This window comes from Homo sapiens, chromosome 8, assembly GCF_000001405.40.
Source record: "Homo sapiens chromosome 8, GRCh38.p14 Primary Assembly".
Lineage (NCBI taxonomy): Eukaryota > Metazoa > Chordata > Mammalia > Primates > Hominidae > Homo > Homo sapiens.
Window position 1 is genome coordinate 142444288 of NC_000008.11, and position 133643 is coordinate 142577930.

General features: G+C 60.8%; 1 protein-coding gene, 1 long non-coding RNA gene and 1 pseudogene across 20 annotated transcripts, besides 23 other annotated features; 1 reads left to right on the forward strand and 2 right to left on the reverse strand.

Moving 5' to 3' along the window:
* Positions 1 to 5361: 5361 nt before the first annotated feature.
* ADGRB1 (adhesion G protein-coupled receptor B1) lies at positions 5362 to 100720 on the forward strand. 19 transcript variants are annotated; one of them, XM_017013691.2, is made up of 33 exons: positions 5362 to 5817; positions 19693 to 20695; positions 31187 to 31348; positions 32298 to 32408; positions 32827 to 32991; positions 33098 to 33262; positions 33900 to 34073; positions 35036 to 35200; positions 35406 to 35507; positions 36967 to 37073; positions 37230 to 37424; positions 39690 to 39758; positions 40369 to 40477; positions 44077 to 44220; positions 44748 to 44823; positions 45049 to 45151; positions 46485 to 46528; positions 66645 to 66786; positions 73851 to 73954; positions 76536 to 76638; positions 77678 to 77828; positions 78354 to 78423; positions 79951 to 80017; positions 82255 to 82340; positions 84258 to 84356; positions 89008 to 89179; positions 92700 to 92795; positions 95087 to 95126; positions 95794 to 95928; positions 97654 to 98360; positions 99116 to 99151; positions 99314 to 99421; positions 99930 to 100720. In XM_017013691.2, the coding sequence occupies exons 2-33, from the start codon at positions 19912 to 19914 to the stop codon at positions 100128 to 100130; spliced, it is 4992 nt and encodes a 1663-aa protein (XP_016869180.1). In that variant the 5' UTR covers positions 5362 to 5817; positions 19693 to 19911; the 3' UTR covers positions 100131 to 100720. The 19 variants fall into 19 exon arrangements, with proteins under 19 accessions (XP_016869180.1, XP_016869181.1, XP_016869182.1 ...); XM_017013692.2 differs by having other exon boundaries at positions 99933 to 100720; XM_017013693.2 differs by having other exon boundaries at positions 33909 to 34073.
* Positions 8345 to 8434: a silencer, noted in NCBI's record as "silent region_19597". NCBI's record gives its function as "represses an Ori minimal core promoter by ATAC-STARR-seq in GM12878 lymphoblastoid cells {active_cell/tissue: GM12878}" and the evidence as "EXISTENCE:reporter gene assay evidence [ECO:0000049][PMID:35858748]".
* Positions 8535 to 8774: a silencer, noted in NCBI's record as "silent region_19598". NCBI's record gives its function as "represses an Ori minimal core promoter by ATAC-STARR-seq in GM12878 lymphoblastoid cells {active_cell/tissue: GM12878}" and the evidence as "EXISTENCE:reporter gene assay evidence [ECO:0000049][PMID:35858748]".
* Positions 8877 to 9808: an enhancer, noted in NCBI's record as "H3K27ac-H3K4me1 hESC enhancer chr8:143534525-143535456 (GRCh37/hg19 assembly coordinates)". NCBI's record gives its function as "activates a minimal SCP1, AML or CMV promoter by ChIP-STARR-seq in naive and primed H9 embryonic stem cells {active_cell/tissue: H9 hESC(naive and primed)}" and the evidence as "EXISTENCE:reporter gene assay evidence [ECO:0000049][PMID:30033119]".
* Positions 9305 to 9564: an enhancer, noted in NCBI's record as "active region_28063". NCBI's record gives its function as "activates an Ori minimal core promoter by ATAC-STARR-seq in GM12878 lymphoblastoid cells {active_cell/tissue: GM12878}" and the evidence as "EXISTENCE:reporter gene assay evidence [ECO:0000049][PMID:35858748]".
* Positions 9809 to 10740: an enhancer, noted in NCBI's record as "H3K27ac-H3K4me1 hESC enhancer chr8:143535457-143536388 (GRCh37/hg19 assembly coordinates)". NCBI's record gives its function as "activates a minimal SCP1, AML or CMV promoter by ChIP-STARR-seq in primed H9 embryonic stem cells {active_cell/tissue: H9 hESC(primed)}" and the evidence as "EXISTENCE:reporter gene assay evidence [ECO:0000049][PMID:30033119]".
* Positions 19389 to 19894: an enhancer, noted in NCBI's record as "H3K27ac-H3K4me1 hESC enhancer chr8:143545037-143545542 (GRCh37/hg19 assembly coordinates)". NCBI's record gives its function as "activates a minimal SCP1, AML or CMV promoter by ChIP-STARR-seq in naive H9 embryonic stem cells {active_cell/tissue: H9 hESC(naive)}" and the evidence as "EXISTENCE:reporter gene assay evidence [ECO:0000049][PMID:30033119]".
* Positions 24261 to 31350, reverse strand: LOC124902075 (uncharacterized). The gene is made up of 2 exons (XR_007061195.1): positions 30870 to 31350; positions 24261 to 30657 (listed from the first exon to the last, which is right to left on the reverse strand). It is a non-coding gene; the product is annotated as an uncharacterized LOC124902075 (long non-coding RNA).
* Positions 25245 to 25986: an enhancer, noted in NCBI's record as "H3K27ac-H3K4me1 hESC enhancer chr8:143550893-143551634 (GRCh37/hg19 assembly coordinates)". NCBI's record gives its function as "activates a minimal SCP1, AML or CMV promoter by ChIP-STARR-seq in naive H9 embryonic stem cells {active_cell/tissue: H9 hESC(naive)}" and the evidence as "EXISTENCE:reporter gene assay evidence [ECO:0000049][PMID:30033119]".
* Positions 25987 to 26728: an enhancer, noted in NCBI's record as "H3K27ac-H3K4me1 hESC enhancer chr8:143551635-143552376 (GRCh37/hg19 assembly coordinates)". NCBI's record gives its function as "activates a minimal SCP1, AML or CMV promoter by ChIP-STARR-seq in primed H9 embryonic stem cells {active_cell/tissue: H9 hESC(primed)}" and the evidence as "EXISTENCE:reporter gene assay evidence [ECO:0000049][PMID:30033119]".
* Positions 27471 to 28210: an enhancer, noted in NCBI's record as "H3K27ac-H3K4me1 hESC enhancer chr8:143553119-143553858 (GRCh37/hg19 assembly coordinates)". NCBI's record gives its function as "activates a minimal SCP1, AML or CMV promoter by ChIP-STARR-seq in primed H9 embryonic stem cells {active_cell/tissue: H9 hESC(primed)}" and the evidence as "EXISTENCE:reporter gene assay evidence [ECO:0000049][PMID:30033119]".
* Positions 27532 to 27781: an enhancer, noted in NCBI's record as "active region_28064". NCBI's record gives its function as "activates an Ori minimal core promoter by ATAC-STARR-seq in GM12878 lymphoblastoid cells {active_cell/tissue: GM12878}" and the evidence as "EXISTENCE:reporter gene assay evidence [ECO:0000049][PMID:35858748]".
* Positions 31264 to 31563: a silencer, noted in NCBI's record as "silent region_19599". NCBI's record gives its function as "represses an Ori minimal core promoter by ATAC-STARR-seq in GM12878 lymphoblastoid cells {active_cell/tissue: GM12878}" and the evidence as "EXISTENCE:reporter gene assay evidence [ECO:0000049][PMID:35858748]".
* Positions 61429 to 62130: an enhancer, noted in NCBI's record as "H3K4me1 hESC enhancer chr8:143587077-143587778 (GRCh37/hg19 assembly coordinates)". NCBI's record gives its function as "activates a minimal SCP1, AML or CMV promoter by ChIP-STARR-seq in primed H9 embryonic stem cells {active_cell/tissue: H9 hESC(primed)}" and the evidence as "EXISTENCE:reporter gene assay evidence [ECO:0000049][PMID:30033119]".
* Positions 64599 to 65370: an enhancer, noted in NCBI's record as "H3K4me1 hESC enhancer chr8:143590247-143591018 (GRCh37/hg19 assembly coordinates)". NCBI's record gives its function as "activates a minimal SCP1, AML or CMV promoter by ChIP-STARR-seq in primed H9 embryonic stem cells {active_cell/tissue: H9 hESC(primed)}" and the evidence as "EXISTENCE:reporter gene assay evidence [ECO:0000049][PMID:30033119]".
* Positions 65371 to 66140: an enhancer, noted in NCBI's record as "H3K4me1 hESC enhancer chr8:143591019-143591788 (GRCh37/hg19 assembly coordinates)". NCBI's record gives its function as "activates a minimal SCP1, AML or CMV promoter by ChIP-STARR-seq in naive H9 embryonic stem cells {active_cell/tissue: H9 hESC(naive)}" and the evidence as "EXISTENCE:reporter gene assay evidence [ECO:0000049][PMID:30033119]".
* Positions 68431 to 68932: an enhancer, noted in NCBI's record as "H3K4me1 hESC enhancer chr8:143594079-143594580 (GRCh37/hg19 assembly coordinates)". NCBI's record gives its function as "activates a minimal SCP1, AML or CMV promoter by ChIP-STARR-seq in naive H9 embryonic stem cells {active_cell/tissue: H9 hESC(naive)}" and the evidence as "EXISTENCE:reporter gene assay evidence [ECO:0000049][PMID:30033119]".
* Positions 68933 to 69432: an enhancer, noted in NCBI's record as "H3K4me1 hESC enhancer chr8:143594581-143595080 (GRCh37/hg19 assembly coordinates)". NCBI's record gives its function as "activates a minimal SCP1, AML or CMV promoter by ChIP-STARR-seq in naive H9 embryonic stem cells {active_cell/tissue: H9 hESC(naive)}" and the evidence as "EXISTENCE:reporter gene assay evidence [ECO:0000049][PMID:30033119]".
* Positions 83325 to 83826: an enhancer, noted in NCBI's record as "H3K4me1 hESC enhancer chr8:143608973-143609474 (GRCh37/hg19 assembly coordinates)". NCBI's record gives its function as "activates a minimal SCP1, AML or CMV promoter by ChIP-STARR-seq in primed H9 embryonic stem cells {active_cell/tissue: H9 hESC(primed)}" and the evidence as "EXISTENCE:reporter gene assay evidence [ECO:0000049][PMID:30033119]".
* Positions 101282 to 102208: an enhancer, noted in NCBI's record as "H3K4me1 hESC enhancer chr8:143626930-143627856 (GRCh37/hg19 assembly coordinates)". NCBI's record gives its function as "activates a minimal SCP1, AML or CMV promoter by ChIP-STARR-seq in primed H9 embryonic stem cells {active_cell/tissue: H9 hESC(primed)}" and the evidence as "EXISTENCE:reporter gene assay evidence [ECO:0000049][PMID:30033119]".
* Positions 110535 to 111036: an enhancer, noted in NCBI's record as "H3K4me1 hESC enhancer chr8:143636183-143636684 (GRCh37/hg19 assembly coordinates)". NCBI's record gives its function as "activates a minimal SCP1, AML or CMV promoter by ChIP-STARR-seq in primed H9 embryonic stem cells {active_cell/tissue: H9 hESC(primed)}" and the evidence as "EXISTENCE:reporter gene assay evidence [ECO:0000049][PMID:30033119]".
* Positions 111037 to 111536: an enhancer, noted in NCBI's record as "H3K4me1 hESC enhancer chr8:143636685-143637184 (GRCh37/hg19 assembly coordinates)". NCBI's record gives its function as "activates a minimal SCP1, AML or CMV promoter by ChIP-STARR-seq in primed H9 embryonic stem cells {active_cell/tissue: H9 hESC(primed)}" and the evidence as "EXISTENCE:reporter gene assay evidence [ECO:0000049][PMID:30033119]".
* Positions 121960 to 122460: an enhancer, noted in NCBI's record as "H3K4me1 hESC enhancer chr8:143647608-143648108 (GRCh37/hg19 assembly coordinates)". NCBI's record gives its function as "activates a minimal SCP1, AML or CMV promoter by ChIP-STARR-seq in naive H9 embryonic stem cells {active_cell/tissue: H9 hESC(naive)}" and the evidence as "EXISTENCE:reporter gene assay evidence [ECO:0000049][PMID:30033119]".
* On the reverse strand, positions 122973 to 131175 carry MROH4P (maestro heat like repeat family member 4, pseudogene; annotated as a pseudogene).
* Positions 127423 to 128086: an enhancer, noted in NCBI's record as "H3K4me1 hESC enhancer chr8:143653071-143653734 (GRCh37/hg19 assembly coordinates)". NCBI's record gives its function as "activates a minimal SCP1, AML or CMV promoter by ChIP-STARR-seq in naive H9 embryonic stem cells {active_cell/tissue: H9 hESC(naive)}" and the evidence as "EXISTENCE:reporter gene assay evidence [ECO:0000049][PMID:30033119]".
* Positions 130493 to 131038: an enhancer, noted in NCBI's record as "H3K4me1 hESC enhancer chr8:143656141-143656686 (GRCh37/hg19 assembly coordinates)". NCBI's record gives its function as "activates a minimal SCP1, AML or CMV promoter by ChIP-STARR-seq in naive and primed H9 embryonic stem cells {active_cell/tissue: H9 hESC(naive and primed)}" and the evidence as "EXISTENCE:reporter gene assay evidence [ECO:0000049][PMID:30033119]".

Consider the following 133643-nt stretch of genomic DNA (forward strand, 5'->3'; position numbering starts at 1 on the left):
CCAGGGAGGAAGAGAGGAAGGGGATGGGGGATGGGGGAAGGGAAAGGCAGCCTCCCTGGGTCCTCTCTGTCTTCCTGGAAACCTGGGTTGGTGGCAGCCAGGAGGCCACCTCCTCGCAACTCCTCCCCATGACTCAGGCCCTGAACTGGGATGGCTGGAGAGCAGAGCACGCCAGAGTCACCTCCATGGGTCCCCACGCTGCCTGGCCTGGGTGCAGGCTGAGAGCCACAGAGGGACTGCAGAATGTCACAGAATTGAAGCTGGCTGTGCATCTGCCCGGGAGCCAGGTTGTGCCTTGTCTCTGTCCCCCATCTTGGGATGCAGAGCCCTGGGTGGAGGGACTGGCTGCTTTCCTCCTCTGAATCCAGGCAGCAGATGGGGCCTCTGGGCAGAGGAACTAGGGAGGGTCCTGGCCATGTTTGCCTTTGCTGGCTGATGGGTGTGCTGAGACAGAGGACCTGCAATGTGCCTGGGACACAGGAAGGGGCCATGCCTGCCAACCAGAAGACCAGGGAAGGCTTCCTGGAAAAGGAGGCCGGGTGCACCACACTGTTAGAACCTTGTTAACAGGAGCTTCTGCCCTCACTATCACTTGCTCTCTGACAGTCTCTTCTTTTCCCATCCTTCCTCAACATCTGCACAGTTTGGGGCACCTTCAGGCTGAGCTGGGGGTGGGAGGGGGGCCAGGATGCACCAGGACAGGCTGGGCAAGGGCAAGGCCTCGGGTCCTGTATGGCGGTAGGCAGGGGCTCCAAGGGTCCTGACTGGGAGGCTAACCTAGACTTGCTGCGTCCACAGTTAACTCCTCTGCATGTGAATCCCCTAAGTACTCGCCATTCTGGTCACCCCCACACAGAGGCCCTTCAGCCTGTGGCTGGCAAAGTCCATTGAGTACCTCGAGAGGACCAGGGGTCCCCTTCCTCCTGCGCCCCCATGCGACCTCAGCCCTAGGAAGCACTGGCTGATACAAAGTGCCCTCATTCTGCCCTGGGGGTCCCTGCAGACAGCTCTGGGGGACCATGAAACGGGAGTCACGGAGCTGGGTTGTAGACTGCCCTGGCTGCCCTGTGGCCTCAAACAAACACCCCCCTCCCTGAGGATGGGACAGTCCTATGTGAAAATGGCTGGACATACAGGACTTTGAGGCACACTTCCTGCTGCTCCACTCTGAGGCCTCATACCCCCCTTTCTGTTTCCCATCAATCAGGGACGCCTTAGTCTACACTTAGCCTTGGGACCAAAGCTCTGGATGTGTAAAGCGGCCATGGGATCAGGGCTCACTCTGTACCAGGATGGAAGCTCGTGTGTGGCCAGAGCTCAGTGTGTGACCAGGATCAGGGCTCAGCGTGTGACCAAGCTCAGTGTACGACCAGGATCAGGGCTCGGCGTGTGACCAGGCTCAGTATACGACCAGGATCAGGGCTCAGCGTGTGACCAGAGCTCAGTGTGTGACCAGGATCAGGGCTCAGCATGTGACCAAGCTCAGTGTACGACCAGGATCAGGGCTCAGCATGTCACCAAGCTCAGTGTATGACCAGGATCAGGGCTCAGCATGTGACCAAGCTCAGTGTGTGACCAGGATCAGGGCTCAGTATGTGACCAAGCTCAGTGTGTGAGCAGGATCAGGGCTCAGCGTGTGACCAAGCTCAGTGTACGACCAGGATCAGGGCTCAGCATGTCACCAAGCTCAGTGTATGACCAGGATCAGGGCTCAGCATGTGACTAAGCTCAGTGTGTGACCAGGATCAGGGCTCAGTATGTGACCAAGCTCAGTGTACGACCAGGATCAGGGCTCAGCATGTGACTAAGCTCAGTGTGTGACCAGGATCAGGGCTCAGCATGTGACTGAGTTCAGTGTGTGACCAGGATCAGGGTTCAGCGTGTGACCAGAGCTCAGTGTGTGACCAGGATCAGGGCTCAGCATGTCACCAAACTCAGTGTATGACAAGGATCAGGGCTCAGCATGTGACCAAGCTCAGTGTGTGACCAGGATCAGGGCTCAGCGTGTGACCCAGCTCAGTGTGTGACCAGGATCAGGGTTCAGCGTGTGACCAAGCTCAGTGTACGACCAGGATCAGGGCTCAGCATGTGACTAAGCTCAGTGTGTGACCAGGATCAGGGCTCAGCGTGTGACCAAGCTCAGTGTGTGACCAGGATCAAGGCTCAGCGTGTGACCAAGCTCAGTGTACGACCAGGATCAGGGCTCAGCATGTGACTAAGCTCAGTGTGTGACCAGGATCAGGGCTCAGCGTGTGACCAAGCTCAGTGTGTGACCAGGATCAGGGTTCAGCATGTGACTAAGCTCAGTGTACGACCAGGATCAGGGTTCAGCGTGTGACCAAGCTCAGTGTGTGACCAGGATCAGGGTTCAGCGTGTGACCAAACTCAGTGTGTGACCAGGATCAGGGCTCAGCGTGTGACCAAACTCAGTGTGTGACCAGGATCAGGGTTCAGCATGTGACCAAGCTCAGTGTGTGACCAGGATCAAGGTTCAGCGTGTGACCAAGGTCAGTGGTCATTGATTCCAATGTCGGGGGCAGGGTCACAGCTGAGTGGCTGTGGCCAGGGATCATTTTGTGGCTATGGAGAACACTGAGAAGATACCATGGGTTACAATCCCTCTGGGCTGCGCGAGGAGGTTCTAGGGCCCAGCATCCAGCTGGGTGTGGTCCCCAGCAGGGACCGTCAATTCCAGCCTCCCAGTGCTGGGCCCACCCTGGGTTCTTCAGGCTGTGGACAGGACCCTGAAAGGAAGCCGATCTGGGCGTGAGACATGCAGTGGCAGGCAGGGAGGGGGGTGAGCAGGTGAGGGGAAGGGAGTTCAGGGTGCACACTGAGGCAAGCCTCCTGAAAGCCAGTCGCCGGTTTAGGTTCTAGAATCCCGGAGTGTCTAGGCTGGAAGATACCTTCAAAGCCATTCAGACACACACGTGCCAACAGGGAGACGGGGCTGAGGTGGGGTGAGCGGGACTGCTTCCGGGCGCCCTGCTGGGAGCTGGTCTCGGTGGGCAGAACTCCTTACGCCTGACCTTCTCCCTCCCTGGGGAGGGGCTGAGGGCTGGGCCGGGGGTGGGAGGTGGAACCCTCTGATTCCTGGATCAGGAGCTGGGCTGAGAGGGCGATTTTCTAAAAGGGGCGAGTTGGGGAGGGAAGCAGAGAAGGCCCCATGCTGGGAGAGGAAAGGCCCTGCCGAGAAGCTGGGCCCAGACGGGAGACCGCATCACCCTGGATGGCCGCATTGGAGAAGGCCCCAGCCCTGAGAACCTGGGGCTGGATTCCCCAGTGGAGGCACCGGGATCGCTGCCACCCTCCGGGCTCCAAGGAGGAAGGCTGAGTCCTGACTCAGAGCTGCTGGCCTCCTGGCCTGACATCAGCCGCCCCCTGGTGGCCATGACTGCTGGTGCAGCGAGGAGACGGCAGGGCATCGCCGCCAGGACTGGGAGGAGGGGGTGCCGCTCCGCAGGGGATCCTCAGAGGCAGCCCGGGCACCCTGCCCTTTTGTCAACAATCCTGTCAAAGCCTTGGAGAAGAAGGCCTTTCCCCCAGGAGGAAGGAGGTGTGACACTGCCCAAGAGGTTGGACCGGGAAGCGGACTGCCCCCGCCCTTTCCTGGCTGCCCTGTGGCCTGTGTCTCTGGGCAACTTCTCACAGTCCCTGTGGACACCCCTAGGAGCCTTGGCCACAGATCAGCCTTGAGGAGGGGACTGATATGGACACAACAGTGTCCGGCGAGCTGTGCGCCATGCCCAGGGGCTCGGTGGGCTTGAGTTCCCTCGTCTCCTGGTGACCTGTGTTGACGGTGGTGACTGCCGTTGAGGGCCATGGGAGGACAGGGTGGGGTGGGTGCTGACATTCAGGTAGGGGTGGTGGTGGTCCTTGTGAATTCGTGTTGGTGGTGGCAGTGGTGGTACCCAGTGGAGACTGGCTGATGGGCTGACAGAAGCAGCCAGGCCGACGGTGGGCCTGGGAAGCAGCAGCAGCGTGACCTGCTGAGATGCTTCAGTGTGCAGAGTGCTGGACATCCACACAAGGGGACTTGCACTCAGAGTGGACCACACGTTGAGAGCTAGGAGAAAAGGGTTGAGGCAGAAGCATCTTGGTGGAGAAGGATCCCGCAGTCACTTCTCCAAGGTCCTTCCTTCTGGGAAGGCTCCCTCTGGGTACCTGTCCAGCGGTCCTGGAAGCAGAAGAGGGGCCGTGGATGATCCAAGGCAGCCGAAGCGGCCATCTCCATCAGCTGATGAAGAACGAAACCTGAATATGGGGCTGGGAGGTCCCCCATGTCATCAAGTCAAAGGAGGGCGGATGGTGACAATGGGAGGAAGTGCCTGGGGACAGCCACCCAGGGTCAGTGGTGGGTTCGACCTCACCTTCAAATCCATCTCCTGGCTCTTTCCCCAGCCACTCCCCTCAACATCTCTCAGCACAGGGTCCATGAGGAAGAACTGGACAAGCCCCCCCGAGCAGTTCAACTGGCCCTACCCAGTCCCCGCCCAGCCCCCACTCTCTGACCCTCTTGGATGGGGTCAGGAGTCTATGCCTCCACTCTCTCTCCTGCCCATCCCCCACTCAGCCCGCTCTCACCCCCATCCATGCCTGGTCCTTGCACCTGCACAGCCTTCAGCCAAGCAGACCTCCACTGGGTGCTGCCCATCCACTTACCCACCTATCCCGTCCATCCTCACCCATCTCTTCCCTCAATCCATCCTCACCCATCTCTTCCCTCAATCCCCATCGTCCTCCCGCCAGCTCTCCAGTCATCCGTCCATCCATCCGTCCACCCCACTTCCATCTACACCCACCAACTCATCCATCCGTCCACCGTCCATCCACCCACGCACCTGCATTGCCTAGGCACAACCCCTCACTTCCTTCCCTCCATTCATCTGTGTGTCCGTCCTGCCGTCCACCATCCATCATCCAGCCAGCCAGTGGGGCCACTCCCCTGCTCCTGGAGAAGGCCGAGAGCAGGAACCCAACTCTTGGCTTCTCTGCTGCGCGGGGCAGGCACCGGGCTCTCCTAGGTGTGCGCGCGTGTGTGCATTTTATCCGCCCCCCCTTATCTCGCTCCCCTCCCCCCACACCCCCGCCCCCCGCTAGCGCTCCCCCTCTAATGTGTGATCTGGAAGCTCTATAAAGCCTGATGTAATCCGTAATGCAGTCTCTGGCTCCCGATTCGGGATCCAGTTTCAGAGAGCGAGAGATTGGGGAGCGCCGGCAGCCGGGTGGGGGGAAGCAGCTCTCGCCTCTCTCCTCCTCCTTCTCCTCGTCCTCGGCCTCCTCCTCCTCCCCGCGCCGCCCCGCCCCCGGCTCGGCTTGGCTCGCCCCCCCCCCCCCCTCGCCAGGAAGGGGAAAAAAGGCGAGAAGAGCCGGGCAGGCGAGAGGAGCGGAGCGGCGGCGGCGGCCGGAGAGGGAGCGGCGGGCGCAGGCGGCGGCGGCGGGCGCGGCGTTGGCGGCGGCCCCGGCGGAGCGAGCGCGGAGCCGGAGAGCCGGGAGCACAGGCGGCCGCGCCGCGTCCTGGCCCGGCCCGGGCCCGCGCGCCAGCATCGTCCGCAGCGCGGGCATCCGGACCCTCCGGGCGCCCGGGGGGCTCCAGCAGGCGCGGGGGAACGGGAGGGGGCCTGCGTGCGCCGGCGGGTGCTCTCCAGGGGGCGTCCCGGCGAGGCCCAGAGCGGGCCGGGGGCGGCGGCGGCTGGAGGAGCCCCCCCCACCTCCGGTCGGGCGCCCGGCTCAGCCGCCGGCGACGCGAGGCGCTCGCGGGGATTTGCAACTCGCCGGATCGAGTCCTCGCCGGCGGGGCCGCTGCTGCTGGGGAAGGTAAGGAAGGCTCCGGCGGGGGGCTGGGGGCGCGGCGGGTGGGGGCGCAGCGAGGGTGGGAGGGGGTCGGGGGAGGGGCGGGCGCCCAGACTTCCTAACTTCGCCGTTTGGGGCTTCGCAGCTCCGAGGTTTTGCGCTCAGAGCTCAGGAGTTTGGACCCCCACCCCCTACCCCCTCAGCCCCCTGCCTTCTCCAGCGGTGGCGATGGAATGTGGCAGGTCCCCGCGAGCCCGCATTGGGCAGGCTGAGGAGGGGGCGACCCTGGACGCAGGAGAGGCTCCTCGGCGCCGCCGCCTCCTCCCCATCCACACACCACAGCCTGGCACCCCTCTTCATCACATGCACAGGGCAGGCTGGGGAGGGCGTTCCCGCTGTACCCCCAGCACACACAGACGCTGGCGGGGGTCTAAGGGAGCCCCCCATGGCCCCCAACAGCCACACATAGACGCAGCAGGCTCCGGAGAGCCCCCGAGCGTGTCCCCCTCCTGCTAATCACGTCCAGGGCCCCCTACAGACATTGTAAGGGCCCGAGACGTCCTCCCCCCACGCACAGAGCTCGGGGCAGGCAGGAGAAAACCCCAGACTCCTTCTCGAAGCCCTCGCTCGTAGAAGCCCTCGCCTGTAGACCTGGCATTGGCAGTGGAGACTCCCTGGAGGTACTCTCCCCCACTTCGGGCGGAGGGCTATTTTTGCGCCCCCCACCCCCACGCGAACGCCTGGCTCTTCCCTCCTTGTCTACCTTTCCACTGGGTCGGACAGGCCGCGCGGATAAGCCGCTCTCAACTTTGGGCCGGCCCTATGCCGTCTCCGCTCCAAGCGCCGAGCACTCCCGGGCGCCGAGCACTCCCGGGTCCGCGTCGCCGGTGAGCAGAGGCCGCCGGCCCTCCACCGTCGCCGCGCTAGCTTGGAGCCGCGCGGAGCTGCCTCGAGGAACGAGCACGGCCCCCGCCCCCTCCTGGGGAGGCTGGGAGCTCTGGACCCGGCCAGGAGCCCTCTCCCTAGGTCCCCGCGGCCCCCTGGGCGAGGTAGAGAGCTCCTCCGGCCTCGGGAGGGGGCGGCGGAGCTGAGAATCACCGCGAAGCGATGCGACCGGGAGGGCTTGACGGAGGCTGCGGCTCCGAGCCCGCGTCCCTCCTCCTGGCCGCGGCGGCTCCTGCTTGGCCACTCCCCGGCAGCCTGAAGAGAACGCCTAATCTGGCACCCCAGCCCCAGGCCGCTGGGCACCTTACCCCTTTCCACTTTTATTTTGGGCTTCTAAGTTTCTTGGAGCGCAGGCGCCTAGGCTGGGACCCGAAGAGCCCTAAGCCAGCCCTCTTTCAGCACCCGTCCCCGCCGCGACCTCCCCGTTCTTCCTCCGGGTCTGGGGCGCAGATTCCTGGGCTGCAACTCCGGAGTAGTTGAAAGGCAGGAAGGCGTGTGGGCGGGTAGGGGGCCTGCACTCCCGCCCCAGAGGAGCCGCTTGTCGTTTGTGTTGGGGAGGGAGCTGGGAGGTCTGCTCTCCCGCTCCATCCTGGGAACCCACGGAGACCCTCGGTACTCTCCCCACAGACACAAACACACGCCCCCTCGGAGCGAGAGCCGCCGCGGGGGAACAGCAGAGGCCGCGCGGGCGGAGGCGGGGGAAAGGGGAGCTGGGTCCCTTTTCTATCTGGGAGGGAGGTGGTATACGGTGTGTGGGGTCTGGGGAGGCGACTGTCACGTCTCCTAGAACCCTCATGCCTTCCACTCGTCTGCGACCCCGGCTGCCGAGGAGGCAACGAGGGAGGTCGAGCCGCTCCCTCCCGTGGGCGGCAGCGAAACTCTGCGCCCGCACGCCGGGGTGCCGCCGAGTCCGGCTTTGAGTACCCAGCAAGGTCAAGCAGGCGAAGGAGGGGGCGGGGGTTCCTGGGCGCGCCCCCGTCCGCGCACAGTCGGGGCCTTGGAAGGGGGTGTGCGCAGCCCGCCGAGTCAGTCCCGCTCGCCTGCCGCCCGCGCCCGGTCCCCGGAGGCGGACGTTGCGCGCGTTCGGGGATCCCGGAGCGCCCGGCGCCCCACGCCCTCCCTTCGGCTCGCTAGCTGCTCCTTGGCGCTGCTTTCAGACTTGTTGCGCCTCGATCTGGGGGGCAGAAGGCTGGCCCGGGAGACCCGGCGGCTGAGGGCCGAGCCGCGAAGCCCAGGGATGCGCCAGAGAGGCGCGCGGCTCCGCGGGTGGGCGCTGCGCTGGGGGGCTCGAGCCTGGGGTTTGCCGCCTCCGATCCCAGGGACGGGCGCTTGTTCCTGCCGGGGTCCCGCGCAGGGGCGGATAGAGGGCGATTCGTCGCCTCGGCCTCAGGCAGCACTCATCCGGATCCCGGGCTAGGGAGGGGGCGCAGCCAAGTTGTGGAGCCCTCGGAGGCCCTTCCCTCTCCCGCAGGCTCCGGCCCCTCTCGGACCTCGGTGGCCGCGTCCGTGAAATGGGGACGCGGGCTCTGCTCTCGGATCCCTTCCAGCCCCCGACCCTCCGCACTTGTCCCGAGATCCAACGTGCCCGGTCCGCAGCGTGCTGGGTCTGCGGCGTCAGGGTGGCCCGAGTCCCGAGACCATCTGCGCTTGCGGACACAGCCGCGGGGCCTGGCATGAAGGGCCCCAGGGAGGGCCTAGCAAGCGCCCGGGGTCCGAGCAGCCTCCTGCGGCGTCCTCCGCCCCCGGTCGGCCCGACCCCGCCTCCGGGAGTGGGTCGTGGGGCGCGGAGCCCGTCCTCCGGGGACGCCGCGGGGCTCCAGGCCCAGGCGGCCGGCGCGGGGCCGCAGTGGCGGAAGGCGGAGGGCCGGCGCGCTGCCGCTGACTGCCGGGAGAGGGCGCCCGCACCGCGCCCGCGCGGCCCTGCCCGCCCCTTCCGTCTCCTCCGCGCCTGGCCCGCGGCTCCGGCCCCATCTTGGGCAGCCCCGGCCGCCACCTCCCTCCCGCCCGCCCGCCCGCCCGCTCGCTCGCTCGCTCGCCGTCCGCTCCCGCCGCCGGGTCCCGTGACGCGCCTCGCGTCTCGGCCGGAGCCCCCCTCGCCGGCCCGGCCCGGTCCCCGTGTGCGGTGCGCTGGCGTGAGCGCGCGTTTGCGTGCTGGTGTCCATGTGTGGCGCGCATGCACGTGCGTGCCCGTCCGGGAGGCTGGGGGCACGTGTGTGCAGGCATGCAGACTTGCACATGTGTGTGCGTGACGGGGGCGGGTCTCGCGCCGGTGTGGCCCCGGATGGCAGGATTTAGTCAAACCCCGTTTTACCGTCGGCTCTGGCTCTGGGCTGCCCCCGGGTCTGCTCTGTGTGCACGGGATGGACCCCTGGGAGGAAAACTCCAACACCTGACCCTCAGCAAAGACCCCGAACCAGGAGGGTATTGTTAACCCCTCCGGGCCCGCGAGCCCACGCCCTCCCTTTGTCCTCTGGAAGCCTCCGGCCTCCCTGGCTGCAGCTGCGCCATCGGCAGAGCTGTGACTTCTGGGTAAACACGCACAGGCCTGGGATCCCCCTGTAGACAGCCGGCGTGCACACAGAGGAAGTGGCACTCACTAGACGCGTGGGTGCCCATGTGAACACCCTCGAACTGGGAGCAGGGCAGGGGGCAGGGGGCAAGGGGGAGGGCGTGGTCCTGTGCAATCCCCCACCCCAAGCACTAAGGCTGCGGGAATATGCAGGAAAAAGCCCCTGACCAGCTCTGCCAAGGAGGCTCTGGGGAGTGCAAGAAGGCAACCTACAGAGGCCTAGAAGTGGGGCTTACCCAGGAGGTGTCCCACGGAAGGGCAGGTGGGTGGGTGATGAAGGGGTCAGAGGTCCGGGCAGAAGGAAGAGCCGGCAGTGCAAAGGCCCTGGGGCAGGGCATTGTGCGGGTGTGAGAAATAGACCAGAGCTGGAGAGGAAGGTGGGAGGCAGGACAGGGGCTGCAGAGGGGTCCGGACCAGACCTGAGCCCTGAAGGTCTTGGCCCATGTTCTGGGAGCTGCTGTCAGGAGCCATAGGAGGGTCTCGAACAGGGTTGGTGGCTTGGCCTGATGGGGATGCCAAAGAGATGGGGCGCCCCATGGGCCGCCAGGTCATAGGGCGCGTCAGGAGGCTGAGTGCACAGCCTGTTGAGTGCCGCTGCCACGCCCACAGCTGCACTGCACAAGACGCAGGCCACATTCATCACAGTGGGCGGGCGGCAGCCAGCCCCGACGCCACCCAAAACCAACACACACCCCGGTGTGAGGTGCAGGCAGACACCCAGAGCAGGCACGCGTGTCCCCACAAAGGCAAGAAACACGGAACACCAGGGTGCCACGGCCCGAAAACCTGTGTCCCATTGTGGGCTCACGAGGACATGGGTCAGCACGAGCACACCGTGAGGTGCACACGGGTGCACACGGCACCCCCGCCCCGCGATGTGTGCCTGTCTACACACGCAGAGGGGAAGGAGCGGAGGTTCAGACCTACAGACCGCACGATCCAGAAGACACAGCCTGGATGTTCATGTCCAGGGATGGGGCAGGGAGGCCCCCGCAGGCAGAGACTGGCAGTGGGACCCAGGGGGTGCTGGCCCTGCGTTCTGCTCTGTGACCTTCATCAGGCCCCAGCGCCTCCTTTCCTCATCTGTGCTCCACTCCTCGGGGTTAAGGTGAGGATCCCCCTTCCCCCGCAAAGCACATGCCACTGAGGAGGCGGCTCCGGACGTCTCCACTCCTGCCCCACCCTCCCTCTCTTCTTTTTTCATACTAACTCATTTCTGTTAATTGAGGAAGCAACAAAAAATAGGATCAGTACCAAAGGACTAGCCTCCTTCCTCCACAGAGCCCTGGTCCTCTTGCCTTCTGCTACCCCGTTACAGGCTCTTGTTCGGGGCTACCCTGCCTGGAGGGACCGGTGGAGACCTCTGCCCCTCCTCCCTCCTTCCCTGCATGGGTTTCACAAACACAAACATGCACACACCCACCCCTTCTGTCCCCTGTCCTGCTCATCGCCAGCCGCAGCACCCTCATATTTGACACCAGCACCCTCACTGCCCCCCTACCATCTCACCCCACCCCATCACCCCCACCACCATTGCCCCCGAGGCTACCTCAGCCGCACCCTGCCGCCGGCACCACACTGCACCATCATTCCTATCTGACCCCACCTCCATCCCCAACACCAAAGCCAACAAACACCTTCCCCCCATCACTCCCACTCGCCTCAGCAGCACCTGGACACCCCTCACAGCCACCTCCCTCAGCATGATCGCTGTCACCTTGGCCCCCACCTTAGGCTCCTGTCCCCTTCACTCGCCCCCATGGCTGTCCTCCTGCTTGTGGCGTTCTGTTCTCTCGGGCATCCCTCTCTGGGGCTTGGTCAGGGGAAGGGCACGACAGAAGTCCTCTCTGCAGCTTCGCTGTCAGGCCCCCAACCACTTGCCTTCCTGGGAGAGGAGCATGCGGCAGGCTGGTCCCCTGCAGCCCACCAGGCAACTGGGCTGTCCCGGCCCAGCACAGCTGAGGTCAGGAGGACCCAGGGATTACTGGGAGCTCAGAGACTGGGGTGGACCTTGAGATGAGACAGAACCTGTGTCCTGGTGCCTGTCCCCCACTCCTCACTCAGCTGTGGGCCAGTTTTGGGGGTGCTGACTCTTGACTGAGACATGTGGTTGAGGGGTCTTTGAAGTAAGAAACGCAGAGGAGCGGCCAGGAGGCTGAGAAGATGGTGCTGGCTGGGCACTGGCCTGGGTGCAAGGCGGGGAAGGAGGCTTCCAAAGCCCACACCCCACCCCCGACCACCGGGCCCTGGGGGCACACGGTTGGTCTTTGGGCCAGCACCTCTCTGAGGCTAAGTTGGCATCTCTGTGACAGGAGGGTGGGTGGCCCTACCTGCCTGTCCCGGAGAGTGCCAGAGCGTCCAGGGTAGCGCCTGTGTAGTGCCAGGGAGGGTAGGGCTGTCCAGGCAAGTCTTGGTGAGGCCCCAGTTCCAGCTCGGGGGTAATGGCCACCCCAGAGGAACGCATTTCAATGGGATTTCAGAGCCCCGGGGAAAAGGAATGCGATTCAGGGAGGAGGAGAAGGGCCCCTGCACTCTGCACCCCCTCCCTGTTCCCCAGCCCCAGAGAGCCTGTCCCTGTGCCCATTCCAGATCTCACGGGCAGCTCCTCCAGAAAGCCTTCCTCTCCACCACAGCGCGCCCACATGCACACATAGACCCGCCTTGCCCCTCGCACACCTGAAAGACGTGTGCAGACCCAATGCTGGCAACTCACTCTGTGCGCACACACTTGCTCACATACACCTGCACACACGCATGTGCACACAGCCCTTGAACAGTGTGCACACACACTTGTAATAACTCACAAAAGGAGCATGCACACACCCTGCACGTGCACACACTTCCTCACCCCCCCGAAGCACACATGCCACGTGCACACTCACGTGTGCGACTCAGCTGGAACACGCACATTCTGTTCCCCACTCGCTCACACACACACACCACTCACACCTGCACAGCTTTCACCTGCACTCACCACACGCACACACGCACACATATGTGCAGCACACACGGCCACAGATGCATCCTCTAGCCCCTCCTTGCACCGAGGCTGCTCACCTACTGGACACACCTACTCTCTCCCTCGGTCTCGCTCCTCCCAAATGCTGGGCCCTGGCTGCAGCTGTTCCTCCCCACTGCCACATAACCATAACACCGCGGCCTGCCCGCCGTGGTGGGGTGGAGGCCTGGGTTGGGGCCTGCTCCCGGGATACAGCCTCCTCTCAGGGGTCCTCGAGCCAGGAGACCAGCCACTTTGGAGTCCAGGCTGAGTGCAGCCTCCTCCTCAGGTCCCCATACTGTTGCTAGGGGCTCACCAGCCTGGTGGGCAGCCCTGCCTTCGAGGGCAACTTCTAGGCAAGGTAGCCCTCCTCACTCTGGCCTCAGACCGGCCCCGGGGTGTGCCTGGAACCTCAGTGCAGCAGGGCGGGGACAGAGGAGCTTCAGCACGGGGAGCATCTTTAGGGCCTGCAGGTGGCTTGGGGTGATGAGCCCTAGACTACGGGAGATGCAGTGAGGCCCGGAACCTGAGGGCCGTTGGAAAGCTGGCCTCTGACGCTGGGCCAAGGTGGTCTGGGACAGTTGGGTAAGATGAGGGGTAACACAGCTCCTATCTTCCCCTGGAGTCACTAGGAGCCGGTCGGTCCCTCTGGGCCTGTATCCACGTCTGGGGAACTGCAGGCTGTGATCACCTTGCCTTCTGCAGGTGGGGGGTCAGATGAAGGTCTGTGTGCCAGGGCAGAGCATGGGGCTGGCCAGAGCGGAGCTTGGCACAGGACAGGGCCCCTTCTGCCTCAGCCCCACAGTGGTCTCTGTAAGAAGGGTCTTTCTCTCCCCGCCAGCAGCTCTGGCCAGATTCTTTGGGCACCCCTGTGCCCAGGCAGCTGGGTGGGGCTGGGCCTGGCAGGCTCTGTGAACATGGTGGGCTCCCACACCCTTGGGGGCGCACCCCCAGGGGGTCCGACCCTGCTGGCAGCCCTGCCCACCCTTAAGAGAGGCTTCCGGGCCTGCCTCTGCTGTGGGTGGCACGTGACCTGGGCTCTCTACGGGCAGGCCTAGCTACCCTGCAGGTTGACCAGTGGGGGTGTGGTTGGCACAAGCTGGGGTAGGACAGGTGGCATCTGGGGGTCACCCTGTCGGGGGGAGGCTATCTCGGCACCCCCTCCTCGACTTGGCTAGTGCCTGACTCTCTGGCCCACTTCTTATGGCTCTGAACCCCTGAGACACGCAAATAAGTTGTCCTGGGCCCATGTCAGGGGCCCTGCCAGGACCTCACAGGTGGGGGACCGTGCTGCCTCTGCTTCCGGTACCAGGCCGCTTGAATGGGGGCCGTGGGCACCCTGAGCGGGGAAGGCCAGCCGTCTGCCTCCCAGCCCCCTGGGCAGTCAGTGCCGAGGGCGCCCACCCCGCCCCTCCCCCCGTGCAGTCTTTTCTCAGGACACACAGGCGGGCACTGTTCAGAGGGCCGGCAGGACAACAGAGTGCCTTTTGTGGCTGGTGTCTGGGGATGCCATTGGTGGCCTAGGGTGGGCGGGGAGGGGACGCAGGAGGCCTGGGCCCAGGGTCGGGTCTGTCCAGTGTGGACTGGACCCAGAGCGGGCATGGGGTGCCGAGCCTCATGGAGGAGCCCCAGTGCCCCTGAGAGAAGGGCCTTGGACAGCATCCACTGCCCCTGGTTGGATGGTGGGGAAACCGAGGTGCAGGGTGTGATTGGAACCCAGGCCTGGTGGCAGGGTGGGGTGCGTGTGTGCAGTCTGCACAGGCCCAGGATGGCGGCGGGAGGCGGGTGCAGTGCCTCTCGTCTGAGGGTGTCTGTGATGGGGGTTACTGCCTTGCCCACCTCATGCAGAAGCTGTGAGATTGAAGGAGGGGTTCGTATATCATCTCAGGCCCGTTGCTGGCCTGCGGTCAGTGTGTAGTGAACGTTGGTGCCCTCTTCCCCACGCTGTGGCTCCCAACTCTGCTTCCCGGCCCAGCGTGGCTAGCTCCTGCTGCCCCACCTCTCTGGGTCCCCTGTCTGCCAGCCCAGGCCCTCACCCTGTCACCTCTGCCCAGAGACCAGTGGCACCCCCCGCCCTCCCTGAGGCCACCTCGCAGAAGCTGGCCAGCCTCCTCTGCAGCAGAAGGGATGGGGGCTAGACACCAGAAAGAACTTCCTGACCACAAGGGCAGTTTGACCCTGGAGAAGGTGATGAGAAAGGCAGGAACCTGTGAGGGCTTTGCTGGTAATTGGTCACTGTCCTTGGGAAGCTGAGGGGCAGTGGGTAACGGGAGCTGCTGTTATCCAGGTCGAGATATGGAAACCAATGACCAGAGAAGTGGCCTGTGGTTCGGGGACCAAGACAATCGCCCACTTCTCTGCAAGAGAGTTGGTGACAGTTTTGCCATTAAACTGTAACACTTAAAGACAGGAGTGGCCAGCGCCCACACTGGTCCCCCAGCAATGGGGGCAACCCATGAGCCTCTCCCACCCTGTCACCTGTTGCCGGGATGCCCGGAGCTTTCTGTCCTCATAGTGGAGGCCTGGCATGGGGTGGGCTCAGGGGTCAGCCCGGCCTCAACCTTCAGGGTCCCTGACTGCTGCATGGAACACGCCTTTGGAGGATGAGGCTGGAAAAGCCTGCTGGGGAAATCAAGGCATCTGACGGAGAAGCACGGAGCATGGATTTTGAGGGACCAGGGCCAGGTCCAACCCCCGGGGCTCCCAGGGGATCCTCCCAACCCAGGGGATCCTCCCAACCGAGGGGACCTGGGAGCTGGTGTGGCCGAGGGGAGGAGGGTGAGCCAGCCCAGGGGAGCCGAGGCCAGAGGTACAGCTGTGCAGATACCACAGCAGCTGCCCCAGGGTGGAGCCATTGTTGGCTCAGGCCTGGACCCCTTTCTCCAAGGCCGTGACTGTGTGTGGTTCTGGCTAAATGCACCCTCTGGGGCACACCCTCCTCTCCCAGCCCCGTCTCTGTCCCCGCTGCCCTCACATCCCAGCAAGTACAGCACGAAGCCCAGGCTGTCCCACAGCCACGTGGCCTTGTACAAATGTGCCGCATGTGTGTGTTCATGCTCACATATGCACACTCACAGGCACACAGGAACACATGCACACACATATGCACGGGCACACACAGGCACACACGTATGCACACATGCATTTGTGCACACATTGACACACATCTGCTTCTCCCCTTCCACATCTCAGCAGAGGCCACCAGCCCCTCCCCCATTTGCTCTCTGGAAGTCTCCTGTGACCCTGTCCACATTGACCTTCCTCCTGGCCCAGACACTACACAGGCCCGCCCCTGCCCCCAGCAGGCAGAGGGACCCACTCATCCTCAGGGCCCCACTCAGGCGCTGACGCCTCCTGGATGCCACCCTGGGTGCCAGGAGGGATCAGGAGTCTCCCCTGCACGCCCCACCCCATCTCAGCTAGACTGTCGGCCAACACTGCAGCCATGTGACCTGGGCTGCAGTGCCCGGCTCGGGCCTGGCGTGGGGGGGACAGGAGCCTGAAGAGATGGTCCCTGGTCACCCCCGGCCTTGGCCAGCTCTCTGCCCGCCTGGGCCTGCCTTGGTGTGAGAAGGCTCCGGGGTGGCCCCGTTGGAGGGTGGCGGGCAGGTGGGGTGCAGGAGACCTCGGCTGGCTCAGGGATGGGTGGGTCTGCTGGGGGCAGGGCAGGGGGTGAGTGTGGCAGGTGGGGAGGCCCGTGCCCACTGGCAGGCTCAGGGGCCATCAGCCAAGACAACGGCCTGGGCTCCTGCCCAGCATTGCCCAGTGGCCCATCCAGAAAAGGCAGGTTTGGGCCAGTTCTGTGGGTCTCAAATTCATATCAGCTGGGCCGGCCTTCCGGCCAATATGGCCTCTCCCAAGGCCTGGGCGGGGAGCAGCTCAGTCCGAGATGTTCTAGGGGATGCTGGGGAGCCGGGAAGTAACCTGAGCCCTCTCTCCCCACACCCCCCTGACTTGCTGATGGCCCCTGTGGTCCCTCCTGTGGAACCCCAGGGCTTCAAGGTTTAAGAATCCCAGGGATGGACACTTCTGGGCCATCTCCTGGCCCCAAGACAGTCTGCCGAGGCCCCAGGTCCCTGCCAGGGCACTGGGCAGTTGCGCTGCCTGGCCCTTAGCCCCTCCTCCCTGAAGGTACCTCCTCCCTCCTCCCTCTCCAGGCCAGAAGTGGGCCGTGTGCACCTTCCATGCCTGGCTGGTCCTGGGGCCTCCCCCTTCCACCTCCTGAGCACTCTCCTTCCCCATGGCCACTCCTGGCCCTCATGCCACTCCCTCGCCATCACCCCAGGGTGACCCCAGCACTGCCAGGGTGGCCCTTCTAAGGGGCGGTTCTGATAGGGGCACTGGCTGCTTCTGATCCCCTCTGCCACCTCTTGCCTACAGGGTGGGCCTCATACCCTAAGAGGGTTCAAGGCGTGGAGTCAGCTGGTGACAATGAGGGGCGACCGGTGATACCAGGGCCCTAGGGGATGCCAGGAGGTCTCCACTCGGCTCAGCTCTCAAGGGCCCGGGGACAGTGGCAGGGGTAGGCCCTCGTCCACCTGCTCTGGGGCCATGCTGGGCCGTGCTGTGCAGAGAGCATGGGCGGTGACCCGCAGGCCTGAGCTGCATTCCAGGCTCAGGTGCCCAGTACCGGCTGTGAGCCTCCACCAAGGCATGGCCCCTCTGTGGACCTCAGCATGCCCATCTGTCAAATGGATCTGTAACAGGGTGCCTCAGTGACAGAGTGCCTGGCACACATCCTATCTCCCTGTGAACCTGGGATGGACTCTTCCGTGTTTTCTCACCAAGCTGGAGCCTGTCCTGGGACACCCCTCCCAGGCCTGCACAGTCCACACGGCGTTGCGGACACCAGCCGCGTCGTGGCCAGCTGGGCTTATGAGGCTGCGCTCCCCTTCCAGGCTGCCAGGCTGTACCAGTTTCCAGGTGGGATGACCGAGGCCCTAGACTCCGTGCCCGGCCGCAGGCCCACAGAGGCTGGTCCTTGTACACCCCAGCTCCTGTGCCTGCTCCTGGCACCGCAGGCCCCTAGAACCTGCCCCGCCCTGGGAATGCTATGGGGTGGAGCTGCCAGGGCCTGGGATGAGGAGGGGAAAGGTGGGCCTTGGCATCTTGAGCTGTGCGGGTCCCTCTGGGGTGAAGGTGGTGCATCTGGGGCTGACACCAACTCGGGGTCAGGGCTAACAGGATTGCCTGGGGCCTCCTTTGCACTTGGAGGGGCATATGGGGCAGTGAGGCTGGCTGACCTGTGGAGGAGTCAAGGCCACGTGGGTTCAGCACCAGGTGGGACTGGCACTCTGCCAGGCTCTGCCGACACTCAGCCAGGACTGGGCTCACCCCGGGACTGTAGCGCAAGGTGAGGCTGGGGAGGCCTTCTGGCTGTGGGACCTGCCCACAGCCGCTCCCTCTCCATGAGATGGTGAGGGGGCGCCCAGGACAGCCCGGCTTTTCCATGCCTTGTCCAAGCCCACCCAGCCAAGCGTGTCTGGGGGCAGGACTGGAGGAGGGCTTCCAGGAGGCAGGGGACATGGCAGCATCTTCCCAGGTCTGCCACGAATGCGCCAGGATGGGAAGATTGTTTTGTAGGTTTGTCCCTTTCTAAAAAAATTTTCTCTTGGGAGCCCGGAATGTTTGCCAGGAATGAGACCACAGAGGGCCAGGTTGGGCCATGTCTGTTCCCAGATCCAGAAGCCCCAGCCAGCTTCCTCCCCCTGCTGGAAGCACTTCCTGCAGCCCCCTGGCTAAAATTCCCCCACCCAGCTCTTAATCTCTTGTTGAGAGCAGTGGGGTGCCCATCCCACTTTACAGATGGAGAAACCGAGGCTTTGTGGTGAGAGATGTGTCCGAGGCCACTGTGCAGTCAGGAGCACAGCCCAAGTCCAGCCTCCGGCCTCCTGGCTCCCATGGGCTCAGAGCCTCTGCTCAGGCTGGGGCCAGACCTCGAGGCTGCCTGGGCCCAGCTCCCTGCTCTGCCTACAAGGCTGTGCAGGAAGGACGCCAGGAGGGGACTGCAGAGCAGTGACCGACCTTGTCTTGCCAGCCAGCTGGGCCTGGGCAGCAGGAAGCGGCAAGTCCCGTGGGCGGGCGACCGGCATTTGTGCGGTCAGCAGAGCGGAGGCATCCCCACCAGGAGGCCGGGTGGCCTGGGGGAGGGGGACTGGCTACAGCTCCCCTCCCTCCTGCACAGGCTCAACTGCTGGGTGGGATGGACGGCCTGGCCAGAGGCCTTGGGGGTGGTGAGGAGACTGAGGTCTGTAGGCAGAAGGAACTTGCCAAGGTCCACAGCGAGGTGGATGCCCGCTGGGCCCAGGGCAGCCCCGGATCCAGGGCCTTCACTGTACCTCTGCTCACCCGTGGCGCTGTGAGTGGGCAGTCACTCAACCTGGGCCCTCTCCTGGAGCTGGGAGGTGTCTCCTGGTGGCACAAATTTAGGGTCAGCCTGGGGCTCACGTATGGGTTCTCCGACCCACTCACTGTGACGGGTAAATTATGGATTCTCTCTGTGTCTCAGTTTTCCCATCATGAATGATAGGAAGTAATGCTAGCCTTGCAGAGGAAGGGCAGAGGTGAGGTGGCTCCTGGTGGCTCCATCCCCCCTCCATCCCTCCCCAGGCCCTGTGCCTGTAGCTTTAGGGCACGAGGGCACACGTGGGAGGGCCGAAAGAGAGCTTCCTGGCAGGAGCACCAGCTGGGCACAGGCTGCTGGAGGCTGCAGAGGGCAGTCTTGGGGGGGCACCAAATCTGAACTCCCCTCACCCCAAAGATCCAGTCATTGCTATTGAGGCTCTGCACCCCCTTCCTGCTCTCCAAGCCTTTAGAAAGGGCTCGGGGGCCAGACGGGAGGCTGGGGAATGGCCCGAGTAACCTTTCTCCTGTGCTCCGGGCCCACTTCCCTTCCCACGGGGTTTGCAGAATCTTCCTGGGAAGGAGGAAGGTTAGAGAGGAGGGACCAAGGTCAGCAGGAAAGACAGAGCCTGAGAGAGCTACACCCTCCACTCACAGAGGGGCAGCCACGCAGAGCGTGGTGAGCGAGTGGGCAGGCAGGCCAGGGCCCCCGGGAGCCACGCCAGGCTGCGTGGGCAAAGGGGTACCACCAAAAGCCCCAGGTGGACTGCCAGCCCCTCCCTGCTCAGGCTTGGGTGGAGGCGGAGGTACTTTGTTCCCCAAGCTGGGCCGCTGCCCCTGCAGGTGGTCACATTGGTGAGTGGCAGACAGACAGGTGGACGGAGCAGGTGCCTGGGAGGGTGCCAGGGCCTGTGTCTGCGGCCCAAAGTCCTCCTGCCCTCGTTGGTAGCAGGCTAAGCTGCCTCCTCTGAGAGAGCCCACCCCCATGCCCAGAGCCCACGTCTCCCCAAGTGCTCACTCTGACCCTCTGCTCTTTCTCTTCCAGCTGCTGCTGGTGGCCACAGGCTGGCACCAGGGCCCTGGACTTTAGAAGCCGTTGCTGCCCTCTCTGTCACCTGAAGCGGGGCCCTCTCCCATCCCACCCTTGCCCCGCCTCCCTGCCCCCACCGGGCCGGCCCTGCCCGCCGCCGGACCCTGGCATGTCAAGACCTGGTCCGCGCCTGCCTGCCCAGCCCGCGGAACCCCGGCGGCCCCGCGAGCTAGGATGAGGGGCCAGGCCGCCGCCCCGGGCCCCGTCTGGATCCTCGCCCCGCTGCTACTGCTGCTGCTGCTGCTGGGACGCCGCGCGCGGGCGGCCGCCGGAGCAGACGCGGGGCCCGGGCCCGAGCCGTGCGCCACGCTGGTGCAGGGAAAGTTCTTCGGCTACTTCTCCGCGGCCGCCGTGTTCCCGGCCAACGCCTCGCGCTGCTCCTGGACGCTACGCAACCCGGACCCGCGGCGCTACACTCTCTACATGAAGGTGGCCAAGGCGCCCGTGCCCTGCAGCGGCCCCGGCCGCGTGCGCACCTACCAGTTCGACTCCTTCCTCGAGTCCACGCGCACCTACCTGGGCGTGGAGAGCTTCGACGAGGTGCTGCGGCTCTGCGACCCCTCCGCACCCCTGGCCTTCCTGCAGGCCAGCAAGCAGTTCCTGCAGATGCGGCGCCAGCAGCCGCCCCAGCACGACGGGCTCCGGCCCCGGGCCGGGCCGCCGGGCCCCACCGACGACTTCTCCGTGGAGTACCTGGTGGTGGGGAACCGCAACCCCAGCCGTGCCGCCTGCCAGATGCTGTGCCGCTGGCTGGACGCGTGTCTGGCCGGTAGTCGCAGCTCGCACCCCTGCGGGATCATGCAGACCCCCTGCGCCTGCCTGGGCGGCGAGGCGGGCGGCCCTGCCGCGGGACCCCTGGCCCCCCGCGGGGATGTCTGCTTGAGAGATGCGGTGGCTGGTGGCCCTGAAAACTGCCTCACCAGCCTGACCCAGGACCGGGGCGGGCACGGCGCCACAGGTGAGTGACTGGCGGGGAAACCTTCGGACAGGGGAGGTGGGCAGACAGGGGAGGCGGGCAGACAGGGGAGGCGGGCGGATGGGGGAAGTGGGCGGACAGAGGAGGTGGGCGGGCAGGCGGAGGTGGGTGGGTAGGGGAGGTGGACCGGGGTCTTCTTCCGCAGGGCTGCCCTGCTAGCACCGCTGTCTGGAGAGTGTGTACCCTGGCACCCTCCCAGGCGCCTGCTCCATCCACCCGTGCACAGAGTAAGAGTGAAGGTCACTGCAGGTGTGCAGGGCCAGCCCGGGCACACGGCGGGTGCTGGTTGAGCATTGAAGGCCTAATTCCCTCCAGGATGGGAAAGGGTCATCCTCCTGGCTGGGAGAGGGCCCGCCCTTTCTCTCCGGCAGGACAACTTTAATGGGCCAGAGGCTGCAGCGGCCTGGGGCTGGGGACTGCAGGAGCCTCTGGGGCTGGATGATGGTCCTGGGGACTCGGGCTGCGTGGAAGGGTCGGCAGGTGGGCTCTGTGGAGACGTGGTCAGATGAGGTTTCGGGTTGAGTATGCTCTCGGTGGATGAATCACCTCTGCCACACGCTCTAGGTGCTGGGGCCACGGCTGCAGCAGTGAAAACCCTCCAGAGCCCTGCTCTCAGGCAGCTGCGTAAGGGAGAGAGGAAGGCCCTAAGCACGAAGACACGAGCAGCCAGGCCTCAGGCAGCAATGAGAGCCTTGCACTAGAACCGGGCAGGGCTGGCCCCTCATGGCAGGGTTGCCATTGTACCTGGAGGTCAGGGAGGCTGCGAGGACGAGGGACCTTGTTCAAAGCTCTGCGAGAGGTGGGGGAACCTCATGCCAGGAAGAGAGAACGGCAAGTGGCGAGTCCTGGGTGGCTTTGTGCCCGGAGAGCACAGAGGGGCAGGGGCCAGTCCTGTGGGGCTGCCAGCCTCTGGGACACTGGCTTTTCCTGCTCATGAGACAGGAGCGTGCGCAGGAGCAGCGTCCTCGGGGTAGAGCCCTGTGGAGGCCCCGTGGGCCTCAGTGCAGGAGATGGGTCCCGTACACACCTAGGGCATGGAGACCCCTTGCTGACGGGTGACGTGCAAGAAAGAGAAGGAAGCCCAGGGTTTTGGTGTTAGCATCTGGGAAGATTGGGGGATTGGAGGGGTTTGAGTTTGCAATGCCAGGCAGGGGCTGACTGCATACATCGGGTGTTCGGGGGTGAGGCTGGGCTGTATACTCAAGGCTGGAGGGCCATCTTGGGGCAATGGGACCCTTAGGGGTACCCAGGGGCCTTGACTTTTCTGGGGCCAGTGAAGCCTATGGACTCCTCAGAATTTTGTGTTTAAAGGCACAAAATAGGCTACGCAGGGCTACAGAGGAAGCCATTTATGCTGGAGCATGGTTCTACCCACAACACGGGGCCATGGATCCCAGATAAGAAGCCTCTGTGAGGCCGTGAGTGGGGCTAGAGAGGGGCCAGAGGAAGGAGGGACAGGCGTGAGGCTTGGCCCAGCCCTCCAGTGGCCCGAGGAGGAGGGAGGCAGCGCCCCTGGGCAGTGGGGGGCCAGGAAGCCAAGTGGTCATGCTGTGTCAGGACAGGTGGGCACCTCAGCTGCGTCAGGTGCCGCCAGCGGCTGGGTGGGAGGGGCTGAGGACCAAGCCCCCACCAGGCAGAGTGGAGGTCACTGTGGCCTTGGTGAGGGCGGCTTCTGTGGTGTGGCAGGGATGAGTGTCAGGGGGACTGGGGAGAGAACGAAGTAGATATGGAGGGCTCTTTCAGGGAGTAGAGATGGGGTGGTGGACGGTTTGGGAGGTGGGAGGCTGCAGGAGGACTGGGCCCAGCGGTCACAGGCACACCTGGCCGTGCATCTTGGTCTGCCACTCCTGGTCACTTCACCCCTCAGAGCCTTGGTTCCTTCCTTGGCAGAATACCAACTCCTTTGCAGAGCGTTTTCCTCCAGTTGATGGGTCTCAGGGGCCCGGCCCAAGATTACACCCACTACTGAAGAGCTGGTCGTTAGCAGCATCAGGGGGCAGCAGCTCTGCCATTCCTAATAGTGCTCGGAACAGCGTGGAGCTTGTTGGAAAGAGCTGGCGGGACAGACGCATGTGACGCGTGGAGAGGCTGGGGCACTGTGTGACGTGGGTGTCGGAGGGAGCGCTGAGCTTCACTCCTCACTGGGCACCTACTGAGTGCAGGCACCCTATGGTGTAAGGTGGTCGGGCCTCCCGTGGGAGATCCCACGTTATCTTGGGAACCCAAGGGCCTTAGCAGGGCTTTGGGCAGAAGAGCCAGATGGTTGGGCTGTGAGTGCAGAAGAGATGTCAGCCCTGAGGGGAAGCCTGGGACGGGCTGGCAGCCGGTGCCGGCATTCAGGAGGGGACTGCCACTGGCCTGGTCAGGACGCTGCAGCAGCAGTGGGAGGGAAGAGGAGGGCCTTGGGGTGCAGCTGATGATCGACTTACTGATGAAAGGATGTGGACATGGGCAGGGAACCCCTCCCAGGTGTCCCGCCAGAAATGAGGATGTCAGCTGAGTTGAGGAAGTGGGGCTGGGGGTTGCAGAGGAGAAGAAGATCTGGAGGTCAGAGTGGGACTTGAGTGTGAGCTGCCTGTGAGGTAGCCAGCTGGCAGTGTCATGTGAACAGGCAGCTCTGACAACTGGAGCACCAGGACAGGGCCAGGGTGGGGCAATGGATGCTTGAAAATAGCTTCTGAGCCACTTTTGCAGAGCCCCAGGGCCTGGGTTCAAATCCCAGCCTGACCCGGCTTGCCGTATGTCCCTGGGCCAATTCCATCAGGTCTCTCATCCCCTCAGGCCCCTCATCTTTAAAACAGGAAGGGTAAAAATATCTTGTTTCTTAGATTGCCCTGATGAATGAGAACTGGGGTGAAGTGTTTCTAAGCAGAAGCGATGTTGACGATGAAATATCAATATGCTCGCGTATTCTTAGGCAGGGAGACTCTAGAGGGCTCAGGGAGCAGAGACAGACTGGAGGCAGGGATATTCGAGCAGCTTGAGGTGTGCACGGAGATTCTGAGAAAGGGAATGTTTGGAGGTGGTGCTCAGAAAGAGGTGGGAGGATGTGTGTTCACGCATGCATTCATGCAAGTGTGTTGTGTGTGCGTGTTCATGCATGTGCGTGTGCAAGTGTGGCATGTGCACGTTTGCATGCATGGCATACATGTGTGCATATGTGCTCATGCATATATGTGGTGTGGGTGCCCCCATGTAAGTGTGGGTGCGTGTGTGTGTGTGTGTGCGTGTGCAGTACATTACTCATGTGCGTGTGTGTGTGACATGCATGCACGGTGTGAATGTATGTATCCAGGCTGGGCTCTGTGCAGCGATTTTTGACAGAACACAGGTAAAGGCTGTGGGGCAGGGGCCGTTGGTCTTGTGGAAAGACGGCTAGAGGGCATATTGACTCGGCTGCTGGCAACATGAAGCAGGGAGCTTGTCATCTTGTGCAGGATGGGGTGGAATGTCGTCTCCTAGGCCCAGAGACAGTTCGGACCCTAGTGCCCACGCTCTGTGCCCAGAAGGCCCTGATGCTTCCAGGACCACAGCAGCAAAAGTGATCTCAGTAGTAATAGTCATTTATTGAGTGTTTACTTTGTGCCAGAGGCACCTGCACGGGAGATAGGCTCCTGTGGAGGCACGCTCTGCCTCAGGGCCTTCACACAGCTGTTCCCTCTGCCAGGAAGTCTTCCCTAGAGACCCGCAGGGCTCCCGCCTTCCAGTCCTCACGCACATGTGACCTTTCATTGCAGGCTACCCTGACCGTCCTGTTGAAAATGGCAGCAGCTCTGGGCCCACTCTCTGACCCTTTATCCTGCCTCTGTCTCTGCACACATGTGTCACCTCTCAACACACTGCATAATTTCCCTTATTTGTTGTGTCCACTTCTGATTGTCCAGGCCAGGATGTAAGCAGCACAAAGCAGGCATTGCCAGTTCCCTGACGTGCCCCCCAACGTGTAGAACAGTACCTGGGAGCAGCAGGCACTCAGTCAGTCCAAGTTGGAGAAAACCAGGCACAGACATGTTAAGGCAGCAGCCAGGGCCACACAGCTTGTAAGTGGCAGGCTGATGGCAGAGCCCCTTGACGCTGCCATCGAGTGGTAACACTAGGGCGTCTGCAGTGAGCTCTGCTCAGAGCTGTGCGTGTGTGCATGTGTGTGCATGCGTGCATGTGTGTGTGTGTGCATGTGTGTGAATGTGTGCACATGTGCATGTGTGAATGTGTGTGCATATCTGTGAATGTGAATGTGTGCACACATGCATGTGTGTGAATGTGTGTGCACGTGCAGGTGAGTGAATGTGTGTGCACGCGTGCATGTGTGAATGTAAATGTGTGCACATGCATGTGTGTGAATGTGGGAGTGTCTATGTGCACGTGCATGTGTGTGAATGTGGGAGTGTGTATGTGCACATGCAGATGTGAATGTGAGTGTGTGCACGTGTGAATGAGTGTGTGCACGTGCGTGAATGTGTGTATGCACGTGCATGTGTGAGTGTGTATGCACGTGCATGTGTGAATGTGTGTGTATGCACGTGCATGTGTGAATGTGAGTGTATGCACGTGCATGTGTGTGAATGTGTGTGCATGTGTGCATGTGTGAATGTGTGTGTGCACGTGCATGTGTGTGTATGCACGTGCATGTGTGTATGTGCACGTGCGTGTGAACGCAAGTGCGTGTGTGTGCACGTGAATGTGTGTGAATGTGTGCGTGCCTGTGTGTGAATGTGAGTGCATGCACATGCATGTGTGTGAATGTGTGAGTGCCTGTGTGAATGTATGTGTGTATGTCTCTGTGTGTGCACGTGCGTGTGCGTGGGGGGGATGGGGTGGCATGAGGACCAGAGAGGCAGGTGACCATTCAGAAGACACACAGCTGAGCAGAGGCAGAGTTGACCCCAGATCCTGCCAGCTGAGACCTGTGCCCAGGGAGCGTTGTGCCCTCGCTGTGGGACCTGGGGACACTGGGACAGGCTTGTCCATCCGTCCATGTCCCTAGCAGGCAACACACAGCCAAGTGCAGGAGCAAGCAGGCAGCCCAGGCCAGCCCGTGGCCCATTTTCAGCCCTGCCCCCCGCACGGCCTGTCCAAGTGCCACATGGCCACGTCACGCGTCAGACTCTGCAAACACTCCTCAGGCCAAGCAACTGTTCCCCTCCACCTCGTGCTGCCCCACGCCCCACCGCCCCCCAGGCTGTCAGGCCCCTCTCCTGCCGGCTCTCTCTGGCTCTCATCACTTCCTCCCCACTGCCTCCCTTTGCATTTTTCCGCCTAGGGTGAGTGGGGCCGTTTCTCTCAAGGGTTGTTTTAAATATTCATGTTTTAATTAAAGAATTTTATTGCACGAGCGACATGGAAGATCATGAAAAAGCAGCGTCCTGGGGCCTGGGAGCAAGTGTGTGTGTCCTCGTGTGTGTGTGTGTCCCTATGTGTCCCCGTGTGGTGTGTGTGGAGCCATTTTTTGCACAAGGAGGGACAGGGGAGCCACTCCTTTTGCACAAGGGCCAATTTAGTGTATGTGTCCCTGTGTGTGTGTCCCTCTGTGGTGTGTGTCCCTGTGTGTGTGTGTCCCTGCTTCCCTGTGTGTGGTCTGTGTGCCTGTGTGTCCTCGAGTGTATATCCCTGTGTGTCCCTGTGTGCGTCCTCTGTGTGCCCACAGGGAGTGGGTATGGGAGGCTGGGCTGGAACTGGGTGTGGAGTGTGAACCCACACATTCCGTTGGGCTCCTGGATCCTGCAGGGGTGTGGGAGGCTTACTGCTGGCCGAGGGGCTGTGACCGGCCACGGAGATGGGGTGACCTCCCCCTCCCTGCCCTGCCTCCAGGGTGAGTCAGGCTCAGCCCAGGCCCACCTGCCCAGTGACCCCACACTCACTCTGGAGGCTGTTGGAGACACAGTCAGGCTCAGCCCCAACCCCAGGAGCCCCGGAAGTCCTGGGAAGAGGCATCTGGAGGCCTGTCTGGGGTGTGCAGGGGCAGAGGGAGCGGCAAAGCCTGGGCTGGAATTTGGAGAGGAGTCAGGATTGGAGTGGAGTTTGGGACTCCAGGTAGTCTCATGGTGACAGGGAGCACCGAGGGGCTTGGGAAGGTGCCAAGGTCTCCACTGTCAGGGGTTTCTGGCTTGGACAGGAGAGCCACTCTTTTTGCACAAGGGCCAATTTAGAAAAATCTAGAAAACAAGAAGGCTTCAGTCCCCATCACAGACAACACCCATTTCAGATGGGGATGGCAGGATGGGGCCCCATGGGAATGATATGCTGGGCCCACCATGCCTTCAGCCCTTCACCTCCTCCGCTCAGAGCCAGAACGCACCCCACGCCCGCCTGGCTGCGAGAGAGGCTGAGAATCAGGGCACTGTATTTTGGTTCCACTTCCCAGAAAGATGGGGAGAAAGGACATGGAGCTGGCAGCAGACAACCGGGGTCGGGGCCCGGGCGGTGGGCAGAGACTTGTCCAAGGTCTCCGGGATGGGCCCTGGGCTTTCAGGCTTGTAAACAGGGCACCATTCTCAGGCCAAGGAGCACCTGCCTGATCAAGAAAAGGAAGCAACAAGACTCGGCCAGCTCAGGGAGCCTCAGTTTCCCTCCTGAGAGTTAGAGACGGGACAGTACCTGCTAGCAGGGCCTACGTGAGGCTTTAAGGAGATGGAGGCTTGACAGGTTTCGGGGAGCCCCGCTGCCCCACGAGGCTCCTCGCTCTTAGCTCACCTGGGAAGTGGCCTGCCGGATGGTGGACTTGGCTTCTCAGCCCCATCCTGAGATCTGCTGGTGCCCGCCTCTGTGGCGGGAGGAAGGGGGACCAGCCACTTGGGCACCTCCAGTAGGAGCGGCTGGCAGCAGGTGGGCTAAGTCAGGCCACCAGGCGCCCCATCCACCCTCCGGGGCCCTCCCTTCCACGTCCGTGCAGGGGGCCCTGGTCTAGGTCTCAGAGGAGTCTGGGTGCCCCAGGACAAACCCTAACTTGGAGCCTGGGCTGGAGGTGGGGTCATCCCTCGGACACGCTGTGGGTGCCTGGGACCTGGTGGCAGAGCAGGGTGGGAATGGCAGAACTGACTGACCCTCCAGCCCCGGTGCTGCCCGACCTGCTGGAGTCGGGAGACCTCTGCTGGCAACAGACAGAAGTGCACAGCTCTCCTCCAGAGAACAGCCCGGAAGCTAGGGAGGCCCAGCTGGAGGGAGGGACGCCCCCTGTGCTCCCCCGCACCCCCATCCCAGCCAACTCGGGGTGCGGGCTGTGGGGAGCTCACAGCCTCCAGTCTGGGGCGCCAGGGTGGGAAGGACACCAGGAGGCCTCTCACCAAGCACCCTCTCCCCTGGGTGGCCAGGCTGCCTGGGGCCGTTAATTGGCTCTATTCATCCCCTTAATGAGATGGAAATGAGGCTTCCAGACAGAGCCGGCATTGAGTGGGGGAAGAAAGGCGGTTTCTTTCCGGTCCTGGAGGGGCGGCCCACCCCCCAGCCTGCTTGCTGCTCCTCTGCTGCCCTTCACTGTCCACCCAGCTCAGACACACTGTGGCCACCCAGTGAAGCGTGGCTTGAACACCTCTGCACCCTGCACTGCGGACCCCAGGGGCTCCATCCTGGCATTGATACATTCACTAGACAAACATTTACTGAGTGTCAGCTAAGTGAGGGGACACACATCAAAAACAAAACAAGAATAAAAATAGCAGCTACCATTTTCTCAGTGTTCATTAGTAGCAGGAGTGTGACCAAGATGGGGGATCAGTCTGTGGCTGGGATCAGGGCTCAGTATATAACAGGATCAGGAATTCTGTGCCCAAGATCAGAGGTCAGTCTGTGATAAGGATCAAGGCTCAATATGTGACCAGGGTCAGGAATCAGTGTGTGACTAGAATCGAGACTCAGTATGCGTCCAGGGTCAGCTTGTGACCTGGATCAGGGCTCAGCACGGGTCCAAAGTCAGGGTTCAGTATGTGACCAGGGTCAGGCTTGGTTTGTGGGGGCAGGGTGATCCATCCTCTGGGCCAGTGTCCCGCCCCTCCGAAGCCTCTCCTGATGTGCCCCCGCCCTTTCTCCCCCTACCACATCCTCACCACCTGGGTCACCAAGGTAACCAGCCCTGAAATGAGTGGGTGTTTTGGCAGCTGAGGCCTAACCTGGGTCTCTCCTGAAAGGCTGCGTGCTGCAGCAGTTGCCATGGGAACCGAGTGGCATCCTCCGATGAGCCTGGCTTGGACACCCTCTCTCTCCCGCCCACTGCCAGTTTCCACGTCACTCAGGCTTCCGCATGGGGGCTGGGCTGGGACGGCGAGGGGGGTGCCGCAGGACGTGCCACCCTGACCCATTGTCAGGCCCGCCCCTTAGGACCCCGTCTGTGCCTTTGCCTCAGAATCGGGGTGGTGGGATGCCTTCAGCAGATGAGACCACTGAGGCCCGGAGCACCTGGGCCCCAGACAGTCCTGGCAGGAGGCCTTAGTCTGGGGGATGGGGGCGTTTGGAATCTGACCACCAGTTCAAGTCCAGGTTCCTCTCCTTGTCCTGAGTTAGGGCATGTGACAGGGCAGCCACGAAGGGCCTGTCACCTGTTCCTATGCTGTGGGCAGGTGCCACCCTGTCCCGCCCTTGTGCCCTGGAGGCCGTGCTGAGTCCCCCACCTCTCCTGGCATGGCACGGGCTAAGCACGCTATGGAGGAGGCAGCTCAACTGCTGTGCACCCTCAGCCAGGTGCTCTCCTCTCTGGGACCTGTGGGAGTATGGCTCTGTGAGTGAAGGAAGAGGGTTCTGCAGCAGGTGTGGGGGCCTGGAAGACTCCTCCCACCCTATGGACCCCACCAGGGAGAAAATGAGGCCTCCCACAGCTGTGGTGGGTCAAGTCCCTCTCCTGGGTCTCATCCCCATGCCCCTGGCACCCCCTGCTGGCCATTCCTGGCATAGGTGTGGGGAAGTGGGGCAGGGTGGGGGGCACTCTGGCTGGACACTGAGTTTGCTGAAAATCAAAGTGGGGCCCCGGGAGTCAACTCTGACCCAAGTGACAATGCCACACGCCGTCCTCTCATATCCTTTTTTGCTGTTTGACTTCCCACTTGTCAGTCCTGGGAGGTCAGCCATTATCCTCATGTTGTAAATGATGGGAGTGAGGCCAGTGGGTGGTGGGGCCACTGGGGGAATCTGGCAGCTGGAGCTACCCTGGGGTCTCCTGCAGTCCACACTCCCACTGAGGGAGGCAGGGCCCCTTTCCTGAGGCTCCAAGAGGCCCTGGGGCCCTTCTGGTGGGTCGGGGTGGCCTGTGCTTGGCCTGATTGCTGCCCCTGGGGCCTCCCCTGCTGTACCTGGGATCGAGCTGCCGGATCCCCAGTGTTCCCCAGTGGCAGCGGCCCCAGCTCCATGGTGGGTCCCCTCGTGGTGGCCGCCAGCTGTCTCCTCGCCACCGTAGCCAGGAGCAGCACTTGGCAAGGGCTGCATGCCCTTTCCAAGTCGCCCGACCCTGCTGCACAGGGTGTACATGAGCCCAGAGTGCTGGGCAGGAGGCCCGAGCGGGAGGCCTGGACGCGGCAGCCCCTTCCCGGCCCCCTGGTGCTGCTGCCCCTCTCTGGCCCACAGATGGCAGTGGCCCTCTCCTGCTTTGTGCTCCTCCATGGCTACCCAGTGCTCCAGGACCATGGGCACTCCAAGCAGCCCAAAGTGTTTTTGGCAGCACGAGGACCCCCCGGGAGCAGAGACTCCTGGGGCGTGAGGTCTGGTTTGCTAGGGGAACACAGGTCCATGAAGGCCGCGGGGACTGTCGGGGCAGGGATGGAGAAAGACTCACTAGAGAAGCTGAACAGAGCGGCCGGGGTCAGGGCAGGGGCGTGGCGGGGAGGCGCCTGCAGGCATTTATCCCAGGCTCCCTCCTCGGGTGGCCAGCTGGCCAGGTCCAGGGCAGGCTCCGTCAGGCTGTGCCCTGGGTTCGAGGCCCTGGTTGGACACCAGGTGTGAGGCCTTGATCACCACTGGTATACCTGCGTGGGGTGAAGAAGCGGCTCCAGGTCACAGCTGGGGTGTGAAATGTGGAGCCCTGGTGATGAGGGTGGTGACCCTCCGCTGAGCCCATGAGGAAACTGAGGCTCTGATGAGCAGGGCCTGGCCAGAAACTGGACGGAGCCTGGAGAGGGCTTCCAGGCGTGCCAGGAACCAGAGCCTTGGAGGCCAGGCCCCTCTACCCTCTGCTTACCATCAGGACGCTGTGCTCTGAGGCAGCCCTCTGGTGGGCGGAGGTCGTCATCCCTTCATCATCCTGGCGGCAAACCTGCCCAGTGGCGGCTGGCACACGGGGACCCTTCAGGCTCAGACGTGACCTGAGCTCTCCAGAGGGGGCCCGGGAGCTGGGTAGACACCAGACCCCCAGGTCCTCCCAGGCCAGGCCTTCCCCGGCACTGCGGCCCCTCCCCACCCGGGCCGGCCTCGGCGGGCTTAGCACCCCCATGACTTACCCGTCCAGGCCACGAGCCCCTGCCCTGCCCTGATCCCCGCCCTCTGGTTTCCCCCCAGGCGGCTGGAAGCTGTGGTCCCTGTGGGGCGAATGCACGCGGGACTGCGGGGGAGGCCTCCAGACGCGGACGCGCACCTGCCTGCCCGCGCCGGGCGTGGAGGGCGGCGGCTGCGAGGGGGTGCTGGAGGAGGGTCGCCAGTGCAACCGCGAGGCCTGCGGCCGTGAGTGCGGGCGGGGCGGGGCGGAGCCGGAGCCCTGGAGAGGCGGGGCCTGTGAGGGAGGAGAGGGGGGTGGGGCCCTGGAGAGGAGGGGCCCGTGGGGGCGGGGCGGGGCCTCGAGCAGAAGGGGCCGGTGGAGGGAGGGGCTTGGGGGCGGGACCAGGTAGGGGCGGGGCCGGGGCCGGGGCCTGGCAGACGCTGGGCGGGGCCTGCAGGAAGAGTGAATAGGGTGGGTCTGGGCTCTGAGAAGCAGGACCTAAACTCGGGGCTGGCCCGTGGGAGTGGGGCCTAGCCGGGGGAGCAGAGGTGAGGGCCCCGAAGAGGGTGGTGCTTGGGGCTGGGTGGGACTAGTTGGGGCTTTCTTCCGGTTTGTGGATTGGGGTTTTTGGAGGGTGTGCGGAAGGCTGGCTGTGGGACCTCTGGCCAAGCCAGCCCGCCTGCCCCAGCCGGATACTGCCTCCAGAATGTATTTCTGTAATAAGGCTCTCTAATGACCCCATGCATTTTTTAGCTGCTTCCATGAAGTTAAATCACGTTGTAATGAGACTGTCATTGTTTGGGCTGTTTTTTCCTTGGTGAACTTTCCTGGGGAGAAGAGCTCCTCTCAGGAGCCTGGGGAGGGCCCCGGGGCATCGGCTGGGCTGCGGAAGGGAGGCAGGGGGCTGTTGGGGTGCCAGGCACGGGAGAGCAGCCGTCCTGCAGGTGAACGCTGGCCTGTGGGCGGTGGAGGCAGTGAGGGAGGTGGCGCGGGGTATGGGAGACAGGACCCACAGGAAGGGTCCCCTGGTGACCAGATGAGGGCTGGTGCCAGGCTGGGCACTCTGGTCCCTGGCTCCCAGCTGCCCAGTGGAGCCAGGTGGCCCAGTGCTGCCGAACTCAGAGCACTGTGGCCACAGAGAGAGAGGACGGGGGCAAAGAACCGCTCCTGTGCTGACCTAAGCCCGTCCTGCAGCCGCTGGGCGCACCAGCTCCCGGAGCCAGTCCCTGCGGTCCACAGATGCCCGGCGGCGCGAGGAGCTGGGGGACGAGCTGCAGCAGTTTGGGTTCCCAGCCCCCCAGACCGGTGAGCTGGCGGGAGGGGGGTGGGTGGGACTAGGGCTTTGGGAAAATACTGTAAGTTATCAATTGCAGCTAGTTATGGGTAGTAACTTGAATAACATGCCATAACTAGACTAAACCCTTAGGTGCAGGGCTCTTGTCTCCTGACTGCCTGGCATTAGGGGAACTGGTGTGAGGTGAAGAAACGTGTCCCTGGCCAGACCCCAGAGGCCCAGGGATGGCACAGGCCGGCCCTCAGGGCTCCCAGCCTTGTAGGGGAAATGGCCAGTTCTTGAGATCAGCCTGGTTCGAAGGCCCGGGGGCTCTGCCCCAGCCCCGCTGCCTGCTCCCCAGCAGGGCAGCCCTCCTGCTGCGGGGTCTGGCCCCGGTCTGACTGCAGCCCCATGGGCGGCAGGCCTGTGACGCTGTAGTGGGGCCTGCAGGTGACCCAGCAGCCGAGGAGTGGTCCCCGTGGAGCGTGTGCTCCAGCACCTGCGGCGAGGGCTGGCAGACCCGCACGCGCTTCTGCGTGTCCTCCTCCTACAGCACGCAGTGCAGCGGACCCCTGCGCGAGCAGCGGCTGTGCAACAACTCTGCCGTGTGCCCAGGTGGGTGGGACCTTGGGCTGGGGCAGCGGACAGCCAGGGCAGCGGGGGGCCAGGGCAGCGGGGGCGGTGGCCGCAGTGGGCAGCAGCACCTTCCGTCCCTCTGCAGTGCATGGTGCCTGGGATGAGTGGTCGCCCTGGAGCCTCTGCTCCAGCACCTGTGGCCGTGGCTTTCGGGATCGCACGCGCACCTGCAGGCCCCCCCAGTTTGGGGGCAACCCCTGTGAGGGCCCTGAGAAGCAAACCAAGTTCTGCAACATTGCCCTGTGCCCTGGTAGGTGAGAGGGAGGGCGTAGGGGCAGGGAGGAAGGGAAGAAAGGGGAGGTCACAGTGGGCCACCGGCCAGGCCCAGGAGCCCAGCTTTGCCCACTCCAGACCCACCTCAGGGTGCTCAGAGGTTGGAACCTCAGACTGGGTTTAGGAAGCAGACTGAGGTGTGACCTTGGGGCATTTCCCACCCATATCCCAGGCTGGGTGTGGGGTGGTGACCTCTAGGGTTTTCTCACCCATATCCCAGGCTGGATGTTCATGCCATGTCCCAGGCTGGGTGTGGGGTGGTGGCCCCCAGGGTTTTCACACCCATGTCCCAGGCTGGGTGTGGGGTGGTGGCCCCAGGGTGTTCTCACCCATGTCACAGGCTGGGTGTGGGGTGGTGGCCCCCAGGGTGTTCTCACCCATGTCACAGGCTGGATGTGGGGTGGTGGCCCCCAGGGTTTACTCACCCGTGTCCCAGCCTGGGTGTTCTCACCCATGTCACAGGCTGGCCGTGGGTGGTGGCCCCCAGGGTGTTCTCATCTATGTCCCAGGCTGGGTGTGGGGTGGTAGCACCCAGGGTGCTCACACCCACATTCCAAGCCAGGCATTGGGGTGCCGGGTGTTCACGCCCACTTTGTGTCTCCTTCCTCCCCCGGGCCGGGCAGTGGATGGAAACTGGAATGAGTGGTCGAGCTGGAGCGCCTGCTCCGCCAGCTGCTCCCAGGGCCGACAGCAGCGCACGCGTGAATGCAACGGGCCTTCCTACGGGGGTGCGGAGTGCCAGGGCCACTGGGTGGAGACCCGAGACTGCTTCCTGCAGCAGTGCCCAGGTCAGGGGTGCGCCAGGCTGGGGTCGGGGGGCACCTAACAAGCAGGAGCCTCTAGGAAGGGGACAGGCCCCACAGCGGGTGGGGGTAACCATGGGCCCCGGCATGTGACTGAGGAGGGAGTGGGGTGCACAGTGGGGTCTGGGGTGGCTGTGGGGGAAACGGAGCATGGGGTGGCTGCAGGGTGAGTGAGGTGCACTGTGGGGTGTGGGGTGGCCATGAGGAGAGTGGGGCATGGGGTGGCCATGGGGAGAGGAGTGGGGTGCACAGTGGGACTTGGGGTGTCCATGGGGAAGTGGAGGGTGGGGTGGCTGTGGGGTAGCAGGGTGCACAGTGGGACTTGGGGTGTTTCTGGGGGAAGTTGAGTGTGGCCATGGGGTAGCGGGGTGCACAGTGGGACTTGGGGTGTCTGTGGAGAAGTGGAGTGTGGGGTGACTGTGGAGTAGTGGGGTGCACAGTGGGACTTGGGGTGTCCATGGGGAAGTGGAGTGTGGGGTGGCCATGGAGTAGTGGGGTGCACAGTGGGACTTGGGGTATCCATGGGGAAGTGGAGTGTGGGGTGGCCATGGATTAGTGGAGTGCACAGTGGGACTTGGGGTGTCTGTGGAGAAGCAGAGTGTGGGGTGGCCGTGGAGTAGCGGGGTGCACAGTGGGACTTGGGGTGTCTGTGGGGAAGTGGAGTGTGGGGTGGCCGTGGGGTAGTAGGGTGCACAGTGAGGTGTGGAGGGTGGTGGGGTTGGCTGCATGTGGGGTGTTTGCTTTATTTTGTATCAGGCTGATGACTGATTTCTCCTCTCCTGGTCTGAATTTCCCTTCTTTGACCTCCTGCCCCACATTCCTGGGTCCCTATGTTTCACTGCCGCATGGCTCTGTGTGGGTCCCTGTCTTTGTGTCCTCCTGTCACTGTGGCTCCTGGACCCTGCCCTTCTTGTCGCCTGTGCCCTGTGTCTGGCCACGCCCCGCAGTGGATGGCAAGTGGCAGGCCTGGGCGTCATGGGGCAGTTGCAGCGTCACGTGTGGGGCTGGCAGCCAGCGACGGGAGCGTGTCTGCTCTGGGCCCTTCTTCGGGGGAGCAGCCTGCCAGGGCCCCCAGGATGAGTACCGGCAGTGCGGCACCCAGCGGTGTCCCGGTGAGGCCCCTCCTACCTGGGCTGGGCTCTGGGGAGGGCTGATGGCGATTGGGCGGGCTTGGGCTCAGCTGTCACCCACGTGGTGTGTTGGGGGCTCCCGTCCTGTCCTCATAATGATGCCTGCTCCAGGCGCCTTGCACCTTCCAGAGCCAGCTGCCGGCTCTCAGTACCCCTTCCTGAACCCCTGTCCCGGGCCCCTTGGCAGAGCCCCATGAGATCTGTGATGAGGACAACTTTGGTGCTGTGATCTGGAAGGAGACCCCAGCGGGAGAGGTGGCTGCTGTCCGGTGTCCCCGCAACGCCACAGGTGAGGGCTGGAGAGCACGTGGTGTATGGGGGCTCCCGTCCTGTCCTCACGGTGATGCCCACGCTGAGGTGCTGTCAGCACTGGGAGGCGGCCCAGACACGGAGCCCAGACAGCCTGCGTGTGCTGGCGCGGGGTGGTGGGGCCGCGAGCCCAGGGCACCGTGTGAGAACTCTGTGGCAGCTGCTGTTCTGAGCACTCGCTAGGGGCTGGCACCCATGCTCAGCCCTAACGCAAGATGTCCACGGAGTCTAAGCAACCCAAGAAGCCGCCACCATTTACAGCTGGGAAACTGAGGCACAGGGAAGTGAATGCCCTTGCCCGGGGCTTGCGGGGACAGGAAGAGGAGGTCTCTGTTGAATGCCAGCCTCAAGGAGAAAGCAGGGCTCCACGGGGAAGGGCTCGCTGCACTAGGGGCAGGCCTCCTTTGCTCCTCCTTTTTGAAGGAGTGCAGGTGCTTTATGTCCCTGACAGGCAGCAGGCAGAGAGGATGGGAGCCTGGGTTCAAACTCTGGTTCTGCCCTTGTTTGCTGTGTGACATTCAGAAACTGCCTTAACCTCCCTGAGCCTCAGTGTTCTCATCTGTAGGATGAGGGCAGTTGGGGTTCCTCTGCTCAGAGCTGCTGTGGGGAGGTGTGGGGGACGGTGGCAGGGGCCCTGTGTTGCCAGCTGCGGCTGCTGCTCCTCCCTCGCTCTTCTGATTACAGAACAGGGCATGTTCTCGGTAGCAGATTGCAAATGCTGAGAAGCAAAAAGAAGCACGTGAATGCCGCACGGTGGCGTGCCTCCCCTGGCCTTTGGTCTGCATGCGTGGCAGGGTCTCCCAGTGCCGCTCATTTTTGGCCCCATCTAAACCAGCATCTGCATCCAGTCCTGTGGCTCTTGTCAGGTGTCAGGGCTGCGACAGTTCTTTGTGGCTGCCGCCACCCTGTAAACACTCAGCTGTCCCTGTTTCTCTGATGATGTCCTGGGAGTGAGCTCTGTATCACAGGGTGTGCCGTGTTTAAGGCTGTTGTCCCCTTAATGCCCAGCAGCACCCCAAGGCTGCCCCCATGTCTCTGGGCCAGGCTGAGGCCCCTGTAGCCCTGTGGATGCAGCCAGGCAGGGGCCCAGGGTGCTGGCTCCCTCCAGGGCTCTGGGTTGGTTAGAAGGGGCTCCGAAGGAGGTCATGGCTGAACTCTGAAGGCCCTGCTCGGCCGAGATCTCCACCTCCATGCAGTGGGGTTCCTGAAGGCTTAGCTCCTGCCAGGTCCTGAGTCCTTGGGGCAGGTAGCAGCTGGAAATGTGTTGATGAAGGGAACGAGGTCCCTGCGTGGACTCTGCTCTCGGCGTGAGGCCATGGGCGAGTCCCTGTTTCTGGGGGCCACAGGGTCCCTTCCAGAAGGTCTGCTGCCAGGGGCCAAGGGTGGGATTCCTGGGCCAGGCAGCGGGCATCCACCTGAGAAGGGGATGGTCTCCCCAGGACTCATCCTGCGACGGTGTGAGCTGGACGAGGAAGGCATCGCCTACTGGGAGCCCCCCACCTACATCCGCTGTGTTTCCATTGACTACAGAAACATCCAGATGATGGTGAGGGCCAGTTCCCGGGGGTCTCCAACCCCTCCCCAATCACCCTGGCCACACAGGTTGGGACCCTGCAGAGGGTCCTAGGCATGGGAGATCCTGGGTGGCTGCCTGGACATGTTCCACAGAGGTGAAGGCACCCGCCCTCTCTGTCTTCCGCAGACCCGGGAGCACCTGGCCAAGGCTCAGCGAGGGCTGCCTGGGGAGGGGGTCTCGGAGGTCATCCAGACACTGGTGGAGATCTCTCAGGACGGGACCAGCTACAGTGGGGACCTGCTGTCCACCATCGATGTCCTGAGGAACATGACAGAGATTTTCCGGAGAGCGTACTACAGCCCCACCCCTGGGGACGTACAGGTGGGCTCCCCGAGCGGCATTTTGGAAGAGGGTGTCGGGAAGGTGTCTGGGGAGCCCTCCTCGACCTTAGAGATGGATCCCCAACCCTGGCCACAGCCCAGGCCCTAACCCATGTCATAGGTTGAACTCTGACCTTTGTCACACATTTAATCTTGGTCACACATTGAGCCCTGACCCTGGTCACACACTGAGCCCTGATCATAGGCTGAGCCCTGACCCTGGTCACATGCTGAGCTCTGGTCATAAGCTGAGCCCTGATCCTGGTCACACACTGAGCTCTGGTCACACACTGAGCCCTGACCCTGGTCACACACTGAGCCCTGATCATAGGCTGAGCCCTGACCCTGGTCACATGCTGAGCCCCAACCCTGGTCACACACCATGTCCTGATCCTGGTCACACTCTGAGTCCTGACCCTTGTCACAAACTGAGCCCTGATCCTGATCATACACTGAGCCCTGACCCTGGTCACACTGAGCCCTGATCCTGGTCACACACTGAGCCCTGATCCTGGTCACACACTGAGCCCTGACCCTGGTCACACTGAGCCTTGATCCTGATCACACACTGAGCCCTGATCCTGGTCACACTGAGCCCTGATCCTGGTCACATTCTGAGCCCTGATCCTGGTCACACACTGAGCCCTGACCCTGGTCACACTGAGCCCTGATTCTGGTTACACTCAGAACCCTGACACTGGTCACCCACTGAACCCTGACCTTGGTCACCTGCTGAACCCTGACCTTGGTCACATGCTGAACCCTGATCCTGGTCACACGCTGAGCCCTGACCCTGGTCACACTGAGCCCTGATCCTGGTCACACACTGAGCCCTGATCCTGGTCATGCTGAGCCCTGATCCTGGTCACACACTGAGCCCTGACCCTCGTCACATGCTGAACCCTGACCCTCGTCACATGCTGAGTCCTGATCCTGGTCACACGCTGAGCCTCGATCCTGGTCACACAGTGAACCCTGGCCCTGGTCACACACTGAGCCCTGATCATAGGCTGAGCCCTGACCCTGGTCACACGCTGAGCTCTGGTCATAAGCTGAGCCCTGATCCTGGTCACACGCTGAGCTCTGGTCACACGCTGAGCCCTGACCCTGGTCACATGCTGAGCCCTAATCCTGGTCACGCACTGAGCCCCAACCCTGGTCACACACCATGTCCTGATCCTGGTCACACTCTGAGTCCTGACCCTTGTCACAAACTGAGCCCTGATCCTGATCATACACTGAGCCCTGACCCTGGTCACACTGAGCCCAGATCCTGGTCACACACTGAGCCCTGATTCTGGTCACACACTGAGCCCTGACCCTGGTCACACTGAGCCCTGATCCTGGTTACACTCAGAACCCTGACACTGGTCACCCACTGAACCCTGACCTTGGTCACCTGCTGAACCCTGACCTTGGTCACATGCTGAACCCTGATCCTGGTCACACGCTGAGCCCTGACCCTGGTCACACTGAGCCCTGACCCTGGTCACACACTGAGCCCTGACCCTGGTCGCACTGAGCCCTGACCCTGGTCACACACTGAGCCCTGATCCTGGTCACACTGAGCCCTGATACTGGTCACACACTGAGCCCTGACACTGGTCACATGCTGAACCCTGACCCTGGTCACACTGAGCCCTGACCCTGGTCACACGCTGAGCCCTGACCCTGGTCACACCCTGAGCCCTGACACTGGTCACATGCTGAGTCCTGACCCTGGTCACATGCTGAGTCCTGACCCTGGTCACACACTGAGCCTCAATCCTGGTTACATGCTGAACCCTGGCCCTGGTCACACACTGAGCCCTGGCCTTGGTCACATGCTGAGCCTCAATCCTAGTCACACACTGAGCCCTGGCCCTGGTCACACCCTGAGCCCTTATCCTGGTCACACTGAGCCCTGATCCTGGTCACACACTGAGCCCTGACCCTGGTCACACTGAGCCCTGATCCTGGTCACACACTGAGCCCTGACACTGCACTGGTCACATGCTGAACCCTGACCCTGGTCACATGCTGAACCCTGACCCTGGTCACATGCTGAGCCCTGACCCTGGTCACACACTGAGCCTCGATCCTGGTTACACACTGAACCCTGGCTCTGGTCACAGTGAGCTCTGACCCTGGTCACACACTGAGCCCTGATCCTGGTCACATATTCAGCCCTGACCCTGGTCACACACTGAATCCTGACCCTGGTCACAGTGAACGGTGATTTTGTGCCCTGTTCTCTGTCACTGGCCCTTCTTCCTCTTCTTTCCAGAACTTTGTCCAGATCCTTAGCAACCTGTTGGCAGAGGAGAATCGGGACAAGTGGGAGGAGGCCCAGCTGGTAGGGCCTGGGGCCCCTACGGTCAGCAGCCTCAGGAGGGGTGCAGGCACAGCTGGTGCCTCCCTGGTCTCCAGTCGGCCTGGGGTGGGGTCCCGCCGGGTGCTCTGGGTTTGGATCTCAGGATGGTCTCTTGCTGGTGTTGGCAGCACTGAGGAAGCTCAGCATTCCTAGCCTGTTTCCTCATTTGTCTAAGGACAGTCATTTATTTCCTGGGGCTCAGTGAGGAGGTTCCAGAAAATACTGAGCACATGGGGATGCCAAGGCAGCTGGGACATAGAGCCCTCCTCATGTTGGGGCAGTGGGCAGTGCTCACTCCCCCAGGCTGACCTCCAGCCAGCCACCACTCCTAGCCCGGGCAGCACCCGGCATGGGGGCTGTGGGTATCCAGAGACTTTCCCCAATCCTGGGCTTCCCATGGGTGGGGCACAGCAGCCCCTCTGGGCATCTGCTTTCTCATCCCCAAAGTGGGGTACTCAGAGGTCACCAGCCCCACTTCCTCAAAATGTTAGGAAATGGCCAATAAGAAAAGGAGGGACAGGGAAGGGAAGGAGGCAGGGGCTAAGGGACAGTGGGGCCTCCTCCCTCGGCTGCTCACCCCCCTGCCCTCCAGGCGGGCCCCAACGCCAAGGAGCTGTTCCGGCTGGTGGAGGACTTTGTGGACGTCATCGGCTTCCGCATGAAGGACCTGAGGGATGCATACCAGGTGACAGACAACCTGGGTAAGCCTGCCCGCCTGCTGCCACCCCCCATGCCTTGCTTTGCAGCCCTGGGCCAGGCCCTTCTGCCTCAGCATCCTCATCTGTATAAAGGGGCAGTGACCAGACAGCCTTTGTGGGCCCTCCCAGCCGATTTCTCAGATGGGTCCTGTTTTCAGTCTCCTGAGGGTTGATGATGTGGCCTAGGAGGGGATGAGACACAGCCCACGGGGTGTGGACCTGGGAGCTCCGTCCCCAACCAGCGCTTCGCATGTACCCACCTGGGGCCAGAGCGTATTCTGCCTGTCACCCCCAGTGCCCTCCCTGTGGAGCTTTAGAGGCAGGGGCTGTGCAAGCCACACTTTCCCTGCTTGTCAGTCCCAGTAGTGCCTTGCCAGAGGGGCCTGGACTCCACCCAGCTCCGTGGTGTCAGCCGAGTCTTAGTTTCCTCATTTCTAAAATGAGATGATAACGGTGCCCATCTCATGGGGAGGTAGAGACTGATGAGACGAGTGAGTGGCTGAATCCCGGGGTAAAAGGTGGCTGTCATTACAAACACAGCAATTCTATTTAATGACTGTTACTACAGTGCCCTCAAATATCTCTCAAAAGCCACGTTTCTCAAACTTTCCCTGCCTTGATCAGAGAGTCTCTCAAAGCAGAGGACCCAGGAGTGGGTGCTGGCCCCAGCTGTGATCCCTGCTACTAGGGAGGCCGAGGTGGGAGGATCGCTTGAGCCCAGGAGTTTGAGACCAGCCTGGGCAGCACAGTGAGACCCTGTCTCTACAAATGTTTTTTAAAAAATTAGCACCAAGGAGGGAGAGTGTCACCTCCCCTGTGGGGATGCTTCACCTTTAGTGATATGACCAGGATCAGCTGAGCTTTGTCAGCACACACACCCTGGGGCCTTGCCCAGTGCCTATACTGGTGCCCAGGACGTAACTGGTAGCCAGCTCCCAGAGCACTCGGCACAGCCCACAGCCCCTGGAATGGCCCACACACGCTTCAAACCCTGAGCACCGTGGTTACCCCACATGCTTCATAACCCTGTCTCAGTCCATTTCCTGTTGCTGTCACTGAAGGGGTAATCTATAAAGATGAGAGGTTCTGGAGGCCGGAAAGTCCAAGATCACAGCTCCAGCTCTGAGTGAGCACCCTCCTGCTGCAGCACAGCATGGCAGAGGCAGCCCATGAGAGACAGAGCAAGTATGCCCGCTGAGGTCTCCCTTCCCATAATACCACTAAAGCCATCATGGGGGCCACCCTCGCCCTCCCAAAGGCCCCACCACCAAGTACCATTAGCAGATGAAATTGGGGATTCAATTTCCAACACGTGAACGTTTACAGGACACATTCAAGCTATAGCACACCACAGACACCCTGTGCATCCCATATGCTCCACTCAGCTGTGCTCAGCCTCACTCACTCCCAGGACCCTGCTTCTCTGCCCAGGCCCCCACCCCTACATCCCTCCCTCACTCAGCTGCCAAGAACTGGACGCCAGCAAGAGCGGCTTCCCATCGCATCTGTTTATGCAAACCAGATGAAAGGAATAATCCCTCCCGACTGTCAGAGCTGTAGGCCAAAGTGACACAGAAGCTGCATGTAGACAGACTATGAAGGCTCGAACTCTGATCCCTGCAGCCAACCTTAAACCCAGAGACCTGCCATGACCGGGTTGATGACCCAGTGTTTTCACCAGTAGAAATGTCCATTTCAATATTCATCTCGGCACAAGGTGCTTGGCACTCCCGAGGTGTCCCATCCCCAGGCCTAAAACAGACACAGTCCGAGGATATTTAAGTTAAGCAACCCTAACTTCCACGTGACCAGACCTGTACTGCAGGCGGCATTCAGACGTGTCTGGTGGAAACCATAGCTTCGTGCCTATTGTACTTGAACAAGTCCCACTAAAACATGTCCAAGACGGATCGACATTCTTATTATAATGTCTTTGGGAGGCTAACTAGCATTAACCTTTTAAATTAAAGACTGAGGTTAGGCACAGCGGCTCACGCCTGTAATCCCAGCAGTTCAGGAGGCCAAGGCAGGAGGATCGCTTGAGCCCAGGAGTTTGAGACCAGCCTGGGCAGCACAGTGGGACCCTGTCTCTACAAATGTTTTTAAAAAAATTAGCCAGGCATGGTGGTGCACCTTTAGTCCCTGCTACTAGGGAGGCTGAGGTGGGAGGATCGCTTGAGCCCAGGAGGTCGAGGCTGCAGTGAGTTGTGATCACACCACTGCACTTCAGCCTGAGCAATAGGCTGTCTCTTTAAAGAACAAAAAAAGACAAAGTTCTGATTTTTCCATAGTGAAATGCCTCAGCTAGAAACATCAACACGACTGATTGCTACTACTTCAATAATTCTGCCACTTTTCATCTTGTTCCAATGAAATATTTCAAAGTTTGCCCCTTACCCGGGCACACCTGCCACAGCCCACCCTGGTGCCCATGCCAGCCCTCCACCGCCCCTCGATGACCCTGTGTCCAGCCTCCCACCCCTTCGCCTGCTCCAGGGTGCTGCTCCAGCGTCCGTCTGCCCCCATTCCCCGCTGCAGCTTCCCAGCAGCCCCTTGCCCCTGCAGGCCACCTGCCCTTTGACATTTCTTCTTGTCCTCACCCCCGGTTCTCTGATGGTCCCTCCTGCCCCTCCGCTCACTGGGTGCTGACCCAGTCCGAATTCCCTCTGCCCTCCACTGGGGCTGCCAGTGACATCCATGGTGCAAAACCCTGTTCTCGGGCATCCGTGCCGCCCACTGCATTTGGCGCTACTGATGCGCATGCCCTCTCCTCCTCTCCCTGCCGCATCTTGGGCTGCATTCTTGAGGCTCCACTGGGGCCTGTGAGGGCTGAGGCCACGGCCCCAGGGCCAGGTTCCCCCAGAACAGTGGGTCCCTGTCAGCACCTGCTTCCACCCCAGCGGCACTTCCCCAAACTCTCTTCCCGTCCAGTTGCCCCAAACCTGCTGCCTCGTCCCCACGTCCATTTGCCCCTAAACGTGCTGCCTCATCCCCATGCCCATCCACCCTGAGCTCAGGGCCCTTCCGCACCCCCAATGCCTTCCTTCCCAGAATGGGAGGGAACACTGGATCCCTTCTTTCACCGTGGCCCATACTGCCCTTTGATGCCTGAGCCCTGAGGCAGGGCAGCCCCCATCCCCCTTCTACAGAGGGAGGGGAGGCGGGATCAGCTCACAGAGCTGGAGGGCAGCTGGGCTCCCCTGTCCCAGGAGGGAGTGGGGGGCGCTGAGGAGGTGCCTGGTGCCTGCGGATCCCTCCATGGCCACAGGACAGACCCCAGAATCTGCCTTTGACCACCTTCTGGGCCATGGAGGGTGGGAGGGGCAGGCTCCCTGCCCCTCACCGAGGCTCCAATTCAGCAGGACCAGGACCGGCCCAGCCTCTGCCTGGTGCTCCTTGCTGTCTCTGCTCCTGGACCTCACCGAGGTTCTGGGGGCTGGGGCTGGGGCAGATGGCCCCCACACTCCTGCCTCTGAGCCATGGGCACCCCGCGGCATCAGCCTGCACTGCCAGGCCTGCACCTCAACTCCCGCAGCTGAGGCCCCGCCACATCTGTGACTTTCCCTCCTCTCTGTCTCTCCCGCCTTTGACCCTGCTCCCAGTTCTCAGCATCCATAAGCTCCCAGCCAGCGGAGCCACTGACATCAGCTTCCCCATGAAGGGCTGGCGGGCCACGGGTGACTGGGCCAAGGTGCCAGAGGACAGGGTCACTGTGTCCAAGAGTGTCTTCTCCACGGGGCTGACAGGTGAGGGGCCCAGGGAGTGGAGGGGGACCTTCATGGGGGACGTGGGCCCCAGAGTCGGACGGTCACCACCCTTCTGGAGTCTAGCTGCTGCCTCAGAGTTGGGCGGTTCTCAAGGGGGTCCTCTTTTCCAGGAAGCCCTCCTTGCCCTCTCTGGGGCCAGGGCCTGCGGATCAACCCTGAGGCCCAGGCAGAGGGGTCAAGATGAACCACCTTGCTTCAGGGAGGGACAGGGAGTCACGTGTCAAGGACCCTGTTACCTGGAAGAGAGCCATGTCCTGCCTGCCCGTAGCTCTCAGGATGCCCCAGGGAATGGCCCGGTCTCCCTCTTCCCACGTGGCTGTTGCCCCAGCTCCCTGGCTGCAGCACTGTGTCCGTGGGTGGGTGGGCCTCACCATCCGCCAGGGCCCTGGACGCGACCTTGAAGATGGGCGGCAGATGCCAGTGACAGCGGGGTCCAGGCCAGGCTGCCAAGTCCCACCCTGGCTGTGGGGATGGCGGGCCGGGGTTGACAGTGCACTTTCTTCCAGAGGCCGATGAAGCATCCGTGTTTGTGGTGGGCACCGTGCTCTACAGGAACCTGGGCAGCTTCCTGGCCCTGCAGAGGTGGGGAGCCCTGGGCAGGTGGGGTGGGCAGTGCAGGGCAGGTGGGGTGGGCAGGACCCCAGCCACAGGATGTGAAGGGGGAGGCCAGGGGGCCTGGAGGAGTGTGGATGATGGGCTGTGGAGGGTGGCGGCGGGTACAGGGGCCCTCGGGGGCACCTGGGGAAGGGCCAGGAGGAGCCTGGGCTGGGAGGGCTCCCCCGACACCTGTGCCTCTGGCTCTTGCAGGAACACGACCGTCCTGAATTCTAAGGTGATCTCCGTGACTGTGAAACCCCCGCCTCGCTCCCTGCGCACACCCTTGGAGATCGAGTTTGCCCACATGTATAATGTGAGTGCCGTCCACGTGCACACTCTGATGCCAGCAGAAACGCGTGTGCGCGAATTCTGTCCCACTCCTCAGCCACTAAGCCTTTGGGGCCTCCTCACAACAGCTTTAACCTTCGAGAGCTACTTTTATCCCTGGATTACAGGTGGGGAAACAGGCTCAGAGAGGTGCGGTGACTTGCCCGGGGTCACACAGCAAGTGAGGTGCCGAAACCCCATCTGTGCCTGACTCCCCACCTGGGCTCCAACCACTCTGCCCTCCAGCCCCCATTGGCCTGGTCATTCCGCTTCTGAGAAGTGGAGCCCGTCCCATGACTTCTGGCCCCCTAACGCCTGGCCACCAAGAAGCTGGGGGTGTAAGTACACCCTCTGCCGGCACCGCCAGGACTGACACCAGGCCTCGCCTGCAGGGGCCCTGGGATTTCAGCACGGGAGCGTCCCCCCAGAACTCCCTGGCGGGAAGCCCCAGCCTCCAGGCCACGGCTGCTATGTGAGCCCTGCCAGGTCCCAACCCTGCTCCTTGGAGCTCTCCAGAGCCCTTCCTTGGGCCTCAGAGGAGTAGGGGCCGAGATGCCCTTCTGATGGGCCGAGAACCAGGGCCCCCAGGGAACACGTTGCCTGGGTTACCGCACCAGGACTGGGCAGTGCCAGGCCTCCAGCCCAGGCCAGGGCTGTAGGAAGCCACGGGAGAACCCAGCCCTGTCCTTTCTAGCTGTGTGACCTTGGGAGAGTTGTTCAGCCTCTCCGTGCCATGGTTCCCTCCCTTATCAAGTGGGAACAATAGGGCTGGGTGAGGACTGAGTCTCACAGCTGCTCAGAGCAGGCCACACCTGAGAGCCACCCTCAGGAGCTGTGGCCATCTCTGCTGTCACTGCCCCATCTTGGCAGTGCTAGTGTGTGGCAGGCCTGGCAAGGCTGTGTCCCAGGAATGCTAGCAGGACGTCAGAGCAGTGCAGGGTGCTTACAGAGGCCACTGTGTGCCCGGTGACCCCTGCTCACTAGGCCCCGGGGGAAGGGTCTTCCCATCACCCTACTTCATACCAGAGACGGACTTCAGCCATTGCTGCCCAGCCTGGCCACTGGACCTGGGCTCTGGGAGGGGCCAGGAGCTGCCCGAGGCCACATGGGTGGTGGGGGCTTGTGCCAAGCCCAGGTGACCTTGGGCCACTGCTGTCTCCACCCTGGACTCAGTTTCCTCCTCGCAAAACGCAGTCTGTTCAGGGACCCGCACAGGTAGCATGCCTGGTAGCACACCTTTAGGTGGGTCCCATGGTGACCCGAGGGTGGGGGCTGGTCCTGGCTGCCAGGGGCCCTGACTCCTCTCCCCTCTCTCCCAGGGCACCACCAACCAGACCTGTATCCTGTGGGATGAGACGGATGTGTAAGTTCACTTGGATTTCATGGCCGTGGGGGTCTGGGGTGGGGTTCGTGGGAGGCTGGCCCAGTAGGGGAGGGGTGCAGGTTTCAGGTCTTGTCCACTTGCCCCCCAGCTGTCTGTGTACCCGCATGGGCCTCCGTGTCACCACCTGTCACTCACTGTCTGGCTCTGGAGCCCACCAGGCCGCCTCCCACCCCCTCCCAGGGATGTCCACAGTTCAGGGAGGAGCGGACGTGGAGGTCCAACCACAGGCCAGGTGATGGGCAGGCGTCCTGGCCTGCCACCTGCCCCCAGCCCCCAGCCCCATGCCCACAGCAGGTGGAATCCTGACATTCAGGTCTGCAGGTGGGTGCCAGGCACTGAGGGGCTGCGAAAGCTTCCATGACAGACCAGGGCAGCATGGAGTGGAACTGGAACTTCAGGCTCATCAGATGGGGGCGTGGGCCCCTGGGGTCTTCAGTGGCCATATATCCTGTGCCAGTTGCAGGCCAAGCACTTGTTGGGTGCCGGCTGGCCCAGGCGCTGTGGCACAGCTGGAGCAAGTTCCACGCCCCATGTGGGGTTCCGCAAGGAGCAGTCAGGCTGTGGGGTGCCATCTCGGGGCCCTGGTGGGTGTGCCAGAGTGGGGCCATCCTCCCAGACAGCAAGGTGGGGGCAGCGAAGAGAAGCTCGCCCAGTCACAGGAAGAGTCTGTGTAAAGGCCCAAAGTGCCAGCGCCCAGGGCTGAGCTAGGCCAGGACGTGGGGAGATGGATAGAGCGATGGCGGCCGGGTCCCAACATGCGGCTCCGGCCTGAGGGGTCCTCAGTGTGTGGTCGGGGACCTGGGTGTGTGCACCCTGCCGCCCGCCTCCTCCGAGCGTGTTCCTCCGGCTCCCTCAGCCCCAGTCCCTCCTGGCTGCTCTGACATCACCAGCCTCAGGCCTCCCTGCACCCCTTTCCCGGGCCGAGTGTGTGCGGTCAGCATGGCCACCTGGGTGCCGGTGGCACTTGTGATGGTCCCTTGCGTGGTGGGTAGTTCAGTGACAAGGGAAGGCTCTGTGAGTGGCAGGCGTTGGAGGACAAGGCTGCCTGACAGGGAGAGGGAGGCAGGTGGCTCAGGAGGAGACAGCTGGAGCAAGGGCAGGGAGGCTGAGGGCATGAGGAGCAGGGAGCCGGCCAGGAGGAGCAGGCAGAGGCAGGCAGGGGCTCAGGGGAGGCCGCGGCAGGGTGAGGACAGTTAGTGGGGGCTGGGTGTCATGACTCTCCACCTACCCACCACCCATCCACCCTCTCCTCTGTCTGCCTGTTCTTTAATCTATACCCACTGCCACCACCCTCCACCCACCAACCATCAACCCTCTCCTTCGTCCACCTGTTCTTTAATCTATATCCACTGCCACCACCTTCTACCCACCACCCATCCACCGCTCCTCCGTCCGCCTGTTCTTTAATCCATCCGCCCATCGCCCACTGCTCACCACCCTTCCTCCGGCGGTCACTACCCTCTGATGGGCACTATTCTGGCAGGTCCCAGCCTTTAGCCTCCTCTCCCCAGTGAGGAGGGATGGGGAACAGGGACAGACGGAGCAGTGTGGTGATGCCCGGCCGTGCATGGGCCGGGAAGGGAAGCTAGCAGGGTCTGGATGCGGGTGGGGAGGGGCCTTTGCAAGCAGGGTCATGCACGCCTCCGAGGGAAGGGGAGGTTTCGGCAGAGGCCTGGCAAGCACAGCTCTGCGTGTGAGTGTCTGGGGATGAGCGTCGCAGGGGAAGGAGCAGCCGGGGCAAAGGCCTCAAGGTGGGATTGGCAGGTCACACCAGGCTCCTGCCTTCTCTGCACCCCACATGGTGGACTCTGCTATGTTTCCTGCCCTGGGTCTGGGGTTGGCAGCTGGGCTGGGGAAAGCTGGGTGCCCTGCAGCCCTGGGGAGCCAGCTCTCTAGCTCTCGTAAGGGTGGAAAAAGAAAATGCAAGAAGAAAGCCCCCCTGCTTGCATGACCCAGGCCCACCCCTGGGCTTTGCATTTTCAGGGGGTGGCAGTGCGGGGGCTGCAGGTGGGTCTCTCACCCCCACAGCCCCAGCACTTCCACCAGCACAGGCCCCTCCCCACAGTGCAGAAACCCTCCATCCGGGCTGTTCGCCGGCCGCGGCAGCTCTCGGGGGGCTGCGCCCTGGTTCACTCAACCAGCCCCTGCTGGTGGCCTTCAGGAGCCTTCCCTCTCTACCAGCATAAATGCCAGCGTGACCAGCGATCTTGCGAGGACAGCTTCACCCGTACTTCTGATTGCTCCCTGGGGATCAGTCCCCAGGCAGTCTTGTCAGGTGGAGGGTGTGGGCCCCTGGGGGGCCTGCAGAGTAAATTGCTTTTTAGAAAGGAAAGCATCCCCTTTGTCCTCCAGGGCAGCAGGCTGTGAGGGGCCTGTCCAGTGAGCCGGGACAAGGACACTGCCCCAGGGACCCAACTGTGGCCGAAGAGGACATGCTGCGTGGCCTTGGGCAGAGCCTGTGCCCTGGGAGCCTTGGCTTCCTGACCCTATGGCCAGGGTCTGCCTGCTTTTAGGCAGGGGCGGGGGCAGCAGGACGGCGGTCAAGTCCCCAGGGTGTTTGGCGTCCGCGTGGCCTCTGTCGACCCTAAAAGTCACAGGTGTGGGGAAGGCCCAGGACCCGCCAGTCACACCAGGTGTTCCACCCACCCCGTCACCGGCTGGGTGCGCTGAGTGCTAAGGTCTTGGTGCCTGGGTCCAGGACTTCAGGACAGGAGGACAGGAGGCAGGTGCCGGTGTGGCCCACGCAGTGCCTGGCAGCATTGTGCCCAAGTTGCCTCTTGGGTCCTTGACCCTGCCCGGCAGCCAGGCCACGCTGCACACCTGCTGCCTGTGAGGAGCTGAGGCCCTGAGACTCCTACAGTCCCGCTGAAAGCACAGCGCAGTGATCGAGGCCTTCTGCTCTGGAACTGGGCAGCCTGGAGCCCTAGAGGGCGGGCCACGGCTGGCAGGGAAGGACTGGGACTGACCTCGGTCCCCTTCCTTCTGCCCCTCACCTCCCCTCCACTCTGAGTTGGATGGCACCTCCCTTGACTGCTGCAGGGGCCACTCCTCGCCCTGTGAACTGTCTCCGGGGAGCTGAGTTTCCCAGTTGACCTGAAGTGGAGACCACGGGCAGGGGCCCAGGTCTGTTTCCACCAGGGCACCAAGGGACCGGGTCCAAGCTGGTGTGGGCCTGTGTCGGTGTGCACTTGGATGGGAAAGAGTCTCATGCGTCTGGGGAGGGGTTCTGTGTGTGAGGAGCACAGTGGTTTGTGGCGGGAGGGGAGTGAGAGCCATCAGTCACCATCAGCTGAGAAGTAGTGAACTCTTAGAGCTGTAATCATTATTCAGAACTGAACTGGTCACAGATAGAGCCCAGATCCCAAACTCAGACTGAGTTTTTACCCTGTTCACACACTGAGTTCTGATCCTACTCACTCACTGAGCCCTGATCCTGGTCATAGGCTGAGCCCTGATCCTAGTCACATACTAAGCCCTGATCCTGGTCACAGGCTGAGCCCTGGCCCAGTTCATACATTGAGCCCAGATCTTAGCCACACATAGTCCTGACCTTGGTCATACACTGGGCCCTGATCCTGGTCACAGGCTGAGTCCTGCTCTGGTGTCTTAGCTGGAATGACTTGTGTGTGTCACATGCTTGTAGGGCCACCTCCTCTTCCAGCCACATACAGCAACTGACCATGTGACCCACTCAGCCTAGAAAGACTTACAGGCTTCCACTGCAATGCAAGTCACCTGCCTGCCTCACCCCGGTTGTGCAGACACACTTGCACCCATGGGCTCAACACTCAAGCCCATGATGTCTGCTCATGCTCTGTAAACCCTGAGCCCTAAGAGCACCTGGTGTCCCTGCACCCCAGCAACTAGATCCGTAACCAAACCCCAACCTCCCAGGCCCAAACACCCTGGGTCATCCAGTCCTGAACGCTGGCCTGGCAGCATGGCTCAGGTGCTCCTGCTCCCCCACACCCCTGCACCAGCCTGGCTTGTAGTGCTGAGGGCCTGGGGAATGGGGATGCTAGGGAGGAAAATGGGGAGCAAAGCGGGGGGTGGGGGTTGCAGAGTTCTCATATGTTTCAAGCCATAGACACTGCCCCTACCGTAGCCCATCCCTGTATAGTTCCTTGACCACAGGTGTCTCTACTGGAGTGGGGTGGAGGGCGGGGACAGTGGCAGTTATGTCAAAGTCATGTCTGTATCCCTAGAATTGAGCCCTGACCCAGTGAGAATCAACAGTGGTTTATGAGCAAGGCAGTGATTACGTGGCTGAATGCAGAAATGGATGTGCGAAGGGGTTCTTGGTAGGCAGTGTGGACAAGCGGGGGTGTGGATAATCTGTGGGAGCCGGCTGTTTGCCAGAGGGATGCACCCAGGGTGCAGCTGTGGGTTGCTGGGGGATGGGGAGGCAGCGGAAGAACAGTCTCATGGCTGGGTGAGTGACCAGTGATGGCTGGCATGGGAAAGGGTGGGTGGGCGGACTGTGGATGACAGCATGCATGGAAGGCTAGAGACAGGGGTGGATGGATGGGTGACTGAGAGAAGGAAAGAAGATGGAAGGTGTCTGGAAGGATAGAGATTCAGTTTCCCAGGGCTGCCCTAACAAACTGCCAAAATTACCACAAACCAGGTGGTTTAAAACAACAGATATCTATTATCTCCCAGTTCTGGAGGCCAGAATCTTGAAATCAAAGTGTTAGTAGGGCCATGCTCCTTCCAAAGGCTCTAGGAAAGATTCCTTCCTTGCCTCTTCCAGCTTCTGGTGGCTCTAGGAAATCCTTGGTGTTCCTTGGCTTGTGGCGGCGTCACTCCAGTCTCTGCTGCTGTCTTTTCCTGGCCTTCTGTCTTGTGTATCTCTGTACTTTCCTCTTCTTGTAAGGACCCCAATAATGGATCTGTGCCCCCCCGCCAAACCCAGTGTGGTATCAGTCAAGATCCATAACTCAATTACATCTACAAAAACCATGTTTCCAAATAAAATCATATTCGTAGGTTCTGGGGGTTAGGACTTGGACATATATTGGGGAGAAGTGGATGATGGATGGATGGATGAGTAGATGGGTGGGTGGATGAGTGCATGAGTGGGTGGGCGGGTGGGTGGATGGATAGGTGGGTGGGTGGATGGGTGGATGGATACGTGGGTGGCTGGATGGATGTGTAAATGGTAGATAGATGGATGAGTGAATAGGTGAATGGGTGGATGGATAGGTGGGTGTGTGAATGACTGGATGTGTGGATAGAGGTATGGATGGATGGGTGGGTGGCTGGCTGGATGTATAGATGGTAGATGGGTGGACGGGTGAATAGGTGTGTGGGTGGGTGGGTGGATGGGTGCGTGAATGACTGAATGTGTGGATGGAGGTATGGGTGGATGGATAGATGGGTGGCTGGCTGGATGTAGAGATGGTAGATGGGTGGATGGGTGAATAGATGGGTGGGTAGATGGGTGTGTGGGTGGCTGGATGTGCAGATGGAGGTATGGATGGGTGGGTGGCTGGCTGGATGTGTAGATGGATAGATGGGTGAATAGGTGGGTGGATAGGTGTGTGGGTGACTGGATGTGTGAATGGAGGTATGGACGGCTGGGTGGGTGGCTGGATACATGAGTGGATGAGTGAATGATGGGTGGAGAAAAGGATGGGCTGGTGGGTGACAGGAAGTTGATGGAGGCCAGTAGCACACATTGGGAGTTAGGTTCTGTGGTCCTGAAAGGACAGCTCCCTGGGTGTTTTACACGTAAGAGTTGCAAATATCTTTCAGTCTTTTAAAACTGCTTTAAAAAATGTAAATAACCCAGAGTTTACCGAGTATAAAAGTCAGAGCTAGCAAGATCCTGAAAGATCATGCACTCTGTCTTTACTCGAAGCGTGGTTCAGTGGAGTCCCAGAGCGGGGATGTTAGTACAAGCCGGGCCACAGACCTGAAGCCCTTACCATGCTACCCTAGCGTTTATGGGGTGTTCTGCCAGAAGCCAGCCCATCCTCATGGCTTTAGGAAGGGCAGCGTTCCGTGTGCTCCCAAGTCCGTATTGACCATAATGACCTGAGAAGTCCTGCAGGAGACTCCTGTCCAACTGGGCTGGGAGTTTCCCAACTTTGCTGGCTCTCAGAACCCTTATTCTGCCAGACATGGTCCCCTCCTGGTAGGCGTGTGTGGAAGGAGGACGTGTGAGAGGCACATTTGCTGGACTCCTTTCCTGAAGCTCAGCCTCAGGCCAGGCACCATGAGAGCTGCCTCACTCAGTGCACACAGGCTGTCTCAGCTCACACGTCTTTATTAACCGATTTTACAGCTGAGGAGACTGAGGCCCAGAGTGCTCACTGGCAGATCCAGGGCCACCTCATGGTTGTTCCCATCTGGCCTGTGCGGGCCTCCAGCCCTGCCTCCTGTGGGGCCCCTGTCAGGTTCAGCTGTCCTGGCTCGGGACCCAGACCCTGGTCCCTCCCTGGGACCCCTGCCCAAGCGAGCATCCTGGTCCCTTTAAGAGCCTCTCCCTCACCCACCCCTTTCCTGGTTTCCTTGGAGAGGGCAGTGAGGGGGCAGGCCAAGGGGGGGGAAGCGGAAGGAAGACTTGGCAGGGTCCCCGGGTCGCTGTCAGCAGCCGGTTCCCAGCTCAGTCTCTCCCACGCCGGCCGGTTCCTGATGGGGGCAGAGGAGGCTGGGGGAGGGGTGCAGGGGGAGGGGACGCACCCAACACAGAGGCCTCTTTGGTGGCCTGGGAAGAGCCTCAGTATCTGCACCATGATTGAGGAGGGAGGAGGAGGATGAGCCTCTCCCAGCTTGGGTGGGGCCTCGGGGACAGGGGAGAGGTGGAGTGCTGCTCTCAAAGATGAGCCCACCCTGGCCTAGCTTCTGCCCCTGCAGCAGCTTGGGCCTGGCACCAGCCCCTTCCCGGGTACCCCTTTCTCTGAATGTCCTCTTGGTTGGTCCTTGGGTAGGGGCAGCAGGGGCTGGCAGAGGCCTGTGTGGGCCTGTTCTTTCTGGGCGCAGGGTCCTTGCCCATGCAGGGGCTCGTGGCAGCTTTCAGAGCTGGAGGGAATGGACCAGGTCGTAAGGTCACGGCTGCGGGCAAGCCCCCATGGCCTGAACTTCGAGTGGGCTAGCCTCCTCCCAGTCCAGGACAGACCCTTGGGCCTGCCCAAGGTCTCTGCATCTGGGAATGGACCCAGCTCTTCTGCCTGGCCCAGGGGCCTCTCAGCTGCCCTTACCCAGGCCCTCTTACTCCCCCACAGGGCCTGCTTGGGAACTCTGGGACCCCATCTGTCCCTGCCCAGTGCCCTCTTCTCCACGTGCTCCAGGCTGTCTCTGCCCACTGCCCTGCCCCCCTACCCCTGTCTCTTTCTTCCTGGCAGCGGCTCCGATCTGCAGTGAATCCTTGGATCCGTGTGTGTTCGATCCACCCTACCCCAGCAGAGCAGAAGCCCCCGAGGGCAGGGCCTGGATCTCTGCCATGGCTCCAGGCACACAGCACCCCTCAGGAGGAGTTTGTTCAGGGAGTCTGAGTGTGCCCCGTGTTAACAGGGTCACTCCCTCTCTGGAGCTGGGGGCTTCCACATTCATTGGCTCACACACTCAGGCTGCCCAGGACGCAGCTGTGAGTTGCCCCGGGTGCCTGCTTGGGCCTCTGTGTCCTGAGGGCTGGGGGCGTGCAAGTCTTATAGTTGGGGCTGGCAGCCAGGGCAGCCCCTCCCTCAAGCACAGAATTCGTAGATCTGGCCACACTGGCTGTGCGCGCCCAGGCCTCAGTTTCCTTAACTGTGCAATGGGACAGGAGATGAGGGACCACTATATTGAGAGTCTGTGCCCTCCTCCCAGTCCAGGGAGCTTCCTGGGCAACTGGAGACCACCAGCCACCAGCAAGGGCCCAGGGCCGCTGCACCTCCCCTGCCTACCACTCCCCGCACACCTCCCGCCTGCCCACCCCTCCCCTGCCCACACTACCCCTCCTGCCTCCATTCTTTTTCTTCTATAGAAAGTCTGCCAGATGCATGGCCTGTGACAGCCCCCATGTGGCATAGCTGGGAGGGGCTTCGGCAGTGGAGGAGGGGACAGGTGGGCATAACAGACCCGCTAGTCTGCCTGCCAGACCTCTGTGCCACTGCCTCCCCGGGGCCCCAGCCTCTCTCTCCCTCTCTTGGGAGCTTGGCTGTGGCTCCCAGGCCTGCCCCAACCACAGGCTGCTAGGCCTTTGCTCACCCCTTTCCTGGTGGGCAGTGCTATCCATCCCCCACCAACCCCAGCTGTGCCAAGTGGGGGAGCCCGTGGGCTGCGAATGCCCACTCCAGGCAGGCCCCTCACTGGCACCCACACACAGGGTAGCTTGGCAGTTGGGAGGGGCAGAGCTCCAGCCCTGTTCCTCACTGGCGGGGAGGCTGTGGGTGACTTTCTCCAGCCCCGGCCCTGTTCCTCACTGGCAGGGTGGTTATGGGTGACTTCCCCCTCCTCTAGTCTTGGCTCCCGTGTCTTTAAAGCCAGGCTGCTGTGAGTATTACGGAACGAGAGTTGGGCTGCTCAGCAGGTGGGCACCGTCCTACCCTCCAAGTCCAGGACGGCTTCTGAGAGGATGGCAGGCAGCCGCTCAAAAGAGCGCCACCCTTGGGGGCCGGAGACTTGGGGTACGGCCACCCGCGTGCTGGGATTCGGGGCCAGTTCTGGGAGTGGGCTTCCTAGAGGAAGGGAGGGAGCATGCACCGGCTATGAAGAGGGAGCTGGAGTCCACGCCAGGCCCCAGGCGCCTCAAAGGCCCAGAGGCGGAGTGCCGCGGTGGGAGCGCTGCCTGCGAGGTGTCTGTGAGAGGTGGGGTTGGGAGCGGCTGGGGTGGGTGGGGCTGCTCAGGCCCTGGGCCTCCGGGGGCCCCTTGCCTGCGTCCCCATGCCGCCTTTTAGAAGCAGACAGGGTGAGCTCTCTGGCCCTGAAGGTGAGCAGAGATGGAATAGCTGGGGGTAGCGGGGGCGTGCAAGGAGAGGGCCGCCACTTCCTGGGTGCCTGCTCGGTGCCGGGCCTTCTGCCAGGAGCTTGGAAGAGCCAGACAGGCCCAGACCTGGACCAGAAGCTGGCACTCAGAATGGGGTCACAGCAGGCTTATGGGTTGGGCCCAAGTGGAGCGACCCCTCAATGCCCACCCGGTTCCTTTGCACCCAGATGGCCCTGGCAGCCATCTCAGCCGGCCCTAGTCCTGGAGCCCTGCCTGTAGGGCTGGCTCCTGGGCCATGTCTGAGCCTCCCTCAGCACGGACAGGTCTGCGACTGGGGCCCCCAGGGCTTCTCACGTTCCTCACAATGCAAGACGCCAGTCCCATGGCTGCCGTCCGGCGCTGCCTGGGATCGGGGCAGGCAGGCTGGACATTTGTGTTTCGCCCCCGCCCCACACCGCTCCTCCACTTCCCCCCGCGCCGCTCCTCCACCTCCCCACGCGCCGCTCCTCCACCTCCCCACGCGCCGCTCCTCCACCTCCCCACGCGCCGCTCCTCCACCTCCCCACGCGCCGCTCCTCCCCCGCCCCCCGCGCCGCTCCTCCCCCGCCCCCCGCGCCTTTCCTCCCCTGCCCCCCGCGCCGCTCCTCCCCCGCCCCCTACACCGCTCCTCCACCACCCCCCCATGCCCTCCTCCACCTTGGGAGCTCCTCTCAGTCATGCCTCGTGGGGGCGAGGGCATGTGGAGGGGCGGCTGCAGGGGTCCAGGCCACGGGGATGGGCCTGGAAGGCCGTGAGCCTCTTCCGCTCAGCACCCGTGTCCCTGTCCCCAGGAGCACAATGGCTCATTTAAGGCAGCAGAAAAGGCTTCATCAAAGCCCCACCTTCCCAGGCCCCTCAGTGTTACCCTGAGGTCAGAGAGGGAGGGTGGTGACTGACTGACTGTTCTGAAGGATGTGGGAAGGCAGGATATGAGGTAGACAAAGGGAAGGACTTCCACGTGAGCAAGGAGGGCAGAGTGGCCCTGAGTGTCCATTCTCTGACCTTGCCCTTGGTGCACAGGTGCCTGGAAGCAGGGGGATGGTGGAACAATCTGGAGGTCACCAGAGATGACTGCAGGGAGTGGGGTCAGCCTGGAGATCCCTGGAGGGCAGGGGTGTCAGGTGTGACAGGCAGTGGTGATGGCGTGGATGCCCTGTTGCTGGTGATGGTGGTGGCCGTCCCTCCTGCCAGCCTGGTTCTGCTTGCACTGCGCCTTGGACATGGTGAGCACGGGATAAACACTTGTTGTCGAATGCTGGTGACTGTTACCAGGCTAGTGTCAGTTCCAGGGACAGTGACGGAGCTGGTTCTGATGAGGCGATGGCAGTGTTGGAGACGAGAATGATGATGTGCTTATAGTGGAGGTGACGCTGGTGACCATGGGTGACCGGTGGTCATTGTGATGACTGTGAAGGGACAGTAAAGGTGACGGTTGTGGTGACAGTGGTGGTAATGACTGTGCTGTTAATGGCAGTGGTGGTGGTGGTGGTGATGATGGAGGTGATGGTAGTGATGCAGTCATCACTGTGGTTTTGATGATGACGGTGGTGGTGGTGGTCGTGGTCATAGTGATGGTGGTGGTAGTGATGGTTGTGTGGTTTTGATGATGGAGGTGGGGTGGTGGTGGTGATGATGGGGTGGTGGTAGTGATGTTTGTGTGGTTTTGACGATGGAGGTGGGGTGGTGGTGGTGATGATGGGGTGGTGGTAGTGATGTTTGTGTGGTTTTGACGATGGAGGTGGGGTGGTGGTGGTGATGGTGATGTGGTGGTGGTGGTGATGGTGGTGGCGGTGATGGCGATGGTGGGGTGGTGGTAGTGATGACTGTGTGGTTTTGACGATGGAGGTGGGGTGGTGGTGGTGATGATGGGGTGGTGGTAGTGATGTTTGTGTGGTTTTGACGATGGAGGTGGGGTGGTGGTGGTGATGGTGAGGGTGATGTGGTGGTGGTGATGGTGGTGGCGGTGATGGCAATGGTGGGGTGGTGGTAGGGATGGCTGTGTGGTTTTGATGATGGAGGTGGGGTGGTGGTGGTGATGATGGGGTGGTGGTATTGATGTTTGTGTGGTTTTGACGATGGAGGTGGGGTGGTGGTGGTGATGGTGAGGGTGATGTGGTGGTGATGGTGGTGGCGGTGATGGCGATGGCGGGGTGGTGGTAGTGATGGCTGTGTGGTTTTGATGATGGAGGTAGGGTGGTGGTGGTGATGATGGGATGGTGATAGTGATGGTTGTGTGGTTTTGATGACAGTGGTGGTGGTGATGGTGGTCGGGGTGGGGGTGATGATGGGGTTGTGGTAGTAATGGTTGCGTGATTTTGATGACGGAGGTGAGGTGGTGGGGGTGATTATGGAGTGGTGGTGGTGATGATGGGGTGGTGGTAGTAATGGTTGCGTGGTTTTGATGATGACAGTGGAGGTGGTGGTGGTGGTGATGGTGATAGTGGTGATGGTGATGGTGGTGGTGCTGGTGGTGATGATGGGGTGGCGGTAATGATTGTGTGGTTTTGATTATGACAGTGGTGATGGTGATGGTGGGGTAGTGATGGTGATGGTGGTGGTGATGGGGAGGTGGTAGTAATGGTTGCGTGGTTTTGATGATGACAGTGGTGGTGATGGTGGTGGTGGTGGTGGTGATGGTGGTGGTGGTGGTAGTGGTGGTGATGATGGGGTGGTGCAGTCATCACTGTGGTTTTGATGATGACAGTGGTGATGATGGGGTGGCGTTAGTGATGGTTGTGTGGTTTTGAGGATGGAGGCAGAGGTGGTGGTGGTGGTGGTGATAGGATGGTGGTTCAGTCATCACTGTGGTTTTGATGATGGGGTGGTGGCTGTAGTGAAGATGGGGACGGTGACGGTGGTGATGGTGGTGATGGTGATGGTGGTAGTAAGGGTCGCATTGTTGGTAGTGTATGGTTTTGGTGCTGATGATGGGGTTGGTAGTGGTGGTGGTTGTGATATAGTGGCAGAAAGAGTGGTATTTATGATGTTGATGGTGTCATGGATGGTGGTGAAGGTGTGGTAGCAATGGTTGTGTTGTTGATGATGACAGAGTGGGTGTTGCTGCTGTTGGTGGTAGTGACAGTACTGTTGATGGCATGATGCTGATGGTCGTGTCTTGAGGTGATGATTGTGGTGTGATGAAGGCGGATGGTATTGTTGGTAGTGGTGGTGAGACCTGGTGGTAATGATGGTGTTGATAACACATGGAGGGGGTGGTGGCGATGGTGACAGTGGTGGTCCTGGTTGTATTGTAGATGGTGTTGATAGTGATTGGCCTCAGTGGTAGCTATGAGGGTGGAGGCTGTGGTGACAAGTGGTGGTGGTGGTAGGCCCAGCTCTTAGGTGAATTTGCAGCCCAAGCCCCCTGAGGGAAGCGAGACCCCCCATGACACAGTTAAGGAACCAGAGCCCAGCAGCCATGCAGATGGCAGGCCAGGTGGGTGAGGAAATGGCGGGAGAGCCAAGGGAGCGCTTCCGAGGTCATGGCGGTCTGGGAGGAGATGAGGCTGGGCTGGCTGTAATGGGGGGAAGGTTTGGGATCTGCTAGAGCCAGGGCAGAGCTCGTGGGGGTGCCCAGTGCCCAGTACAGGGCCTGGCACAGGCCAGGCCAGGGAGGCACCTGCTGAGTGAGTGAGAGACTGTGCTGGCCCTTTGACCTTGCCACTGGGTACCAATGGCTGGAGCGTAAAAGGGTGTGAGGTCTGGGCAGTGGCCCCCTGCCAGCAGGGGTAGGTGACAGGCCAGGCAGAGCAGGGCTGCAGGTGCAGCAGGTGCGGGTCTGCATGAGGCAAGACGGCTCGGGCAGGCTTCTGAGTGCCAGCCTCCTGCTGGGGAGGGGCAGCAGGTGCGGGTCTGCAGGACCCCAGCCCTCCTGCTCCAGGTCACTTCTCTGCCAGGCTGGGCAGCCAGCACCCTGCCCTCTTCAGGAGCTCCATTCTGCCTGGCAGACAGCCTGGGGCCTCTGTGCCTCTGCCCAGGTGGATAAGTAGGTCAGGAGAAGAGCTGCTGGACCCTGGGGAGGGCTGGGTTTCCAGCCCAGGGGTATCCCATGGCCAGGAGCCCTGACTCAGTGTGGCGGCGCCAGGTGGGAGCCAGGAGATTGGCATCTTGCATCGTGAGGAACATGAGAAGCCCTGGAGGCCCTGGATGTGGACCTGTCGGTGCTGAGGGAGGCTCAGACATGGGCAGCTCTGGGAGAAGCCCAGGAGCCAGCCTCATAGACAGGGCACCAAGCCTGAGCAGGCTCCAGCGTCATCTGGCAAGCTGGGTTCAGTAAGACCCAGGTCAGGCAGGTGTTCAAATGCCAAGGTCGATGGGTCACAGCGACCAGGATCTCCTCAGGACCCCAGGTAATTGCCCCCAGGCCCTGAGCTTGGAGGGGCTAGAGCTGACCCAGGCCTGCCCTGGAGAGCCTCACAGACTGGCAGCCAGACAGGGGCTGGGCATGGAGTGGGAGTCAAGGAGGCTTCTTAGGGGAGGCAGTGGCTCCAGGAGCCCTGGAGGGGGAGGCTAATCACACAGGATGCGGGGCCTGTGGCCAGGGGACCAGCCAGGACCAGGGCCTGGAGGCAGCAGAGGGCGTGTGTTTGCTGGGTTACCTGCTGGGCTGGCCTGTGCAGGCAGGGCCACCAGGGGCAGGCCCACCAGAGGCAGGGCCACCAGGGCCAAGGGAGGCCCCTCTGGGATGGTCGCGGGGGGCTCTGGCTGCTGGGTGAGGCAGAACACAGGGAGGGGAGCCCAGCACAGCGGTGGGGAAGGGTCTGGCTGAGGGTCAGGAGCAATGCCCAGGAGCTCATGGAAGGGCAGGGGGGAAGTCTGGTTATCCAGGTAGACTTCCTGGAGGAGGACACAATGCCAGTCTTGATCTATGGCCAAGAAGTCAATGGGCAGAGGTGGGAGCCAGGCACTCCTGATGGATGAAGCATGACTAAGGGGCTTGTACCTAGGGGTGATCGAGCCGCGTGTTGGTTTAAGGGGCACTGGGGAGGCCAGCCCATTAAGGCTCCTGAGGCCAGGCCTAGAAGCCGAAGCCTCTGCCTGCAGAGACACCATTTCCACTCCCTGCCTAGCGCCTGAACTCCCCCACTGCGGTGTGCTGTGCCCACTCCTGGCTTCTTTCTGTTATGTGGGAGGACACCCTGTGAGTCATTCACACTAGAGTGTGAATTAGCCCATCAAATCCAAGGGGACCCCGACAGCGCACAGTCCCATAATAGCACCTGCTTCGTGGGCCGGCAGGAGGCATCGTGAATGCAGTGAAGGCTCTGGCTTGGTGGGTGGGTGGGTGGGTGGGCTCTTAGAGCGCCCTCCCCGTCACTGTCCCCTTGTGTCCCATGAATGAGTAGGCCCTGTGCGGGCACTGTGCCTCTGCCATCCCATGGACAGGTGCGGGGTGAGGATCTGGGCACATTTCACAGGAGGAAGCTGAGCTCCGAGGGTGAGAATAGAGCTGGCTGCTGGACCCCCTGCCGGGCTGGACAAGCATCGTCTAGGCGCTTGCCGGGGGTGCAGGGCAGGGGCCCCAAGAGCACAGGAGCCACAGTGGGCTCTCCCAAGGCCTCCTACCTGCCCCGGACTCAGTGGAGGTGCCTGTGGGGGCTGCCCGAGCAGGGCTGGGCCCAGGTCCTTCCCCATAGCCAGCTGGGGAGGCCTTCTCTGAGCTGCCCTCCCCTGGGAGATGGGGACAAGGTTGTGGCCCTGCACTGGGGCTGAGGGCGACGTGAGGTGGGGATCCACACTGGGTTGGGAGCTGTCTGGGAGCTGCGGCCATTGCTGGGTTTGGAGGGGTCTGCTGGGAGCCGTGGTTACTGACGGGACTGTGGCAGAGGAGAGAGTTGGGAGGTTGGGTGAGGGAGGTTGGGGCCAGTCCCTGCGGGCCCTGGGAGCACTGTGGCCTTTGCTCTGAGTGAAGAGGGAACCGCTGGAGGGCTCTAAGCTGAGGGCCATGCGGCCTGACATATTTCAAATGACTGGTGCCCTGGGAAGCCAGGCGAAGGAGGGCAAGGGGCGGCGGCCACAGTAGCCAGGGGCACGGGTGGTGGCTGTGGAGGGTGGGCACTGTGGGGCTCTCCATGCATTTTCAGATAAAGGCTGGTGGGATTAGCTGGTGGGCAGCTGCAGGGAGGTGGGGGAGGTGAAGCGGGGACCCAAGGCTCCGGGTGAGCGATGGCAGGCTGGCCGTGCCCTCCCCATTCATTCACGCGCAGGCGTCCTGGCTGTGCGCCCTACCTTAGTGGCGCCTGTGGGCGCCTGTGGGACTGTCATGCACCAGAATGTGTCCCTGGGGCCACATGTGTGAGCAGCGTGCTGACTGAGCACCTGGGCGACCCCGAGGTGGAGTAAACAGAACCAGAACTTGTCCCTTGGGTTTCTTGGCACGGAGGTCCTTGGCGACCTTGGCAGGAGCCGAGTGGGAGGAGTCCCAATGGTGGCGGTCACTGGTGGTCTGCAGAGGGGTGGGCAGTGGCTGGACCTGTCATGGGGCCCTATCTAAGGGGAAAGGCACAGCCCTGCCCTGGGATTCCTGTCTGAGGGTCCCAGGTCGCTCTAGGTCCCCACTCCTCTTGGGCAGGAAGGGGACCTGCTGTAGCAAGGCCCCTGCTCAGCTGGTCCTGGGTGGTGTCACTGCCCCAGCTCCTGCTCTCACCCTGGACACATGGGGGTGGGGAGCAGGTGTAACTGACCCAGATTCCTCAGGCCTGGGCTCAGGAGGGGACCTCGCTCTGTGACCCAGATATTCCAAGTTTCTGTAGCTGACGAGAGGTGGCAAATGGTCTCCCACGTGCGGGAGCAGTCGCTGTGTGCGAGGAGGGAATGACTTGCCTGTTTGCAGAGATGGGAACAGGTGCCCCCTGCAGCAGGAAGGATTTCAGTCAGACTTTCGGGGGAACTTCCAGATGTTGTAAGTCAGGATCTGGTACAAGAGGATGCGTCCCAGAGATTTTGTTGAAAGAGGGAGGTCTGAGGCTTTGCCACCTTGCCTAAGTCGACATGCATCCAAGATGCACACAAGGGCCTCAGTTCAGGGCCCAGCCCTCCATCTGTCCTGCTAAAGGCCAGTCCTTGACTGAGGTCTAGTGCAGCAAGGGAGGCTCGGGTAACTCCCAGGAAACCTGCATTGGCTGAGTTTATTTCCTGGCTCAGGATGGGTCTCAGGTTGCCCCTGACGGTCCCTTGCAGACCTGCATTTCAGTCAAGGTTCAGATGTTGCAGGCCCTGGGTGGGAGGGGGCAGGCAGCCAGACACATAAAAACTGGATTCCAGGCCCACTGCTGTCTTGCTGTGTGAACTTGGACAATCGCTGCTTCCCTGAGCCTTGGTTTCTTTATTTACAAAGCTGACCTAAGGGTTCCTGCAGAAATCAAATGATAAACTGCCAGAAAGCCCTTAGCACAGAGTAGAAGCCATTATCGTGGAGGTGCAGGGAAGGGTGAGGAGAAGGGTCCCTGTCCCTGGGCTGTGTGTTGGGAGGCTGTTCCCCTGACACATGCTGCCAAGGCCTGTGGAGCCAGGAGGACGGAGGAGGTAGAGAGGCTGAGGAGGGCACCTGCACTGCAGGCCTGCAGGGTCCCAGTGAACCCCACCCCAGGATCCAGGCCCTTACAGAATGGCCGGGAGCTTCCTGCTTCCAGAGCTGCCAGCCTGACCAGCTAGCTCTCTGGACCAGGGGCAGGTGCCTCCTTGGGCCTTCCATGGCCTGACCCTCAGCAGAGTAGGCAGCAGCCCGTCTCTCTCCCTGCCCCCAGAGGCCGATAAACGACTCAGCACCCACAGCAGGAGCCCTGGGGGCCGGGTGCTGGCTCCCAGGCTGGCCTTCTCCCAGGCAGTGGTGGACAGCTGTCGGCCTGGCGCCCTGCAGACTGGCCAGTGCGGCTGGGAACCAGCCAGGCTGCTGGCCCCAGCCAGCCCGGCTCCCTGCACCCTCGAAGTGCTCCCAGCAACCCTCAGGCAGTTGAGCAGAGGGCTGAGGTTGTGCTGTGCCTGGCCTGGGTTGTGCTGTGCCTGGCCCTTGAGAAGCAGAGCTGTGACTGGAAACCCAGTATCAGCTGCACAGGGAAAAGCGGTCTGCAGGACTCTTCCTGGGGTGCCCTCTGGCCTGTACTGTGCTGGCCATCTTGGTGTCTGGTCAAAGGCTGGCAGGCATAGACCACAACCGCACACCCATCCCCAGGCACGGGGATGGGCCCTCTCGGTGGGAGATGGAGGCTCAGGGAGGCAGCGATTATCCAACGTCACATAGCAAGACAGCGGTGGGCCTGGATTCCAGTTTTTATGTGTCTGGCTGCATGCCCCCTCCCACCCGGGGCCTACAGCTGAACCTTGACTTGAACTGCAGGTCTGCAAGGGACTGTCAGAGATAACCTGAGACCCATCCCAAGCCAGGAAATAAACTCAGCCAATGCAGGTTTCCTGGGAGTTACCTGAGCCTCCCTTGCTGCACAGCCACCAGCCAGGGCTTAGCGGCTCTGTGCCTGGGGTGGGTCTCAGGTCCCTGCTCCACCTGTTCCTCTCCAGCATGGGGACAGTGGCTTCTGCCCTGGAGGGTGTAGGGGATGGACACAGGTGGTGAGTGGGATGTTCCTTGTGCACCTGAATGAGACCTTGGAAAACCCTCTGGCCAGGATGTAGGATCTGGGGTGTCATTTGGAGCACCAGGACTTTCCAGGGACCCCACGCTCCCTTTCCTGTTCTGTCCATAGCCCCAAAGCCTGCCTGGGTCCAGGATTCTATTCTGTGGTTATCAGGATCTGCACTCTGCTCAGGGAGAGGGTGGAAGGGTCTCTCTGCCCCAGGTCTATGACTTTTCGGCCATCCTGTGTTGCGGACGCAGAACAGCCTGGGTCCCTGGCCGCCATCGCAGTGGCTGGGTAAGTGTGGAGGATGGCTGCCCTTTGGAGCCTGCGAAGGTCACGTGGGCTGAGGCCCCTGGCACAGACAGAGGCATCCTCTGAGCCTGACCGTGCTGCAGGGCCCTTCCAGGCTCCCACGTGCCTCTGTGGCTTCCTTTTACGGAGGATGCTGGAGATGGGTGAGCCTCATGCTTCTAAACCCTGGCCCGTGAAACAGGATCCTGGCCTCACACCGCACTTGAGAGGGGAGGGGGCTTCCCAGGGTCACAGAGCCCAGAGCCAGCCCTGCAGAACCTCAGGCCGGCTCCCGGGCCTCCTCTCAGCTCTGCCTTGTCTGTGATCTCCGCCACAGTTTTCCTTCTCTGTAAAACAGGAGCAGGTCCTTCCCCTAGGAGGCGGAGAAGATGCAAGAGATAAAAGCAGATGCTAAGGGCATTCTCACGGGTCTCCCCCGCCAGCCAGCGGCTCACAGCATGTCCCTTCTCCCCTGGGCCCGAATCTCAGGAAGTGCTGCTGCTGAGGGAGATTGAGCAACATCCCCAATTCAATAGAGGCTGCTCTGGGCTATCAGACATGGGCACTGGTGACCCATGCTTGCTCTGAGCCCGGCCCTGTGCCGCTCAGCGCTGTCCAGAGTGGAGTGGGTGCTTCCCTCTGGACACCCCCACCCCCATTTTAAAGATGAGGAGACTGAAGCAAGAGGTGGTATAGGTAACTTCCCAAGGTCACATAGCTAGGATAGGACACAGCCGAGGCACAAAGTCAGGTGTCTGATCAGAGGCGGCTTTTCGTGTGGGGTCAGGGCTGCGTGTGGGGGTGGCTCTCCAGGCTCCTCTGGGGATAGCAGGCTGGAGAGAGCGCCAGCCACAGGGCACCGGGGCAGGTCCCTTCTGACTCCTAGCCTCAGCCCCCGTTGGTACAGTGGGGACCGGATGGAAGAGGTGAGCTGAAGACTCTGCAAGGCACCTTGCCGCACTCGTTCCTGGGTGGGGAATGGGGTAAAACTGCAGCATGGAGGCTCTAGGGCAGACCATAGGAAGACCCTCGACTTGGGCTTTTCTCCTGAAGTCCGGGGGCAGGGGCTGTGTCCCGGCTACTTAGGGAGGAATGAGGCCTTTTCAGCCGTGGGTTCAGAAGGAGACCAGCAGCTGGGGCTCCTGCAGCTGCAGAGCTGCACCCACAAGCTCTTGGGGCTCATCTTTTCAGGAGGCCTGGAGTCCCTCCTCCACCAGGCAGGCCCAGGACCTTGGGTGGGGCTGGGGACTCAGCCTCAGAGAGGGCCTCCTGGGCAGTTTCTGCAAGCCAAGCCCCAGCAGGCAGGAAGGCAGGCCCGGCTCCAGGGCCAGGTCTGTGAAGGAGGGACACGGTGGCTTCCGGACAGGAGGGCTGCCTTGAAGGGTGGGGGAATTCGGCTCCAAAGCAGGAGGAGGAGGAAGAGGAGGCGGAGGAGGAAGAGGAGGAGGTGGAGGAGGAAGAACAGGAGGAGGAGGTTGGGGGTGGAGAGGAGGAGGAGGGGTTTGCAGAGCAGGTCAGTCCCTGGTGCACCAAGTAACAAGTCCTGTGCTTAAATGCGTGCTCAGATGAAAAGCGGGGCAGTCGCGGCCCGTAGACAGCGGGCGGCTGGGTCAGACCGCAGAGGGAAGTTTCCAGCGGCAAGCCTCCCCGCGGGGAAGGCTGTGTCTGTCCCAGGAGATGAGCCGCAGGCACCAGGGGTGATGAGGCCCGGGGGAGGTGGATGTGGGGGATGGAGCGGTCCCAAGGTCGTCAGCTCCAGCCGGCGCCCTGGGCCGCGGGGCCGGAGAGCTCCGGAGCGGACCCTCGCCGCGCTCCGAACCCGCCCCGCGCCCCCAGGCCACACCCGGCTCGCACCCTCCCCGCTCCACGTGCGCCCACGCGCCCCTCCGGGCCTCCCCCTCCTTCCCGCGCGGGCCGGGGGCGCGGGCCCCGGAGGAGCTGGGGGCGGCGGGGGCGCGGGGCGGGCGACTGCCGGGCCCCGGGCCAGCTCTCGCCCCCCGCCCCGCCCCCGATCGCTCGGCTCCCCCGCCCGGCGCTCCCTCGGGCTGCGCTCCGCGGCTCTCGGCGGCGGCGGCGGCGGGCGCAGAGCGCGGCATGGGCGCCCGGGCCGCGGGGCCTGGCGGCGGCGGGCGGACGGGCGCGCGGCTGCGGGCGCAGGTGCGGGGCGGCGGGCCGGGGCCGGGGCCGGGGCGCGGAGCCGCCGCTCGGGGGCCGGGGCGCCCGCGTCCCCGCCGCCGCTGACGCTCCGCCTGTCTCCCTCCCGTGTCCCGCCCGCCCCCAGACCCTCCTCCTCCGCCCCCCCGCAGCTCGGGCCCTGGTCGTGGCGCGGCTGCCGCACGGTGCCCCTCGACGCCCTCCGGACGCGCTGCCTCTGTGACCGGCTCTCCACCTTCGCCATCTTAGCCCAGCTCAGCGCCGACGCGGTGAGACCCCGGCCGGGCCGGCGGGAGGGGCGCCGGGCAGGGGCGCGGGCGGGGGCTGCCGGCGGGCCTGCGGGTGGGGAGGGCCCGCACCCGTCCTGTCCCGGAGGGGTCGCTGTGGCCCGCAGCCGCCGTGGCCTGGCCCGGCCGGCGGGGTCCATGCGCCTCTGGAGAGGGTGGGTGGGCGCCGAGCGGGTGGCAGTGTGGAGTTGGAGACGGGCCTGGGAGGAGTCGGGACCCCCGGAAAGTGGCTGATGGGTGGGTCCCATCTCCCCTGGCCTTGGAGGCCCGGGATCTCCGAGGGAGCCTGGGCCTGGGGAGAGGCTGGGTCCTGAGCCGGGGGCTGGGAGGCGTCGCCTGTGGAGGGGCTACCCTTTCCCTTGGTCCTCTCCGCCTGCCAGGGAGAGGGAGGAGGAGGAGCTGCCGCCTTGGCAGAGCCCTTCGACCCACCCCAAGTAGAGCCTGGTCCGTGGAGGAGGAGGTGGCGGTGGCCCCAGGCAGGGGCCCTGGCCCAGATCCACCGCCCCCCAGGCCTCAGCACCTCGGGGCTTCCTTTTTGTTCCTGTGATTCCTGTGGGGGCTGCCGGTTTCTATGGAGACGGCATCTGGGGTCAGCCGCTGGCAGGGGCCCTGGGTGCTGGGCGCAGCTCCCTGGGGCGGGTGGGCTCTCTTGCTTTGGGCCGGCCAAGCTGCACCCCCTGGCCTGAGGTGGGCCACAGCCCTCTACTGGGGCCCAGGCCGAGGCCCAGGACAGCCCACAGAGCAGGAAAGGGCCTTGGGCGTGTGCTCACCAAGTAACCTCCGCCCAGACCTCGTGTGGAAGCCTGGGAGGCAGCAGGGGTGGAGGATGCACTTGGAGGGGACCTGTCCTTCCTGGGTGTTGGAGGTGGCATTGCTGGCCCTTGGGGAACCCCGGGTTCGATGTAGAAGGTAGCGCCTAGCCTCTCGGACACTCCAGCCTCCTGGCTGTGTTCTCTGGAAAAGTGGGGGGCAGGTGATGTTGGCAGCTGGGGTCTCCCACAGTGCCAGAGCCGGATGGGACCCTCCAGGCCATTGCCAGTAAAATCCTCTGTTGACAGGCAGGGAGACTGAGGCCCAGAGAGAGGGCCTTGCTCAAGGTCTTGGGTGAGTCTGGGCTGGACAGGGGTCTGTGTCCCTGACCATAGTGCACCCCTGCTTGGGCTGTCCCCTCAGGTGAGACTGTTGATGCTGCTGGTTCTGCAGACAGAGCCTGGCAGGCAGCAGTCTGAAGGGCCATCTCGGAGGCTCCCTGGAAGAGGTGGCCTTCTGTGTAGGAGGACATAGACATTATGGCTTTCACTGGGCAGCCTTTCTGGGCCCCTTCGAAGCTGGACCAGGCAAGGCAGGGCCCAGCCTCCAGTCTCCGGGTGCTGCTCTTCCTGTGGGTGTTCGAGGAGGACCTGGGCAGGAGAGAACCTGCTATGGTGTGTGCCCCATCTGCCCCTTCTCCCAGCCCGGTGTCAGGCCTGCAGCAGGTCAGTGTTGGAGTCTGGAAACACAGGCTTGTCTCTGACGAACTGTGACCCTGGACTGGCTCTGCCTTAAGTCCCTCTGAGCCTCAGTTTCCTCACCTGTAAAAGGGAGGGGACCTGGACTACCCAGGACTGGCTGTGAGGAGGGAAACAGATGACTCGGAGAGAGTCCCAGGAACGGGGCAGTCCCCAGGCGGTGGCATACCAGCCAGTCACCAGGCTGACCTCCAGAGTGGGCCTGGCTTAGGGAACTTGTTCAGAGAGGGGCAGGTACATGGGCTGAAGGGGGTGCCCCTGAAATTCCAGCAGCAGGGGCCTTGATGCTGAGGGGCCTTTCCAGGAGGAGACCCACTATGTGCCCCAGTGCACGAGGGGGAGGAAGCGGCTGCTCTGTGGGACAGCAGCGGGGGGCGGGGGTGGAGGCAGCCAGATACACAGTCCTGGGCCTTCTTTGGCAGGCGGTTCGTGGCTGCTGTCGGGGGGCGCTTCTAGTGTTAGCCCAGCCCACGCACACTGGTGTTCACAGGGCAGGATGCCAGCAGGCATGTTGGGTGCCCTGTCCCCCATCCCAGACAGGACATTTGAGGCCGGGGCACAGGGGCTGGCAGTGTCTGCAGAGCCACGGGACCGAGGGCGGGCTGCCTGGACCCTGGGAGCCTCAGTGTCCTCATCTGTGAGATGGGAGGGCGGTTGGCTCTGCCGCAAGGGCAGACCATGTGTGGCTCAGTTTGGGCTCTGGGCACCAGCAGGGGTGTGAGCTGACAGTCAGAGTGCCAGGAAGAAGCCAGGGTGGTTACAGCCTCTGGCAGGTGCTCCCTGGCACCAGAGCCCCTTGGGGCCTTCCTGTCCTTTCCACACCACCTCTTCCTCCTCAGCAAGGGCTGGCCCCCTTGATGCTGGGCAGGGAGAGGCCAAGAGTGAAAGGGAGACTGCTCTCTGGGTGCAGCCTGCCCCTGGCAGGTTCCTTTGTCCACCGTGCCGATCCCTCTGAGGGCTGTGGGCTGGGGTGCCAGGGCTGATGCGGGAGGCAGATGTGTGCACACAGAGGTCTGCAGCCGCCCAGGTGGAAAGGAGGAAGGCTGCGGGTGGGCTCTGGGTGCATGGCCACAGCCTTCTCCCCTCCTGAGTGTGGTGTGGGGAGAAGTGCACGGGGCTGAGGCTTGAAGTGGGGTCCTGAGGGGTGTGCAGGAGTTTACCAGCCGAGCATTGTGGGGTGAGTAGCAGCCATTGCAGAGTGAGGAAGGCATGAAGCTGCGGGGAAGTGGGCACAGGCGTGGGCTCAGCAGGCAGGAGAGGCAGAGAGACTGGTGGCCCGCAAGGCCTGGGGGGCTGCGGGGAGCCCGAGCTTACTCCAGGGGCGTGAGGAGCCGGCTACAGAATGGACTGGTGGGAGGCTGGGAGGTAAGAGGAGAGCAGTCAGGCCTGGGTACCCAGGGGTCCCAGCAGGAGTGAGGAGCGTGAGCCCAGCTGGCAGTTGGGGAGGCGGCCAGAAGTGAGCCTGGCTGGGCAGGGAGAGAGAGGGGTGCTGCCTAGCTTAGCCTGGCTGGGGTTGGATGGACACGTTGGGTGTGGGGACTCTGGTCTGAGTGGGCAGAGGCTGTGGCTTCGGGGGTTCAGAGTGGCCTACAGGGGCTGCTGACCAGGACAGGGGCCTGAGATGGTGGTAGAGGCGGGTACGTGGGCACCCCGGGAGCCAGGGTGGGATGAGATCCGGGCAGGGTGGTAGAGCGAGGGGAGGTGAGACCCACGAGTCCTCCTCTAGAGCTGGCCTGGAGCCAGGGTGTCGGCGCAGATGCGGGCTGCGCAGATGCCGGCTCTGCGGCTGCAGCAGGCCTACGACGGCCGGAAGGTTGAGTAACCGCTCTGAGTCACACCTGTGAGGCGGATGATGCCACCTGTCTCAGAGTGGTGGGGACTGAACTAGGTGATATATTTATGGCACTTGACATAGTCTGGCGTGTAGTAAACAGTCTGAAAAGGACAGTTGTTGTTGGCATGACTTCTGTGATGTGCCTCAGACTGTATTGGAAGGTTGTGACCAGGGTCACAGTTCATTTGCAACCAGGTTTGGGGCTCAGTGTATGACCAGGGTTAGGTTCAGGGGTGTGATCATGGTCAGGGTTCAGCACGTGACCAGAATCAGGGCCCAGTGTGTGCCCAAGATCAAGACTCACAGCCTGACTGGGATCAAGGCTCAGAATATACTTGGGTCAGGGTTTAGTGTGTGGCTGGATTCAGGGGACAGGGTGTGATGGGAATTGGGGCTCGGGGTATAATCTGGGTCAGGGGTCAGAGTATGATGGGGGTTCAGGGCTTAGTCTATGACTAGAGACAGAAATTAGTTTTGTGGGCATTTGGGAGCCATAGACGGTGTTGGGGCAGTGGCAGGACGAAGGTGGTACTGTGGGTAGAAATGAGTCCTTAGGGGGCAAAGGGTGGATATAGGGTTCAGGAGAAGATTGGGAGTGGGAGTTCATGTGGTGGAAACTGGCAGAGACTCGGTCACCAGCCAGGAGAAGCCATTGGTGGGAGGGGGCCGGCTGGTTCAGACCTAGTATGCAGGGAGGGCCTCCGAGAATTGGTGACTTCTGTGCTGGGAGGAGAGCCCGGCGCCTGAAGGTCAGGGAAGGCGTGCAGGGCAGGGGGCCTGGCATGTGCAAGGGCCTGGGCCGCGCTGTGCCTGGCTTGAGCCAGTCTCCGGCAGGGGCCCGGCCTGGCTCTGCCTCCCCTCGGCGTGAGTTGAGGCCGGTCTTGGTCTACCCCTCCTAGTGAGGCCTGCCCAGGCCACCGCCCATCCCTTCTTCATCGCCTGGAACCTGCTGAGCAACGGCCGTCGGGAGTGACTGATGAGCCAGGCGGGGAGGAGAGGGATCAGGTGGACCAGTGGGAGAGCTGGCGGGTTTGCGGCTGCCAGGCCTAACGAGGGCAGGCGGAAGCAGATGGCCACAGAGGCCTGGGCCTGAGCCAGCCTCAGAGCAGGCGCGAGACGCTTACTCGGCCGCCTGTGACCTTTGTGGCCAGCCGGCCTCAGGCCAGCCCAGTGTCTTGGAAACATTTACTGGGGTCACCCTGTCTCCCACCTGTCCCTGTCCAGCTGGTTTCCTAGCCCTGGACCTCAGCTCTGCGCTGGTAAAGTTACCGGTGACTGATGAGCCAGGCTGGGAGGGATCGGGGGGCCGGTGGGAGAGCTGGCAGGTGAGTTTTGATGGGAGAAGTACCGGATGATGGGACTTCAATTCCAGAGGACCACCAGTTTGAGGCCTGAGCTCCAGGCTGTGGCATGCAGGAGTGGTGCTGAGCAGAGTTTCCTGCCGGGCACGGCATCACTGTTCCCATCTTGCCCTCCCAGAGCGTAGTTTGGACAACAGAGGTGAGCAGCGCTACCTGGGGTAGTTCGAGGGGCCTGTGTGGAGGCAGTGGCTTTTGAAAGCCTGGTGGGTTGGCAGTGCTTCTGCACACGAAGAGAAGGCGACTCTTGTTCCAGGGAGGCACAGCTGGAGCCGTGGCACCTGGTACACTTGGGCAGCACAGCTTGGCCCTGGAGGCGAGTGCCAGGTGTGGGGGGCGTCAGTCGTGTGTGCGGGCCCCAGGTGTGCGTGTGTGGGAGCCCCAGGTGCGTGCGTGTGTGGGGGCCCCAGGTGCATGCGTGTGTGCGGGCCCCAGGTGTGTGTGTGCGTGTGCGGGCCCCAGGTGCGTGCGTCTGTGCGGGCCCCAGTTGCGTGTGTGTGGGCCCCAGGTGCATGCGTGTGTGCGGGCCCCAGGTGCATGCGTGTGTGCGGGCCCCAGGTGCGTGCGTGTGTGCGGGCCCCAGGTGCGTGCGTCTGTGTGGGCCCCAGTTGCGTGTGTGTGGGCCCCAGGTGTGCGTGTGTGCGGGCCCCAGGTGCGTGTGTCTGTGCGGGCCCCAGATGTGTGTGTGTGCGCGCGCGTGTGTGCGGGCCCCAGGTGCGTGCGTGTGCGGGTCCCAGGTGCGTGCATCTGTGTGGGCCCCAGGTGCATGTGTGTGTGTGTGGGCCCCAGGGGCATGCGTGTGTGTGCAGGCCACAGGTGTGTGTGTGTGTGTGCATGTGTGCGGGTCCCAGGTGTGTGTGTGTGTGTGTGTGGGTCCCAGGTGCATGCCTGTGTGCGGGCCCCAGGTGCGTGCATGTGTGCGGGCCCCAGGTGTGTGTCTGTGTGTGGGTCCCAGGTGCGTGTGTCTGTGCATGTCAGGCGTGTGGCCTGCACCACCCCGAGGACAAGTCAGGCATGGCGGTTCAGCCTGGCTTATGACTCAGGTGATGGGTTGGGAAGTTGCTCGGGGTGAACTCATCCATGTAGAAGCGATGTCAGCCTGAGTCCCCTCCCCAGCTTTGCACGCCCTTCAGCCACCTGACTTCCCTGTCTGTCTTCAGGCCTGGCATGCTGGGGCTGTGCAGGGCCATGGGGTCGGGAATGGCAGGGTCTGTGGCCGGCCCAGGCCCTTTTGAGGAGAGGATGAGCTGAGTGCAGTGGCCAGAGGCACAGTCATGCGAAGAGGGGAAGGGTCTTCTGGGGGCACCGCTGGGGAAGAGCCCTGAGGGGAACCAGGGGGCCTGGGGGGCTCGGGACATTCTTGTCAGGAAAGGGAGGCTGGCCAGGGGCAGGGCCAGGGCCAGCCCAGTGGCCTTTGCAGAGCCGGGTGGGACATTTGGACAACGCCCAGGGCAGGAGAGTCAGGGAGGAGTGGTGGCCCTCCCTAGGAAGGGGCAGTCACCTAAACTAAGTACCCCGCAGGTGGTGAGGAGGAAGGGCCCACTTTATTCAGGTCACCCCGGCACCCGGATGACACCCCAGCTCCCACACTCTCCTGCCTCTGAGCAGGGCAGAGGTGCCCTCCAGTGCGCTGATCACCTCCCCCATGCCGCTGTGGCGGGAGAGGAGCTCACAGGGGGCAGGGCTAGAGGTGGGGATGCCTGGGGCCAGGGCTGGCGGCTAGGCCTAGAAGCTGCAGGGGACTGAGGGGCTGTGGAGGTGACACAGAGTCACCTGCCGAACAGAGAGCGAGGGGTGGGAGGGGGAGGGCTTTGGTGCAAGGAAGCTGGTCGGGATGTGTCCGGGCTGTGGAGGGACAGGTGGGTGTGGGGTGTCAGGGCCTGGCTGGATGGCATCTTGGATGGGGGTGGGCCGGAGTCAAAGCGGCTGCTGCCCCCGGATTTCTCGAAGCCTGGGCCCAAGAGGACTGTGCGTGTGGGTGGGCCTGGACCTGGCACCTCCCTGGCCCCGTCTGCAGTGTGGGGCTGGCGCCTGCCTGGAATTGACGGGGTTCCGAGACATGATGGCAGCAAAGACTTATCTGGCATCGGGCTTGGCATATGACTGTGGGGCACAGGCAAAGGGCCCAACCTCACAGAGCACAGCCCCGAAAGGGAGTTCTGGAGGGCCTGGGCTGGTAGAGGAAACCCCTCGTCTGCAGGGGGCGGGTGGGGAGGTGGAGGAGGGGCTGGGCCAAACGCTGGGGGTGTGACCCGGGGCTGCGGGCTCTCGGGTCTCAGTCTTCGGGTCTGCCGAGTGGGCGAGTGGGGTGCCTCACTCCCTGCGGTCTCTTCCCGGTCCCCACAGAACATGGAGAAGGCGACTCTGCCGTCGGTGACGCTCATCGTGGGCTGTGGCGTGTCCTCTCTCACCCTGCTCATGCTGGTCATCATCTACGTGTCCGTGTGGAGGTGGGTGCCGCCCAGGTGCTGGGCATGCATGTCTGTGGCTCCTGCATCACACGCCTCTTCCCTTGAAGGTCACGGGCGGGGTCGTGGGTGCCCCTCCCTCCATTTGTCCTCACGTTCCCAGTCACCTCCGCATTTGCCACGGAACCAGCCATGCTGTGGCCCCTCCGAGGCCTCCACAGGTCCTGAGGCCACCCCACACACTCATAATGTGTACATGCCGCACAAACACAGGGGGTGGGGCCTGGTTCCTCCCCTGAACGTGCCCCCTTTGCCTGCACTTCCTGACTTCCCTGTCTACCCTTAGGCATGCAGGCCAGGCCACAGCCTTCCCCGGACCCCCAGTCAGGCCTTAAGGCCCAAAGCCCCTGCTCACTCTCCACCCCAAACCCCCTTTCCCCAAGGCCACAGGGCTCTCAGCCTGCTGTCCATTCTGATTGTGGCCAGTGGGTTTTTGGGGCCACCCAGGCAGGTGTGGAGAGATGTGGAGGAGAGCTCGTGTTTGAGCAGTAACATGCCTGTTGAGTGTGTGGACGCGCCTCCAGGCACTCCCCGCTATCTGCTCCTGTCCCATTGAGTAGAAGTGTGGAGCAGGGAGCAAGGGCTCAAGGTCACTCACTGCCCATGGGGCCGAGTGGGGACTCCCAACGTGTCCAGAGGACACGTGGCTCCGGCTCTGCAGGCAGCGCGATGTCAGCCGATAATCGGAACTGACTGCCTGTCTGCTGCCCAAGGTCGGGCATCGGGAGGTCAATGTGGCTGGTGGGGGAGGGTGGCCGAGCTTTCCCGGAGACAGTGACTGGGTTGTGGGTAGTGGCAGGGGCTCTCCACTGTCCTGCCTGAGGGGACAGCATCCACTGGGCTCTAGGGGGACCATGGTGTTTCCTCTTCCCGGGACCTGCCTTCCCCTAGGGCCTGGATTCCACAAAACATCTGGGGAATGGGGTTCAGGGGCTCTGAACTCAGCTCTGATGTCCTGAGTTCTGAGGAAGTTTTCTGCCGACAGTTTTCAAAGCATCTCCCTTGGTGAGCTCTCCTGGCCATCCCTGTGCCCTATGAGCTGCCGGCAGGGACTGTTCTGTGGTCCCCATGAGGAAGTGGGGACCCAGAGAGAGAACGTGACCTGCCCAAGGTCATGCAGCACATCAGGGTCATGTCAGAGCCCCTGAGGCTCAGCCCTGTGCCCTCTGCTCTCCAGCTGGGTGGACCTCAGTCCTCAAGGGCTGCTGGTGATGGTGGTGATGGTGGTCCTGGTGGTGGTGTTTGTGGTGATGATGGTGGTAATGGTGATGGTGGGGGTGGTGCTGCTGCTGGTGATTGTGGTGATAGTGATGGTGGTGGTGGTGGTGATTGTGGTGGTGATGGTAGTGATGGTGGTGGTGATGGTGGTGGTGGTGCTGGTGCTGGTGATTATGGTGATGATGATGGTAGTGGTGGTGATGGTGGTAGTGGTGGTTGTGATGGTGTTGGTGGTGCTGGTGCTGGTGATTGTGGTGATGGTGGTAGTGATGGTGGTAATGGTCGTGGTGATGGTAGTGATGGTGATGGTGGTAGTGGTGGTTGTGATGGTGTTGGTGCTGGTGCTGGTGATTGTGATGGTGGTAGTGATGGTAATGGTCGTGGTGATGGTGGTGCTGGTGATTGTGGTGGTGGTTGTGTTGGTGTTGGTGGTGCTGGTGATTGTGGTGGTGGTGGTGATGGTGATGGCGTGATGGTGGTGGTGGTGGTAGTGGTTGTGATGGTATTGGTGCTGGTGCTAGTGATTATGGTGATGGTGGTGATGGTGGTGGTGGTGATGGTGGTAGTGATTGTGATGGTGGTGATAGTGGTGCTGATGGTGGTGATGGCTGTGTTGGTTATGGTGATAGTGGTAATGATTGTATGATGATGATGGTGGTGATGGTGATGGTGTGATGGTGGTGGTAGTGGTAGTGGTTGTGATGGTGTTGGTGCTGGTGCTAGTGATTATGGTGATGGTGGTGGTGGTGATGGAGTGATGATGGTGATGGTGGTGGTGATGATGGTGATGGTGATGGTGGTAGTGATTGTGATGATGATAGTGGTGCTGATGGTGGTGATGGCTGTGTTGGTAATGGTGATAGTGGTAATGATTGTATGATGATGGTGGTGATGGTGGTGGTGGTGATGGTAGTGATTGTGATGTTGGTAATGGTGATAGTGGTAATGATTGTATGATGATGGTGGTGATGGTGATGGTGGTGGTGGTGGTGGTGATGGTTGTGTGATAATGGTGATGGTGATGATGGTGATGTAGTGGTGGTGGTGATGGTGGTAGTGATTGTGTGATGATGGTGATGATGGTGATGGTGTGGTGGTGGTGATGGTGGTACTGATTGTGATGGTGGTGATGGTTGTGTTGGTGATGGTGGTGATGATTGTGTGATGATGATGATGGTGTAATGGTGGTGATGGTGGCGGTGATGATGGTCATGGTGGTGGTGCTGTTGGTGACAATGCCTGCAGGAAGTGGGGTGGGGCTCTGGTCTTGGTGCCACAGGACCACAGCCCCTGTGCAGATGGGGTTCTGTTGGGTGCTGACCTTGGGCCCCTGCACTCTCCACAGGTACATTCGCTCAGAGCGTTCTGTCATCCTCATCAACTTCTGCCTGTCCATCATCTCCTCCAATGCCCTCATCCTCATCGGGCAGACCCAGACCCGCAACAAGGTAGGCAGCCTTGCGTCCTGCCATGCACTTCCCAACATCCTCGGGTGGTGAGGATGGACCCCAGGAGGGGCCTGGACCGTGGGATCCCTGGGAAACTCAGGCAGGCGGGTGTGGGGGCAGGAGGAGGCTGCCCCAGCTACAGGGAGTTCCCTGCCCTCTGCTGTGGCTGCAGGAGCCTGTCAGGGGCTGGTCAGCCGGCCAAGAAGGGCAGCTTGTGTTCCAGTGTCTCTGCTGGACTTGCCCTTCAGGATGAGCCTGCTGCAGCCCTGCCCATCCCGCTGTGGGCAGTGGACTCGGCCTCAGCTCAAGCTGCCTCAGGGCTGGGGAGTGGCACTCAAGACGAGTGGCACTGTGGTGACAGAGGCTCCCACGGTCCACCCTCTCACCCCTACGCTCGCCAGCCTTGAAGCTGGCAGCTCATGGAGGGCCCCTGCCTGCCCTCCCCAGACCCCCTATCCCTGGTTCCTACCCTGTGGTCTCCAGCCCCATCCCACTAAATGTGGCAGGTGCAGCCTTTGGCTGGGGGCCTCTGCTTCCTCAAGGGGCCACGCTGACAATCTAGGAGAGAAAATAAAGCAAGAGGGCCCGCAGTGAGACAGAGAAGGCCTGGCCCCAGGGCCTGCCATGTGCTGTGGCAGAAGCTCAGGGCCGCTGTGTGGGTGAGGTTGCCTGCGACTTGCTGTGTGTCCTTGGGGCGTGACGTGCCCTCCCTGGGCCTTGGGCTTACTACCTCCTGAACGCATGGGCGGGTACCTGGACTTTTGAGAAGGCCCCTGGCTTAGCATTTGGTGTGGCTATGAATGGTGCTGAGAAAGATGGGGAGGGAGGATCTGTTTGTCCCAACGGGGCTTAGATGGTCAACAATTCATCTCAGGGCAAGGACCAGGTGATCTCTGGATTGCCTTCTGCCTGGGGACCTGGTTGGGTCCCAGTGAGGGTGCTGGGTGCTGGGCTGCCAGCTGCAGACAGGCACTCAGTGGGGACAGGTGTGGGGCCGGGGAGCACCTGCCCAGCCTGCCCCGCCCTGGGCCCCACACAGGTGGTGTGCACGCTGGTGGCCGCCTTCCTGCACTTCTTCTTCCTGTCCTCCTTCTGCTGGGTGCTCACCGAGGCCTGGCAGTCCTACATGGCGGTGACGGGCCACCTCCGGAACCGCCTCATCCGCAAGCGCTTCCTCTGCCTGGGCTGGGGTGAGCCGCGGCCTTCCCGACCCTCCTGGACAGATACCCTTCCTCCCCCACTGCTTGTTCTGTCCTGGCAGCCCCTCCTCTCCCCATCCCCTGTGGACCCCTGGGGCCTCAGTTGCTGCTTGGGTGGGCTTCCCCCTCTGGGCCCTCGTTCTTCCATGGAGTCACCAGATAAAGCACAGGACACCCAGTTCTCTTTCATGTCTAGATAACGAAAACGTTTCTAGCACAAGTATGTCCGGTGCAGTATTTGGGAGGTACATTTACAAAAAGATGATTCCTGATTTCTCTGCGAGTCAGATGTGCCGGGCACCCTATGTGTTCTCTGCTCATTGGACCACCCTGCGCCCAGCTCCGCAGGCCCTTGCCTTGTTCACCTCCTGCCCCATCTCTTGCTCAGCCCCATCCTCTGTTGGGGGCTTCAGAAGCGCCTGCCTGGCCCCCGCCCTTCACGGCAGGGCTAGGAGGAGGTGGAGGCTGGCTGGGGACTTGGGTGGGGCCAACACCCTCTCTCTGCTCCTTCTCCAGGGCTCCCTGCACTGGTTGTGGCCATTTCTGTGGGATTCACCAAGGCCAAAGGGTACAGCACCATGAACTAGTGAGTCGGGGCATTGGGGGTGTGGTGGATGGCCACATGGCCCCCCAGAGACTTCCACCGCCCTGGAGGGTGAGGGCTGGCCATGCCCTCCCCCCGTGTGACCCTGATCATCTCACAGAGGCTCAGGGAGGGTGGGGCCCCAGGGGCTGGAGGCTGAGCCCCTTGGGCATCCCCTCCCTGTTGGCCAGCCAGCTTCTCCCTGGCAGCGAGCAGTGGGCAGCAGTATTGAAAGAAACCGGGCCATCAGGGCCTCCCCCTCTGTCAGTTGGTCCATTAGTCACTCTGAGCCTCAGTTTCCCCATCTGTTCGGTGGGGAGCCCCCCTCTGTACGGTGCTGGTGAGAGGGAGGGCTGTTTGAGACATGAGCTCTGGGCACAGTGGGCACACCCCCCACAGCAGGCCTGTGGCAGGCAGGGCAGGGGTCGGAGGCTTATTTCACAGATGATGTCACTGAGACCCTGAAGGGTCAGCTGGACCAGGTCCTTGGGGCCTTAAATGGCAAGCCAGGAAGCTTGGGGTCATCCTAGAGGCAGTATGGTTCACCGGGTAGGGAGAAAGGGTCTGGGGCTCAGGATGGGCAGAAGAACTGGGGTGGGGAAGGGGAACCGAGGCTTGAAGGGAGGGCCTGGCTGCAGGGAGGGGAGCAGTGGGGAGCGCGAGGCAGGAGGAAGTGACTGATGCTGGCTGAGTGGGAGGGCGGAGCAGGCCTGGCTCACTGTGGAGCCCCTGGGGACAGGATGTGGCACCCCCTTGGAGCACTGCCCTGTCTAGGTGGCAGTAGGGGGTAGACATAGCTGAGGGCCCAGGGGGTGAGTGCTGAGAGGGAAATCCAAACACTGTCCCCAGAGATGAGAGAAGCAAATACCTGGCCTGCCGAAGTCAGGGGTGGATCAGGAGGGGATGGGGACATTGAAGTGGGGTTCTGAAGGATGAAGAGGAGTTTGTTTGACAGATGACATGAGGTAGGCTGCTCAGGGTAGAGGGAACGGTCCTTATTGGGTTTCAGGTTTCCATGGGCACCACAGGTGGTGTCCAGAGATCTGGAGAATGTGGGGCTGCTTACTGGGAGGGGGGTGGGGAGGGGGCAGGACAGATGTGTGAGCATAGGACCAGGTGCTGAGGCCACGGGGCCTGAGCCCCAGCATTCAAGCATCGCGTCAGGAAGGAGGGTCGGCCAGAGACCCCAAGAGAAGAGCCAGGAAGGGCCCAGGCCTGGGGAAGGAGGGACAGTCAGGTGGCCTTGGCCCTGCCAGCCTGGTGCCCCTGCTGTGTGGCTCTAAGCAGGTGGGTCCCCCCCTCTGGTACTGTCCCCATCTGTAAAATGGGGGTGACAGTGGCTGCCTGGGGTCTCCTGAGGATTCTAAGGCTAAAGAGTGGGTGTGACCTGCCCTGCATGCCGAAGGCGCTTAATAAGTGCCAGTTTTCTTCTGCCACTTCCCAGCTCACCCCTACTCCTGAGAGGCCGGCAGCACCTCTCTGCACGCCCCTCTGCACACGGGCGGTGCTGATGGCCTGTCTCCTCCCCAGCTGCTGGCTCTCCCTGGAGGGGGGACTGCTCTATGCCTTCGTGGGACCTGCCGCTGCCGTTGTGCTGGTACTGACCCGCCCAGGCCCCACTCCCCACGACCCCACCTGGGCCCCCCACCTGCCTCCTGGGCCTCGGTGCTGTCTCATGCCCCAGGCTGTGCACCTGCTGTCCCTTCAGGATGGCCCTCATGGCCCTCATCACCAGGGGGTGGGGGTGCCCACAGCCCCACTCTGACCTGCCCTTGGCATGCAGTGCAGGGGCTGGGCCAGGGTAGTGACCCTTCACACCTGTGAGTCTCGGCTTGCCTGATTATTGGGTGCCAGCTGTGTACCTGCCAGGAGATCCCCGCGGGTGTGGTGAGTGAGTGGCATGGGAGGAAGCTGGGGATGGACGGATGATGCGAGCAGCGGGGAGCTGCAGGCTGGACCTGGGTTGTGGGTGTCTGGCCCCAGAGCGCCAGATGTGAGGCTGGTGACCGCGGCTGCTTGCCCCTTCGGGGGCCCCGGTGAGGACCTTCCCTGTGTGGGTCCTTGGGCTTTCCTTCCCGCTCTCCTCCCACCTTAGTGTGGAGGAAGGCAAGACTGTGGCAGGTGGCACGCAGGGTCACCGTCCTGGGGTCACAGATGAGCTGCGGCAGCCTGGGGGACCCGCCTGGGGTCACTGGCCTCTACTGGGTCCAGCTCTGAGCCCACTCAGCCAGCCCCCACCTCTCTACTCTGGCAGAGCACCAGGGTTCACACCCACCCTCACATCCCCTCCCCTCTCGCCCCAGGAGAGGCCATCCACTTCCAGTAATTCCTGCTGCCATGAGCGGTGTCTCTGCAGGGCCACACCCCATCCTAGTGGGGACTCAGGCACAGGCTGGGCCTAGCAGAGAAACGTGCATGAGGGGTGATGGGGAGCTAGCCCTGTAGGGGCAGTTGGGGAGCCTACTGGGGGTTGGAGGGGCAGTGGGGCGCCATCCTTGGGCAGCCCCAGACCCCTCCCCACAGCCCTGGCTGTGGGATCCTACCTTCTTTATTCCTTCCTCCAGGCGGGAGGCAGGAGAGGCGTGGGGTACCTGGCGGTACCCCAGGCACCTGGGGATGGAGGTTGTGGGAAAGGGGACAGAGACAGGAGTCCCACCCTGTACACCCCTCCCCAGGATGTGTCAGGAAGGCAGGCTGACCCTGGCGGCTGTGGGACCCGAGCCCCAGCAGCCCCTCCTGTCCTTGGGGCCACGTGGGGCAGGCTGGGCAGAGCCTGCTGCAGGCAGTGGTCCGTCACTGGTGTCCATCCTCTCTTCTCTGCTCCGGCCACATCAGAAAAGTAGGCTGCCCAGGAAAGAGGCCACCACCCATCAGGCTGGCCAAGGCTGTGATGTGGGTGTCTGGGAACTCTGCATCCATTGTGGAAAGCAGGCCGGCTGTGTGGTCATGAGCCCTGAGCTGGAGGGCTACACGGTCTACCACCCTGGTCTTCTGGACGTGAAATGCCTGGTCAGGGGTCCATGGAGTCCTGGGGTCTCCCAGCCTCCAGCTTCTGGAACCTGGGCCTGAGGAAGTCAGGCCTTGCCCCTCGGGGTCCTAGCAGCATCTTTCTGCAGAGTGGGGATGCAGGAGGAGGGCCTCAGGGAGCCTCTGGCAGTTGGGGAGCAGAGAGTATGGCCTGAGACTCCTCCTTCCCCCCAGCAGAGGAGGCCAGGAGACAGGGGGAGACCCCAGGATGCTCAGGGCCAGTGGCTTCCCGGGGGTGCTCCAGGAACAGCTCTTGTATTGACTGGTAGCCTGGACAGTGGCAGGCATGGGAGACTTATGTTAGAGCCCAAGAAGAGCCTCCCTGGGTGCAGGCGCCCAGCCAGGGCCCTTATGGGGTGGGCAGTTAATCTGATGGGAATAGGGGAGGGAGATCAGGAAGGAAGTCTAGAGAGAGGAGGTGGCCTGCCCAGAGCAGAGAGCCAGGAGGAGTGTGACCCCAGGGAGAGCCAGGATTGGTGTCCCTTAGACAGGTTTCAGCTGCAGGCTGGCAGGGGCCTCCGGGCCCTGTGGGTGGGGAGCTCGCTGGTGGAAGGGATGCAAGGAGTTGCAGCAGAGGTGCCGACGGTGCGGGTGACACACAGAGAGGGCCCTGCACAGTTGGCAGCTGGGCTGGAGGTCACCTGACATCCCATCAGGCACTGGGGTTCCTGTGATGGAGGCACGGGAGGTGACCCTGGGTGGGGTAGGGGGTCGTGGTTGGCGTAGCCAGCATCGGTCCGGCCAGTGTCAGCCCCTGAGCCTACGGCGGCCCCCACCCCCACACCCCCACCACTCTCTGCCCGGCAGGTGAACATGGTCATTGGGATCCTGGTGTTCAACAAGCTCGTGTCCAAAGACGGCATCACGGACAAGAAGCTGAAGGAGCGGGCAGGGTAGGACCGGGGCTACGCGGCTCCTTGCCCACCCGGAGTGCAAGACCCAGAGCCCACCCAGCCCCGGGGGATGGAGAACGCTCCATGCCCAATCTGAGACTGCAGGTCCAGGGACCCCGGAGCGGGTGGGAAACGGAGGCACTGAGTACAGAGGCCCCTTAGGCTCAGCCAGCCCCTGCCTCTCACCGTGCCTCAGTTTCTCCATCTGACCTGGACAGGGTGGGTCCCATAAAGTCCTCAGAAGCTGTGAGACTGATTGTGCAGGGACACCCCGCCTCTGCCTGGCTTGCAGGATGGCAGCAGGGTGCCCCCAAGGCTGGGTGCTGGGGGTCCCTGGCCCCCCACTCCCCTACCACAAGGCTTGCTCCATGGCCAGGGGGAGGATGTCGCCTGTCCATGCAGGGACTCCCTGTCTTTGTGGGACCTTCATCATGGGGAGGATGGTGCAGAGGACAGGTGGAGCTGATGTTCCTCCCTCCGGGGAACCCAAGCCCAGGGAGTGCTCTCAGCACAGCAGCTGGACAGGGTGCTGGAGCAAGACAGAGGCGCTTGGGATGTGTGGCTGCACCCACCTTTGAGGGACAGGGCCCTGGGCACAGAGGGGAAGCTGCGGGGCGTGGGGAGCTGACTAGGGCGGACAAGCCCCTCTTGGTCCTCCCGCCCCTCACCTCTGCCTGCTGTTCTGTGTCATCCAGCCCTGGCTGGTGTCTGCGTGGGCCCCTCCCCTCCGTGCCAGTCTTGCTTGGATGCTTGGTGTCTCTCTGTCTCTCTCTCTGTTCCTGTCTCTCTCTTCCTGGCTCCTCCTGCTGTCCCCAGTGAACAGACGCTTTCAGGAAGCCTTCCCCTTGGGTGCCTGTGGGTTCTGGTCCTGGTTAGGAACCAGCCGAGCTGGTGTCTGATGCTGAGTGCGTGCCATGGCCCTGGGGTCTGTCACTCTGGGTGGGAGTCGCGGTGCTTTGTCTCCTGGCCTGGGAGATGGAGGCTGGAACAGGCCTCTCTAAGGCCTTGCCCTACCTGTCCCCGGAACACCCTGTCCCACACTGCTCCCAAGACAGTGGTCACACTCAGAAGAGGTCCCCAGGGCTACACATCCAGGGTCTGAGCATGGCAGACTGCCTACCTGGTCGTAAAAGCAGCAGTGATCTCAGGGGCTCACCCAGGGTGGATGTTTTGTTTGCTTCTTAGAATAACCATTGTGGCAGATTCTATGGTTATAGTCCCATCTTAAAGCTGAGAAATGGAGGTTTAGGGAGGTTGAGTGGCTGATGGAGCTGAGCTTCCAGGCCAGGTGGGCACACACTAGAACTAAGCCCAGGCGGCCTGCACTCTGCCCACCTCACCCTGTGTGTGCCACGGGGGCCAGCTGCGTTAGGTGCACACAGCCCAGGAGCGCACCCAGACTCGCCTGTGTGGCCGTGTAGGTCTCGCCGCCCACGTAGACGGGATGGAGGTTGGGGTGGAGGGGCACCCAGTACACCGGTCTATGTGTGCACGCACACCCACACGCATGGGCACACACACGTGGGCATACACATGCCACGAGGACCTGCACGAGGTCCCTGCCCAGGTCAGCTCCCTCGCAGACACACGGAAAGGGGACTGGAAGGCGCAGCGGCCTCCCTCTGGGAATTTTGCCGCTTTGTGCAGACGGAGGCAGGGTCCACCCTCAGCTGAGCGCAGGGACCCCTCACTACCTTCCCCCCATGCCTGCCACTTGCAGCCCTCAGCCCTGCCCACCACAGCGCCCACGCCCCAGGCCTGAGTTCGTGAGGTGGCTGAGAGCCCCCAGGACCGTCCCTGTTGGGGCCCAGGCTGGACTCCTGAGGGGCTGGTTTTGCACTTTGGCCCCGCCCCTCCTGCCTGGTTTCCGAGAGCAGGGCGCTTGCTTTCGTTTCAGCCTTTTAATTTCACTTGCAGTCAGCCGTCCCCGCACCCCCTCGGGCGCGCCCTCAAGTGTGCCGAGTGTGGAGTCCTCTCTGCCGCCGATGCCACCTCCGACGCCACCAGTAACGCCATGTTAGTGCCTCCGCTGCCACCTCCCTCCTAGGCCCACCCTTGGGGCTCCGCGCTCTGAGTCACCTTCTGTTTGTTTTATGTTTATCTTTCATTTCTTCCTTTTCTACCGTCCACTCTGGGTTTCTAGGCCACTCCCGTCCCCCCGATCCACTGCCCTCAGCTCCTCCTTCCATCCTCCCCACAGGCCTGCTCTAGGCCTGGCAGCACAAGGCACCGCGGGTGCAGGGCGTGGGGCCGGGCCTGGGCACAGGTGGAGTGCAGCTGTGGGCTGCGCTGCGGTAGGGAAGGAGCGGTGGTCAGTCCTGTCCCTCTGGGGCCCGAGTGTGTGCCAGGCTGCAAGCTGTGGTTTCTTGCTTCTGGAGTTGAACCTCCACCCCCACCCCTGGTGCTGCTGGCACGGAGCCCAGGATGGCTGATGCCTGGGCAGGGGTCTGCACCCATGACACCCCCGCAGTTCTGTGGTGGGGCGAGGAGACTGGCCCTGGCCTGCCTGATGGGAAGCCTCCCTCCCTGTGAGTGCACATGAGCACACATGTGAGAGCATGGCTAGGTGTGTGCATGTGTGTGAGTGTGCATGCATGCCACTGGGGGTGTGTGGGTATGCATGTCACCAGGTATGTGTGTATGAGTGTGCATATGTGAGTGTACATGAGTGTGCATTCGTGTGAGAGCATGACCAGGTGTGTGCAGATGTGTTTGTGTGTGTGTGTGTGCCCATGTGAGAGTACTTGCTTTTGTTTCAGGCTTTTAATTTCGCTTGTAGCCAACCGCCCCCATACCCCCTTGGGTGTGCTCTCAAGTGTACTGAGTGTGGAGTTCTCTGCCGCCAGTGCCACCTCTGATGCCACAAGTGTGCAAGTGTATGTGTACATGTGTAAGAGTGTGCCTTGATGTGTGCAAGCATGCATCTATGTGTGTGAGTGCAACCCACTGTGCATGTGTGAGCGTGCATGTATGTGTGTGAGTGCAACCCAGTGTGCATACGTGTGAGCATGCATCTGTATATGCGTGTGTGAGTGTGCATCTGTGTGTACCTGTGAGCGTGCATCGGTGTACCTGTGAGCGTGCATCTATGTGTGTGAGTGCAACCCAGTGTGCATATGTGTGAGTGTGCATCTATGTGTGTGGACGTGTGAGGATGCATCTGTGTACCTGTGAGTGTGCATCTGTGTGAGTGCAACCCGGTGTGTGTATGTGTGAGTGTGCATCTGTGTGGGTGCAACCTGGTGTGTATACATGTGAACGTGCATCTGTGTGGATGTGTGAGCATGCATCTGTGTGTGTACCTGTGAGCGTGCATCTGTGTGAGTGCAACCCAGTGTGCATACGTGCAAACGTGCATCTGTGTGTGTGAGCGCAACCTGCTGTGCGTATGTGTGAGCGTGCATCTCTGTGTGTGAGTGCAACCTGGTGTATATACATGTGAGTGTGCATCTGTGTGTGAGTGCAACTTGATATTTTGCGTTAGTGTGTGTGTATAAGTGTGAGTGTGTATATAATTGGGCATGTGCCTGTGTGTGCGTGTGTGTGTATGAGCGTGTGAGCATTGTGTATGTGGGAATGTGTTTATAGGTGAGTGTGTGAATGCGTGTGTGTGTGTGTACGCATGTGTGCCTGAGAGCAGGAGGCAGCCAGGGCCAAGGGAACAGGGAAGGAAGGGTTCAGGGTCAGGGGCTGATCTGCTGACCTTGGGCAGCCTTAGCAGCTGTGCATAGGGCAGGGCGGTATGGGCTCAGGTGGGTGGGGCCAGTTGGGCTTTCCAGCCTGAGGGGTCATTTCGTCCGTGCCCTGCCTCCCTCAACCCAAGGTGAGGGTGGTGCGCCCAGGTGCATACCCCTGTACCCTCCTGCTTTGCTCCCTGAGCCAGGCACTAGGGGTCCAGGGTTTTAGGAGCCGTGGGAGAAGAGCTCTGGGCCCTGGCACTGTGCAGATGCGAGTCGGGGCGAGGCTAGCCTGGGTGGGAGGAGCAAGCCCGGAGCTGGGGCAGCGTCCACACTGGCCTGCCAGGCCCCGGGAAGTTCAGGTTCTTTGGGGCTAGTGTTGCCCTTTCTTTGTCTCAACACCAGGGATGTGGCAGGGGCTGTGGGATCCACCCCATCTCATTCCATCAGAGAGAAGTGGGGGCCAGAAGGATGTTCCCTTTGCAGTCACTCAGAGCCTCTCCCCGCACCCCGGGCACCTGCCTCTCCAGACAGGAGCAGGCGCGGTGCAGCTGGGCACTCCTGGCCTCCCCTTCAGCAGCTCCCGGGCCTTTCTGCTTCCTTCCCACCGCTCTCTGCAGAAATGTTTCCCAGCCGCAGAGGCTGAGCTGCTGTGTGGGAGTAATTTACAGGTCCCCAGGCCCCAGGCCACCTGCCAGCCGCAGCAGATCGGGCTGTAAATGTCAGGCCTGGAGACCCAGCTGCACCACTGTATCCCCTGACGGGCAGCAGCAGGGGTGACTGACAGCAGGCAAAGAAGTCTCCATGGGGAGGGAAGCCTTGCACCTCCTCCCTTAGGACTTGGGTGAGGAGAGGAGTCCAGGGTCCCGGCTCAAAGAATACCAGCTTTGGAAGGGAGAAGAGAGATTCTCCAGCTTATCGCCATGGGAAAACCGAGGCCCCAGCCGAGGGGTCCTGCTCTGTGTCAGTGAGTGTTTCCTTGGCTCTGTGAATATTGATGGAGGGCCTCCTCATCACAGGCCCTGTGCCAAGTGCAGGGACACAGCAGTGAGTGACAGCCAGGGCCCTGTCCGCTGCTGCAGCCTGGAGGGAGCAGCACGGTCATGGGCAAGGGAGGCCTCTCCGGACGCCTGAGTTCCCAGGCGTGGGGTGCACAGGGAGCAGGGGCAGGCTCTCCAGGGCCAGGGGAAGGGCCAAGGAGGTTGGTGGCCTCTAGTACACTCCAAAGTTGTACAGGGAAGAAGGAGTCCCATGAGGCTATTAGAGCCCATCCTATGTCCAAGAGCAGGAGGGGCGGGTGCGTGGCCAGGGCCACGGTACCCTGAGACCCGGGAGGCACTGGCCATGCAGGACCAGGCCCTCTGTCCTGGTGTTGCTCTGGGCTCTGGGCCTGCACGTGTCCTAGCCATGGGTATGTGGTCATGCCTGAGGCTGGGGCCAGACAGATCCCTGCCGGACAGCATCACTGAAGAAAAGCAGACCAAGGCCTGGGGTAGAGGGCCGGATGGAGGAGAGGAGGAAGAGAGTCCAGGAGGCAGGCATGGCTGGCTGTGCCTGCTGAGAGGTCCTGAGAGATGACGACACAGATATCCCTTGGGGGCTGGGCCCTGCACAGGTGTTCTGCACTAGGGGTGGGAGCAGCATTGGTGGCCAAGCCACACTAGAGAGGGCTGAGGAGCAGAGCGTGTGGTTTTGGAGGCCCTTGTCCTGGCAGACTCCAGGTCATTCCAGCATCTCTCCTGCCAGCCCTGGTGTGCCAGCTCCTGCCTGGCATTCTGACCGCACACCTGGGCCCCCTACTCCCTATTCAGTCCTCCTGCCCCAGCTCCCCCTGTGTAGGAGGAGGGGAGGAGGGAAGCTGGCGCCAGCACCCATTCCGGGTGGTGATGACAGTCCTGCGGGCTGTGGGGCCTCCTGCGGGCAGGCACAGGGCCACCTCCCGAGCACTCACCGCAGCCGGGGTCCTGCTGGCCTCTGTCTGTGTTCCACAGCCCCGGGAAGCAGGTTGGTGTCCCCACTGTGAGCAGGAGAGCACAGGCTCAGAGGCCACGCGCGGAACCCAGTGGGTGGATGTGGGGAGGGGCCCAGGCCTTCACTGCTCCCAGCGAGGCTGGGCTGCAGGGGCGAGGGCTGCTGTGAGGCTCCTGGAGGACCTCCTGGGAGGGGGTGGCACTGAGCGGCAGAGGCAGCAGGAAGGGTCTACAGGCAGGTGGCCGCTGGGGCTCAGGAGGCATGGGCGGAGCTGGCCCACGAAGAGGAGGAGGCGCCTGTCAGTCTGTCTGTTGCCGTCTGTCTCTGTCTCTCCTCTGCTCCTCCCCTGCTGGCCTTGGCCGTCTGTCTGTCCTCATCTCATTCCCTCTAAGCTTCTCTCTCTCCAGGTCTCTGAGTTCTGGGCTCCACCCTCCCCTCCCCACCATGGCCATCTTGCTCTGCCCTTCAGGGCCTGGACCCCTCGCCTGGGGCCTGTGGGCTCTCTGAGGGTCCTGGACCAGGGGATCCTCCTTGGCGCACCCCACACCAGACAGCCCATCCCTCTCCAGCCTGTCTCCCTTCCCCTGTCACCTCCTAGACTGTCAGGAACCTGGATCTTCCCAAAGAGCCCTTCCCCCTTGCCCAGCTTCTCAGGACCTCCCTCCTGAGTCCTTGGGTCCACTCAGAGACCTTGGGCTTGGGGAGGGGGTGCTGGGACCTCAGTGTTGACGGTGGGCTCCTCCCCAGCCTGGGGCAAGGGCTTGAGAGGGGAGGGGCAGAGTGTGGGACAGGATTGGGGGAGTCCTGGGGAGGAGAGAGGGTGCAGACGCAGCCTGGGCAGTGGTGGACCCCTAGGGAGACTCACCCCAGAGAGGAAGGGCTGCTTGGCCCAGGCCCCCAGAGACAGAGACGGGGACTTAGGGCTGGGTCCCCACCGAGGCCTGGAGATGCAGGGTTCAGGGCAGGGTGTCCCTGGGGGCAGGGGCGGGGGCGGCAGCGCTGACACCCTCCATCCCCAGGGCCTCCCTGTGGAGCTCCTGCGTGGTGCTGCCGCTGCTGGCGCTGACCTGGATGTCGGCTGTGCTCGCCGTCACCGACCGCCGCTCCGCCCTCTTCCAGATCCTCTTCGCTGTCTTCGACTCGCTGGAGGGCTTCGTCATCGTCATGGTGCACTGTATCCTCCGTAGAGAGGTGGGTGAGGCAGCCTCTGTCGGGCCGGGCTCCTGCGGGGTCCTGGGGCTGCCGAGTGGCCTCCTCCTTCCCCGAGGACCTCGGCAGGGAGATTGTGGGTAGGCGCAGCATCCATGACCCTGACACATCTGCAGGCCTCGGTGGTCCACAGAGCGGGGCCTGCAGGTGAGCGTGTCCACCCCACTCTCCCTGGGAGCGGCCCAGGCAGTGCAGCACCTTCCCAAGGATGCCCTGCGCCCGCACTGGCTTGGGGGCGTGGGGGACGAAAGCACATGGGGCCCCCATCCTCAAGGGGCCTACAGGAGTGAGGAAGCTGGCAGCAGAAGTAGCTTCCAGGGCAATAGAGACTCCTGCTTCCGGCGTTTTCTGGATCTTTCCAGAAGGTGTCACTAGAAGGTTTTCACCAAACTACATCCCAACTACCGCCTGGCTGGTGGCCACGATTGGGATGCTCTTGCGGAGGCTGGAATGTGGGAAAGCATGCATGTCGACCTGGGTGGCGTAGGACACCTGCTTCCAGATCAGCGCCAGGAGGGCGGAAGGCCCAGGAGCGGGGCGGCCACCTCCCCCTTCCTGGGTCCCCCTGGAGAGACGGCAGAGGGGCTGTTGAAAAGCACACAGGTTCCCGAGGATGAAGAATACAGGAGAAGCCGACAGCAGGGGAGCCGGTAGGCAGGGAAGCAGGATGAGAGGTGCAGTCCCAGCTAACTGGAGACAGCCCAGGCTTCGGCCAGCTGCAAGGAGCCAGACGGTGTCAGGAGTGGGGCCCGCCCCCTCCCCAGGATCTCTGGCTGCCACAGGAAGGTCAGGCGTGGGAGGCCTGGTTTTCCGGCCTTAGGTGGCGATTTCCATCCCAGCCTGGAAGGGCAGGGCTGCCCTCTTGGCCTCCGCGGCCTGGGCCTCACTCTCTGGGCAGAGTGAACAGAGGGGCTCTGGCCTGGGGCAGCTGGCACAGCTGAAGATGGGGATGCCGCCTGGAAACAAGTCAGGGAAGTGGATGTGCTGAGCCTGGGTCACGTGTCAGCGCAGGCCTCCCAGACCCAGACCTCTGCGGGGAGGTGTGAACGCCCCTCTCAAGGCAATCTGACTTCGAGGAAAGACAAGAGGAGGAAGAGCCAGAGTTCTGATGTCCAGCAGCGAAACGGCTCCTGTACCAGTCAACCACCAGCCGGGCAGTGCTCCACACTTACATCCCAGCAGCTCCTGATGAGGACAGCAGAGCTCCTGTTGGAGTTGCAACCCAACCAGACAAGCAGGAAAACAGCGTGGGGACAGAGGCAGCCCAGGAAGGAGAAACCTCAGTGGCCCCTTCTTATCCTCACCTGGGAGAAGCCGCTCACCCTGGTGCACGCCACATGGGCCAGGCCCTGGTCCCAGCAATGAACTCGTGTTAGTGAATCTCATGACAGCTTCTAAAGCAGGTGCCACCTGCTCCGTTCCAGACAGGACAGCTCCAGGGAGCTCGTCACAGGAGCTCATCACCATGGCTGGGATTTGAGGCCAGGCGGTTCTTCTTTGAGGCCACACTCCTGGCCCCCAGTGCCTGGCTTCTGTGAAACAAGAACAGTAGCCTATGAAAAAGGAACAAAAAGAGCCTTGTGGAAATTAAAAACAGAGAGCAGCTCAAAGCTCAGTAGAAGGAAAATGGAGGCAAAATATCTCACAAAATAGAAAAGACGGAAATTGGAGAGATTTCTCAAACAATTAGGCAAATCCCCAAGGACCAACTGACCGGTGACGGGAGCTGCAAAGGAGACAGCGGAGAGGAGGGGCTCCAGGGAGGCAGAGCCCAGGGCCAGCTGGAGCAGAGGGCTGGCACTGGGGGTCTCAGATGTGCAAGAAGCCTCATGGTTGGCAAATGGGGTCAGGGAAGGAGGGGACCCAGCATGCTCCTATGGTGGGCGGGGACAGAGGACACCAGGGCCAGACTTCCCCGAAGCCCCCAGTGAGCTCCCAGCCCCTGTGTGTGGGCTCCGTGCTGCAGGGCCTTCAAGGTCCTGCCCAGAGATGGCTTCCACCTGGGCCTGGTAGCAAGGGGCCTTGCCTACCCAGGTCCTCAGCCTCGGGGGTGGTGGCCAGGGCTGCAGAGCATGCTGAGGAGGCTGGGCCAGGTGGAGGCCATGCCGGGCAGCCCAGCCGGCCCTGTGGCCTGGGACACTCCTGCAGGTGGGCAAGTCAGTCCCTCGTCTGCCCATGAGGCTGGGGCCTCCTGGGCTGAGGCTGGCTCGGGTGTTCCTGGAGAGGGTACCAGAGGGACTTGGGGAGCCCCAGCTCCTCTGCTCGCCCACAGAGAGCACTTCCCTACCTGCCTGTGGGACCGGGCACACGGTAGGTGCCCAGTAGGCATTTGCGGGGCAGGTCCATGAGGGAGAGGATGGCAGGAAGGCACACCTGCTGTGGCGGCCTGGAGTCCTTAGCTGGTGTCCGGGGGTCAGAGGCCACTGAGACCCTGGTTTCCAGGCCTGGCCCTGCCTCTGACCAGCTGTGTGGCCACGGACAATTCTCTCGCCCGCTTTGGGCCTCGGTCCCCATCTGCCTGATGAGAGGGGTGGGCTGGGTGTGCTCAGCCCCCCAGCAGCATGAAGCAGAGCACTAGGTGAGGGAACAGGGCCACAGGTCTGTGGTTGAGTGGGTGGGTAGGTAGGTGGGTGCCTGGAAGCCAGGAGCCCCAGCTTGCCCTCTTTCTGCCTCTGCCAACTTCTGTTTGGATGCCTCCTCCAGGAAGCCCTCTGTGCTTTCATGCCCCCCACCACCCCCAAGGATTCCCTTTATATACTGTTACCACCGCAGTGTCAGTGTGCTGCCCAGAGCAGCCCACAGGAGGTGGCTGCTGGCCCCACGGGAGGGACAGTTGGCATTCGTAGATGATGTCTCCTGGATATCCAGTCTTTACCTCCTTGGGAGTTCCCTGTCCATAAGCTCTGCTGGCCGCTGGTCTTCCCCTGTAGCCCCTCCTACAGAGTCTGCTGCCGTCCTCACCACTGTCCCCCCTGAAGAGTGGGTGGCCATGAAGGGTGAAATCCCCCTTGACAGAGTGCTGTTCCCAGTGGGGTGGCTCTGGGGAGGGGCCAGGCTCAGGGACCCTGGCACAGCACCCCACACTCCCAGGGCAGTGAGGGCCAGGCTTTCCACTGGCTCAGAGGAGGCAACGACATTGAGGCTGCTGGAGATGCAGGCCAGGTCCAGGGACATCTTCGGCCCGCTGCAGGTCAGGGCAGGTTCTCGCAGGCGGACTCTGGCCCGAGGGCCTGCAGCAGCTCTCGGTGGCTGGGAGCTTGGTAGAGAGAATCTCAGACAGGAGAGGGGTAGGCTGTTCCCCTCCTGGGGTCTCTTTTCCCCTTCTCCACCCAGTGGGTCATGACTCAGCAGACCAGAGGTGGCCCTGTGGGGAGGCCTCCTGCTGACCAGCCCTGCCCTTCCCCGAGACGCCCGCCCCCCCACAGGTGCTGCTCATCTGATCTGGCGCTGGCGCAGGGTGGGGGCGTGGCTGCCACTGAGGTGCTCGGCTCTCCCTCCCCAGGTCCAGGACGCTGTGAAATGCCGTGTGGTTGACCGGCAGGAGGAGGGCAACGGGGACTCAGGGGGCTCCTTCCAGAACGGCCACGCCCAGCTCATGGTAGGACTCAGGGCCCGGGGACTCAGGCTGCCCTACCTGCCTCGTACCCCCGCCAAGTGCCTCCAGGCCCTCACCGTGCCCCAAGCTCCCCTAGGCCCCAGCAACCCTGCTGAGAGGAGCTCTGAACCCAGTGTGCAGTTGGGGAAACTGAGGCTCGCCAAGTGGAACCCCTGGTCCGGGGTTTCCAGCTGGGAAGGCCTGAGCTGATGAGTTTGGAGGTCTCAGCGGAGGCTGGCATCCACCCCACACTCACCCCCGCTGGCAGCAGTGCCCGTCTGGCTGGACACCACCCTCTGAGCATCCCAGCCCTCAACTCAAGGTCCCCATCCTTACACCTCCCAGGCCCACCCTCAGTGCCCTCCATCCCCACCCAGGAAAGTCCTGCTCAGCTGCCACCTAGGGGTCCAGCCTAGCCTGCCCATCCCCTCCCCCTACCCCGCATATTCCCACCTGCTGCCTCCCTGGCGCTCCCTGGGTGCTGCCCAGTCCTCAGCCCCTGCAGGGTGACTCTCCCTTGTGGCCCCTGGCCATCCTGCCTTCACCCTCTCTGGGCTCTCTGCCCTCCCCCTGCCCATCCTGGTGTCCTCAGCGGTGTGTTCTGCACCCCCCGCCCCTGCCTGTGCCTGCGCCTGTCCTCTTTACAGCACAGCGTTCCCACGACACGCACAGGTCCTGGGAGGGCGGCCCAAGTGGCGGTTCCTACGTAAGGGCCCCCAACAGCCCCCTGTGGAGCCTCAACTCTTCCACACCTCGACCTCAGCATCTTCCTCCTGCAGCCTTGTGCCCCTGGGGCTCAGCCAGGACCGTAGTGGGCTCCTAGTCACCAAGTCTGCTCCCACCCACACCCGTCACTAGACCTCCTGCTTCTGCACCCAGAGGCTAGCACACAGGGTGGAGCCAGGCCCCCTTCTCCACCCTCTAGGCCTCAGGACAGCATCCACGCCCTGGCCTGGTCCTGTGCAGAACCCGCAGCTGTGCTGGTCTTGCTCCTGCCCCTGTGTCCTTCACACAAGCTTCCACCCCAGGTGTTGGCCACCCTGCGCACTCCCGTGGGTCCCCTCCTCCAGGGAGCCCTCCTTGACTCTTGCCCCATGGTGCCACCTTTCTGGGCTCAGGCCACGCCCCTGGTGAACTCTGCACGGCTGGTGCGCGGGAGGTGCTCCCTGGGTCCCGGGGTGCCCAGCCACCTCACAGTGGTTGTGAAGCTCACAGGCAGGGCCTCAGCAGATGGCATGTCCAGCCCCGGGTGAGGGTGAGGTCCTTCAGTGAGAGACGGCCACTTCGGCTCTTGGGTGACGTCCAGGCAGGCCCCTCATGGCTCCATGCCTCAGTGTCTCCATCAGCCAGGGAGCAGGTATCCACCAGTGGCTAGCTTGTCATTTTGGGACACAGCTTCCCCCTCCCCCAGCGTTTCTCCTGGCCTGACCTCTGATCCCAGGGGGAAGATTTTGTTGTCTCCATCCAACCCAACCCCTGCATTTGCAGGGAAGAAACCTCCAGGTTTTCAGTGAAGGGTGGGCCTGTCCCCTGGAGCCCCAGGGCCCCTGGAGAAGGACAGCCCCAGGCTTGGGCAGGTCCTGAGCTCCCTGAGGGCGGGTCTGGGCCGCCCACTCCTGCCTCCCCAGCTGACTGTCAGCTTGGTGTGGCTGCCTGAGGGTGGTGGGTGCCGGCCTTGGCCCTGAATTGCATGTTCAACATCCCCCCCCACCACCTCTCCCTCCCCAGACCCTGGATGGGGCCCCCTTGGAGGGATGTGGGGGACCAAGGGGGAGAGTTCTGGTGCCGCAGGCCCAGAGCCATTCCTGAGGCCTGGGGGGAGAGATGAGACCAGAGGAAGCAGGAGGTCATCAGCTCCCAGACGCCTTGGAGAGAGCACACATGTGTGCCTCACAAACAGTCTCACACACACCTCAGAAACACACACACAGCCACATACAGAAATACACACGCATGTACGTGTACAAAACACTCAGATGCATTCTCTCACATTTACAAACACCTGAATCCACACGCAAACACAGGGACACAAATTCACCCACTTATACACAGACATATCCACAAACACGCACGCATACACTCACACACGCATCCACCCAGAGACACAAACGCCCACCACACAGGCAGGTACATGGGGAGGCATGGTCGCCCACGTGGGGCACTGGGCTGTGGACATGGACAGGGGTTCCTCGGGGCAGCAGGAGCACCGTGGCCCTCCCGAGCGGTCTGTGCACGCGTGCACACACCCCCGCTCCCAGAGGCGCTCACCCTGCCCTGTTGTCTCTGTCCTACAGACCGACTTCGAGAAGGACGTGGATCTGGCCTGTAGATCAGGTGAGCGCCCGACAGGTGAGAGGACAGTGCCAGCCCGGCCCCCTGCATGGCCCCACTCCACGCCTCCGCCTGTGCCTCCCCCACATCACCCATCCCTGTCCACTCCTGCTGCCCCCACCCACACCCAGCCACACCGTCAGGCCCACCTGGACCCAGGGGACCTGCCCTGGGGGCCCAGCCTTCCACCCCCGTCCACTTCCTGAGGCCGAAGGAGGGTCCATGGGGCATGATCAGAAGCTTCCAGAACACTGCCCTGGCACTCCTGCTGAGCAGGTGCCTGTGGAGCGCCTGGCTGCGTCCCCTGCCCACCTGACATCTCTTCCTCTGTCGTGGCCCCAGCGAGGAGCACAGCCTCACCCTAGTGCCGCTCCCCCCCCCTGCCTCCTGCCCACCGCCCTCTAGCACCTGTGTTCTGTGCCACCTTCATTTCCTCATTGCCAGTCCCAGCAGGGGCAGAAGTGAGTGGGGCTTTCAGGCTAGGGGGACAACGGGGAGCAAGAGGAAGGCGGGGAGAAGGACCCACCATGGAGCCCCCGGCCGGTGCTGAGCTTCCTGGAACCAAGTGCAAAAAACGAACGACTGCCCAATAAAGGAAGCTCCGCCGCCCATCCCCAAGCATCAGACTGCGAGGGTCTGTTTCTGTCCCCACCACTGTTCTGTGAACCAGGTCCTGAGGCAGTGACAGGCAGTGGCTTTCTGAGCTGTGGAGAGGCCAATGGACCATGCTCCCTCTGGTCATTTAGATATTTGAAGAGCACCTTCTCTAGAGACAGCCCTGGCAGAGGAGCTGGGACAGCCCCAGGTGGGGAGTGTGTGCTGGTGCCAGTTGGGCCCCAGGAGGGCTTCCTGGAGGAAGTGACTTCGGGGCTGGGCTGAATGGGAGCTGGACAAAAAGCACCTTCTGCCCCCTTGGGGTCTCCTGTGAACCAGTCCCACAGCCTCTCAGAGGGGTGACCCTAGGACTTGGGGCCTCAGGTGGCTTGGGTGTATGTGGGCCTCTCTGAGCCCCTGATTCCCTCTCATTCATGCGCTGGCTACAGCGCCTGGTGGATCCACATGCAGCTGGTGGATGCGCCATGAGCAGCTGGTGCTGAGCGCCTGGGAGCTTCCTCAGAGCGGGAGGGTGGGCGGGGTGCCAGCGAGGGGCCTGGGCCTGGGGGGAGCTTGGCTTTTATTGTGCCCCAAGGTGGGTACATGCGAGGGAGGCACATAGACCCCTCACGTGCCAGGCGCTCGTTCTGCCTTGTGGGGAGCAAAGTGTGAGGTGTGTGGGAGGTCGGGAGCCCCAGGGTCTGTGCGGGGTGGGGCGGCCTTGGGGACGTGCGTCCCGAGAGTGCTGTGGCTGTCTGGGTGGGGCATGTGGGTCTGACGGGGAGGATGACGGGTCACTCTTGGGTAGGGACGAGGGAAGGGGCGGGGCTGAAAATGGGCACAGGGTGTTGCTGTCCAGAGGGTGGAGGAGAGGACCAGGCCGGGAGCATGGCCTGCTGAGCTCTGAGGGGGACGGGGAAGCCTGTGTTCGGGAGAGAGAGTGACCCCTGGCTAGGCAGCTTGGGGGGCATTGGTGACCCTGGGGCCCGTGTGCCTGGCAAGGTGGCTGAAGGGAGCAGCTGGTGAACACAGGCACCCAGGGCTGGCTTGGCGTGGTGGGTAACCATCTGCCAGCCTGCATGGGGCAGGACACAGGGGGCAGGCCAGGCTTCCCAGGAAGGGCCCTGGGGTCTGGATCTTTGGAGACTGGGGCTTGGAGAAAGGAGGGGTGTGGAGGGTGGGCACCCCTCTGTCAGGGGCAGGCGGCTGGGTCAGAGTCAGCTTGGGGTTCTCCGCCAGCCAGTAGGGGCTAGATTCATTGGCAGGAAGTCGGGGGCAAACTGGAGCCCCACTCAGAGGTCAAGGCGGCTGGGCCCCTTGCAACTGACCAGAGACAGAATCAGAGGTGTCTGGGTATGGAGACCTCTCTCCAGGGACCAGGCGGCCCTCAGGGCAGAGCAGGGAGGCTTGCAGGCCCCAGGGGCAGCGATGCAGGAAGGGCCGTGACAGAGGGCCAGGGCCTCGTGGCTGCACTCAGCACCACTGGGCTCCCGCACACTGCCCCCCACCCACACAAGGCCCAGGGCCGTGGGCGTCGGGAGCGTTGGAGGGCCGGCTGGGCTCTGCCACCAGCACAGACCGTTCTGCCTGTGTCCCTGTGCTTCCGGGAGTCAAGGCCGCCCTCGCCTGCTCTTCTCAGCGCTGGGGAGGGCAGTGTGTGGGTGACAGCCATTTGTCTTCTTGGGGCCAGTGGAGAGGGCCACCCTGTGTGGCAGCCTCATCTGAGGACACAGGAACCCTAGGGGCCGTAGCGCCAGGCTTGGGTAGGGTGGTACCTGCAGTTGGCCCTCCGATCGGTACCCAGCAGGACCTGGCCAGGGTCTCCCAGGAGGTGGCGGCCTCGCAGGGCAGACTGGGCCCCTCTCCTGCTGGGGACTGTCCTACGCCATCCTCACCCCCACACCTGTCCCCGCTGTCTCCCCCGCGGCCCCTGCAGTGCTGAACAAGGACATCGCGGCCTGCCGCACTGCCACCATCACGGGCACACTGAAGCGGCCGTCTCTGCCCGAGGAGGAGAAGCTGAAGCTGGCCCATGCCAAGGGGCCGCCCACCAATTTCAACAGCCTGCCGGCCAACGTGTCCAAGCTGCACCTGCACGGCTCACCCCGCTATCCCGGCGGGCCCCTGCCCGACTTCCCCAACCACTCACTGACCCTCAAGAGGGACAAGGCGCCCAAGTCCTCCTTCGTCGGTGACGGGGACATCTTCAAGAAGCTGGACTCGGAGCTGAGCCGGGCCCAGGAGAAGGCTCTGGACACGAGCTACGTGATCCTGCCCACGGCCACGGCCACGCTGCGGCCCAAGCCCAAGGAGGAGCCCAAGTACAGCATCCACATTGACCAGATGCCGCAGACCCGCCTCATCCACCTCAGCACGGCCCCCGAGGCCAGCCTCCCCGCCCGCAGCCCGCCCTCCCGCCAGCCCCCCAGCGGCGGGCCCCCCGAGGCACCCCCTGCCCAGCCCCCACCGCCTCCGCCCCCACCGCCACCACCTCCCCAGCAGCCCCTGCCCCCACCGCCCAATCTGGAGCCGGCACCCCCCAGCCTGGGGGATCCCGGGGAGCCTGCCGCCCATCCGGGACCCAGCACGGGGCCCAGCACCAAGAACGAGAATGTCGCCACCTTGTCTGTGAGCTCCCTGGAGGTGAGGGGGGCAGGGGTGGGCCACACCCCAGCCAGCGAGGGCAGGGCTGCAGCAGCTGGGTCACCCCTGCTGGGTGGGACCCCCACGCCGTCAGCGGGGCGGGCTGGCTCTGCCTCCTAGCTACACCCCCCACCCCTGGCCCTGCTGGGTGTGCTGTGTATGTCTGACGTGTGGTCCCCACCCTAGGCTTGGCAGGGTGGTCTCACCCCGTTTCAAAGGGGCTCAGGGACCCACAGTCTGGACCCACGGAGCAGGACCTGCACCTCGCACAGTCGCTAGTCCAGCCCTTGGGGCAGCCTGGCAGCACATACCTGCCTAGGTCAGCCTGGAGCCTGCAGCTGACCCAGCCTCAGTCAGCCTGTAGGATGTTGTTTTTGGGGGAGCCCGTCCCCACAGGATATGCTCCCACCATATCCTGGCTCCTGGCCTCTGGTGATGCTGCCCTGTGTCCCTGAGTTCTCTGTCGGGGGACCCAGCCATGTGGCCCCAAGTTCAGGTCTCCTTGATCCTGGGGAGTGTGTCCCGGGTAGGCGAGCCGGACACCCCAGCCCAGCCTTGGTGCTGCTCGCTGGCACCCAGCGCATAGCTGGAGGAGCTGCCTCAGTGCGCCCCCAGGCATGTCCCCTGGGTCTGGCCTGGTCCCTGAAGGCAGGCATGGGGCGAGTGAGTCCCTGATGCCCTCAGTCTGAGGCAGGGAGAGGCGTGGACTTGTCAGGGACCCTTGGCGAATGTTCGCAAACCCCTTCTCCCTGCAGCGGCGGAAGTCGCGGTATGCAGAACTGGACTTTGAGGTGAGTTCTGGTGTCCCCCCCCACCAGACACTTAGGGCCAGATGTGCTCTGGGCTCCCACACGGCCAGGCAGCTCCCCGGCAGCCAGGGGACGGGCGGGGCAGGCAGGATGGGCCATGCCCTCCTCCTGGCCCAGGACTCACTGCCCAGACCCCGCCTGCAGAAGATCATGCACACCCGGAAGCGGCACCAAGACATGTTCCAGGACCTGAACCGGAAGCTGCAGCACGCAGCGGAGAAGGACAAGGAGGTGCTGGGGCCGGACAGCAAGGTCTGGAGGGCAGGGAGGGGCGGGGTGGGGAGAGCCCTTAGGTCAGGCCACCGTCTCCCTTCTTCCCTGGATTTGTGCACTTCATCCATCCATCCATCCATCCATCCATTCGTTCATTCATTCATTCATTCGCCCATCCCTGAGGGCTGGCCTGACCCTGCCATGCCAGACTCTGGAGGCCATGGCCATACTGGGAGCTGAGCGGTCACGAGCCTGCTCCTGGGGCCAGGGGTCTGGATTGGGGTGGAGCCAATCCAGGGCAGGGTCCCCACAGCCTGACCCGACCGTGGGGTTCGCAACCTCTGCCAAGGCTGGGGAGAGGATCTGTGCCTGCCGCTGCCCAGCTCTGTTCTGGGCTCTTGTCCTGAAAGCCTCATCCTGTCCCCTGTCCCCTGTCCCCCACCTCCCGTCCCTTCCTCACTGATTCGTGTCTGCCTCCTCCCCCCTACTCCTCGGGCTCATGGCTCTCCCTCCGGGCCCCACCCCTCCTGCACCACGGGCCACCCAGCAGCCGGAAAAGCAGCAGACGCCCAACAAGAGGCCCTGGGAGAGCCTCCGGAAAGCCCACGGGACGCCCACGTGGGTGAAGAAGGAGCTGGAGCCGCTGCAGCCGTCGCCGCTGGAGCTTCGCAGCGTGGAGTGGGAGAGGTCGGGCGCCACGATCCCGCTGGTGGGCCAGGACATCATCGACCTCCAGACCGAGGTCTGAGCGGGTGGGCGGCGGCCACGCACTGGGCCACGGAGGAGGGATGCTGCTCCGCCCGCTCCTGCCGCAGACGGGCACAGACACGCTCGCGGGCAGCGGGCCAGGCCCGCACCCCGGCCTCAGGGCGCTCAGACGGCGGCCAGGCACAGGGCCCGCAGTGCTGGGACCAGAGCCAGATGCAGGACAGGAGGCGGCCCGGCCAGCGGGCACAGGGCACCAGAGGCCGAAGGTGCCTCAGACTCCGCCCTCCTCGGGCCGAGGCCCAGCGGGCAGATGGGCGGACGGCTGTGGACCGTGGACAGGCCCAGCGCGGCCAGCGTCCCAGGGTACCCGCCTGAGCTCCTGCTGCGGAGGAGCTGCCTGCTTGGCCCGGCCGGCCTGGCACCGTTTTTTAAACACCCCCATCCCTCGGGAAGCAGCCAGCTCCCCACACCTTCCAGGGCCCTAGGCCCCTCCTAGACCCAGGTGGAGGGCACAGCCCTCCGACCCTCATGGCCCCCAGGGGCAGGACTGAGTCCCCTCCAGGAAGAAGCAGGGGGGAATCTATTTTTTCTCTCCTTTTCTTTTCTTCAATAAAAAGAATTAAAAACCCATCTCCTCTCTGTGTGGCCTCCCTCTGTGCGGCCCGGGGCCCTGACCCAGCCCTGGCTGCTGGGGTGAAGTCCTCTGCCTGGCCTTGGTGTCCCCGCATCCCTGGGCCAGGAGGACTGTGGAGGCCAGGTGGGCCCTGCAGCTCCTGCTTTGCCCTGGGCCTGGACGTCTGGGCCTTGGACTCCCAGGCCAGTGGTCACGTGGCTCCCAAGGCGTCCCCTCTCCCTGGGGCTCTGGGAACATTCAGGGAACCCCAAGTGCTGGTGCCCTTGGCTACCCCCGACCCTTAGTACGTGAGCTTCACACAGCTCTTAGGCCCCTTGGTGGGGACACATTTCACTCCCCTTGTTCCTTGAGTCATTTTCAGGAGGGACAGCATGAACACACCAATTCTTTAAAACAGTCTGACACAGTGGAAATGCGTGTGGGGGCAGGGACTCCAAGGCAGGGAGGAAGCCTCCCTCTCAGCGCTCCCACCTCCTTCCCGCCCACCTGGGGCTCTGCCCTCCTCTGCTCCTGCCTCTGCCCTGGGGCAGGCACAGTTCTGGGTCCCCTCTTCATTGCTGGGGCACTTCCTGTCTCCAGGCCTCGGCCCCGTTTGTCCGGGGAGGCATGGGGAGCCTATGTGAACACCCCTAGGCCATCCCCCACCAGCCCAGAAGGAGGACCCTCCTTCCACACCCTCCTCCCACCCCAGGAGCTTTGAGATGCACGTCCTGCTTCCCTCTGTGTCTCCAGCAGGGGGCAGCCTGAACCCCCGAAGGGAGCCTAGTTGGGGGAAGCCACAAGGCTGGCAGGGACAATAGCGGGGAAGGAGGGGCCCCCCTCCGACTGTGTGCTGCACCCTGCAGGGCCCCAGGACCGGGAGAAAATGCTGCACAGAGCCTGGGCCTGGAGAGCAATGCGCGCCAAGCTGCAGAGGCGGCTACAGCCTAGCACCCCCTCACCCCTACAACCTCAACTGTGCCCTGTCACTCCTGACCCCAGAGTCCTCACCAGCAGACAGGGCGGGACGGGGAAGGTGCTTGGAGGGTGCAGTGACCACAGTGACCATGGGTGATCACAGATGGTCACGTGTGGCCATGACTGACTGCATTGAGTGGGTGGACGTTGAGCAGATGACCGGGAACGGGGTGGTGTGTCTGCAGTAGCCCAGAGGAGATGGTGCAAAGTCACCGGGTTCCAGCAGTTGAGAAGCACAGTCCCTGAGCTGTGGATCTGAGCACCCCAGAAAACCAGAATGTTTTGACGAGATTGGACAACAAAACCTGATGGAAACCGAGTCACACTACATATCTAAAGCTCCTTTGAACCGCTGCACGCACACACACATATGTTCTGCAGCAGGGATGCTGATGCACTTTATTAGGCCCCTCCCAGGATACTAAGTGAAATATCACACACATCACACCTTCTTTCTTAACCCGGACAGATCCCACTTGGCACCAGGGTTTCAGATGAGAGGCTGTGGACTGTGGTCCCTTCCTCATCCTAAGTTACGGAAAGAACCTGGGAGGCCCCTGGGAAGCAGGTGGAGAAAGCGCTGAGCACCCAGCTCCTCCCCTGCAGAAGGCAGCACAGAGCCTGGGGCAGGTTCTGGAGGTGGGGCTTCCACTCAGGTCACCCCGTCCTTGTGGAGTGGCCAGAACAAGTTTTTGGCCAGCTCCCTGACCTCCTGGCCCCATGTTCACACCCAATAACAGGAGAAGCTGCAACAAAACAAAACAACAAATAACAAGAAAGGACCCAAGCCACACAACCCTGCCTGCGAAGGAAGCAACTCAGGTCAGCGTGAGCCGCTGGGGTCAGACGCACAGAGTGACCAGGGGCAGGAGCAACTCAGGACAGTGTGAGCCGCTGGGGTCAGACACACAGAGTGACCAGGGGCAGGGCTCAGTGTGTGGCCAGGGTCAGGGCTTACAGTGTGACCAGGTCAGAGATTAGCCTGTGACCAGAATAAGGGTTCAGCCTGTGGCCGGAATCAGGGCTCAGAGTGGCCAAGGTCAGGGCTCAACGTGTGATCAGGGGCAGGGCTCAGTGTCCCCATGGTGAAGACTAAGTCTCAGCCAGAGTCCCGTTTCTCCTTCACTGTGGTCCACCCCTCCCAGAAGGCCATGTCTGTGCCAGGAGAGGCTATATCCCATGTCCTGCCCGACCCCAATGTTCACAGCTGTTCAATACTCTGTGACCTCTCACAATGATGCATCACAGAAATTGCTCTCTTCCCTCTGTCTCTCGGAGCAGGAAGCTGGCCAGGGATCATCCCAGGAGATTCATCAACCCTGGAGCCCTGCTTGCGTCTGCCCCAGGCACCTTCTTGTCGTGAGCCCTGTGCTGGGCAGTGCTTTGGGCCAGAGGCCACGGAGATGCTCCAAGCTGGAACAGGCGCCTCTTCCCAAACTTCTGCTGCTTTCCCTCTGCTTCATCCAGCTGCTCGGAGTGATGGGCCCTTGACACTGAGCAAGGCAGGGACCACGATTCTGTCTGTAGGTGAGGACACGCAGACTCCGGGTGGCTGGTGTCCCACAGGCATTGAGAGCGAGGCTGTACCCACAACCCAGCTCCCCCACCTTGAATTCCCTGACCCTCCCCACAATGGGTTGCTTTCCTGTGGACACCAGTGTCATGTCCATCTGCCACTGCCTCCACCCGAAGCTACTTCTTTCCTGTGGAGTCCAGGGCTGAACAGTTTGCCAGAAAGATCTTCAGGGGCCTTGTGTTTACTCTATTGTCTTGGCTTCCTTGTATAAGTGCCACTCTCCTCAGCAACTTGTCACTGGTGAAGCTGAGACCACCTCCTCTGACACCCTCCATCTGTCACCATCAGCGGCACCTGCCCTAGGGAGAACTGCAGGGCTGAGAATGGTGGAGGCACTGTGATTGGCAGGAGCACTGTGGGGGCCAAAGGTGGTGGTGACAGTTTCGTGGACAGATCTGGGGCTGCAGATATTGGTGGTTGTGATGATGGTGATGATAATGATGGTGACAGTAGTGCTGATGGTGATAATGGTGGTGATGGTTGCGACGGTGATAGTGGTAATGATGGTGATGATGGTGATGATGGTGGTGATAATGATGATGATGGTGGTGATGGTGATGGTGCTGGAGAGTGATTTTGGGTGCTGGTGATGCCCAAGACAGCAGCCACCACAATATCTGTTGTAATGATGGTGCTTATAGGCTTGGAGATTATTATCTTGCCAGCTTACTCTGTTCCTCACTCATAAACTGGGAGCGTCTGGAGGATGGATGGGTGGATAGATGGAAGGATGGATGGGTGGAAGGATGGATGGGTGGATAGATGGAAGGATGGATGGGTGGAAGGGTGGATGGGTGGATAGATGGATAGATGGATGGATGAATGGATGGATGAATGGGGGATGGATGGATAGTGATGAATGGATGGATAGATGGACATGTGGATGGATGAATGGGTAGATGAATGGATGGGTGGATGAGTGGGTGGATGGATGGGGGATGGATGGATGGTGGATGGATGAATGGTGGATGGATGGATGGTGGATGGATGGGGGATGGATGGGGGATGGATGGGTAGATGGAAGAAAGGATACATAAGGACAATGACTACAGTCTCTGAGTCACCTGGAGGTGGAGCAGACAGGAGTGGCAGCCACCCAGGCGCTGTGCGTCTCGTCAGCACCCACACTCCTGAGATGTGGAGGAAGCTCCTTCGCACCTAACTCCTATCTGCTCATTCCCCTTCCTGTCGCCGACACAAACAATGCCAGAAGGGGAAGGAAGCCTAAGAAGGTTCCCCCACCCCCTGCACCAAGTGGCTTTGTCTCTAGGCAGGCCAGAGGCTCTTTCTGGCAAGGCCCTTCACAACCACCTCTCTCACCCCACTTCCCTGGCCCCAATCCAGCAGTAATAGAGCTTGCTGTCAGGAAGTCCTTCCGTGAGTCGAACCTGCATGCCTTAGGCTGCAACGTGAGGGCCCCTGTTCCCCTCAGCAGACTCTGCTCTTCGGTTCTCCCTCTTCCCCTTCTCCATCCTGACTGACCACCCCCACCACCGACCACCACCACTGTCTGGGCTGCATCATGACCATTTAGTGGGGCCATCCTCTAACCTCTCTTGGTCTCATTCGGCATGAAGGCCTGACCCTCCCGCTGGGCCCACCCACCTCCCCAGGCCCTGCTTCCCAGAGGGCTCAACTCCAGAGGAGCAATTGCATAGTGTGCGTCCTACTCCAGAATTTATTCCAAAACCTTCCATTAGCCAGGAGTTCCCTTTTCAGCCCTGCTGCCCTGACCCCCAGCTCCCTGTGATCTGTCCTGAGACTGGAAGCAGGGGAGGCATCTGCGTGGGGGTGCAGGGCCTGGAGAGGCCTCGGCCTGGAGCGGGAGTGCAGGGCCTGGAGGGGGAGGGCAGGGCCTGGAGGGGGAGTGCAGGGCCTGGAGAGGCCTGGGCCTGTGTCTGGAGTGCAGGGCCTGGAGGGCCCCTGGCAGGGGGTTCTGAAGTGCCCTGAGGTGACAGAGCAGCTGGTATCTCACCCAGGCACTGCCCGCACCCCTCCAGCTGCTCACCGCCTGGGAGGTGAGCAGGATCAGGAGGGACCAGGCAGCCTCTTCTGACCGGCGCCGTCTCCCCAGCCCTGCTAGAGCCCCACAAGCTTCTTGGCTCTGAGGCATTGTCCTGGGGAGGGCCGAGCACCTCCCTGGAGGCCCAGACCTGGGAGTGCATAAGTGGGAGGGGCCAGTGGGCTTCCACCACAGCCCTGCTCTGCAGCCTGCTCCCTGTGGCCCCGGGGGGCTCTCAGACCCCTGCAGTGATAGTACAGTCCCCTCTGAAGACCCCAAGCAGCACACCTCTGCCCACCCGGTATCCTGTGTCTCTGGCCGGCTCAGCTCAGAGCAGCCCCTGAAGGGACCGGCAGACAGGTGAGACTCCTCCCAGGGTGCCCGGCCACCCAGGCCCACTCCTGGCCCTGCCTCAGACCCTCCCCGTCTGGGCCTCAGTTTCCCCACAGGTGCCAGCTGAGAGCCCTTCCAGGGCCAGCAGTCTGTGACTTGGCGCTTCTCAAGGTGTCGGAAGCAGCGGGCTCTGGAGTATCTTGTCAGGTCCTAAAAATAATCGGGAGGGAGGAACATCTCCGAATAGCTGGTGAACGTGCGAGCCGCCCACCCCACGCACAGCGGAAACTCCTCCAAATAAGGCCTTGGCAGAACCGGAAGCCTGAACCATCACCACGCACGTCAGCTGTGTTCCAGAACCTTCCCTCCCAGGGCCACAGGGTCTCCCCCAGAGGGCCGGCGGCCGGATCAGAGGCCTGGGCAGCCTGGCTCATTCTAGACACCCGGAGCCCACTGAGAGATGGCAGCCCTTCCCATTAGAGTCCTGAAATTTATAATTACGGAATCAAAGCATTTCCTAGCCTAGAAACTTGTATTTAAACGTACGGAATCTTAGAATAATCAAATTCAGACCCTTCCCCCAAGTCGCAGAGGACATTGGCTCCAAAGGGCAGTGCCCCTGCCTGGCTCCCGGGAGAAGCAGGACCCCACCTGGGGCTGGGGGGCAGCATGGTAGCCTCCAGACCAGCCTCTGGAGAAATGGGGGATGGCTCCCAGCTGTCCTAGGAAGGCAGAGGAGGTGTCGCTGGGCTCAGTATGGCTCTCTGGGAACACCATATGGACCCTGCCCAGGAAGGGGAGGTGGGGGGAGGAAGGAGGCAACACCCCCATCAGCAACCTCCTCGGCCTCTCCCAGGGGTTCCGGGTTGGGCGTGGCCCCTCCTGCCTTGCAGTGTGCACAGGGGTGGGGTGCTCCTTCTCTTCCCACCCCCCACCTCTCCTCCGTGTCCTTCCTGATCTTTCCCTGACCCTGCTAAGCTGAGGGACCCCCTGCCCCTAGAGGGGAAGCTTCTCATGGACTTTGCCCAGTTCCTCCACCGGGCCACGCTTAACCTCCCAGAAGGACAAGGGTGTGCCTTGGGAACCAGGGCAGGGAAGAGGAGGGAGGGGACAGGTCTGGAGGGGCTGCTTTATTGGAGGAGAGGGATGGGCACAGTCTGGTGACAGGACCTTGAGGGTAGGCAGGGAGGGTGCAGGGCAAGGACTGGACCTCCCACTCTTGATGGCTTCCCGGAAGAGGGGACCTGGCTGAGCCTGGAGGTGGTGGAGGCGGGTGGTAGTCGGCACCCATGTAGGGCCAGCCTTGAAGGATGCTGATGTCACCAGTGGCCGCTGAGCCAAGGCTGGTGGCTTGGGCGGCATGGGCCAGGGCTTGTACCCCTTGGAGGTTTAGGAAGTTCAGGCTCTCAGCCAGAGCCCGCCCCCTGCTGGCTTGGAGAGAAGGGCTCAGCGCTCAGGCCCCACCCCGGGGCTGCTGTGGGGGATTTCTTTCTGGGCCAACCCCAGGTCACTAACAGGTCACTAAGATGTGATGTGGCCAGGGTCACACAGCTGGGGCCTGGACCACTGCTTGGCCAACCCTAGAAGAGTCCCAGTCCGCGCCCCCACCCAACTGTTGCCATCCTCCAGGCAGTCTGTGCCTGTAGCTGCCAGAAGCACTCCTGGCCCCAAACCTCAGTGGTGCCTCCCTCTTCACTGTCCTGGCCTCGCCTCACCCCTGCCTCTGAGTCTCTCCAAAGCCACGTGCCTTATAGCAGGCTTTGGCGGGGGGCAGGCAGTTTCCTGCAGTACAGGGGTTCCCCCGAACCTGGTATGCACACCAGGTATGCTCAGAGGAGGCTCTTATCAGCATCTGACAGCTGAGAAGTCTGAGAGGGGCCCTGGGGAAAGAGGCCACAGAGTGTTCTGGGAAGGGGCCACCTGCCCCTGCCTCCAGGTGCGTACCTGCAATGCACCAGGAACAGGCAGCCATTGGAGGAGAGGTGGGCAGATTAAGCCGAGCAGGCCTGGCAAGGAGAGGTGAGGTGGAGGCCAGGCCATGGGTCCAGGCTGAGGAACAGCAGTCATGTGCAGAGGGCAGTGGCTGTTCACATCTCACGGGTCCTGTTGGTCTCCGTGGCCCACGGGTCTCTATGCAACACCTCCCAGGTGTGTGCCAGGCTTGCAGAGATGATGCTGGTGGCTCAAGGACTCCTAGTAGAAGCTCCCAGAGAAGGGACCTCAGTGTAGACCTCAGTGCAGACCAGAGAAAGCACAGAATGACGTGTGCCCTTACCCATGGCACTGATGACGGGGATGAGGGACAGTGATGCAGGCCTTTGTAACCACCACCCAGCACAGAAGAGGAAACTGAGGCACAGAGAGAGTAGGTGACTTGCCCAGTCACAGAGCTAAACCAGTGGTGGGATTCGAGCCCAGGCATCCAGGCTGTCGTGGTGGTGTACTTAGGCGTCATCATCATTCGAGATTTACTTCACCAGGTTTAAGGATTATGACCCATGACACAGCCTCAGGAGGGCCTGAGGACCTGCGCCCAAAGTCGTTGGGGTACAGCTTGATTTTATACATTTTAGGGAGACTTAAGACATCAATCAATACACATGACGTATATATTTGTTCTAGAAAGGTGGGACATCCTGAAACAGAAGCTTCCAGGTCATAGGTGGATTTAAAGATTTTCTGATTCACAATTGGTTGGAAGAGTTATTATCTAAAGACCTGGAATCAATAGAAAGGGTGTTTAAGTTAAGATAAGAGTTTGTGGAGACCAAAGTTAGCATGTAGTTGAAGTCTCATAGGTGGCCACCCTTAGAGGCAGTAGATGGCAAATGTTTGCTATTCAACCTTTAAAAGATGTTAGGCTAGACTCTCAGCTAATCTCTTCAAGGTCAGAAAAAGACCTGGAAAGGGAGGAGGATTCTCTACAGAATGTAAATTTCCGCCACAAGAGACAGCCTTGCAGGGGCATTTCAAAATATGTCAAAGAAATATACTTTGGGGTAAAATCCTTTGATTTCTTTCAGAGCCTACTGTTATGCTATGCTATGCTGGAGTCAGGTTCGAATTTGCTGTTATTTCTACAAAGAGTCTGTTCGGTCTGTCTTAAGATTTCTGTTTAATGTTAATGCTGATCAGTTTTGTGCCTGAATTCCCAAGAGAGGAGAGTGTAATGAGGCATGTCTGATCCCTCCTTCTCATCACAACCTGAACTTGTTATTTTTAGGTTTCTTTGGAATCCCCTTGGCCAAGAAGGGGGTCCATTTGGTCAGTTGGAGGACTTAGAATTTTATTTTTGGTCTACACTGGGCACCTGTGCATGACGTATTTGTAATGATGGAGTATTATCACGGAAAAAATAGAGCAATTTCCATTTCCAAAAACAAAACAAGAAGGAAGACCCCATGTTGATGTATTAATTATCTGGGCCTGGACTATTCTAAGTGCTGGTCAAATAAATTTTAAGGGTAGGCCAGGCCCTGACACAGATCTCAGGTGGGAGGCACCTACAGCATCTTCAAAGCTGCACTGGCTCTATATGCCCCACCTCTCTCATTCTCCCAGAGCTCACAGTGGAGAAGTTGTGCTCTCTGCTTCTGCTGGGTCCGGCACCTCCAGCCCCAGCCTGCCTCCCTCCCAATCAGCTCCTCATAAGGTCTTTTACACCAGGCCTTTCCCTCCCTCCACACTCTCCAGCCTTTCTCCTTAAGAGTCCTTCTTGTCAGCAACTAACTACGGAGCTATTCAGGCTTTTTATTTCTTCTTGACTCACTTCTAGTGCATTGTGCTTTTCTGAAATCCAACTATTTCAACTAAGTTTTCAAATGTATTGGAATCACATTGCTCCTAACATTCTTTTATTTCTGATGTGTCTGCAGTCAGGTCCCCTTTGTCACCCCTAACACTGAATTGTGGCTTCTCTCTTTATGTTATTCAACTTGCTTATTTAATCATTCACTTCAAAGAACAAACTTTTGCCTTTGTGGTTCCCCTGTGTTATGCCCCCCGCTTCACTCATTCCTGCTCCTATCTTTATAACCTCCTTCCTTCTTCTTTGTGTTTATGAGGAATGAAAAAACTTTTTATGCTGAAAGCTGAACACATTCATTTTTAGCCTTCGTTATTGTCTAATATAAGCATTTTAGGCTACAAATTTCCCTCAAAGGGTTACTTTAGCTCCACCCTGAAAGTTTCTGTGTGTATTATTTTCATTACCATTCAGTTGTATTGGTTTTTAAATTTCCATTATGATTGTTTTATGGATATATGTTGTTTTATATGTGTTTTTAAAGTTCCAAACCATGAGATTTAAGAAATCTTTTTGTGATTTCTAATTATGTTGTCATAAAATGTAATCTATATGTGAATTGCTTTGTTGCATAGTATGTGACTAATTTTTATAAATATTTCACACCTCTTTTACAATTGCTGAGTGCGTAGTTATTTATATGTTAGTTAAACCAAGCTGGTCAATTCTATTGCTCAAATCCTCTGTACCCTTGCTGATGCAGGGCAGGTGAGCCCCTAAAAGTGGGGCTTAGCCTGGAGGGTTCTTGGCTTTGTTCAACAAAAAATTTGAAGGCGAGCCAGTGGTGTTCGAAGCACCTTTGATTGAAGTGGTGTGGGCAGCCGCAGCAGAGGGACTGCTCCTTGCAGAGCAGGGCTACCCCATAGGCAGTGAGCCCAGGGAAGCAGCTCAGAGGCACTTCCGCAGTCATAGTTATACCCACTTTTAATCGTATGCAAATTAAGGGGCAGATTATGCAGCAATTTCAAGAAAAAGAGTGGTAAATTCCACTGCCATGGAAAGGGGTACTAACTTCTGGTGTTGCCATGGCAATGGTAAACCAACAGGCACACTGGTGGGCATGTATTCTGGAAAGGTCTTTCTACCCTGCCCCATTTTAGCTAGTCCTCAATTCAGTCCTGTGTCTGAGCCCCACCTCCAGAGTTGAGTCCTGCTTCCTACCTCATTGTGATATTGTGAAATATATATTTAATCTTCACCCCTATTTCCTGACATACAGCTCCTGAAACTCTTGGAATCTTCAGAGTGACAAGTGCTTCTTTTGTATGTTAATGAGATGACTGATGTCCCTGAAACAGCTTCAAGATGGGGCTGGTCACTGGAAAGACCAAGGCAGCATCAGAGGGTTGGGACTTTCAGCCCCACCTCCCACCTCTGGGCAGGGGAGAGAGGCTGAAGGTTGATCACCAATGGCTAATGATGTAATCAATCATGCATTCCTAATAAAGCTTCCATAAAACCCCAAAAGGACACAGTTTGGGGAGCCCCCAGATAGCTGAACACACGCAGGTGCCTGGAGGTGGTGCTGGGAGGGCCTGGGAGCTCCGCGCCCCTCCCCGTGCCTGCCCACACGTCTCCCCCACCTGCTGTGCATCCGCACCTTCGTCACAGCCTGTGTCATAAATGGGTAGACGCGGCTCAGTGTGTCCCTGAGTTCTGTGAGCCGCTCCAGCAAGTCATCAGACCCAAGGAGAGGGTCGTGGGAACCCTGATTCCCACGGTGCTAGTCAGAAGCACTAGCATTGGAAGTGGGGTCGTTGTGTGGGACTGAGCCCTCGACTTGCGGGATCTGACGCGACCTCGAGATGGATGGCGTCGGGATTGAATTGAGGATACCCAGCAGTGTCCACTGCAGTCGCTCAGTGTGTGGGGAAGCGACCCCGTGGCTGGTCACACAAGTATCTTGTGCTGTATTTGAGTATGTGAGAGGGAGGAAGAGAAGCACTTCAGTTCGGATTTCTTGTCTCCTTTAACTTTCAATTATTTTGAATCTGCTGGACCTGTCAAGAATTGGAAAGAAGTATTGAAATTTCCCACTATGATAGTAGATTGTTTCTTTTTTCTTTGTAATTCTACCAAATTTTGCTTAGTATGTTTTGAGGAATATGAGTTCAGAATTATTATATGTTCCTGGAGATTTGAATTTTTGTCATTTTGAAGTAACCATCTCTCTATATAATAATGTTTTTTTCTTTTGGCTTAAAGTCTATCTCATTTGATATTAATATAAATACCCTCATCGTCCTTTGTTAAATAACATTTTTGTGGGTTTATTCTCAAATTTTAGGTATGTCTCATGTAAGGGCATAGAACTGGACTTTTAAAATCCAATCAGAGAATCTGGCTTTTAATTTTTTATTCCTATTTTTGGGTGATGGTTGCTGTATTTGGATCTGGTACTCTGTCTTAGTGCCGCATTAATGTCTTGTTTTTACTCTAATTTAAAAAAAATCTCAATTCTCAGCTGGGCATGGTGGCTCAGACCTGTAATCTCAGCACTTTGGGAGCCTGAGGTGGGAGGGTTGCTTGAGGCCAGGAGTGTGAGACCAGATGGGGCAACATAGTGAGATCCTGTCTCTCAAAAAAAAAAAAAAACAACAACAACAACAAAAAAAAGAACCACAAAACTCCTTTTCTGATTTTTCGAAGGGACTGCATTTTTAAAGTATTTCTTTCTTTATTTTAGAGGCAGGATGTCACTCTGTCACCCAGGCTGAGCTCAGTGGCACAATCATATCTCACTGCAGCCTCAAACTCCTGGGCTCAAGTGATCCTCCTGCCCCTGCCTCCTGAGTAGCTGGGACTACAGGCGGGCACCACCACACCTGGATAATTTATTTGTTTGTTTATTTGTTAGCAGAGATGGGGTCTCACTATGTTGTCCAGGCTGGTCTTGAGCTCCTGGGTTCAAGTGATCCTCCTGCCTTGGCCTCCCAACGTGCTGGGATTACAGGCGTGAGCCACCATGCCTGACCTAAAGTATTGATTTTTAATGCAGTTTTACCTCTTATTCATATGGAAATCTTACAGATTCTTTCTATTCCTTTTCAGCTTACCTTTGAAATTATAACCATTATTTAACTGGTTCTAAAATGCATCAGTCTATGAACTCTCTTTCAAACGGTACAAGGACCTCAGAAGACTTTACTCATTCTCGTTGGGCTTCCATGGTAGCTTTGTCTATCATTTGAGCTCTGTATGTACAACGCTATGAATGAGACAGGATTATCCTCATCAGTAGACAGCCCTGGTTATATGGACTTATATGTTTAGCCATTCCTTTGTCACCATTCCTTCTAAGATGTCATGCTCTCCTTCTTCCCGGAGCACAGGCTTTCCAAGTCCTGCTGGCAAACACCTGTTGACTGTAACTCTGTTGTCCGTGTGGAGAAGGCCAAATTAATCCCACTCATTGCCTGGCATCATGCTGGCCCATGGGAAGCCCCGTTCTTGCTTATTTATGCTCTTGAATCTCCATAATCCGCCCCCCAACCGATAAGCAGCTACTCTAATTTAGTTAATATGTCTTTTTTTTTTTCAAGTGTTCTTTTTATTTGATAATAATTTTAGGCAACAGAAAGTTGCAAAGATTGTATAGAAAGCACTGCTCTACCACCTACAAGTTTCCCCCGTCATTAACATCTTATATAACCATGGCACAATTATCAAAGTGTCTATTTATTTAAACTATATTGTTATAGATCTCAATCTGTTTTTAACTTTTTTCCATAAGCACTTTTTTTAAAAAGATCCATCTGGGTTGCTATGTGTGCATCTTGTCTGTTCTTTTTCATTTTTTTCTTGACGTGGTTTATTTTAATATAAAATACAGCCAAACATATACCACAGATGAGACGGAGCCATATGTAATGACATTCTCTGTGCATGGCGAGTAATATCGGTGTGCGCACTTGAATTTTGCATTTTTGGTTTAACTTGGAGGTACAACTTAAATATACTAAGATTCGTCCATTTTAAGTGTTGGATGGGTTAGGCCGTATGTAAACACTCAGCCACTGCCACGAACAGACGGTGCACAACTCTGTCAGACCCATGCAACTGTCACCATGAGTGGGACAGTGCCACCAGCCCCCAGCATCCCCTCAGGAGGTCCCTTTCTAGTAAAATCCTTTCCCCATCCTCCCCCCGGGGCAGCCACTGCTCTATGCTTCGTCCCTGTACAATCGTATGTCGCTTCACGACGAGGATGCATTCTGAGAAATGTGTCCTTATGTGATGTCCTCCTCGCGTGAACATCACAGAGTCTACTCACACAGGTCTAGAAGGCAGAGCCGATGCGCCCAGCCTGTATGGTACAGCCTGTTGCCCCTGGGCTACAAACCTGGTCAGCCTGTGACTGTACTGAATACTGTGGGCAACTGTAACACAATGGCAGGAAACTGTGTGTCCAAACGGGGTGCAGTAGTTGCACCTATAGTCTCAGCTACTTGGGAGGATCCCTGGAGCTTAGGAGTTCAAGACCAGCTTGGGCAACATAGTGAGACCCAATCTCAAAAAAAAAAAAAAAACCCCACAGAATTTGTGTAGCTAAACATAGAAAAGGTACAGTAAAAATACAGTATAAAAGATTAGAAATGGCCCATCTGTATAGGGCACTTAGCATGCATGGAGCTGGCAGGACGAGCAGTTACTCTGGGTGAGCCAGTGCCTGAGTGGCGAGTGAATGGGACGCCCTCGGATGTCCCTGTGCACTGCTGGAGACTTTATAAACACTGTACGTGTAGGCTTCACCAAATCTGTTTAAAAATATTTTCATTCTTTGATATCTTACTGTAATGTTTTTACTTTATGAACCTTTTAATTTTCATAACTTTTTGACTCTCTTGTAATAACATTTACCTTAAAACACAAACAAGTACAGCTGTACAAAAATATTTTCCTTTATTATATCCCTATCCTATAAGCTTCATTCTATTTTAAAATTTATTTATTTTTTTTTACTTTTTAAACTTTTTTCTTAAAAGCTAACATATATATACACACACACACACACACACAGTAGCCTAGGCCTGCACAGGGTCACAATCACCCACCTCACTGTCTTCCGCCTTCACGTCTTGTCCCATTAGAAGGTCCTCAGGGGCGGTGGCATGTATGGAGCTGTCCCCTCCTAGGGCAGCAATACCTTCTTCTGGACCCCTCCTGAAAGCCCTGCCTGGGGCTGTTTTGCAGTTCACCTTTTTCTATATAAGTAGAAAGGGTATACTCTAAAATAACAAAAGTATTGTACAGTAAACACATAAGCCAGTAACAGAGTCATTTATTATTAAGTATTATGTAATGTGCATAACTATATGAGCTTGATTTTATAGACTGGCAGTGCAGTAGGGTTGCTTACGCCAGTGTCACCACACATGGGAGAAATGGCCGCTAGGATGTCACTAGATGACAGACACTTTCATCTCCATTGCAATCTTACAAGGCCACCATTGTACATGGGGTCCATCACTGGCTAACAGGCGGGGACGCAGCACATGGTCCATCACCGTCTAACAGGAGGGGATGCAGCACATGGTCCATCACCATCTAACAGGCGGGGACGCAGCACATGGTCCATCACTAACAGGAGGGGATGCAGCACATGGTCCATCACTGGCTAACAGGCGGGGATGCAGCACATGGTCCATTACTGGCTAACAGGCGGGGATGCAGCTCATGGTCCATCACTAACAGGCGGGGATGCAGCACATGGTCCATCACTGGCTAACAGGAGGGGACGCAGCACATGGTCCATCACTGGCTAACAGGCGGGGATGCAGCACATGGTCCATTACTGGCTAACAGGCGGGGATGCAGCTCATGGTCCATCACTAACAGGAGGGGACGCAGCACATGGTCCATCATTGGCTAACAGGAGGGTATGCAGCACATGGTCCATCACTGGCTAACAGGCGGGGATGCAGCACATGGTCCATCACTGGCTAACAGGCGGGGATGCAGCACATGGTCCATCACTGGCTAACAGGCGGGGATGCAGCACATGGTCCATCACTGGCTAACAGGCGGGGATGCAGCACATGGTCCATCACTGGCTAACAGGCGAGGATGCAGCTCATGGTCCATCACTGGCTAACAGGCGGGAATGCAGCACATGGTCCATTACTGGCTAACAGGTGGGGATGCAGCTCATGGTCCATCACTAACAGGCGGGGATGCAGCACATGGTCCATCACTGGCTAACAGGCGGGGATGCAGCACATGGTCCATCACTAACAGGAGGGGATGCAGCACATGGTCCATCACTGGCTAACAGGAGGGGATGCAGCACATGGTCCATCACCGGTTAATAGGCGGGGATGCAGCACATGGTCCATCACTGGCTAACAGGAGGGGATGCAGCACATGGTCCATCACCGGTTAACAGGAGGGGATGCAGCACATGGTCCATCACTGGCTAACAGGAGGGGACGCAGCACATGGTCCATCACTGGCTAACAGGAGGGGATGCAGCACATGGTCCATTACTGGCTAACAGGAGGGGATGCAGCACATGGTCCATCACCGGTTAATAGGCAGGGATGCAGCACATGGTCCATCACCGGTTAATAGGCGGGGATGCAGCACATGGTCCATCACTGGCTAACAGGCGGGGATGCAGCACATGGTCCATCACTGGCAAACAGGCGAGGATACAGCACATGGTCCATCACCAGCTAACAGGAAGGGACGCAGCACATGGTCCATCACTGTCTAACAGGAGCGGATGCAGCACATGGTCCATCACTGGCTAACAGGCGGGGATGCAGCACATGGTCCATCACCAGTTAACAGGCGGGGATGCAGCACATGGTCCATCACCGGTTAATAGGCGGGGATGCAGCACATGGTCCATCACTGGCTAACAGGCGGGGATGCAGCACATGGTCCATCACTGGCAAACAGGCGAGGATACAGCACATGGTCCATCACCAGCTAACAGGAGGGGACGCAGCACATGGTCCATCACCGTCTAACAGGAGTGGATGCAGCACATGGTCCATCACTGGCTAATAGATGGGGATGCAGCAAATGACTGCACCGCACTTTTCCTGTTTCCAGAATGCCATGTCCATGGAATCACGCAGGGTGCAGCCCCTTGGGATGGCCCCCACCCCTCAGCATTCACGCTGCTCAGATCCATCCCGGTGCTGTGCACCCATCCTTCCTTTTTCTGAGCCGGGGTCTCACTCTGTTGCCCAGGCTGGAGTGCAGTGGCGCAACCACAGACCACTGCAGCCTCACTCTCCCAGGCTCAAGTGATCCTCCCACTGCAGCCTCCCTAGTATCTGGGACTATAGACACACACCACCCTGCCCAACTAATTTTTTAAGGTTTTTGTAGAGACAAGTTCTCATTATATTGCCCAAGCTCATCTCAAACTCCTGGGCCCAAGCAATCCTCCCACCTCAGCCTCCTAAAGTGTGGGATCATAGGGATGAGCCACTGTGCCTGGCCTGTTTTATTTTGTTTTGAGATGGGGTCTTGCTATGTTGCCTAGGCTGGTCTCAAATCCCTGGGCTCAAGCGGTCCTCCTGCCTTGGCCTCCCAAAGTGCTGGGATTCCGGGCATGAGCCACCATGGCCAGCCCATCTCTTTCCAATTCTTGAGTAGAATTCCATTGTATGGGTGTACTATAGTTTATCTATTCACTCACAGAAGGACATTTGAGTTATATCCAGTTTTTGACAACTATGAAAAAAGCTGATATAAACATTCATGCTTGAGTTTGTGTAGAAACATCTTCATGTCTCTAGGGCAAATGCCTAGGAGTGGAACTGCTAGGGCATAAGGTGAGTGTATCTTTAACTTTGTAAGAAAATGACAAACAATTTTCCAGAGCAGCTGCTCTGTTTTGCATTCTCACCAACAATGGTTCGAGAATTCCTTGCTGGCTATTGTCATGGCTGTTCTTCTAATTCTTTCAAGAATATCTTTTGCAGAACAAAGTTGTCTTCCCATTGATTGAGCTTTTGGTGTCATATGTAAGACCTCTTGCCAGGTCACAGGGATTTTTCTCTGATATTAAAAGTGTGATAGGTTTGCATTTTATGTTTAGATAAAGTCTGAGCTAGCTTTTATATAAGGTGTAAGAATTACATCCAAGTCCTCCTTCATCTGAGGATGCCTTTATTCCAGCTAAATTCCCAAAGAATGTTTTCACTAGATATAGAATTCATATTGACCATTCCTTTTTCTTCAGCATTTAAAAAATTTTGCTCCATTGCTCCCCGACTTCCATGGTTTCTGGTGAGAAATCCATTGTCTTTCAAATCCTTGCTCTTCCATATGTCTACAGCATTTTTGTTCTGGCTGGCCTCAGATGTTCTTGTCTTTCAGCAGCTTGATTAGGATGTTTCTTCATCAACATGGATTTCTCTTTGTTTATCCTGTTTTGTGTTCATATCTGAATCTGTAAGTTTCTGTCTTTGCCAAGATTCAAGCAATTTGAGCTGTTATTTATTGAATCTTCCTATACCATCCACTGTCTCCTCTTCTTCTGGAAGTCTGATAATCTGACTGTTGGTGTCGTGGGCCCTAAGGTTCCCTTCATTTTTGGTCCATCACTTTTCTCTCTGTTGTTCAGATTGGATAATTTCTATTGATCTTCAAGGTCACTCTTCTCCTCTTATCTCCATTGTACGCTATTGAGACGATCCAGGGAATTTTTCTTATTTCAGTTATTGTACTTTTCAATTCTAAAATTTCCATGTGGTCCTTCTTGCATTTTTACTTTTCATTTTTTAAATTTTATTTTTATCATGTTTCATACACACACCTTCACCCTGCCCCCAGAGTCTCCTCTATTATTAACATCTTGCATTAGTCCCCAGTGTCACCCAAGGACCCCTGCACTAGGACCTGGGCTACTGCCCCCAAGCTCTTCAATGAAGAGGCAGACACTGACTACCCCAAGGGAATGTGTGTGTGGCAGGGGTAGGTGCAGCATGAACAGAACTTAGGAAGCTGGCCTCAAGCTGCCTTCTCATTGCCATCTCTAGCAGTCTGCCCACCTCCCAGGCTTTTGGCCCAGGAGACAGGATCAGCCACAGTTGTGAAACCTCGTTCCACCCTCTTCTGGCTTCCATGGTTGCTATTCTTGATTCCACTGCTGGTTTGTTATTGCTAGGGGGTTTGTGTCTGTCTCAGCCTGCAGAAAAAGATGTTTTCTTCAGGGGTGATAACCATGGTCAAGCCCCACAGGAGGGTTTAGGGTTTCAGTTTCCACCGCCAGCATTTAGTGGGGACCCCAGAGCTGGGGAGTTAATGCAGAAATTCATTCCGTATCAGCAGCAAACACAAAGACCCTGGCACACATAGCCTTGAGCCCAATGCCAGGGCTTCACGAAGAAGCCCACGATATGCAAGAGAAGCCCATGATATGCAGGAGAAGCCCACGACACGCAGGAGAAGCCGATGACACACAGGAGAAGCCCACGATATGCAGGAGAAGCCCACGACATGCAGAAGCCCACCACACACAGGAGAAGCCCACAATACGCAGGAGAAGCCCACCACACACAGGAGAAGCCCACGACATGCAGGAGAAGCCGACAACATGCAGGAGAAGCCCATGATATGCAGGAGAAGCCCACGATATGCAGAAGCCCACCACACACACAGGAGAAGCCCACGATACGCAGGAGAAGCCGACGACATGCAGGAGAGGCCCATGATATGCAGGAGAGGCCCACGATATGCAGGAGAAGCCGACGACACACAGGAGAAGCCAACGACACACAGGAGAAACCAACGACACGCAGGAGAAGCCCATGATATGCAGGAGAAGCCCACGATATGCAGAAGCCCACCACACACACAGGAGAAGCCCATGATACGCAGGAGAAGCCGACGACATGCAGGAGAGGCCCATGATATGCAGGAGAAGCCCACGATACGCAGGAGAAGCCCATGATGCGCAGGAGAAGCCCACAACACGCAGGAGAAGCTGATGACATGCAGGAGAGGCCCACGATATGCAGGAGAAGCCCATGATATGCAGGAGAGGCCCAAGATATGCAGGAGAAGCCGACGACATGCAGGAGAAGCCCAAGATACGCAGGAGAAGCCCACGACACGCAGGAGAAGCCCATGATACACAGGAGAAGCCGACGACACGCAGGAGAAGCCGACGACACGCAGGAGAAACCCACGACACGCAGGAGAAGCCAACGACACGCAGGAGAAGCCCATGATATGCAGGAGAAGCCGACGACACGCAGGAGAAGCCCACGACATGCAGGAGAGGCCCATGATATGCAGGAGAAGCCCACGACATGCAGGAGAAGCTGACGACATGCAGGAGAAGCCCACGACAGGCAGGAGAGGCCCACGATATGCAGGAGAAGCCGATGACATGCAGGAGAAGCCCACGATATGCAGGAGAAGCCCATGATACGCAGGAGAAGCCCACAATACACAGGAGAAGCCAATGACATGCAGGAGAAGCCGACGACACGCAGGAGAAACCGACGACATGCAGGAGAAGCCCACGATATGCAGGAGAAGCCGACGACACGCAGGAGAGGCCCATGACACGCAGGAGAAGCCCACGACATGCAGGAGAAGCCCACGATACGCAGGAGAAGCCCATGATACACAGGAGAAGCCCACGATACGCAGCAGCAACGTGAGCAGGTGAGAAGCCACCATGAGCAAGAGACAGAAAGCACAGCCAACGGCAAGGCCAGACCCTGAGAATGTCCCAGAGGTGAGCCATGCAGAGGAGATGACAAGGTGTTTTTTAAATGGTTACATTTGTGGGAAACAGGAACTCCTAAGAAGAAGGCAAGACACTGCAGAGAAGGAACAGGCGCACCTGGAACAGAGTGCAGGAGACAAAGCGAAGACCATCGCTGTTGTGACAAAGTCGGCGGATGTTTTAACAGCCAATGAGGGATAGAGAAAGAATGAACTGGGAGATAAATCAATGCACCATCGAGACATAAAAGAGACAGAAAATGTGAAACCGGGGTTAAGACACATGGACCGGAATGGGGTGAGAAGGTCACTCACAGCAAACATGTGAGATCTTTGTGCCCCTCATGTGCTTTTTGTTTTTTGGCTTTTTTTACCTCTCCAAGTTCAGCTGTTTTTCCTGGTGTGTGAAAATGGATGTGAGCCCCCTGAATACCTTCCTCTGCTGGTGGGTCCTGGGGTGTGGTCAGAAGACAGCAGTGAGACGCACCGAAGGAGGGAGCCCCTCTGCTCCGTGGGCTGTAGGATCTCCAGGGCCAGGCTCCTGCAGGGAGGCCACTGCCCCAGCGCTCAGCTCCTGTGGAGCATGGGGCCAGCCACGGGAAGGGGCAGCTGTGCCCGAACCCCCGGGGCGGTTTGGTAAGGGAGTATCACCCGTGCGACACCTCCCTGTGAGCAACTTCTCCTGCATCTCAGAGGGCTCGTGTCCAGCAGTCTCTGCACCCACTGGCTTCTCTGCTGCAGGAGCGAGCTGCCCAGGAGGGGAGGTCTGCTGTGAGCACTTGCCTCAGCCCAGGGAGGGGCTCTTCCGCCTTACATGGCAGGACACCCGCTAGTGTTCTATAGACGTGTCATTCCTGCCGCTGCTGCATTCTTCAGAGCTCTCTGTACTTCTTACTAGCCAGCCCCTTCTAACTCCCATTCCCCGTGGCACTGAATCATTCTTCATATTACACTTCCCTGCTCAAACTGCTGTGTGGTGCCCATCTCAGGAACAGGCTCCGAGGGATACAGAATACTCAAGTCCTGATTGTGCTCTAGCGGTCAAGTGCAGCAGCTCTTGGGCTCCCAAGGTCAATGTTTCCGCTGTCACTGTCACCAGCCAGGGGTGACAGCCTGAGGACAGACGGCACCATGGCATGCAGTGGGCAACCAGCATCCCATTCCCATGTCAGGGAGCTCGGCGCCACACTCACATCATAAGGCACAGCCCCTCCCAGCCCCGAGCCTGTCACTGCTGATCTATCTCCTGGACACCTCCCAGTACCAATACAATTCCACAGAGCAAGGAGGAAGTTCTCAACAAGATCCCACCCGGGTGCAGTGGCTCACGCTTCTAATCCCAGCACTTTGGGAGGCCAAGGCAGGAGGGTCACCTGAGCTCAGGAGTTCGAGACCAGCCTGGCCAACATTGCAAAACTCTGTCTCCACAAAAAGTACAAAAATTATCTGGGTGTTGTGGCAGGCCCCTGGGGTCCCAGCTACTCGGGAGGCTGAGGCAAGAGGATTGCTTGAGCCCAGGAGTTCCAGGGTGCAGTGAGCTAGGATTGTGCCTGTGGATGGCCACTGCACTCCAGCCTGGGCAGAGAGAGAGAGACACTGTCTCAAAAAGAAAAAAAGGCCCCAAAGCACGAAGCACAGAAAAGGAATACATTTGGCTCCATTAAAACCAAAAACTTCCGTCCAACCAGAAACACCATAAACAAGGTCAAAGGACAGGTCACTGTGCAAAAATATTTGCAATGCCAATAGTTGGCTAAGGATGCAGGAACGGCATAGAAAGAATTCTCACACTTTTCCAAGTGAAACACAGACAACCTCATATAGGACGCGGGGAGGATCTGCGCAGGTGGCTTGCAGCCGAGGGGCCCTGCCCGGCCAGCTCTGGCTCTCTGGCTTTCAGGGTTCCCTGTAGAAGCCAGATGTATCTCTTCCTGGGAACCTTTGCTCCATCAGATTCCCGCCCTCCCCTACCTTTGAGAATTACATCCCCACCCTCTCAGGAAATGTTTGTTCCTTTCCCCACATCCAGCCCCAGCCTCTGCTTCTTCCAGGAAGTTTTCCCTGATTGCTCCTGTCCAGAGAAACATGGCCTCCTTTGACCTCTAACTGCTCACCTCTGCCACTGCAGTTGGGGGGCAGCCTCAGGACCTTCCCCCTGGGATTTCCTCTCCCTCTGCATTCAAGCTGGTAGTGGCTCTTCCCTTCAAACCCTGGCAGGAAGGAGGCGGCAGGGTCAAGGATGCAGACAACAGGAAACCTTTCAGCTTTCGGGCTCCTCCCCAGCCCTTTGGGAGCCTGGTGGGGTTTTCAGGCAGAGGAATTCTGCCAGCAGCTGGAGTGAGGCAGGGCCCGCAGCCAGCGCTGGGCACCCAGTGCCCAAATGCAGGGACCCCGTGTGGGCTGAGATCAGTACGGGTGGAGATCAGGCCTGCTGGGCCCACTGGCGACCTTGGCCCTGCTGAAGAGCCTGGCGCTGCTGCCCTGGCAGCCTGGCCAAGGCCGGGGGTCTGTTTTCCCCACTTGTAGGACAGAATGAGAGATGCAGTCAGAGATGAAATTGGCAGCTGGAAAACAGGGGAGTGGTGTTTCTCGCTCGCCCCCGCCCCCTTCATCTGCCTCTTGCAGGGGTGTGCTCCTGGCCAGAGAGCTGGGCCAGCAGGATCTGTGGGGTGGGCTTCTAGGGGCTGAGGGCCCTCCTCAGGTCGGCCCTGGGACTTGAGGCCCGCAAGGCTCCCCTCACCGTGTCCACTGCCGCCCGGACCCTCCAGCAGCTGCTCCATCCTCACATGGACACCCCTCAGGGTGCTGGGCAACCGCACACAGCCCTCCCCTCCTCCCTGGCCCCGCTTGTCCTCCTCCGAGAGGGCGCCCACATCTTACCATGAAGATAAAAATGTGGTTCTCGGCGCCCAGCCTGTGGCCCCATGCCAACTTGCTAAACAGCTCCTTCCGGAACTTCCGCTTCAGCAAGATGGCTCAGCGTAGGAAGGTGAGCGTGGTCTTCTGTGGGTGCACAGCAGAAAGATAGGTCACCCCAGGAGGTCCGGGCTCCCCTCCCCATCACCATGCCCCTCCCTCGAAGAGCCCAGGGGCCTCCGCAGCCCTGCTGTCCCTGGCCGCACAGTCTGCTGGTGCCCCGGAGGGGCTGGCCTGCCAGAGGGAGAGGAGGTCTGACAGCACTGTGTCCACCTCAGTCCCCATGGGTGTCCTGCGGTAACTCTCACCAAGCTCCCAGGGAGGCCAGTGGTCACCCTGGCTGCCCAGGCCTCCTTCTTGACCCGAGGGCCTCTCTCGAGGACCAGAGGGATGAGGGACAGGGGTGCAAGGGAGGGCCAGAGGCCACCAGCACCCACAGCCACCAGCCCAGGCTCAGGCCTCCCTTAGAAAAACCCCTGCTGTGGGCTGAACTCTGGCCACCAGATTCACATGCTGAAGCTCTGAACCCTGGAACTGAGCTATCGGGGGCCACTGTGATTGGAGACAGGGTCTTTAAAGAGGTGATTAAGGGCCAGGTGCAGTGACTCTTGCCTGTAATCCCAGCACTTTGGGAGGCTGAGGTGGGCGGATCACTCAAGGTCAGGAGTTCGAGACCAGCCTGGCCAACATGGTGAAACACTAAAAACACAAAAAAATTAGCTGGGCTTGGTGTGCAAGTAGTCCCAGCTACTCGGGAAGCTGAGGCAGGAGAATCACTTGAACTTAGGAGGTGGAGGTTACAGTGAGCTGAGATTGCGCCACTGCACTCCAGCCTGGGCAACAGAGGGACATCCTGTCTCAAAAACAAAAACAAACAAACAAACAAAACAAAAAGAAGTGACTAAGGTAAAATGAGATCATTAAGGTGGGCCGCAGTCCAGGATTCCTGGTGTCCTTCTAAGAGGAAGAGAGTAGGGTACAGGCACACAGAGGGACGGCCTTGTGAGGACTCGGGGAGAGGGCACCCGTCCGCAAGCCAAGGAGAGAGGCCCCAGGAGGAGGTAGCCCTGTTGACGCCTCATCGCGAACTCATGAGCTTCAGAACTCAGAGACAATGCATTTCTGCTGTTTTGCCACCCAGCCCACAGGTGGCCCTGGCAATCCACGCAGTCCCCATCCCAGGCCTGGCTTCCCTGCCCCTTGCTGAGCTGGGAGGACTTGGTCCATCTGGTTTTCATTCTCCAAAGCCCTTAGCCTCCTGAGTCCATCTGCCAGGGCCCCTGCCTGGTACTCTGGGGCTCACACATCTGTCCCCATAGTACTGTGCTCCTCATGGGGAGGGGCCGCCTCCTTTCCACACCCACAATGAGGGCCCCACTCACAGCAGGTGCTTGACAAATCCATGGATATCAACAGAACAAGGGGGACTTTCTGCTCCCCCGCTAGGCCTCAGCCTCACCTTCCTGCCCTTGCCCATCTGCTCAGAGAATGCAGTGGACCTCGGCCTCCAGGTAACTTTTTAACTGCAGCTTCTGAGGTCTGGATAGGGGTCAGCCTCCCCCAACAAGTATCCTGGTGACCTCAGCCTTCTCTTCCTTCTGAACATATGGCTGCATCCCTCACTTTCCCATTTGGTTACATCCTCCTCAGTCTGTATCCGACAGCCCCCAGACACCTCTGCGAAAGGCAGCAGCTCCCTGCCCCACACGGGATCCAGCTCCGGAAGGCAGCAACTATCTCCCACCTGGGACCCTACCTGGGGCCACTCCCGGCTCTCAGACCCCACCTGGGGCCGCTCCCGGCCCTCCAACTCCCCAGGGTCCAGTCAGTCCCTGGCGGCTGTGGGCTCACGACACCCTCATGCAGCTGCCCTGCCCTGGGTCAGCCCTCCACCCTGCACTCCTCACCTCCCCTAAGTGATTCAAAGTCCCCATCCATTCTCACCTGGTCGACCCAGGGGTCTTTCTAAACCCCAGCCCACTCGCCCTCCCAGCTGGAGGACCTATCCCTTGGCCCCCAGCGTTCCTCTACAGTGGGAGTGCATGAGCCCCGCGGGCAGAAACCCCCTTCCCTCCCATGGTCCTCGCCCGGCAGCTCCACCAGCCCGTGGGCAGCTCTGGCTTCTTCCAGGGGTGGGCTTGGGTGAGGCCATTTAAGCACCCTGCTGGCAGGGGTCCCCCTCAGCCGGGACAGCCAGGGGTCAGAGGGCCTGAGGTCCCCTGGGGCCCACCCACCACCCCTGCCCATGGCAGGCCTGCTCACGTCCTCGACCAAGGGCAGCAGGTGCTGGGCCATCATGACGCTGATGGCACCGAGGCCCTGGGTGCCCAGGCGGTGAAGAATGTCACCCAGGATCTCCATCAGGCCTGTGAGGTCCTCGGGCTCAGTCTTCAGGAAGCTGTCCAGCAGCCCCATCAGCTGGACCTGGAGCAAGACCACCTGCGGGGAGACCTGGCCCTACACGTGGGACCCCTGCCCAGCTGCTCTGTGCAGGAAACTTCCCCAAGCTTCCCCTAATGGGGCGGCTCCCTGGCTGCCGGCCACAGGGCTCTTCTGATTCCCAGGGGGCTCTGAGCTTCCTGAGTGGGGAATGTATCTGCTCTGCCCCAAGCCCAGCGCATAGCGACTGCCTCTGAAGTGGCTGAGTGGGCAGAGGGCGGACGATTGAGCCCCTGGCAGAGGTTGGCTGCAGGCCACTCCCTGCCTCCTTTCACACCACTTAACAGAGGGAAGAAAAGCCTGGGGACCTCAGCCCCAGCTGAACCACAGCCCCAGTGGGAGGCTGCTGATGCGGGGTTCCTTCCCACCCGCAAAGGAGGCCGGAGGCGCTGACCTCAGCTCAGAGATTCTGGGCTCCCCAGCCCTGTGCAGTGCCACAGGGGCTCCCAAACACTGCTGCCCTCCCCACCCATTCCTTCCAATGCGATGCCTGCAGCAGAGACTTCCTGGCACCAGCTCCTCCCCGTTTCCTAGGATGGAAGTGGGTGCCCTCCTGGAGCACTCCCGTCTCCTCTCACCTTCTTGGGGTGCATTAAGGCACTGCTGAGGCCCCTCAGGCTCCTGACCCTCACCAGCTGGCTGGGATGATTCAGGCCCATGCTCAGGAAGTTGTTCACGGTTTTCCGAGACGCCCACTGGGAGACCTCCGGGCTGTTGAGAAACTGAGATCAGCACAGTTAGCCCACCAGTCAATGACAGCAGCCAGGGAGAGTCAGCCTGTACACCACGGGAGACAGAGGGTGAGACACAGGAGGCCCTCGAGACAGCCATCAAGTGTTGCATGTGGAAGGCAGGAGTTAGCGTGCCTTTATAAAAAAATGTGTTTTGAGACAGGGTCTTACTCTCCCCAAGCTGGAGTGCAGTGGTGCAATCACAGCTCGCTGCAGCCTCGACCTCCTGGGCTCAAGACATCCTTCTACCTCAGCCTCCCAAATACCTGGGACTATAGGCGTGCACCACCACGCCCAGTTATGCATGTACCTATGTGTATGTATACGCATGTGTGCATGCATGTGCTGTGTATGTATGCGTGTGTGCATGTATGTACACATGCATGTGTGTGTGTATGTACGTAGAGAAGAGGTCTCCCTTTGTTGCCCAGGCTGGTCTCGCACTCCTGGGCTCAAGCAATCCTCCTGCCTCAGCCTCCCGAGGTGCTAGGATGCCAGGAATGAGCCACTGCACCCGGTGGGTGCCTTTATGTTGGAGGACGGGAATGGATGGCTGGTTCTCTGACATGCTTCTGAAGGGGCAGAGGGCAGTGAGAAGCAGAGGTGAACTGGGCTGGGGAGGTGGACCTCTGTGATGATGAGGATGGCCACGACGCTGTCCCGCTCCTCGGTGCTCTGAAGAGCAATGGCTGCCTGCCCCAAGACCGCCTTGACCTCACAGTTGTAGGGGACCATGGCCCTGTCAGATGGAAGGGAAGGTGCAGGGCTCCTGCAGGCCCCATTCTCGGGCCATGCCTGGGGCAGAGGGATGGACTCCTGACACCCCACACTCCTGGCTGACTTCGGTACTTAGGGAGCGGGCCCAGGAGACTGAGTCTGGGTGCAGGGTCCCAGTGTGAGGTGGGGTGCAGGCAGGAGCCCATCAGGGTGCTGTCTGGGCCCCAGGCATGGGGCTAACCTGGCCAAGAGGGCCACCCACCCTGCATAGGTTTCCAGCACTGGAAGAGCTCCCAGCCCTTCCGCAGCTTGAGGTAGGCGAACACCTCCCAGCAGCCCTTGGTCCAGAAGACGACCTTCAGGGCTTCCAGGCACGTCCTGGGAGACGAGGTCAGGGAGGGGGTCACTCTCCACCTGGGGCCAGGGGTGCTGTCAACCCTGGGCTCCCCTCGCTTGGGGTCCTCTCCTGGCCAAGATTGAGACTCAGTCCCCCGCTCCCCCACAGGCCCACAGGTGGGACCGGAGTGCATTCTTTCCTGGGTTCCCAGCCCTTATCCCAGGGTCTCCCGAATGTGTGGGAGGAGCCAGGAGCAGGGGCAAGGCGTGGGGCTGGGCACAGGTCCCACCTGCGGGGTGTCCAGGGCTCCATGTCCAGGATGTCTTCCTGGTACTCCGCCACGCCCTCCACCATGCCCAGCTCAAACAGGTAATGCAGCTGTGTCAGCAGCCCCAGCAGGACCCCTGCAAAGGCCCAGTGGACTGTGGGCTTGTCCTCCTGGGTGTAGAGCAGCTCATAAATGGTGTCCAGGGCCTACAGCGGGCGACAGAGCAAAGCCTAGATGAGGACCCGCGAGAGTAAGAGCTGGGAGCAGAGCCGCACGGCCTCTCTGCCCCCGGCCCCTGCAGCCCACGGTTGGCCCCATCCTGGGGTCAGCATCAAGAGCCCTTGGTGATTTCTGGCTGGACCTGGGCTGGCTCCTGCTTCCCCTTCCTGCAGTAGCCCTGTGGCAGGGCCAGGAGAGGCAGGCACGGCGAGAGGCAGGACCGGGAGTGCCCGTGCAGGGTCCTCATCTCATGGCTTTGCCTCAAGCTCCAAGCCCCTCCTGGCCCCACACACCACCTGCCTCCCTCTCCCTGGCTCAGCTCCACCAGCTGGTGACCTTTGGCCTGGCCCTCACCCCAGCTCTCCAGGTGTCCTTCCCAGCGTCTGGGGTGTTCTGCCCAGACCACCTGCTCTTGCTGGAGACCACCCCAGGCTTGCTGGCCTGTCCTGGACCCTGGTTTCTGGTGTCCACCACCAGCTCACAAGGCTGACCCCCAACACCCTTTCTGCAGGGTTGGGCTGAGAACAGCTGCTGAGCCCTGCCCCTGGCACTTCCTCTGAATGATTCTCTCACCAGTTCTGTGGCCAATGAGCCCCCTGCCTGCGGTGTCCCTGGATGCAGTGCAGCCTTCTCTGGCCCCTCCCCTCGCCCCAGAGTCCTCTATATTTTTCTTTATTTTTCTTTTTTTTGAGACATAGTCTCGCCCTGTCACCCAGGCTGGAGTACAGTGGTGTGATCTCAGCTCACTGCAACCTCTACCTCCCTGGTTCAAGCAACTCTCCTGCCTCAGCCTCCAGAGTAGCTGGGATTACAGGCGTGTACCACCACGCTCTACTGATTTTTGTATTTTTAGTAGAGACGGGGTTTCACTATGTTGGCCAGGCTGGTCTCAAAACCCTGACCTCAAGTGATCTGCCTGTCTTGGCCTCCCAAAGTGATGGGATTACAGGCGTGAGCCACTGCGCCTGGCCAGAGTCCTCTTTTTAAAGGGCAGAGCTAAGGGAGTCCCTCTTAAGTGGAGCCTTCTGTGGCCTCTTGCATGGGGCTCAGGTGCTGGCCATGGCCCCGGCTCTGTGCAGTCAGGCCCAGCTTGCCCCTTGTGCCAGCCTGGCCACAGATGCCCTTGCCCTGTGTCCACCCTCACTGCCGCTCCCCAGGCCTCCCTTTGGCCTCCCACCAGGCCCAGCCCTGGGGCCTTATTGTTCTGATGACCACGGGGCCACACAGTGCGTGATTGCCAGTGAATGAGTCCCTGAGGGCAGCCTGGGCCGCTGCTGTCCCCAGTGTGCTCTGGAGGCTGCTTGTTATGACAGTGGGGGCTTGACCTTCCCTCTGGCGGGATGCAGAGAGACAGCTGCTGACGGTGGCCAAGGTTGACCCCTCAGTGAACACACCAGGCACCTGGCACATCCCTGGTGTGTGCAGGGGCAGGAGTCACGGTGAGCAGTGACATGGTGCCCACCTCCACAGGTGACAACAGCCCCCCACAGGTGACAACAGGCCCCTGCAGGTGCAGCCCCAGGCCATGAGGAGGGCCCAGGGCTATGGGCACTTGGTGGCACTGGTAAGGGTCACCCTGGCATCTCGTAGGCCCCTGAATGACAATGCCATTGCAGAGGGGGACTGGGGTAGGGACGCAGGGTGAGTGTGTCTCGGGGACACGGGTGCCACTCACCAGCAGGGAGATGAGCTGGGCCTGGGGGTTGGGGCTGATGAGCTCCTGGGGGGGCCGCAGTTTCAGCTTCATGTAGAGCAGGGTGATCACCTTGCGGGCCAGCTGGAGGTTGGCAGCCAGGGCCTTCCACAGGGGAAGGGTCCATCTGGGGAGACAGGGGTGGGTGGCCCCAATGCCTCACGGGTCATGAGAGGGACCTGCGGGGGCAAGGCCTTCAGTGCACTCTGAGTGGTGGCTCCCAAACAGGCCTCGGGGTGGCCGTGTGTGAGAGCAGAGACGGCTGGGTCTCTGCACGCAACATAGGACACACATGCACAACAAACATCCCCCTCCCACACAGGAGCCTTACCACCCACGCCTCACGCTGTGCACCCCGCACCCCTCCCCAGGCGCCCAGGCAGCTGCAGCGGCCGTGCTCTTGGTGTTTCCCATGCAGTGTTTGGATGTGGGAGCGCTTGACTTGTTGCCTTTTAAAGCAAAGGGCACGCCCACCTCCCTAGGCCCAGGGCTGTGCGGAGAGGGGGCCCCACCACCCTCTGCCTTCTGCCCTGGCCTTGTTAGGCCTCACCCCAGCCCCAACAGCCAGGGCGGCCGGACCCAGAGCGGCAGGTGATGCTGGGGTGACCTGGGGCTCGGGGAGCAGCACGTGGGGTGGGCTCCGCCTGGTCTCATCCCCCACCTGAGCCCTGCATCCCCTTGTAAGCGCTGCCTCGGGAGTCAGTGCTGGATTGGGTGAGGTGACTGCAAGGGGCCTGTCTCCTAAGCTGCTCCCTGAGTGTGCGGCCCCCGGCCTCCGCTGCCTTTCTCTGCCTTTCGGTCCCTGCTGTGCGGGGGACTCACGTGGGGGCTGGATGAGAAGTAGTACACCATCCTGGAGGCAACGTTGTCCACCCAGGGCAGGATCTTCTCCTTGGCATGCAGGGCCATCTGTCCATAGCACAGCAGGGTGGTGCTGCTGACCCATCTCCTGTGCAGATCAAGGCCTGGCTGTGGGGGACGGGCAGTGGGAGCTGGGCCTTCGGGGGACTCTGCTCTCGGCTCGCCCCTGACACCAACACAGCTCCCACCCCTTCCACGGTGGAGAAAGCTTCAAGCCCTGCGCACAGGGTCAGGACAAATGCCAGCCGTGTCCACACCCTGCGTCGGACCATGTTCCCGGGACTCGTGCCAGTCCCCTCCTCCAGGAAGCCCCTCTATTTGTGGGCCCTCGGGGAACCCCGTGCATGCCCGGGCAGCACCTCCTCCTTCCAGTGTCTCTTGTTCTCTCCCAGCGAGGCCCCAGGGTAGGGACGGCCAAGACAATGAAGTTGCTCCACATGTCCTCCCGGCTCAGGTGCGCAGCTGAGGACACTGAGGCCCAGCCACACACACCACCTGGGGCCAGGGCAGGCCCCATGGCCCTGGTCCTCAGCCCAAGTGCAGCTCCAGACCGAACTTTGGGGTCCCAAGACTCGCCTCTGTGGCCAAGGCAAGTACAGAGATGCTTTCGCCATGATCCAGCCTGGGTCCCCCACACCAGCCCTTCAGGGAGGACAGCGGGGCCAGAAATCCCTTGTGTCATCAATGAGCAGACCGAGGCTCAGAGACACAGGTGACGTTCCCCAGGCCCAGGGGCCAAGGCCTGCGCCCTCCCTGCCACGTCGCCCTGTTTGGCATCAGCCTCATGCTCAGGGCCTCTCTACCTGGCTGTCTGAGGACGGGAGGGCCAACCTCCAGCAGGGCCCACACCTCCTCCAGATGCGAGGTGGACGTCCATCCCACAGCAATCGCAATGCCCTGCGGACTGGGGACCCGGGGGTGCTTTGGGCTGGTCCTCAAGAGACAGTGAAGACACTCCCAGCCCTCCCTGGGGGCCGCAGCTTGCACTGGGCAGGGGGTCCCATTCCCCCCAGCAGGGACCCCTCTGCCAAGGTGGGCCCAGGACACACGCAGCCTGGCAGGTCTCGGTTCCTGCCCATCAGCACCTGACAAGACACTCCAGTGCCTCGAGGATCACACAGGATCGTGAAGTGAGGGACAGGGGCCTGGGATCAGCAGGGGCCCGGGATCAGCAGGGGCCCATCTGAGGCAGGGCCAGAGCTGTGCTGACCAGAGGGTCCCCAGGGTGCTAACACCCACCTCCCTTTGGTTGGAGGACTGGTGGGGCATCTCCAGGAGGCAGCCCATGTGCTTCCGCACCAGCTCCACGCCAGCGCAGTCTCGAAGGACCAGCCTGTACAAGTGGAAGGGGAAGTTCTGGGCGGGACGCCAAGGGAAAGGGGATGCTGCTGCTGGGTCCAGCCTGCCTCTCTGAGCGGCACTCACAGGTCCGTCTGCAGAGCCACCCAGGCTGGAGGGAAGCAGGTGCTGGGCCCCTACCCCCGCCCCATGGCTGCCTGCTGCTCCGTGGGGGCTGCTCCAGGACTTCAAGCCTGGTGACTCCTGCAGGAGGTGTCTACACTGGCGCCTGAGTCTGGGGCCGGGGGAGCTGCCTTAGAACACAGAGCCCAGGACTGGGTGGGCCTTGCTCCTTGTGGGTCCCAAGCACATACCCCAGCCCGCTGAGTGCTGCCGTACACCCTGCCTGCCACGCGGGCCATGCTGTGCACAGGGCCCTGGCCATGCTGGACTCCCAGCCTGGGGACCTCAGACGCCCTGGGCAGAACTCTCACTGCAGGGACGCTGCCTGCTCCCCTCCCCTCTGCACCCCCAGAGCCTGCCCGTGGGTGCAGGAGCCACAGAGCGGCAGGTCTCATGTCCATCCACCACCTTCCAGATCCAGAGGGCTTGGAGTCCCTGCAGTCACTTTGGGAGGGGAGGGAACTGACAGCCCTTCCACACCTGGGCACCAGCCTTCTCTGAAGCCTGCTGGGAGTCTAGGCTCAAGAGCTGCAGAAGCTCCTGGATGCCACTGTCCTCGGTGTCTGAGGCCTGCTCCTTCCCGGCCAGCTATGGCAGAACAAGGTGCCCAGGGCATGGACTCCCTGCCCCCAGCCCTCCTGCCAGGGACAGGAGGACAGGGCCCAGAGTGGACAGAACAGAGATGGTCCCACCAGGACCCATGGGCAGGTGGAGAACACAGTCTACTCTCAAAGGGTGGAAGGAAAGGGTCGGGTTGAGGCCCCACCCACAGCTGGGGGCTCAGGCTCAAGTGTGATTCTGGCCACAGGCTCCTCTGCTTAAGACCCCACCACCCCAAAGACCTTACCCTTAGGACAGAGGCCAAACCCTTAACAGGGCAGCCTGCAAGCCTGGATGCCCTGGCCCTGCCCCCGTGCCTGGGAGTGCCCCCGCCCTTCTGTGATGCCTCATGCTGGCCCCAGGGCCTTTGCACAGCCTGTCCCCGCCACCTGGGCAACTTTCTCTCCCACCTCTTGTACCTTCATTGGCAGTCGGCCCCAATGCCCTACTGTGTGTCCCCCTTTGTAAGCACTCAGGCCCTGCTGGGGTGTCTCCACCTGCCTGTCTACCAGGCCCTGGCCCCCAAATAACCCGTCTCTCAGAGTGAAGGAGGCTGACAGCAGCCCTGAGAGGTGAGGGGCATGCGGAGGCTGCACGTGAATCAGGCCGCAGCAGGAATGCAGAGGCAAGAGGCCAGGACGGCCCCTGAACCCCGGGACCCTCAACAAGCCCTGGCAGTGGTCCAGGCCCTTAGCAAGTCTAGAGGATGGCCCCCCAAAGAGGGCTGGGGCACACAGAACAAGGGGGTCCTGCTGCCCCCACTCCCAGGCCTGGTGTGAGAACAAGCCTAGGAGGCTGAGCTGGTGCCCTGGGGACGCCTCAGGCCCTCCCCGTCCTGCAGGTCAAGAGCAGACAGACCAGGGCTGGGCTCAGAGTGGCTGCAGCCTGGGCCGCCCCCTGCCCTTTTCCTCGCAGGGAGCAGCAGTGTCGGTCCTGACTTCCTCACCACTTCTGCACCTTCCAGCGGGAAAGTCAGGGGCTTTAGGGATGGCCGGGGCTTGTGGGAGCCGAGGTGACAAGGGAGTGATGGCAGCTGAGCTTGGGAGGCGTGGGCTCCGGGCTTGACAAGGCCACCAGCTGCCCAGTGAGTCCTGCAGAGGCCCCCCGGAGCCCCATGGCTCTGTACATGTCAGGGCCACAGAGGGTGCAGAGCGTGGCTGGGGATCCTACCTGGCTGTGTTCCACCAGCTGGTTTAGGATGGTCTCCAGCACCTGGCTCTGCTCCATGACCTCCATGGCCCTGATCCTGCTGGTGAGCTCTTCCTCCCTGGGGAGGCACTCACCCAAGGACACTCCCACGAGCCCT

Bases quoted from the DNA above. Each gene is read 5' to 3' on its own strand.
- ADGRB1 (XM_017013691.2), top strand. From the start codon at position 19,912: ATGAGGGGCCAGGCCGCCGCCCCGGGCCCCGTCTGGATCCTCGCCCCG. The intron at 40,478-44,076 runs GTAAGCCTGCCC...CCCTGCTCCCAG, and splicing joins CCAGGTGACAGACAACCTGG to TTCTCAGCATCCATAAGCTC. The intron at 95,127-95,793 runs GTGAGCGCCCGA...TCTGTGAACCAG, and splicing joins GGATCTGGCCTGTAGATCAG to GTCCTGAGGCAGTGACAGGC.